This window comes from Neodiprion lecontei, chromosome 3 (assembly GCF_021901455.1).
Source record: "Neodiprion lecontei isolate iyNeoLeco1 chromosome 3, iyNeoLeco1.1, whole genome shotgun sequence".
In the NCBI taxonomy this organism is placed as follows: Eukaryota; Metazoa; Arthropoda; class Insecta; order Hymenoptera; family Diprionidae; genus Neodiprion; species Neodiprion lecontei.
In genome coordinates this window covers 42,528,947-42,673,125 of record NC_060262.1, presented here as the reverse complement: position 1 = coordinate 42,673,125, position 144,179 = coordinate 42,528,947, and the positions used below count along the sequence as shown (strand labels likewise).

Below are 144,179 nucleotides of genomic sequence, written 5' to 3'. Positions count from 1 at the left end.
CGCCCGTGGTTAGACAATAGCCCGATATTTTTTTTTCGACGATAAAATCAAGATACCTACTGCTCACATTCGCAATGAGAGTTAATGTACAGATCATGTTCTATAAATGGCACGTTAAGTTAATATCTTCCAGTCTTGGTCACTTCTTTATTACTCAACAAGCCCATATTTAACTTCCGTAACACCCAAAAGTGTTACAATACCATAATTTTTCCCCCTTTTCTTTCTGATCCGTGCAAGCATGGATTCTTAAGCTCAAGGATTATGACGGTCTGTGGAACAAGAAACTCTACAAATTAGGATGGTCAGAATCAGTCACAACTAGCCTTGATATAAATACTGTTAAAAATTATCACCGGACATGGGAATCGTACATAGGACACTGCGACGCCGCCTACGAACACTGAATAAGGGTGCAGTGGGGAGAGAGAATTGCAGATCAATAATACATCAGTGAACAAATCTATGTATACACATCTAACTGTAGTGCTATGTATAGCACTATTTACATTTACGTATGTTTAACAGGAGATAATAAGAAATTAAACACTCATTCACCAATAAGAAATGCTGATTTTCATAGAGCCTCTCGATATACGGCATTTTTATGCCAAATAAGTCTTAAATATTTGACAGATATGCATTTGAAATTCACATTCAATGCAAGTAGGAAATCTTACGTCTACTATTTGGATGGTGAGCTTGGAGTTTGAGAATATCAAGTTGATCCAATGTTAACTGTCGACACTAACTTTTCGTCCTGCACGCGCGTCGGTATTGCACTTTCTACCGGATTGTGGTAAAAAAAAAGTATAAATGATCCCCGTCACGATGTTCTTCTAATCGCCTCGCAGCAGATGTAACGACTACCGTGTGCAAAGGTGTACTGAAGTTAGCGAAATTTACACGAAGAAAAACGGATGTAAAAGAAGAGAGTCGAAGGGGTTGATGTTTCCACCAACAAAGTAACGCGATGACCTCATCAACACCTTTTATGGGACGTCCAAGTTTATATATATATTTTACTTGGCCTATATATGAACATAGTAATAACACTAAGTAGACAGTATTTTCGTAGCTCGGGAAGGATGAAAAATATTTTAATTTTTTACAGTAATTAGAATGGTTTTCGAAAACGCGAAAATTAATTTATGCTGAGGCTATGACGACGTAATTTTCCGAAGGCAAATGATCGCGCATAGTAGAGCTCAAGGCGTTGTCAACAGCAAATCGTAAGATACGACCAGAAGGTGAAACAATTTTGTTTAAAATTCTTAAATGAACATCTTACGATTTTCTAGATGTCTTTCGCATTTCCGAGGGTCTAACTATTTAAGAACTGATTGTGAGACGAATAGATTTCAGACTCCAAGATTTGCGAACAGTTAGGATTTTTTCGGCCAAACATCCAGCGATTTTGAAAATCGCTAAAATAAATTCATTCTCAAGCTCTATATATCAACGTAACTTTGAGATACAAAGCAATTGTATGCAGCCCCAAGTTACTGCGATGTGCGCTTCAAAACTTACAGCTGGTGATCCTACAAAGTTCTAACTGTCTTTTCCGCGTTCTGGAAGGTCCAATTAGTGGAAAAAGGACCTACAAATCAATCATGCGACGAAAAAATTTCGGCCCCTAAAATCGCAAACAATAAGAAAAGCCAACTTAAGAACCAACAAACTTTTTGGATCTTTTCTGCGAAATTTTGGTTCATGCTAGAGCTCTTTTGCCAGAGAAAACGGTTACACATAGTCTCGACACGTTGCGATTAGCGGTTCGAAAATGTACGAACGAAAAACGGGAAAATTTCGTTGTATTTTTTTCAGGTGTTGATCTAACAATGTTCTGATTGTTGTCCACGAATTTCCGAGCGTTTATTTATTTTAAAGAAACTGTAAGCAAATCGATTGCTTCGTCCGATGTTTGTGAAAAATCAAACGATCCGGGAAACCGCCAGCTCCGAAGTCGCTGTGATTAGTGATTCTAACTTCACATCGTACAACCATAGGAATTTTGGCATATTTTTCACGCATCTTATAATTCAATCTATTTCAGACTCGATACAAAAGTTGGTTACTACTTGTAATATGCGCATTACTTCGTATGCATGTATCCTGTTATCAAACTTGCAGTGTAGAGGCAATTTTTGTGCGTAGTGAAAGCGCTCATTGAGCAGCAATCGCCAATTTCATGAACAAAATTATACTTTTCGAAAGCACGTGATCGCTAACATCCCGACTATTGGTTTTTTTGAACGCCTAATCACTACCAATTTCTTGGGCCATAGAGACAGCGCCTACGTGCAGACAACGGAACGTACGTTCCGTGAAAGCACCTGATTGAAACCAAAACTTCTACAATCAGCTGTTTGAAAGGTTATCTCGCACCTAATAGCTTGAGAGAAAATCATGGCATCCCTGGTGACAATTATTTCTAAGCCAAGCTGCAAAAAAGTACAGTTCGTTGAAAATTATAGGAAATATTCGAAAATCGTAAGAAATTGTCCAAAAGCGTGGAACATTGTGGAAAATCGTCAAAAATCGTAGTGATTTGCATATAAAATTGCAAGTTTCGACGAAAAATTATAAAAATCTACAATTTTCTATAAAAGATGATTACAATTTCCAACACGGACAAAATAGATTTTTAATAGAGAGATAGAACTCGTGGAAATTCCTAAAAAAAACTGCTGGTTTCTATGAAAAAATTATAAAAATTCTGAATCATCTGTGAAACATAACAACAATTTCGAACCCAGGCAACATCAATTTACTTCTCATAGCAATGTTAGGATTTTGTTGAAAAGTACAATTTTTTATGAGTTTCGCGAATTTTTGTAACGTCACTAGATATCGCATCTCTCTCAACAGGAAAACAATGGCAGACAAGTTAAGTACCTAGCAGAATTGGGGTCCACCTTCCCGTCTTGAATAAGATCGAGACGGAATTAGAAAATCTGTTGCGTATTTTGGAACTCATCTTATCTCAATAGATAAGTAGTCCTATGATAAAAGTAACAATTGTTATCTTTCTAAACCAAGAATTTCTCAATATTCTACAGTAAATTATATCGATATCAATTTTTGATATAAGAAAATCGTTCGCATAAATGCGAGTCATTCTGCAATTATCTATGAGATACATTGATAATCTACGAAAAAGTACGATAACCTATGAAAAATTCTATGCCAGAACTACAAAAGTGTCCGAATTTCTTTATTTAATCGTTGAATCAAATGCGTAGTTAGGTGTTGAAATTATTTCCACCAGGGAACTGGTAGAAAATCGCTAATTCGAAAAAAATGTAGCAAGTTCTACTAATTTTCTTAATAGCTCTCCTTACGATCTTTCAGCAATCGTCGTCAAGTTTTGGAGGTTCTCACTTGTCCGTTCTGGCCGTCCGACGAAATACGTCCGCTCTAAATTTCTCGGCGAAATATGTCCATTCTAGATGTCCAACCGAAATACGTCTGTTTCTATAGAAACCGTCGATTTATGGTCACGGTATTCATCGCCATCAGGCGACAGATTATCAAGATTGGGTTTCAAAGACGTTCGTAAATGCTATGATAAATTCGAACTCTGAAATTAGTTTAAATTTCATAACCGAAACTTATGCATGCGAACAATGATTCAGAGATGGCTAGTTTTTCGGCAAAGTCGATTACGTTGGTAATGCAGATTCAGACCGTAGCGGCCGGCCGACAGTGACACTTGCAGTCCATGAATCTGTGTTACCAACTTAATCGATTCGGTCCAAAAACTAGCCGTCTGAATTAATGTCGACATATGTACACTTGGGGACAATGAATCTGAGACGGCTAATTTTTTACACTAGACAGTTTATGTTGGTAACACAGAGAAACCTAGAGGGCGATACTCGGCCGAGCGTGAAACAAACTCAATCGCAATAAACGTATCGTAACCCATGACCGTCGAATCTAACCTTAAAACACGTGTCAATCCAACAAGTAATTATCCCCGCGGTATTCTAATGTTAGATTCGACGGTCATGGGTTATGTTATGTTTATTGAGATTGAGTTTGCTTCGCGCTCGACCGACTATGGCGCTGTAAGTTTCTCTGTGTTGCCAACATAACCTTCTAGTGTAAAAAATGAGCCGTCTCAGATTCATTGACCCCAAGTGTACATGTATACAAAAAAACACGAAATTATGTAACAGTTTATTAACAGGGCCAAGTCAATCTTGTATACAATTTGGCACAGAGCAACTACACGGCATCTTTGACGGCTGTGATTTGCAGGACGATAATTTATAATGATCAAACCAATCACTGACGCTACTTGCTAGGGCTACTTGGAGCGTGCTCTGAGGTTAGAATAGTTTGCTTACGTTTGACTACTACTAGATTGCAGTGCTCTAATTTTGGCAGCCAATTTCTGAAACTTTTGAGATTCAATGCGCGACTTACCCCCACCACGTGAGTTTCCGGACCTGTGTATACGACCGTGCACTCGAATTAGCGGATCCTACCATAGATCCCTACATTGCCTAAGCTGCTGCCAACATAAAAATGAATGTGAAACTTCGTTTGCCTATCCTGGGGACGACAGATACCGTGATCGTGGCTATACGTTAAGGTACGTAAAAAAAAAACTCGATTCTTTTTCGAGCGGTCACTTAATGAACCCTCATACTTAATCACATAATATTGAACCTCCTGAAAGGAAAACGCCTATTTTTAGAGGTTGGGCATCGACATTTCGTTTCAGACTAATTTGTATTCGCCATTTCATTAGTGGTATGTAGTACTCCTAGCTTCACCGCGATCGAGCAAACCCACCCTTCTTATATTAAATAAACGAATGAACGGAAAGAGCTCAAATTTCGACAGCGCATCATTCTTTTGTAGCGGCATTCAGGAAAGTTACTTATATCCCGAAAATCATTTTAAAAAGAATGTGTCGTTTTTTGACACGCGTTACTATTCCTACATTTCCCGAATTTCAGGAGACAAAAATTGCATAATTGAGATTCTTTTCACAAATCTGGACAGAATAAGGAGTAATTTGAGTCATAGTGAGACTATTTTCATGCAATATCAAGGTCGCTTGACGACAATTATAAATTACACTAATTTCGTAGATAAAAGATGCTCTCGCGTTCAGCTAAGTGTACACGGCCGAACGTGCTTGGTTGGCGTGGTCACTACGGTACGAAGTGGCGCTTACAGTCAGTAGTGCGGCCTCAGGCAGCTCGTCCAGGAGCGTAGTTATTTATTCGGCTCAAGGTCAGTGTCGTTACGATTATCACGAAACATAATTATGGGCATTTTTGAGCCGTGGTAGAGCCGAATAAATAACTACGCTCCTGAGAGAGCATTCTCAGGCCCACGCTCAGGCTCCACTGACCGCAAGCGCCATTTCATGTTGCGGAGACTACGCCACCAAGGAACGCTCAGGCATGCACCCAGCTGATCGTGAGAGCATCTTTCATTTACGAAATTATTGTAATTCCTAGTTCTCGTCTGGCCATCTTAATATTGCATGATAATAGTCTCACTATGACTCATTCTATTTCTCAATCTTTCCAGAATTGCGCCAAGTATCTCAACTATGCACTTTTTGGACCCTGAAATTCGAAAAATGTGGGAATTTCAACTTGTCAAAAATCATGACATTTTTTTAAACACTTTTAGGGATATGAGTAACAATTTCCTGAATTCCGCTATGCCAGAACGATGCACCGTCGAAATTTGAAACCTTTCCATTAACTTTTTTATTTAATACAGGAAGAAAAAGGGTGAGTTTGCTCGGTTGGTAAGGATAGGAGTACTACAAACCCTTAACGTATAAGAAATTCAATTCTGACGCTTGGATGGAGATTCCCTAGTGAAAATAATTCCTACGCCAAACTACAAAAAATTGCAGTTCGTTGAAAACTGCAGGAAATATTTGAAAATCGTAGGTAATTGTCCAAAAGCCTGGAACATTATGGAAAACCGTCGAAAATCGTATTTTACAAGTCGTATTTTACATAGAAAAACGCAAATTTCTACGAAAAATTATGAAGATCTACAGTTTTCTATAAAATAATGACAATTTCCGATACGAACAAAATAGATTTTTTTCGCAGAAACTCGTGGGATTTCGTAAAAAAAAAAAAAAAACTACATTTCTACAAAAAATTACAAAAATTCACAATTTTCTACGAAAGTTAGTTACAATTTCAGACCCAGACAATATACATTTTTTTTCTCGTAGTATTCTTAGAATTCTGTTGAAAAGTGCACCTTTTTATGAACTCTAAGAATTTTTTAATCACCGCTAGATGTCGCATCTCTCTCACAAGGAAAACTTACAGCAAACAACAAGTACCTAGCAGAATTTGAATCTGCAATCTACATTCGAAGACTGTTCTTGTCATCTGTTGCGTATGATGTAAACGGATTTAGAGAATCTGTCGTTCATTTTGAACCTCAACTTGTGTCAATAGGTGAATCTTATGACCAAATTACCAAAGACAAATTATAACCGTTTCAAAGTTTGACACAAGAGCATCGTTGGTGTAGATGCGGGCCATTCTAGAATTATATGTCGAATATAACGACAATGTACGAAAAAGTACTGTTTCACGTAAAAGTATGATAACTTACGAAAAATTCTATGACAAACCTAAACAAATGTCCAAGTTTGACTACTTAATCGTATAATCAAATTCGTAGCTAGACGTCGAAATTATTTCCACCAGGTTTATCATTTCTCCATTGCAATGTACGGCATTTTACATGCAAGCGTCCTACTAACTCATTCGGTTTCCTTCATATTGAGGCGTCGTAGAACATTCAAAGTCCTACGATCTTCGAAATATTCAACATTCTGTAAATCGTAGTTTTTTACTTGAAATGATAGTCTCTATCCGACCGTCAGAATTGGATTTCTGGCGTGTTATTCAAACGGCGAATACAAAATAACTACGCGCAACCTGCCAAAAAATCACACAGCGTTTTCCTTTCAGGAGGTTCAATATGATATTATCAACTATGGTTTCGTGAAGTGGCCGATGGAGAAAAAAGAAAGAAATTTTTTATTCAGGCATCCTACTGTACATTATACACACGAGTCCAGGTTTTCCCATGTGCAAAACGAAGATACCCCTGTGTTCCGGGTGATACGGAGCTACGGAGGGTGTGAGCCTCTAGGTGTACCCACAGATGCTACTTGACGTATTCTGTCGATACGATGCTAACATCCCTACATACAGCAGAAACCCAATACGTGGTGCTGTATCCGTTATTCGTTATCGGAAAAGTCATGCAGTTAGAACTAGAATCAGAGGCAGGCACTCTAACCGTATGTGAGATCAAAGATCAGGAACAGAAAATGAAACGAGACACTCGAATCCGCGAATGTTTCCCGGTACTTAGTTTTCGGAAATATTCGATGCTCAGATAACTGGTCCTTTTAAATCCGAACCATTGATTCTCTAGAAAGATCGATCTTAGACTTCTCGTTAATTCTCCAAGGCTCTTATAATTCCTCAAAAATTCCTTGTAAATTCTTGAGGTGCACTGTTGTTAAGAATTTACTTAAGTTAAGAATATTCAAACGATACTTGAAAACGCCCTTGAAGAGTAACAGCAGCATGAGAAAACATGAATACTCGTTATACATTATTTCTCATCCTACGATGTATATCTCATATTTTATCAATACAACTTTCGTTCATCCTTGAATCAAATAAAGATATATAAAAAAATAAATAGTACGCAATTCCGCAAACGTATGCAGCAGGCTTTCAAAATGTTATTGCATTATTTCCTTTTGACAATATACTTTTTAATGTATCAGCTGTAAGTATTTCTACCGATAATTCTATATCGGGTGTTTTCTACCTTTTGACCACATGATACATGTGTAAGTGACAAGTATTTATTCACGATTTCGTTAATGCCTACTGCCGGGAAGTCCAATGACGTTTATTCAGAAATAAGATATAATGTGCACAACAAATAGTTGATTGGAACCAGTGGGCAGAAGCATGGAGTTTTCGATGGAGATAGTGGTGCAAAAATCATCCAGTCTGGAACCAGAAACTAATGGCAAATTCAACTTACAGAAAAAGTGTGCACTGACAATCAGGGGAATTTTCCTAGTTAATTGTATAGTCTTTTCATTCCCTGAAAACTGGGAAATCTGCACTCAGTGCACACCTTTTCTGTAAGTCGAATTCGAAATAAGCTCAACGTTATAAGAGATTCGGATTTGATGTAACACGGTTGTAAAGCATTCGAATTTTCAAATCTTGTAACCTGGGGCTCAGAAAAGGAAATTCCTTACTGTATTCATAACACTAGGTATACACCACATCTATGTGGGTGGACGGGTTGACATATTGCACGAGTACTTGCCTGCGAAAAACTTCATCATATACATATATTGAAAAGGACAACTCGACTTTAGGTCCGTGTAAGACCAATGAAAGCCACGGTTTGAAGGCGAATCGAAATCCGTCAAGTTGTAGGGTTTTAAGTCCTGTTCCAAGTCATAAAAAAAATCTTTGTAAAGTTTCAAGCCGTTACATCAACTGGAGCACGTGCTTCAACGAGCTTCAATTTTCCCATTCGGTAAAAAAAAACTACCCTCAATGTTGATTTTCGGGTGGATGTAAGAATTTCTGTTTGAAGTTAATTTTTTTCCAAAATTCCAAGTGTTAATTGAAAAATATAAATTATTTACAACCAGACATTATTTTCATTTCAGCATTGTATTAGCAATTTAGGAAAAACCGATTATGAGTGGTAAGAAAAAAAAAATTTAAGGACTGACTTGTTGATACTTTTACATAAGCAATTCGAATTTGACGAACAAATGTTCGTTGTCACTTGAATTTTTTTGCATTCACTCGTCGTGGCACATGTCCCCAATGTTTTTTTTTTTTAATGTTTGTAACAGGTCAGGAGCAGTCGCAATGAAAATTTTTCAGACCCACAGATAAAGGCCACCCTATTTTAATATGTTAAACAACGATTATAAAAACAAATTTCGATCACTATATTATAGTGCAGTAGTTTCATTTAGCAGGAAGATCATCGATAATACGACGCTCATTCTGTCGACCTAGAAATATGAAGAATTGTAAAAAAATCTCACGATTAGAATTAGAAAGTCGAAGCTCACCTCGATTAACGATTGTATTACAAGGTACTCCAGGTCGAGGGCACGCACTTCTTACACTATAGGTCTTTGAGGTCTTTTGATTAGATTAAACGAAAAATAAAGAAAACAATAATCCACTTATGTCGTTTTTTTATTTTTTAATTTTTTAATGTGATTTTCATTGTATTGTAAAGCGTATAACTCTCATAGTTAAATATTGAAACTGAAGTATTACTGACATATCAAGTTTACAATTGTTATTATACGAAACAGATGACGAAAAAAATTAAATATTAAACATAAATCCTTAGCATTCGTGCTAGAATACTTGAAAAATAGAAACAAAGTGTTAGTATGGGTTGTATTACTTATAGATAAAACGATGCCTATTTCATCAGAAAAAACTTCCACGAAAGTATTTCCACTTTGTAAACAGTACAAGATTTCGCTTTATATTATATGTAAATATAAGACTAAACAAATGTCTTTTAGCTTTGCAGATATTCGAAACAGCTTAGTATTCAACCACACATTGTTAATAATGTAAGTCATACGCATAAAAAATATGTAGAATACTTAATTTTTTCTCTGGGAATAAATAAAAGTCACTTGTTCGCCATAAAGGTAACTTGTTCACCTAGTACACTACCAGTAATAATTTGTAACTGCTTCGACGCACCTTACATCGCCAGCTACCAGTCTGGAACTGAATACCCTTCCGCCTCGAATCAGTAGATGCAAAGTTGAAGGGGGCTGAAGGCTCCACCCATCGACAAATCCTTGACTGTCTCAAGCTTCAAATAGGATCTATACCGGAGTAACTGAATTGGTTTTTTCTTCGAAACAGCAAGCATCACTGGATATACTGATCGTGAGTCAAACAGTTATTATAAAGCACAACTACAAAAGAATTTCATTTGAATTATCACACTGGTGTAAGAATGTGTAACAAATAACAGTAATAATAAACTAATAACAAATTTTCTTCACCGCAAACAAAATGGCAATAATTTTGCAAATTTCAGAACCTTTTCTGTACCATTAACTCTTTTTCAGAGGGTTGTGGATGCCCCCCTTTTGATATATACTATTTAATCAACACAAATTTGCAACATTTTTTTCTCTTTGTTAAGCCTACAAAATGATAAAAGTTAACGCCCCACACCATGTTGCCATAGTTTTTGTGCACAGCTAATATAACAAAATGACGAATTACTTGTTTATCTAATTCAAAGATAATTAAGAAGTGTCGATTTACTTTTTCGAATCATAAAATGACCTTGGAATTGGAAGAAAGAATTAAAGAAAAAATAATGAACAAACAAAACAGACAATAAATTAGTGTAGAATTTTATAAATTAAAGATGTTTTAGGAATCCTCATTAAACATTAGCAAGCGGTATTGATTCACAGGTACAGTAAAAAATAAAAATACAGTTTGATTTTTAATCACTATTAGTTTTTAGCAATGGTATAAAAATTTCACTTTATCTATATAATCTGAATTCCATCTGCTCTAAGTACAACTCACTGGGACTCACTGGCACAAATACTATTAAAGTTAGTCATAACATAGCCCGAAGCTGACAGAGCGGAGTCTCCGTTGTGACTGAATCACCCTTTCAGCAAGGGTCTACGAATGGAGAATGGCTCCCGTAGCCGATCAGGCGGTCTCACCCAATCGTGTACTCCCACCGACCAATCCCTAGCAAGGTTCTCCGTTCGGAGTGCTAAAAAGAGACGACAGGCTCGTACTCCATCCCTGTTGGTTGGAAGAGCAGCGTCTCCCCATACAATTTACATCAGATCCGACACCTAAAGGGGTGGATTTTTATCGCTAGGCTGGAGCATAGGGAAAAAGTATTGGCTACGAGGGCTAAGTCTTCAGGAAACTACTTCGATTGTTAAATAACCAGAGAGTAAAGGATCGGTAATGATTTTTTTTCACGTTTCTTCTCATTACACCTGCAACGGCAAGGATTTTCATGATCAATTATACCACACTCGTGTGACGCAAATGTAGATAGGATATTGAGATAAAGTATAGCATATTTTTTAGATGTTTCAGGACAATACTTATCCTGACATGAAGAACCCTTTTTTATTAACAGCTATTCATTTCAATAGGAAAGGGGTGCCCAGCCTGCTCCCCCTTATAAGGGGTACATGCTTAAAAGGCAAAAGGGTAAAGAGAGGGTTGAGGGCTAGGGTTAACCCTATAGAAGCATAAAAAAGCAGACAAAGTAAAGGCGAAATGTAACATACATCAGTGTACCCTGAAAATTTGGACTCAAGTGATTTGACAGCAGTGAACAAGGTCATAGAAATTGGCTAATCAGGTCCTTTATATGCTCAGTGGATGAAAACAAATTTCAATTCTAATCAATTTGTTAATGATTCTTGATAAATAACGATAACAAACAGAGTTCGTGCAGCATAAAAAAGAGTTTCTCTCACTTTGCGTTAAAATAAACAAAGAAATCAGATTCACCGAGAGTAAATTAATTTTCGTTTACTGGGTGGCTGGCCCATAGTTGGCCATACTTACAATTCATCATCGCAATTGAGAATGAAAATCACCGTACACTAACCTCTCCGAGCCGCATTTCTTAGGCAAATAACATTGCAACTTCATTCCTACTTTTTTGGCCTTTTAAATCGAATGAATGTTTTTTTTCTCCGACGAATCTTTGGTACCGCAGCATTCCCGCCGAACAGCGTTACTTGCGCAATGAAACATGGACCTCTGATTCTGCGCGCTACTTCTGCGCAGCAGCAACGCCACATGAGCAGCGCTATTTGACTGTGAGATACACTATTTTCATGCCAGTGTATTGGCGAATCCGTTTAGAAACACTGTAATCTTGTTGAATAGGGGGGCAAATCCCGTGCCACTGTACATAATAGTTTATAATCTAGAATATGTATGCAAACAGCATCTGTTAGTCTAGAGGATCTTATATTCATACTATAGAGAGTATCTCTATTACTCTCTCACATATTTTGCGGGCAAAAGTTGTGCTTCCGTATTCTAACCTAACCTAACTTCAACCTAAATCTACCTTTCGTGATCTACCTGTATCTTGATCATAAGCTTCTGACTTATAACAAATTCCGAAAACTTTCTTAATTGTATTTGCGCACTGCAACCCCATATCTCTCGACATGACCTTGTATCACTTTGGCAATTGTTTGGCCCTAGTTTACGTCCCATATTATCTGACCTACAAGTACTCCGGCCTGTAAGTATTCACAGAATATTGTTCAATTTCAACCCTGAGACGAATAGCAGTAACAACGAAAAATTCTACAGACTTGAAACTAGGACGTGTGTAAAAACAGGTCTCCAAAATTAACATTGCAACAATTCTATATGCTAAGCTATCATTTCACTTGCAACTTTGATACGTAATAATCAAAAACTCATCCCGATTAGTATCAAGACTTGTCATTTTCCTGCAGGTCAGAATATGGAGCATTTTGGAAATGCATTCAAGCAGGTGGCATTTACATCTTCACACAGCTAGTCAAAATGTTAGCCCTAGCCACATTCTTTCCCACTGCAGATTCGGTTGGGCAAGAAGGTTTTGACATTGTCGGAGTAGGTATAGCAATACTACCAGATTGGAAAACCAAGACACCCAAAATTCATAAAGAAATTTCTATAAAGTTCAGTCACATGCCTATGATATCCTACAATCACTATCCACGTTGGTATTCAAATGAAATTCAGGAAAAATTCCAAGTCACGATTACCAAACATATTAAAATGAAATTCTGAAACTTGTTTGCACAAGTTGGAACTTGACTTTCTGCTATGCAATGTACGATCCGATTTCCAATATTCCACAGGAGTTTTTGAAGTCTACAATAGACCTGGCGGATCTAGTCGGAATACTCCTAGTACTTAACGGAATACCCGGCAAAGGTCATGCTAAGGTTTTAACTGCTGGTATAGGATGGGCCGGTGCCGAGGTATTGCTGACTAGATTTTTACTGCTATGGGTTGGAGCTCGAGGAGCAGAGTTTGACTGGAAATACATTCAGAAGAGTCTCGAATCAAATATAAGCTTGGTAATAATATTGTTTCCGAAAGCATTCGGTATTTAGGACAAGTACCCAAGTCTAAAGATATTTACTCTCGATTGAATATTTAACCTAAACGCACCGTAGCGAGTATTTGAGATTTTTCTGTGTTTAAGAATTCCTTCTACTCCGGTTATCTATTCATACTCATTTATTTTTTTACAACAGGTTCAACACATTACAACTGCAACCTTAGTCTGGTTGTGGTCACGGCACGATTTGAGGCGAGGTCTTGTGCCAGTCGTAGTGAGCATGCTTTTATTGACAGTTTATAGATCGCTAATATTAGATTTTTTGAGCTCACTTCTGCTGGCTGGACCCTGGTCATCTCTTTTCATCAAAGCTGTTACAACTTTGTTCATGGGGGCGACTACTCTGCACATGTATGCAGGACTTGCTCAATCAATTGGAATATTCTAAAAATTCGTTGAACGGGTACAACACAAGACTAGCCGGTGTGTGAGCAAAAACACGATCAACGTGGAAAGAGTTCACAAAAAAATCTCAGATAGAATGTGACACTAAAATTTGAAGCACCATTATTGTGTAAGCTTACAGATTCCAATGTTTTGATATAAAATCGCACTAGTTGAATACAACAACTATATGAAAAAAAAATTTAGTACATTGATACATAGTATAATATTAACAAGTCCTAGTTTGTTACTTATGGTAGAATATTGTTTATTATACATGTGTCACTATTAATAATAATGTATACCGATTTATTATATTATGTCATCCTTTTTCGGCTTGGCGATCCAAGTTTGTGACTGAGGAAAGTGAGATTTAATTAGTCTTCATATAAAAGTTTCCAAGTCAAGAATGGGGAGACTTAAATTCGTTGAAAGTTTCAGATACATATTCATCTTAAATTTTTTTTAGCTCATGGGTAAGTACGCTCCCGTAAGATGGTAGAAAAAGTCGCAAATGTATAAACTTGGTTACTAATACAATTACAACGTATTCGGTTATTGAAAACAACCCTTTATTCAACTTTTCTGTATATCAAAACCCTAAAAACATATGTTTATCACAATTTTTAGGGAGAAAAAATACATATAGTGGTAAATCAACCTTATATAACAATGAGAGTATGTACTAACCCCCCCCCCCCTCACAAAGTTCTTTTCCGAATGTAGAGAAACAAATAAATATACATTTGAAAACTACTATTACATAGATATGCGTTTAGTGTGTACTCAAAATCTACTCTACTGCATTACGTACCGCATTATGTACATTCCTACAACATGCACTTTCAAATGAAAACTCTTGACAAATGACAGTAAAAACCAGCTTTCGAAAAATGTATTTTCCTTAAATTCATACACGACAGTTTTCAATGCATTGTGATTGTACCTATATACGACTCCAGATTGTTTCAAATAATTTTGGCAAGAACAGAAATATTTAGTAATTGTTGACTTTTATCATTGTTAACAAATGCCTGAATTTATGTAAGTGTTGAAGAAATAGATTCATGGTAAGACTAACTTTCTATTAAACTTATTATTTGAATACACTTATGAATAAAGAACAACTTAAAATACCAACCAACCGTAAACTGTGATCCAGTCCATATTTGTTACACATCGTGGTACCCATTGTATACAACAACGGTTCAGTCTTTGGATGCACAAAAAATAAAATCCATTGATGATTTCTTACCAATGCAATGTAAATACACATCGCAATGCAGCTAGAATATAAGATTGAAGAAAACTATAAAAGTATTAAATTTCGTCCGTTCGGAGAATAGAGTACCCAGATAACCATATTACAGAAATAACCATTTGTTAAAGCTGCTAATGAATTGAAAATATTTACATAAATTTTATTGTCGTAAGTGTCTTCATTCGAATATTTGTTTTCCATCAATCTATGACAGCCATTGATTGTAGGAAGAACTGGAAATTATGCCAACAATCAAACGATGAATTTTTAAATCAAGACAGCGTGCTAGCAGTGAATGGTGCATTGAATGATTTGAGCCGCAGCATGTCCATAATATTCCAATGATAATATGCTAGTATGTTTTTTATATTAATGATGGGGTAATATTTATAAATAATTATAATTGTAGTATTAACGGAATAAATTTTTGATCTTTCCTTTCACTTTGCACCCATGTTGATATTTTTTATTCGTCCATCTTGCATTATTGTTGCCCGGATGATTTCAATACACCAAACTACCTGACGTACGAACCCAAATGTTTGAAAATTCACTAAATTGTGGCTCGGTAGGAGACTTGAATTCATAGAATCTAAAAGACCTATGTATCTGTTTTCCAGTGATCCCACCTTGAACGTTGAACCTTACGATCAGATTCAAGTCTTGCTTCAAGAGCTAAGCTACACAACAGTTGAAAGGAAATGCTCTGTAAGTCTTACATTTCATCCTCTAAATAGCTTGACATAGTTGTGAAAATCGCGAACAAGCATCTAATAAATTCAATGTTTAATGTACGCATGATGTACTTCGAGTCAATTTCGGTTTCAAGGAGGAAATGCGTTGTTTCGCTTGCGTCATATTTTCAAATGTAGGTTGGAAATTTATAAAATCCTTTCATAAACTCATCGTAATCTAATTCATCTCAAATACCTGACTATAATATTTATCTACAAATATAGTTATAATAAATTGCATTTTCTGTAAATCCCTCCCAGTAGTAAGCGAAAATTAATTGCTACAAAAATTACAGCTAAATGGCGAGATTATTCGAGTTAACAATGTGACCGTTTGAAATGAATTTTAGTCGTTTGTCGCAAATCTCAAGATGGTAGCTTCATGCTGGCATAATTACACTTTTTTCCAGTGAACGAAATTACTGGCATATAGAAAATTGCGAGTCGTTTGGACGCGAGGTTTGCATACTGGAGATACCTATGAATATCTGGGTATCTGAGTTTGGGAATAATGAATCCACATCTACTGTACTAAATCATTTCTACACCGTAGGTACTTATTCCGTCAGAAAATTGTATTACAGTTATAACATTATGCTGCACAAACTCACCATGGCATTGAATTTAAGACGGAGAACACTGCGGCCTCTCATCACTCTCATCTTCTGATGCGCTGTTACTGTGACTTGACGTATTGTCACTGGATGTACCAGCATCTTCACCGTCTTGCGCATCACCAGACCCTCGACCTGACCCCCGAGCACGGACCTATTCAATACAGAAAGAAGTCATACGTACTTAATTCTGCGGGGCCCAAACTGCTGGTACAGGCTACCACTGTTTTCCTATTACAAAAGTCCCTGATTTTTTCAGTTTTCCCCGGTTTTCAGACTTCGCGGACACACTGTCATATCCTCAATAATCAATACTGTTGTAATGTATGATTGACGTATTATTTTAGTGTATTCCACTACTCCTCACATTACGGGTAGTTTATTTTCAAGGAGCAGAAATAATTGTTGATTCCGAATCAGTTCAAGATTCAAAACAACTTCCTACTCACTCTTGGTTCTTCACTTTCTCTAACGTGTCTCCATAAAAACCAGAGCAACTGTCCATCAAATGCATCTGGATCCCTGGACATGTCTCGCTCTCTGCTCCTCATGTTATACTTGATGCACTGGAAATTTTTATTATAAATACATTTTTATTATAAATACATGTCAACAAAAAGTTTGTTATACAAGAATAAGTAATACAAAAGCTAATGCTTGTTTCTATGTAAAATCATTCAACACTTCACCGTTTCCAAATCCTTCATAACTGGTGGTTTCTCGCATGATGGGACCCACACTTTAACATCATAGTCTAATCCACTAGTAGCTAGAATTGGAATGTGCGGATGTGGTTCCAGCCGATTCACCTGCAATGAATTCATGTTTTGGTAAGTTTGGGAGGAAAATCAAACTCATAAAAATCCAAGTCCGGTTGAACTTCCACAACTTGCATTCTGACTTTTTATGTAACCCTTCTTCTCATTACACACATCACTTTACGCATGTGTAGTTCATTACTACCCGACTGTAGTTTAGTAGTAGAGATATATACCTAATACGGAATGCCGAAAAGTTATGGAAAGTATGGAAACTACTGGGCGTATTATTTCCTACTACTTGTTTACACATCTTCATATACTGAAACGGTTGTTAGATTAGATACTACATACCACGCCATTCTCATCTCCAGTCATCCACTGCACAATTGCCTCAGTATTCTTCTCCCAAATAAAAATGTTACCACAGTCAGAACCTGAGATAACAAATTCACTTTTCGGCCCAAAGAAATTCACTCCTTTTACTGAAAATTATAATTGCCATTTAGAAATATGACATCTTGTAAGAAACATGTTGTTCTGAAATAGGAGTTACAAAAAAGCAACATTTCTTCAGCTAGATATTCTTAGTTACAATACCTACCCGTTGCATTATTTCGATGGCCCTGATATCTGTGAGCAAAATCTCCAATTGAAAATGGGAAAAGAGTATCAAACAAGTATATATCTTCATCATTATAGGATGCTACGATTTCTGATCCGTTATAGTTGTATTTCACTGAAGTGACATGGGCATGACTTTTGTTATTTTTCTGCAATAACATGATTATTTATAATTATTTTATTTAATTAATAATACCAGGTTATTAGCTTGTTGAATCTTGTACAGAACAAATGATACATCCAAAATACACACCAAATGTTTCGGGCAAAGCTTGTACACGGGTGTAGAAACTTTCCGTTTATCATATAAACGCACATATTGATCTCGTCCACCTAGGCAAAATTCGTTACTATTGAATGGATTCGAATTGATGCTGTATAACGCGACTTGCGATTGGCCTTCCTTCACTGTCAAGAGTCTAGAACGATATTATTTGCTATTCCTTTTTGCTTTTCCTGTTGCTTTCGTGTATAAATTTTGTTAAGATTTCTTCTCAAAGATACAGAATGAACTCTGCGTTAGTTCAATACATTTGAATGTCAAATTAATTTTCAATAGTCATTAAGAAATGTACACTGGACTTACGTTGTAGGTTTGTTCTGACGTATATCAATTGCGAATACTTTGGCATCTTCACCAACAGAAAGTATTACGTGTGGTATTTCGGGATGAATTGAGAGTTTTGTAGCTGGGCCTTGGTGAGCTGCAAGTCGCCGCGAATAGTCTACCGATGATTTATGGAGATCCGTTAATCTGACATGTCCATCACGTGCACACGTTACCATCAAATGTTCAGATGGCAAAGGCAACCACGATGCCTGCAGATGTAACATGATGTTGTACTATAATCATGTTAAATTTCAATGGAATACATTTGAGATGAGAGATTGGCAATAATTACCTGAAATACATTACTTGTATGACCAGTTTTAAACGATTCATGTTTCTTTCCTAATGGCCAATCCCATATAACTACCATCAAATCGTCAGAACCACTAGCCAAATAATTCCCTCTTTGGTTAAAACTTAACGTATTGACACAGCCCTGATGAGAATAATTTCAAAATTATACTGTGATCATAGTTTTTGTTTAAAAAAGAAAATTATGCGGTTACGAGCTACATAAGAAAAAACTTATTGCTGATAATTTAGTATTCGTGCAGACGAAACAGTAAACATAATAAAGCAAACCTTGTGTTCCTTTAGTTTATACATAAGTTCTAGTCGTTCTACAGTATGAAGCGAGCCATAGAATCTGCTCTGGAACAGTCTGTTGCAACCAAGTTGCCGGTTGATCAGTTCGGGAACAATAAACCACTGGGGTTTTGGTTTTTCTTTAGACAGAACTGGGTGGACTGGCTCATTAGAGCTCATCGACTCACTGGCTGACGTCCATTCATTGGAGTTGTCATCGCCTACATAAAAGATATAGGTTGCAGCAAGTTTGTTTTTCATAATTTAAAGCCTTAGAGTTGATGATTATTATCAAGGTAATAACAATGCCAGCTTATTATTTTTTAGTATTGGCACCACCAACCGGTATGGTCATCCTCCTGCCCTTCACTATTTTCTTCCGATTCATCATTGGTGTCTTCGGCAATATCCAGATGTGAACTCAAATTTGACTCTTCATTCACAGTTGACGGTAGATCATATTCACTTTGGGCAACATCCCCATCAATGGCTAGAAAGAATAAGTTAATCAAGAAATTTTCAGCGCTGTTTTGTAAGGTCGAGGAATTATTTTCTATTACCAATTAGGTCAGAAAAAACTACAAATGCAATTCTTACAAAATTGTGCAATGTTTCTTAGTAATGTGACCATAGCTGAATGAGGTTTTTGCACCAAGTTTATCTTCACATGCTGCGTTAAATGTGACTTAATCTTCAAAACGGGTTTTATGGGAGACTCACCTTCCGTCTCTTCACCAGTTGATTCACCAGTGAGTAAATCATCCGAACTATCGTGAGCCTCATCCTGTACATTCTGTTTGACACGATAGTTTCGTTTCCTGACTTTTGACTTCAGCTTGTGAAATTGTGTCGGAACCTCATTCCTAGAATTAGCTTCTCGGGACCCATTTACATTTTCATCTGTTTTTTGACGTTTACTAGAGTCTGTATCCAAACTGTACTTCGATTCATTATTTGAAAGTCTATCACCATCCTCTTGGCCTGTACCAATTGAATTCATTTTGTAATCAAACCATTCAATTTTCGTCATATCAGTTTTTAATGTATATCGAAGACCGCAAGGCCGATATTTACCTTCTGAAATTCCTCTTTTTGACTGAGTAAACTCGCCAATAGAAGTTGTTGTTCCTTGATCCTTTGAATCCAGCCCACTTTTCATCAAATTCGACTCCTCAGATAGTTCTACCTGTTGCTGACTGTCATTTGTAACCATTTCTGAAGGCTGCGGCCACATTTCGCCCTCCTTACTATCATCTGTCTTCAGAGAATAATGTGACTTCTCTGTAATGTGAACCCTGTCGTCCTTATTTTCAGTACATATTGCCTGTGCTGCTGTAACATTATCAATGTTTAGCTCACTAGTTTCTGTTCATCATTAGATTCAGAATCTAACTCTGTTAAAAACTGATTAATTTTTAAATATGAGTGGCCAAAAGAGTTTTTAGTTTCATTGATCAAAACTAATGTCATATGATAAAATCTATAACAACAATCATTCTTATAAGTATTCTTATAAGTATTTCGTACTATTGTGACAAAACATTTTTATCCTTAGCCAGCATTTTGAAATCTATAATTCAGAAATAGTCGAGAGTGCTATGAAGTTATGTTACCGTTATTTTCGTTTTTATTGGCAACAGTCTCTGCTATCACTTTATTGATTCCATTCAACTCAGTTTCATGACTTTTTGATTTTCCTGTTCCGCACATAAGTTCGTCATCGTCTTCACACTCCATTATTTCCACTGGCTGTTTAAAATATAAGTTTGGGGCTTCGATTTGGATATTAGATCACAGAAATAGTAGCAACATATGGATAATGTTGACTGAATCTAGAATGACACATCAAATTGTTCTTATATTTTTTAGTTATGATTTTGAACAATGTTCACTATATGGCATAAGAGACTTGCAGTCTTGTTTGCAAAAAATAATAAACTGCGGAAAACCTGTAGTGGCACACTGAAGTACCTTTCACGGTACATTACACATACAACTCACATCATCTAACGTAATTTCGCTTTCAATAATTATATCAATAATTGATTTGCAGCAATATCTACGATATATTACCGTATTATGGTGTGATATGGATATTTCACTAAAATTTGGTGTTTGACGTGATAACGGACGATTGATCTTAATCGAAAAATACATCATTTACAATTGCGTATGGATCGCAAAATAGCAGGCTGCATTCAAGACAGTTCTAATTCTTACAAAGGATAATAAGATGTAAGCCACCTATTGAATTATACTTGCCTAGTTACAAGAAAAATTCAGAACGTAATCACGAAGTATAAGAATTGCATCTTCTTACTGTGTAAGTCTATTTATTTATCTATTCACACACGCAAGTTGCCGCTAGCCAGAATTATTGAATACAAGATAGAAGATACACATAAATAAAACACCGTTTACACAGATCGTTTTGGTTTTCATTTACGTAAACGTCTTCGCTAACAGCTTACCTATAAATAATATTCGTTCAGACATTCGGAGCCACTGCATGGCACCGTTGTCGTACGGTTAAATCTAGATTTACGGATAGAATTAACCAATCGCAACAGCGATAAACAAGAATGCACGAATACAATTGTAACGTCCGACCGGAACGTCCGTATGTTTTATCGACTATTATTACTGCATGTTACTTTTGTAACGTCCGACCGGAACGTCCGTATGTTTTATCGATTATTATTACTGCATGTTACTTTTATCAACTAACCAAACTCGAAGTACGAGAATCTTGTAACCATAAGAAATTAAAACAACTGTCTAACTATTTGGAATATCCCTAGATGGAAATAACTATGAAATTCACTAGCCAAGGCTTAAAAACCATGTTACGAGATCTTCGTACCACAGAGAACTATCATACTATTATGCGTTATTATATATCACTATCACATTAACACTATAATTAACTAACACAATTATACCCAATTATTATATAGCACTCAGCAATGCCATTTGTGCATTCGGAGCTGAGAGCTATACTATAAGCAACATACGCTTTACTATATAGCCTGGAGTATAGAAGACTGTGAAACCATAGATAAATGCATAACCAATATAACGTAAAGATAGCACTGCTGCAACCCATAAAACCAGAGGCTGCAAAACCATCAAACCGTGAATGCTAATTACCCAGCATGAACTATACCTTCTTCCGCAACGCCGTATTGTAGGCAACACGCGCAACGTTTTGAAGGCAATGCAGATCTCCAATGTGGAGCCATACAGGGCCTTACCTAGAGAATACATTAGGAAACTTACCGACGAAACGAAAACGTTCTAGAAGCTTCCAAGCCGATTTATATCAATATAAGAATTAACAACTACAGAAGGGAATCATATACAAAAGCACACATGTAAACCTGCTCTAAAGCTATGAATCATCAAATTACTAAGTATTCTAAATCTGTTAAGATAGTTATAACACAAACAACTAAAGATATTCGCAGCAGCGTGATTCTAATAATGTTAAACAAATAACAAACTATGTTCATAAACAATTGCTATTGCACTCCAGGTTAACAACGACAGTAGTCGACTTTAATACATATGCAATTCTATATAGATACAACTATAAAACTAACAACGACAGTAGTCGACTATAATACATATACAATTCTATATAGATATAACTATAAAACTAACAAACGACAGGTAACCAAAATGAAATATGGGCTTTGTAACGAGCAAGATAGCAAAAACAGTAAGAGATAGACAGGTAGTTAAGTGGCTGAGGGGCGCCAGAAAGGGGGCTGGCGCCACAAAGGGGGCTGGCGCCACAAAGGGGGCTGGCGACACAACGAAAAGCTCACGCAGTTCGGAGAATTACGGAACCAAGTCCACGCACCTACACCACCGCACCAAGCAGCGATATACCATACGTAAAAACCTACAATATAGTAATAGCTAAAGAAATAAGATCACAGGCGTGCATGCGGCGAAGATGTCGTGCCCTAATTAGAATTCCTAGAAAAGAGGGGAGGTGCGCAAAGGCGACCAAAAAACTAGAGAGGGGGATCGTTCTGCGCAACGATCGACCCCTATAAAAACGGCGACCGATCACTCGATCGCTCTCTTGTGTTTCTACCTCCAGATTCGTCATCTAGTTCCGGTACAGTCTCGCGGTAAAATCCTTTAGCCTTTTGCATTAAAACTTTCATACAACGTTACTCTGCCCAAAAGTTCAGCGAGCTTCAACTCCATTTTTACTAAGTCTAAGATCTTACACTGTGTAACTCTGCGTTTGTGACTTTTAAATATCAAACTTATAAAATAAACCAAGTTAGTCAAAATATCCAAATATTAAAGTCAGTTATTCCACTAAAACCTCTCACCAATCTACAAGTCATCGCATCCAGAATACTCTCAAAAAGGTAAGCCAAATTAAATCTTTTATCCAACAATTTCTCCCTCTTCGGTTCGTTCGACTAGAGCGACAGAATGCCCGTTGTCCGGTGTATTTCAATACTTAATCGGTAATTGGTGACCCAAACTACTGATGTGAGTCTGGCTGTAGCTGCGTGTGAATGTTTCCGGTGTCTAACATCTGGAGATTTCCACTAGGTACCGTTCCGACGTCACACTTTTATCAACTAACCAAACTCGAAGTACGAGAATCTTGTAACCATAAGAAATTAAAACAACTGTCTAACTATTTGGAATATCCCTAGATGGAAATAACTATGAAATTCACTAGCCAAGGCTTAAAAACCATGTTACGAGATCTTCGTACCACAGAGAACTATGATACTATTATGCGTTATTATATATCACTATCACATTAACACTATAATTAACTAACACAATTATACCCAATTATTATATAGCACTCAGCAATGCCATTTGTGCATTCGGAGCTGAGAGCTATACTTAAGCAACATACGCTTTACTATATAGCCTGGAGTATAGAAGACTGTAAAACCATAGATAAATGCATAACCAATATAATGTAAAGATAGCACTGCTGCAACCCATAAAACCAGAGGCTGCAAAACCATCAAACCGTGAATGCTAATTACCCAGCATGAACTATACCTTCTTCCGCAACGCCGTATTGTAGGCAACACGCGCAACGTTTTGAAGGCAATGCAGATCTCCAATGTGGAGCCATACAGGGCCTTACCTAGAGAATACATTAGGAAACTTACCGACGAAACGAAAACGTTCTAGAAGCTTCCAAGCCGATTTATATCAATATAAGAATTAACAACTACAGAAGGGAATCATATACAAAAGCACACATGTAAACCTGCTCTAAAGCTATGAATCATCAAATTACTAAGTATTCTAAATCTGTTAAGATAGTTATAACACAAACAACTAAAGATATTCGCAGCAGCGTGATTCTAATAATGTTAAACAAATAACAAACTATGTTCATAAACAATTGCTATTGCACTCCAGGTTAACAACGACAGTAGTCGACTTTAATACATATGCAATTCTATATAGATACAACTATAAAACTAACAACGACAGTAGTCGACTTTAATACATATGCAATTCTATATAGATACAACTATAAAACTAACAACGACAGTAGTCGACTATAATACATATACAATTCTATATAGATATAACTATAAAACTAACAAACGACAGGTAACCAAAATGAAATATGGGCTTTGTAACGAGCAAGATAGCAAAAACAGTAAGAGATAGACAGGTAGTTAAGTGGCTGAGGGGCGCCAGAAAGGGGGCTGGCGCCACAAAGGGGGCTGGCGCCACAAAGGGGGACTGGCGACACAACGAAAAGCTCACGCAGTTCGGAGAACTACGGAACCAAGTCCACGCACCTACACCACCGCACCAAGCAGCGATATACCATACGTAAAAACCTACAATATAGTAATAGCTAAAGAAATAAGATCACAGGCGTGCATGCGGCGAAGATGTCGTGCCCTAATTAGAATTCCTAGAAAAGAGGGGAGGTGCGCAAAGGCGACCAAAAAACTAGAGAGGGGGATCGTTCTGCGCAACGATCGACCCCTATAAAAACGGCGACCGATCACTCGATCGCTCTCTTGTGTTTCTACCTCCAGATTCGTCATCTAGTTCCGGTACAGTCTCGCGGTAAAATCCTTTAGCCTTTTGCATTAAAACTTTCATACAACGTTACTCTGCCCAAAAGTTCAGCGAGCTTCAACTCCATTTTTACTAAGTCTAAGATCTTACACTGTGTAACTCTGCGTTTGTGACTTTTAAATATCAAACTTATAAAATAAACCAAGTTAGTCAAAATATCCAAATATTAAAGTCAGTTATTCCACTAAAACCTCTCACCAATCTACAAGTCATCGCATCCAGAATACTCTCAAAAAGGTAAGCCAAATTAAATCTTTTATCCAACAATTTCTCCCTCTTCGGTTCGTTCGACTAGAGCGACAGAATGCCCGTTGTCCGGTGTATTTCAATACTTAATCGGTAATTGGTGACCCAAACTACTGATGTGAGTCTGGCTGTAGCTGCGTGTGAATGTTTCCGGTGTCTAACATCTGGAGATTTCCACTAGGTACCGTTCCGACGTCACATATAAAAAATTTTCTGGTGCATCGGCCGGGAAACCAAACGTTATAATCGCGAAAAACTTTTTGTGACGCGAGTAGCGACCGACGGACGGCGGAGTTTTTGCGCGCTACCAACACGAACTGAAAATCACCCTAATCTCGCTCGATTTAATAAAATGACTAAACGAACTCGAATTTTAATACCCGTTAACTCGCCAAAATCCTAAAAATCAATGAGTCAATCAAGAATTTTTCCATCCGCTCTGGAAATTTCCCATTCAAATATTTCTTCAATATCGCAACTACTGGGATCTTGTATCGCCGAGATCCCTCGTTTTCATCGAAATACTCTGTCGAACCAGGATTTCAACCTTTAATCGAAACCTCTGACAAATACCCTTTGTTCTCATAACGAATGCTCCCAAAATCGAACGAAATAAACGGAGGAAAACGCGGAACCATAGCGAAGCTTTGGGAACAATATACTCAGCCGATTATATTAAGCGATCCGCACGAAATCCCGGACTCTGTAAAGGAGCCTTATCTCAATAAACCGCAGAATTCTAACCACACCATCAGAACTTCTGAAGATATTTGCTATTGCAAGGGAAATACAGAAGAACGAATAAAAGAAAGAAATAAGCTGTTCGAGCCCCCAACGCGACCCAGAACGATTAGCGAAGAAGACGCAAGGATTAGGAAAAAGGCGAAAATTATTTCTAAATACCTCCCGTTCAAACTTCCAACGATTCCTACCTCCTTTTCTCCGACACGGGATCTAAAATTCAAAATAAACCTTATTAACAAAAGATTGTGCAATCCCGACATTAAATGGGAAAGGAAGACCCTCCTGCCGATAAAAAACGCACAGCCGTAGTACATAGTCCGCCTTCAGACCGACGACTCAGATCACAAGTTAGTACGCAGGGCACCCAATTATTCGAAGGAGAATTAGAAAAATTAGAGGAGACGAACGCGTCGGGAACCTCAGGTCTAAATCCTGAACAGTCGCAAATCTCCAGCCAAAACTCTAATTCAACGAATAAAAATTCTCCGGAGAACTCGAGAAAAACAGAAAAACCCACTCAAATACTTATTCAAACGCCTGATTCGGAAAACCAATCCCAAACACATATTAAGATTCCTCAGGAATTTAAAATGGTGAGCGAACCCGTTGCAAGTACAGGCGCAACCGCCTTACCCGCACCGACTTATCATTATATCTCAATTAAGGATGCCTTAGAGGCAGTCCCGGTGTTTGACGGCAATCCGTCCCAGGTTAGAAGTTTTGTGCAGGGATGCAAGGATGCACGCGAAATGGTCCCGCCTCAAGTCGAATTAAGCCTCGCGCGAATAATACGTAATAAAATCAAGGGAGTAGCTCGACGTGTGATCGAGAACGAACGGTTCGATACCGTAGACGAATTAACCGCGCGAATAAATGAGCTTTATGGACCAGCGAAATCCGTTAATCTGTGTCAGGGTGAACTAGGGAAAATTTTCCAAAGACAGAATGAAGACGTCGTGACGTACGCCTCAAGGGTACGCGAAGCGATGGAAAATATAAGACAGGCATTCTTGCAAGAACAACGTAAAGATGATTTCGAAATTTTTACGCGAAATACCGAAGCGGACGGCAAAGCCGCTTTTCTGCGCGGATTAAGACCTGAAATCGACGGAAAAATCCCCACAATACCCGGTACTCTGAAAGAACTGGTCGACGCGGCGATGAAAATAGAAAAACAGGAGAAAATTAAAATCCAACTCAGACGAGGAGATCAACCTAACACAATTCAGGACGCTACGATAAATTACGCGATGTTTCAACCATATAATTGCGTTGTGTGTGGAGCAAACGACCACGATAAATACGATTGCCAATATAATTCAGATAAAAGCTATTACGACCACCGTAAACCTCGGAATCAGACTTATGTTATCCAAGGTAATCGAGCAGACTATCGGAATAATTATAACACAAGAGACACTTATTCGGATCCCCGACGTAACTCGAACACCTACCAACTTCAAAATAATACTAACTCGAGAAATCAATTTCCGAAGCATCAAATAAATTACCAACCGCAGCCCGGTTACGATCCAAGAGAAAATCGTCCCAATCGGCAACAGGGACTTCCGAATTTTAGTAACCAGGACAATTACAGTAATCGAAGGTCGAATTCCCCTAATCAACAAGGTTATCCTAGAAATAATCAATATCGCGAAAATCGCTATCAAGGGAACAATCAATACCGCGGAAACATTTATCCCAGCAATAACTCGTACCGTGAAAGAACTTATTCAAGGGACCCTAGCCCGCAGAGGTCACAACCAAATTTCAGACAGGGAAACCAGCGTCCAAATCAGTACGACGATAACCAAATAATTAGACAAACGCGTTATACTCCGCAAACGAATTATCAGCCCTACAATTCGAACCGACCTGACGAATACCAGACAGAACAACCACGCGAACACTGTCGATATTGCAGAAACTACGGTCACTTAATCAGCGAATGCCCAACTAAACAGCGAAATGATAGATCAAATCAAATACCGCGAGAAAATCGAGTCTCATTTTCGGGAAACGGGGAGAGCCTGCCGAACGACGGTGCGACCTCGGAGGCTCTCAAAATACCCAACCGCACCTTATCTATTATACAGGGCGTACCGATAGAAAACTAGTGACGTTGGCTAAAAGCGATATGGAACAAATAATTATAGATCCGCCTCAAAATTCCGATGACAAATCAATCAATACGATCATAAATCCAGAGAGTATAATCCCCACGATCAAATTAGAACCGAGCGAATTACAAAATCCGAGTACTTTCATGTTGGATACAGGCTCCGACTTGAACATTATAAAAAATAACTGTGTAAGGTCAGAAATTGAAATAAACGAACAAAAGAAATTTAATCTTAGCGGAATAGTCCCCGCGTGCGTAGAAACTATGGGAGAAGTTCCCATAAACGTAATAGGAACCGAAGCTCAATTCCATATAGTTCCGGAAAATTTACCAGTCCCACAGGACGGAATAATAGGATCCCAGTTCTTCAACGAAAATCGAGCTCAGATAAATTTTGATAAAGGCACATTAGAATTCGGTAACGTACAAATCCCATTTCTAAACCGGCAGGAAAAAACGACTCCGTATAGAGCGCAGACTGGCAACTGCGACAAACTCGCGGAGACCGAACTAGGCACCGAGGTTTTACCGCTCCTGGATGTAGAATCTAACGGGTGTCTCGGTTATACAAAATCCGAATTAACGACGGAAATTTCCGAACCTCTTAAAGGAAAGGAAAAGGTCGAAAATCCGGAAGATGTTATCGTAATTCCATCCAGGACACGGCTTGGCATCCGTATCAATCTCGAAAAAACTGAGTTGACCGAAGGGTACGTACCTCTGATAGACGCAGGTGACAACGTCTACATAGGGAACGCGTTAGTGACAAACCGAGATGATAAAGCGTACCTTTATGCAATTAATACGTCAGACTCGGAAGTAAGACTGAGGATTCCACCGCAAATCCTGGAAGAAATAAGTGAAACAGAGAACTCCTTAGAATCAGATACCCAAAACTTTAAAATCAAAAGTGAGAATGCAAAAGAAACCGTTAATTATAAGAATATACCCACAAAATATCAAATATATCCCGACGAATGCATGAAATACGACAATGAATCCGATGAATCTACGAAATATTCCAATAAATCCATGAAAAATGATGACGAATCTGCGATAAACCAAGGTGAATCCAATGAATCTGTGAAAAACGATAATGAATCTACGAAATATTCCAATGAATCGATGAAAAATAATGACGAAAATGCGATAAATCCAAATGAATCCAATGAATCTGCGAAAAACGATAATGAATCCACGAAATATTCCTATAAATCTATGAAAATTAATGATGAATATACAATAAATCCAAGTGAATCCAATGAGTCTATGAAAGATAATGATAAATCCATGAAAAATAATAATGAAACTGCGATAATACCAAGTGAATCCAATGAATCCGCGAAGGACGAAAATAAAACTACGAACAATAAGTGTAAAAGTAACTCCGACGAGTCCGAGAAAAATAAGAATAAATATTCCGACGAATCCATAAGAAATGATAATTCTATAGTAAACCAGAGTGAATCCAATAAACCCACAACGAGTGAATTAAATAAAATCAAACTAATGGGACCGTATATTACTGACAACGCAAACAAGGCTGTAATAAATGAACACACCTCGGTATTTAAAGAAGAAATAGATCGATGCAATAAAAACCAAGAGACAAATAAATATAAAAGAAGACAAGAAATAAAGAAGTCTACGCGAATCCGAATTTAAATCCTATACGAAAACAGCCGAAGACGAGTATAAAAGGAAGATAACATGCGCAATCCCACGGAATATCTCTACGCAAAACACAAACCGATCTAATAAAATAAATATCCCGAAAATAAAACGATTATTTATGGTTCAAAATTCCCACAACCTAGTCAAAGCCAGGGTCGAGCCTTTAGAATCCTTATTGAGATTAGAACACTTAAATGCCGAGGAGAAAGAGAATGTCTATAACCTAATCCGAGCGAATGCAGATATATTTCGCCTACCAGGAGATAGTCTAGGATGCACTAAGCATGCATACCCTGTACTCAGCAGCAACGCACAAGTTGCGGCAGAACTTCGTAATGCGCAGGCACACAACACACGTACAAACATACGCACACATTCAACTCTCAGCCCAGAGGTAGTGAACTATGCAGTGAGACTACGAAGCACCGCACAAAGAGGAGACCCCGAGTATAGGATACGCTTTGTAATATATCCCATCTCATTCTTTTGCACGTTCAATCTTACAGATACATATATATTTGTCTCTTTCTACTTAACGCCTCAAGCTTCCGAAGGTTACGCTTGAAATTTCCGTACCAGGCCTTATAACTCAAATAGTTTCTTAAGGAATAAACTCCAAAAATTTTAAAACTCACGCTTCCCCTACTCCAAGAAGACATACCCAACCACACAAATCCCGTTAAAAACCAACCGCTCGCAATTAATAATCCTCATCAACACTATGATTTCAACTACTATATCAACATTTCGATTTTGCAGATGAAGCTCTTGGCAAACCAGGAAAATTTTGTCATAATATTCGCCGATAGATTTCAGCCAGATATGCGAACCTTAGAAATAAGGCGAGCTGGTAATATTATTGCCGTAATATGCAATAGAATCATGCCAAATTGGGTAAAGAGCTAACTCGCCAGTTGTTATGGAACGATGACCTGCCACCAAGAACCTATAACTATAGCATATATACCGACCACATCGTTAGCGATATATACACCACCGTCAATCTTTTCGATTACGGGAATTATCCGAATAGCATAGTAATGATCAAAGACGTAGATGGCGATATATTTTTAATAGTTTTTATGATCAAAATTACAAGGTCAAGCAACACTTTATGATCGACGATTCGGCAATCGAAATTCCTAACAACAGGCGACGATGAATTAACAAACTAAAACCATAACAAGACCCACTGTCGGGTACATCAACTAATTCCATTATCATAACTAATCATGCCGCGCATAGATACCTTTAGTTAAGTACATCGGATATATATATATATATATATAAATATATCATACATCTAACAATAAGATAGGAATAAAGAAACACCCAACCCTTATGCGGAGTGACAGCCAATGTACGACGAGAAAGTACATCGAACAAGTCCCTTAAAAGAAATGATGCCATACGAGAACGACGCTTTAACCTGTGTGCAAGGGAACTACCACAACGACAATCGAACTGATGCGAAACCATGGTGATTGAAGTACATCATAGACCTTCAAGGATTTCACGGGGAAAATCATATCTTCATGATAAAGGAAATCGCAGTGATGAGTTGCTGCGAAAGCATACAATACTCCGACGAATACGGAACATGGAGCGACGTAATAGTCCAAGGATATGTAAAGATCAGTCTAGCCGAATATACTGCAAAAATAAATCTAAATTCAAATAAAATCATATTTCGATCCGGAACAACGTGTGAATTCAGCAACGGTAATTGCGTAGATAATGAAGGAGGAAACACGTTCTGGGAAACCTTGCCAAAGGATTCCTGTCAACTGGACCGATACGACGTCTTATACGACGGCAGAGCCACAAAAATCAAAAACAGCGACGAAACCTATGACGAAGTGTATACAGTTACCACCCAAGACATAACCTTCGCCTTTTCGAAAAGGGGACGTCAACAAGTATGCGGATACGAATTGATTCGGACCGAACACCCGAAGCTACTTATCATCGAAGAACCAACTAAAAACGCGTTCACTCACAAAAAACCCATAGCAACCAGCAACTTGGACATTTTTACCTATGTAAATTCAAAATTCGTATACGTGGAAAGACATATGAGAATGCAGATGTCAGCATTATACCGAGACGTACTCTTGCAGAAATGCAAATTGGAACAACAAGTTTTACGGAACTTATTGACATCCGCAGCCGTAACGCCCGACGACTTCGCGCACCAATTAATGAAAGGACCAGGCTACATGGCAACAATAGCAGGAGAAGTAATCCACATAATCAAATGCATACCAGTTGACGTAAAAATTAGAAAGACGAAGAACTGTTACCAAGAATTACCGGTATTCAGAGGAAACGCCAGCATGTTTGTATCACCGGAGAGCCGCATGTTGTTAAAAACCGGAGTCCAGATAGAATGTAACCCTTTCATCCCAGTAATGTTCAATCTCGATAAGAAATGGTATAAACTACTACCAGAATTGACCGAATCAGTGAAACCAGGCACAATAGAACCTTTAACCACACCAACATGGAAATACATTAACCCCAATAACCTAGCAACCAGTGGAATCTACTCCTCTGAAGATCTGGAACGACTGAGAGATCATATCATGTTCCCAGCAGAGAGATCTGGAATACTAAACGACATGGCAAGGGGAATGTCAGGACAAACCATAGCAAATCAACAATTATCTATCATGCAATTCCTAACCGAAGAGGCAATGCAAAAAATAGCCAAGAACACATGGACAAAGATGTGGGGTTGGTTCGTAAGCTTTGGCACCCTCACCGCAGGAGGAATCGGAATTTGGGTAACCATCCAAATAACCAAATTCATCCTCGACACAATAATCCACGGATATGCTCTAAGAAAGGCCTACGGGTGCAGCTTTCACATGCTCGGAGCCATATGGAATTCCCTGACTAACCTACCCTTACATCTAGCCAGGCAAAAACAAGAGGATGATACGGAATCCAAAGGACCATCTAACAATCAAAATAAACCGCCGCCACAACCAAAACCTTTAGACATATCCTGGAACCAAGAACAACCAAAACCAAAACACTGCTCCGGAATCCCCGAGATACACATGGACATGTCAATCAAACACGAATACGCAATACCCGGATCCTTCAAGCAAGAAGCACCAGCGCCAAAACCTACGGTCAGGCGATATTACGAATCAATGGGAAACAACACGAGAAACATTAACCAGACTGAACCAACAACAAAAGAGGACGGAGAATACAAAGCACCCCAAGGAATGCCGATACCCATATACCCCAATTTAAACATGAAGCCAGCAACCCAATCACCAATTGCAAAAAACGTCTCAACATCGACCATGGACCCCAAGGACAACCAAAGTACCGTATGGATTGAAAAACCTACAGCACCCAACGACCGTCAGGAAGAATGATCGAGCAGAGGCTCGCCATTCTTGCATAAGGGGGGAGGTGTAACGTCCGACCGGAACGTCCGTATGTTTTATCGATTATTATTACTGCATGTTACTTTTATCAACTAACCAAACTCGAAGTACGAGAATCTTGTAACCATAAGAAATTAAAACAACTGTCTAACTATTTGGAATATCCCTAGATGGAAATAACTATGAAATTCACTAGCTAAGGCTTAAAAACCATGTTACGAGATCTTCGTACCACAGAGAACTATGATACTATTATGCGTTATTATATATCACTATCACATTAACACTATAATTAACTAACACAATTATACCCAATTATTATATAGCACTCAGCAATGCCATTTGTGCATTCGGAGCTGAGAGCTATACTATAAGCAACATACGCTTTACTATATAGCCTGGAGTATAGAAGACTGTGAAACCATAGATAAATGCATAACCAATATAACGTAAAGATAGCACTGCTGCAACCCATAAAACCAGAGGCTGCAAAACCATCAAACCGTGAATGCTAATTACCCAGCATGAACTATACCTTCTTCCGCAACGCCGTATTGTAGGCAACACGCGCAACGTTTTGAAGGCAATGCAGATCTCCAATGTGGAGCCATACAGGGCCTTACCTAGAGAATACATTAGGAAACTTACCGACGAAACGAAAACGTTCTAGAAGCTTCCAAGCCGATTTATATCAATATAAGAATTAACAACTACAGAAGGGAATCATATACAAAAGCACACATGTAAACCTGCTCTAAAGCTATGAATCATCAAATTACTAAGTATTCTAAATCTGTTAAGATAGTTATAACACAAACAACTAAAGATATTCGCAGCAGCGTGATTCTAATAATGTTAAACAAATAACAAACTATGTTCATAAACAATTGCTATTGCACTCCAGGTTAACAACGACAGTAGTCGACTTTAATACATATGCAATTCTATATAGATACAACTATAAAACTAACAACGACAGTAGTCGACTATAATACATATACAATTCTATATAGATATAACTATAAAACTAACAAACGACAGGTAACCAAAATGAAATATGGGCTTTGTAACGAGCAAGATAGCAAAAACAGTAAGAGATAGACAGGTAGTTAAGTGGCTGAGGGGTGCCAGAAAGGGGGCTGGCGCCACAAAGGGGGCTGGCGCCACAAAGGGGGACTGGCGACACAACGAAAAGCTCACGCAGTTCGGAGAACTACGGAACCAAGTCCACGCACCTACACCACCGCACCAAGCAGCGATATACCATACGTAAAAACCTACAATATAGTAATAGCTAAAGAAATAAGATCACAGGCGTGCATGCGGCGAAGATGTCGTGCCCTAATTAGAATTCCTAGAAAAGAGGGGAGGTGCGCAAAGGCGACCAAAAAACTAGAGAGGGGGATCGTTCTGCGCAACGATCGACCCCTATAAAAACGGCGACCGATCACTCGATCGCTCTCTTGTGTTTCTACCTCCAGATTCGTCATCTAGTTCCGGTACAGTCTCGCGGTAAAATCCTTTAGCCTTTTGCATTAAAACTTTCATACAACGTTACTCTGCCCAAAAGTTCAGCGAGCTTCAACTCCATTTTTACTAAGTCTAAGATCTTACACTGTGTAACTCTGCGTTTGTGACTTTTAAATATCAAACTTATAAAATAAACCAAGTTAGTCAAAATATCCAAATATTAAAGTCAGTTATTCCACTAAAACCTCTCACCAATCTACAAGTCATCGCATCCAGAATACTCTCAAAAAGGTAAGCCAAATTAAATCTTTTATCCAACAATTTCTCCCTCTTCGGTTCGTTCGACTAGAGCGACAGAATGCCCGTTGTCCGGTGTATTTCAATACTTAATCGGTAATTGGTGACCCAAACTACTGATGTGAGTCTGGCTGTAGCTGCGTGTGAATGTTTCCGGTGTCTAACATCTGGAGATTTCCACTAGGTACCGTTCCGACGTCACACTTTTATCAACTAACCAAACTCGAAGTACGAGAATCTTGTAACCATAAGAAATTAAAACAACTGTCTAACTATTTGGAATATCCCTAGATGGAAATAACTATGAAATTCACTAGCCAAGGCTTAAAAACCATGTTACGAGATCTTCGTACCACAGAGAACTATGATACTATTATGCGTTATTATATATCACTATCACATTAACACTATAATTAACTAACACAATTATACCCAATTATTATATAGCACTCAGCAATGCCATTTGTGCATTCGGAGCTGAGAGCTATACTATAAGCAACATACGCTTTACTATATAGCCTGGAGTATAGAAGACTGTAAAACCATAGATAAATGCATAACCAATATAATGTAAAATAGCACTGCTGCAACCCATAAAACCAGAGGCTGCAAAACCATCAAACCGTGAATGCTAATTACCCAGCATGAACTATACCTTCTTCCGCAACGCCGTATTGTAGGCAACACGCGCAACGTTTTGAAGGCAATGCAGATCTCCAATGTGGAGCCATACAGGGCCTTACCTAGAGAATACATTAGGAAACTTACCGACGAAACGAAAACGTTCTAGAAGCTTCCAAGCCGATTTATATCAATATAAGAATTAACAACTACAGAAGGGAATCATATACAAAAGCACACATGTAAACCTGCTCTAAAGCTATGAATCATCAAATTACTAAGTATTCTAAATCTGTTAAGATAGTTATAACACAAACAACTAAAGATATTCGCAGCAGCGTGATTCTAATAATGTTAAACAAATAACAAACTATGTTCATAAACAATTGCTATTGCACTCCAGGTTAACAACGACAGTAGTCGACTTTAATACATATGCAATTCTATATAGATACAACTATAAAACTAACAACGACAGTAGTCGACTTTAATACATATGCAATTCTATATAGATACAACTATAAAACTAACAACGACAGTAGTCGACTATAATACATATACAATTCTATATAGATATAACTATAAAACTAACAAACGACAGGTAACCAAAATGAAATATGGGCTTTGTAACGAGCAAGATAGCAAAAACAGTAAGAGATAGACAGGTAGTTAAGTGGCTGAGGGGCGCCAGAAAGGGGGCTGGCGCCACAAAGGGGGCTGGCGCCACAAAGGGGGACTGGCGACACAACGAAAAGCTCACGCAGTTCGGAGAACTACGGAACCAAGTCCACGCACCTACACCACCGCACCAAGCAGCGATATACCATACGTAAAAACCTACAATATAGTAATAGCTAAAGAAATAAGATCACAGGCGTGCATGCGGCGAAGATGTCGTGCCCTAATTAGAATTCCTAGAAAAGAGGGGAGGTGCGCAAAGGCGACCAAAAAACTAGAGAGGGGGATCGTTCTGCGCAACGATCGACCCCTATAAAAACGGCGACCGATCACTCGATCGCTCTCTTGTGTTTCTACCTCCAGATTCGTCATCTAGTTCCGGTACAGTCTCGCGGTAAAATCCTTTAGCCTTTTGCATTAAAACTTTCATACAACGTTACTCTGCCCAAAAGTTCAGCGAGCTTCAACTCCATTTTTACTAAGTCTAAGATCTTACACTGTGTAACTCTGCGTTTGTGACTTTTAAATATCAAACTTATAAAATAAACCAAGTTAGTCAAAATATCCAAATATTAAAGTCAGTTATTCCACTAAAACCTCTCACCAATCTACAAGTCATCGCATCCAGAATACTCTCAAAAAGGTAAGCCAAATTAAATCTTTTATCCAACAATTTCTCCCTCTTCGGTTCGTTCGACTAGAGCGACAGAATGCCCGTTGTCCGGTGTATTTCAATACTTAATCGGTAATTGGTGACCCAAACTACTGATGTGAGTCTGGCTGTAGCTGCGTGTGAATGTTTCCGGTGTCTAACATCTGGAGATTTCCACTAGGTACCGTTCCGACGTCACATATAAAAAATTTTCTGGTGCATCGGCCGGGAAACCAAACGTTATAATCGCGAAAAACTTTTTGTGACGCGAGTAGCGACCGACGGACGGCGGAGTTTTTGCGCGCTACCAACACGAACTGAAAATCACCCTAATCTCGCTCGATTTAATAAAATGACTAAACGAACTCGAATTTTAATACCCGTTAACTCGCCAAAATCCTAAAAATCAATGAGTCAATCAAGAATTTTTCCATCCGCTCTGGAAATTTCCCATTCAAATATTTCTTCAATATCGCAACTACTGGGATCTTGTATCGCCGAGATCCCTCGTTTTCATCGAAATACTCTGTCGAACCAGGATTTCAACCTTTAATCGAAACCTCTGACAAATACCCTTTGTTCTCATAACGAATGCTCCCAAAATCGAACGAAATAAACGGAGGAAAACGCGGAACCATAGCGAAGCTTTGGGAACAATATACTCAGCCGATTATATTAAGCGATCCGCACGAAATCCCGGACTCTGTAAAGGAGCCTTATCTCAATAAACCGCAGAATTCTAACCACACCATCAGAACTTCTGAAGATATTTGCTATTGCAAGGGAAATACAGAAGAACGAATAAAAGAAAGAAATAAGCTGTTCGAGCCCCCAACGCGACCCAGAACGATTAGCGAAGAAGACGCAAGGATTAGGAAAAAGGCGAAAATTATTTCTAAATACCTCCCGTTCAAACTTCCAACGATTCCTACCTCCTTTTCTCCGACACGGGATCTAAAATTCAAAATAAACCTTATTAACAAAAGATTGTGCAATCCCAACATTAAATGGGAAAGGAAGACCCTCCTGCCGATAAAAAACGCACAGCCGTAGTACATAGTCCGCCTTCAGACCGACGACTCAGATCACAAGTTAGTACGCAGGGCACCCAATTATTCGAAGGAGAATTAGAAAAATTAGAGGAGACGAACGCGTCGGGAACCTCAGGTCTAAATCCTGAACAGTCGCAAATCTCCAGCCAAAACTCTAATTCAACGAATAAAAATTCTCCGGAGAACTCGAGAAAAACAGAAAAACCCACTCAAATACTTATTCAAACGCCTGATTCGGAAAACCAATCCCAAACACATATTAAGATTCCTCAGGAATTTAAAATGGTGAGCGAACCCGTTGCAAGTACAGGCGCAACCGCCTTACCCGCACCGACTTATCATTATATCTCAATTAAGGATGCCTTAGAGGCAGTCCCGGTGTTTGACGGCAATCCGTCCCAGGTTAGAAGTTTTGTGCAGGGATGCAAGGATGCACGCGAAATGGTCCCGCCTCAAGTCGAATTAAGCCTCGCGCGAATAATACGTAATAAAATCAAGGGAGTAGCTCGACGTGTGATCGAGAACGAACGGTTCGATACCGTAGACGAATTAACCGCGCGAATAAATGAGCTTTATGGACCAGCGAAATCCGTTAATCTGTGTCAGGGTGAACTAGGGAAAATTTTCCAAAGACAGAATGAAGACGTCGTGACGTACGCCTCAAGGGTACGCGAAGCGATGGAAAATATAAGACAGGCATTCTTGCAAGAACAACGTAAAGATGATTTCGAAATTTTTACGCGAAATACCGAAGCGGACGGCAAAGCCGCTTTTCTGCGCGGATTAAGACCTGAAATCGACGGAAAAATCCCCACAATACCCGGTACTCTGAAAGAACTGGTCGACGCGGCGATGAAAATAGAAAAACAGGAGAAAATTAAAATCCAACTCAGACGAGGAGATCAACCTAACACAATTCAGGACGCTACGATAAATTACGCGATGTTTCAACCATATAATTGCGTTGTGTGTGGAGCAAACGACCACGATAAATACGATTGCCAATATAATTCAGATAAAAGCTATTACGACCACCGTAAACCTCGGAATCAGACTTATGTTATCCAAGGTAATCGAGCAGACTATCGGAATAATTATAACACAAGAGACACTTATTCGGATCCCCGACGTAACTCGAACACCTACCAACTTCAAAATAATACTAACTCGAGAAATCAATTTCCGAAGCATCAAATAAATTACCAACCGCAGCCCGGTTACGATCCAAGAGAAAATCGTCCCAATCGGCAACAGGGACTTCCGAATTTTAGTAACCAGGACAATTACAGTAATCGAAGGTCGAATTCCCCTAATCAACAAGGTTATCCTAGAAATAATCAATATCGCGAAAATCGCTATCAAGGGAACAATCAATACCGCGGAAACATTTATCCCAGCAATAACTCGTACCGTGAAAGAACTTATTCAAGGGACCCTAGCCCGCAGAGGTCATAACCAAATTTCAGACAGGGAAACCAGCGTCCAAATCAGTACGACGATAACCAAATAATTAGACAAACGCGTTATACTCCGCAAACGAATTATCAGCCCTACAATTCGAACCGACCTGACGAATACCAGACAGAACAACCACGCGAACACTGTCGATATTGCAGAAACTACGGTCACTTAATCAGCGAATGCCCAACTTAACAGCGAAATGATAGATCAAATCAAATACCGCGAGAAAATCGAGTCTCATTTTCGGGAAACGGGGAGAGCCTGCCGAACGACGGTGCGACCTCGGAGGCTCTCAAAATACCCAACCGCACCTTATCTATTATACAGGGCGTACCGATAGAAAACTAGTGACGTTGGCTAAAAGCGATATGGAACAAATAATTATAGATCCGCCTCAAAATTCCGATGACAAATCAATCAATACGATCATAAATCCAGAGAGTATAATCCCCACGATCAAATTAGAACCGAGCGAATTACAAAATCCGAGTACTTTCATGTTGGATACAGGCTCCGACTTGAACATTATAAAAAATAACTGTGTAAGGTCAGAAATTGAAATAAACGAACAAAAGAAATTTAATCTTAGCGGAATAGTCCCCGCGTGCGTAGAAACTATGGGAGAAGTTCCCATAAACGTAATAGGAACCGAAGCTCAATTCCATATAGTTCCGGAAAATTTACCAGTCCCACAGGACGGAATAATAGGATCCCAGTTCTTCAACGAAAATCGAGCTCAGATAAATTTTGATAAAGGCACATTAGAATTCGGTAACGTACAAATCCCATTTCTAAACCGGCAGGAAAAAACGACTCCGTATAGAGCGCAGACTGGCAACTGCGACAAACTCGCGGAGACCGAACTAGGCACCGAGGTTTTACCGCTCCTGGATGTAGAATCTAACGGGTGTCTCGGTTATACAAAATCCGAATTAACGACGGAAATTTCCGAACCTCTTAAAGGAAAGGAAAAGGTCGAAAATCCGGAAGATGTTATCGTAATTCCATCCAGGACACGGCTTGGCATCCGTATCAATCTCGAAAAAACTGAGTTGACCGAAGGGTACGTACCTCTGATAGACGCAGGTGACAACGTCTACATAGGGAACGCGTTAGTGACAAACCGAGATGATAAAGCGTACCTTTATGCAATTAATACGTCAGACTCGGAAGTAAGACTGAGGATTCCACCGCAAATCCTGGAAGAAATAAGTGAAACAGAGAACTCCTTAGAATCAGATACCCAAAACTTTAAAATCAAAAGTGAGAATGCAAAAGAAACCGTTAATTATAAGAATATACCCACAAAATATCAAATATATCCCGACGAATGCATGAAATACGACAATGAATCCGATGAATCTACGAAATATTCCAATAAATCCATGAAAAATGATGACGAATCTGCGATAAACCAAGGTGAATCCAATGAATCTGTGAAAAACGATAATGAATCTACGAAATATTCCAATGAATCGATGAAAAATAATGACGAAAATGCGATAAATCCAAATGAATCCAATGAATCTGCGAAAAACGATAATGAATCCACGAAATATTCCTATAAATCTATGAAAATTAATGATGAATATACAATAAATCCAAGTGAATCCAATGAGTCTATGAAAGATAATGATAAATCCATGAAAAATAATAATGAAACTGCGATAATACCAAGTGAATCCAATGAATCCGCGAAGGACGAAAATAAAACTACGAACAATAAGTGTAAAAGTAACTCCGACGAGTCCGAGAAAAATAAGAATAAATATTCCGACGAATCCATAAGAAATGATAATTCTATAGTAAACCAGAGTGAATCCAATAAACCCACAACGAGTGAATTAAATAAAATCAAACTAATGGGACCGTATATTACTGACAACGCAAACAAGGCTGTAATAAATGAACACACCTCGGTATTTAAAGAAGAAATAGATCGATGCAATAAAAACCAAGAGACAAATAAATATAAAAGAAGACAAGAAATAAAGAAGTCTACGCGAATCCGAATTTAAATCCTATACGAAAACAGCCGAAGACGAGTATAAAAGGAAGATAACATGCGCAATCCCACGGAATATCTCTACGCAAAACACAAACCGATCTAATAAAATAAATATCCCGAAAATAAAACGATTATTTATGGTTCAAAATTCCCACAACCTAGTCAAAGCCAGGGTCGAGCCTTTAGAATCCTTATTGAGATTAGAACACTTAAATGCCGAGGAGAAAGAGAATGTCTATAACCTAATCCGAGCGAATGCAGATATATTTCGCCTACCAGGAGATAGTCTAGGATGCACTAAGCATGCATACCCTGTACTCAGCAGCAACGCACAAGTTGCGGCAGAACTTCGTAATGCGCAGGCACACAACACACGTACAAACATACGCACACATTCAACTCTCAGCCCAGAGGTAGTGAACTATGCAGTGAGACTACGAAGCACCGCACAAAGAGGAGACCCCGAGTATAGGATACGCTTTGTAATATATCCCATCTCATTCTTTTGCACGTTCAATCTTACAGATACATATATATTTGTCTCTTTCTACTTAACGCCTCAAGCTTCCGAAGGTTACGCTTGAAATTTCCGTACCAGGCCTTATAACTCAAATAGTTTCTTAAGGAATAAACTCCAAAAATTTTAAAACTCACGCTTCCCCTACTCCAAGAAGACATACCCAACCACACAAATCCCGTTAAAAACCAACCGCTCGCAATTAATAATCCTCATCAACACTATGATTTCAACTACTATATCAACATTTCGATTTTGCAGATGAAGCTCTTGGCAAACCAGGAAAATTTTGTCATAATATTCGCCGATAGATTTCAGCCAGATATGCGAACCTTAGAAATAAGGCGAGCTGGTAATATTATTGCCGTAATATGCAATAGAATCATGCCAAATTGGGTAAAGAGCTAACTCGCCAGTTGTTATGGAACGATGACCTGCCACCAAGAACCTATAACTATAGCATATATACCGACCACATCGTTAGCGATATATACACCACCGTCAATCTTTTCGATTACGGGAATTATCCGAATAGCATAGTAATGATCAAAGACGTAGATGGCGATATATTTTTAATAGTTTTTATGATCAAAATTACAAGGTCAAGCAACACTTTATGATCGACGATTCGGCAATCGAAATTCCTAACAACAGGCGACGATGAATTAACAAACTAAAACCATAACAAGACCCACTGTCGGGTACATCAACTAATTCCATTATCATAACTAATCATGCCGCGCATAGATACCTTTAGTTAAGTACATCGGATATATATATATATATATATAAATATATCATACATCTAACAATAAGATAGGAATAAAGAAACACCCAACCCTTATGCGGAGTGACAGCCAATGTACGACGAGAAAGTACATCGAACAAGTCCCTTAAAAGAAATGATGCCATACGAGAACGACGCTTTAACCTGTGTGCAAGGGAACTACCACAACGACAATCGAACTGATGCGAAACCATGGTGATTGAAGTACATCATAGACCTTCAAGGATTTCACGGGGAAAATCATATCTTCATGATAAAGGAAATCGCAGTGATGAGTTGCTGCGAAAGCATACAATACTCCGACGAATACGGAACATGGAGCGACGTAATAGTCCAAGGATATGTAAAGATCAGTCTAGCCGAATATACTGCAAAAATAAATCTAAATTCAAATAAAATCATATTTCGATCCGGAACAACGTGTGAATTCAGCAACGGTAATTGCGTAGATAATGAAGGAGGAAACACGTTCTGGGAAACCTTGCCAAAGGATTCCTGTCAACTGGACCGATACGACGTCTTATACGACGGCAGAGCCACAAAAATCAAAAACAGCGACGAAACCTATGACGAAGTGTATACAGTTACCACCCAAGACATAACCTTCGCCTTTTCGAAAAGGGGACGTCAACAAGTATGCGGATACGAATTGATTCGGACCGAACACCCGAAGCTACTTATCATCGAAGAACCAACTAAAAACGCGTTCACTCACAAAAAACCCATAGCAACCAGCAACTTGGACATTTTTACCTATGTAAATTCAAAATTCGTATACGTGGAAAGACATATGAGAATGCAGATGTCAGCATTATACCGAGACGTACTCTTGCAGAAATGCAAATTGGAACAACAAGTTTTACGGAACTTATTGACATCCGCAGCCGTAACGCCCGACGACTTCGCGCACCAATTAATGAAAGGACCAGGCTACATGGCAACAATAGCAGGAGAAGTAATCCACATAATCAAATGCATACCAGTTGACGTAAAAATTAGAAAGACGAAGAACTGTTACCAAGAATTACCGGTATTCAGAGGAAACGCCAGCATGTTTGTATCACCGGAGAGCCGCATGTTGTTAAAAACCGGAGTCCAGATAGAATGTAACCCTTTCATCCCAGTAATGTTCAATCTCGATAAGAAATGGTATAAACTACTACCAGAATTGACCGAATCAGTGAAACCAGGCACAATAGAACCTTTAACCACACCAACATGGAAATACATTAACCCCAATAACCTAGCAACCAGTGGAATCTACTCCTCTGAAGATCTGGAACGACTGAGAGATCATATCATGTTCCCAGCAGAGAGATCTGGAATACTAAACGACATGGCAAGGGGAATGTCAGGACAAACCATAGCAAATCAACAATTATCTATCATGCAATTCCTAACCGAAGAGGCAATGCAAAAAATAGCCAAGAACACATGGACAAAGATGTGGGGTTGGTTCGTAAGCTTTGGCACCCTCACCGCAGGAGGAATCGGAATTTGGGTAACCATCCAAATAACCAAATTCATCCTCGACACAATAATCCACGGATATGCTCTAAGAAAGGCCTACGGGTGCAGCTTTCACATGCTCGGAGCCATATGGAATTCCCTGACTAACCTACTCTTACATCTAGCCAGGCAAAAACAAGAGGATGATACGGAATCCAAAGGACCATCTAACAATCAAAATAAACCGCCGCCACAACCAAAACCTTTAGACATATCCTGGAACCAAGAACAACCAAAACCAAAACACTGCTCCGGAATCCCCGAGATACACATGGACATGTCAATCAAACACGAATACGCAATACCCGGATCCTTCAAGCAAGAAGCACCAGCGCCAAAACCTACGGTCAGGCGGTATTACGAATCAATGGGAAACAACACGAGAAACATTAACCAGACTGAACCAACAACAAAAGAGGACGGAGAATACAAAGCACCCCAAGGAATGCCGATACCCATATACCCCAATTTAAACATGAAGCCAGCAACCCAATCACCAATTGCAAAAAACGTCTCAACATCGACCATGGACCCCAAGGACAACCAAAGTACCGTATGGATTGAAAAACCTACAGCACCCAACGACCGTCAGGAAGAATGATCGAGCAGAGGCTCGCCATTCTTGCATAAGGGGGGAGGTGTAACGTCCGACCGGAACGTCCGTATGTTTTATCGATTATTATTACTGCATGTTACTTTTATCAACTAACCAAACTCGAAGTACGAGAATCTTGTAACCATAAGAAATTAAAACAACTGTCTAACTATTTGGAATATCCCTAGATGGAAATAACTATGAAATTCACTAGCCAAGGCTTAAAAACCATGTTACGAGATCTTCGTACCACAGAGAACTATGATACTATTATGCGTTATTATATATCACTATCACATTAACACTATAATTAACTAACACAATTATACCCAATTATTATATAGCACTCAGCAATGCCATTTGTGCATTCGGAGCTGAGAGCTATACTATAAGCAACATACGCTTTACTATATAGCCTGGAGTATAGAAGACTGTAAAACCATAGATAAATGCATAACCAATATAATGTAAAATAGCACTGCTGCAACCCATAAAACCAGAGGCTGCAAAACCATCAAACCGTGAATGCTAATTACCCAGCATGAACTATACCTTCTTCCGCAACGCCGTATTGTAGGCAACACGCGCAACGTTTTGAAGGCAATGCAGATCTCCAATGTGGAGCCATACAGGGCCTTACCTAGAGAATACATTAGGAAACTTACCGACGAAACGAAAACGTTCTAGAAGCTTCCAAGCCGATTTATATCAATATAAGAATTAACAACTACAGAAGGGAATCATATACAAAAGCACACATGTAAACCTGCTCTAAAGCTATGAATCATCAAATTACTAAGTATTCTAAATCTGTTAAGATAGTTATAACACAAACAACTAAAGATATTCGCAGCAGCGTGATTCTAATAATGTTAAACAAATAACAAACTATGTTCATAAACAATTGCTATTGCACTCCAGGTTAACAACGACAGTAGTCGACTTTAATACATATGCAATTCTATATAGATACAACTATAAAACTAACAACGACAGTAGTCGACTATAATACATATACAATTCTATATAGATATAACTATAAAACTAACAAACGACAGGTAACCAAAATGAAATATGGGCTTTGTAACGAGCAAGATAGCAAAAACAGTAAGAGATAGACAGGTAGTTAAGTGGCTGAGGGGCGCCAGAAAGGGGGCTGGCGCCACAAAGGGGGCTGGCGCCACAAAGGGGGCTGGCGACACAACGAAAAGCTCACGCAGTTCGGAGAATTACGGAACCAAGTCCACGCACCTACACCACCGCACCAAGCAGCGATATACCATACGTAAAAACCTACAATATAGTAATAGCTAAAGAAATAAGATCACAGGCGTGCATGCGGCGAAGATGTCGTGCCCTAATTAGAATTCCTAGAAAAGAGGGGAGGTGCGCAAAGGCGACCAAAAAACTAGAGAGGGGGATCGTTCTGCGCAACGATCGACCCCTATAAAAACGGCGACCGATCACTCGATCGCTCTCTTGTGTTTCTACCTCCAGATTCGTCATCTAGTTCCGGTACAGTCTCGCGGTAAAATCCTTTAGCCTTTTGCATTAAAACTTTCATACAACGTTACTCTGCCCAAAAGTTCAGCGAGCTTCAACTCCATTTTTACTAAGTCTAAGATCTTACACTGTGTAACTCTGCGTTTGTGACTTTTAAATATCAAACTTATAAAATAAACCAAGTTAGTCAAAATATCCAAATATTAAAGTCAGTTATTCCACTAAAACCTCTCACCAATCTACAAGTCATCGCATCCAGAATACTCTCAAAAAGGTAAGCCAAATTAAATCTTTTATCCAACAATTTCTCCCTCTTCGGTTCGTTCGACTAGAGCGACAGAATGCCCGTTGTCCGGTGTATTTCAATACTTAATCGGTAATTGGTGACCCAAACTACTGATGTGAGTCTGGCTGTAGCTGCGTGTGAATGTTTCCGGTGTCTAACATCTGGAGATTTCCACTAGGTACCGTTCCGACGTCACACTTTTATCAACTAACCAAACTCGAAGTACGAGAATCTTGTAACCATAACAAATTAAAACAACTGTCTAACTATTTGGAATATCCCTAGATGGAAATAACTATGAAATTCACTAGCCAAGGCTTAAAAACCATGTTACGAGATCTTCGTACCACAGAGAACTATGATACTATTATGCGTTATTATATATCACTATCACATTAACACTATAATTAACTAACACAATTATACCCAATTATTATATAGCACTCAGCAATGCCATTTGTGCATTCGGAGCTGAGAGCTATACTTAAGCAACATGCGCTTTACTATATAGCCTGGAGTATAGAAGACTGTAAAACCATAGATAAATGCATAACCAATATAATGTAAAATAGCACTGCTGCAACCCATAAAACCAGAGGCTGCAAAACCATCAAACCGTGAATGCTAATTACCCAGCATGAACTATACCTTCTTCCGCAACGCCGTATTGTAGGCAACACGCGCAACGTTTTGAAGGCAATGCAGATCTCCAATGTGGAGCCATACAGGGCCTTACCTAGAGAATACATTAGGAAACTTACCGACGAAACGAAAACGTTCTAGAAGCTTCCAAGCCGATTTATATCAATATAAGAATTAACAACTACAGAAGGGAATCATATACAAAAGCACACATGTAAACCTGCTCTAAAGCTATGAATCATCAAATTACTAAGTATTCTAAATCTGTTAAGATAGTTATAACACAAACAACTAAAGATATTCGCAGCAGCGTGATTCTAATAATGTTAAACAAATAACAAACTATGTTCATAAACAATTGCTATTGCACTCCAGGTTAACAACGACAGTAGTCGACTTTAATACATATGCAATTCTATATAGATACAACTATAAAACTAACAACGACAGTAGTCGACTTTAATACATATGCAATTCTATATAGATACAACTATAAAACTAACAACGACAGTAGTCGACTATAATACATATACAATTCTATATAGATATAACTATAAAACTAACAAACGACAGGTAACCAAAATGAAATATGGGCTTTGTAACGAGCAAGATAGCAAAAACAGTAAGAGATAGACAGGTAGTTAAGTGGCTGAGGGGCGCCAGAAAGGGGGCTGGCGCCACAAAGGGGGCTGGCGCCACAAAGGGGGACTGGCGACACAACGAAAAGCTCACGCAGTTCGGAGAACTACGGAACCAAGTCCACGCACCTACACCACCGCACCAAGCAGCGATATACCATACGTAAAAACCTACAATATAGTAATAGCTAAAGAAATAAGATCACAGGCGTGCATGCGGCGAAGATGTCGTGCCCTAATTAGAATTCCTAGAAAAGAGGGGAGGTGCGCAAAGGCGACCAAAAAACTAGAGAGGGGGATCGTTCTGCGCAACGATCGACCCCTATAAAAACGGCGACCGATCACTCGATCGCTCTCTTGTGTTTCTACCTCCAGATTCGTCATCTAGTTCCGGTACAGTCTCGCGGTAAAATCCTTTAGCCTTTTGCATTAAAACTTTCATACAACGTTACTCTGCCCAAAAGTTCAGCGAGCTTCAACTCCATTTTTACTAAGTCTAAGATCTTACACTGTGTAACTCTGCGTTTGTGACTTTTAAATATCAAACTTATAAAATAAACCAAGTTAGTCAAAATATCCAAATATTAAAGTCAGTTATTCCACTAAAACCTCTCACCAATCTACAAGTCATCGCATCCAGAATACTCTCAAAAAGGTAAGCCAAATTAAATCTTTTATCCAACAATTTCTCCCTCTTCGGTTCGTTCGACTAGAGCGACAGAATGCCCGTTGTCCGGTGTATTTCAATACTTAATCGGTAATTGGTGACCCAAACTACTGATGTGAGTCTGGCTGTAGCTGCGTGTGAATGTTTCCGGTGTCTAACATCTGGAGATTTCCACTAGGTACCGTTCCGACGTCACATATAAAAAATTTTCTGGTGCATCGGCCGGGAAACCAAACGTTATAATCGCGAAAAACTTTTTGTGACGCGAGTAGCGACCGACGGACGGCGGAGTTTTTGCGCGCTACCAACACGAACTGAAAATCACCCTAATCTCGCTCGATTTAATAAAATGACTAAACGAACTCGAATTTTAATACCCGTTAACTCGCCAAAATCCTAAAAATCAATGAGTCAATCAAGAATTTTTCCATCCGCTCTGGAAATTTCCCATTCAAATATTTCTTCAATATCGCAACTACTGGGATCTTGTATCGCCGAGATCCCTCGTTTTCATCGAAATACTCTGTCGAACCAGGATTTCAACCTTTAATCGAAACCTCTGACAAATACCCTTTGTTCTCATAACGAATGCTCCCAAAATCGAACGAAATAAACGGAGGAAAACGCGGAACCATAGCGAAGCTTTGGGAACAATATACTCAGCCGATTATATTAAGCGATCCGCACGAAATCCCGGACTCTGTAAAGGAGCCTTATCTCAATAAACCGCAGAATTCTAACCACACCATCAGAACTTCTGAAGATATTTGCTATTGCAAGGGAAATACAGAAGAACGAATAAAAGAAAGAAATAAGCTGTTCGAGCCCCCAACGCGACCCAGAACGATTAGCGAAGAAGACGCAAGGATTAGGAAAAAGGCGAAAATTATTTCTAAATACCTCCCGTTCAAACTTCCAACGATTCCTACCTCCTTTTCTCCGACACGGGATCTAAAATTCAAAATAAACCTTATTAACAAAAGATTGTGCAATCCCAACATTAAATGGGAAAGGAAGACCCTCCTGCCGATAAAAAACGCACAGCCGTAGTACATAGTCCGCCTTCAGACCGACGACTCAGATCACAAGTTAGTACGCAGGGCACCCAATTATTCGAAGGAGAATTAGAAAAATTAGAGGAGACGAACGCGTCGGGAACCTCAGGTCTAAATCCTGAACAGTCGCAAATCTCCAGCCAAAACTCTAATTCAACGAATAAAAATTCTCCGGAGAACTCGAGAAAAACAGAAAAACCCACTCAAATACTTATTCAAACGCCTGATTCGGAAAACCAATCCCAAACACATATTAAGATTCCTCAGGAATTTAAAATGGTGAGCGAACCCGTTGCAAGTACAGGCGCAACCGCCTTACCCGCACCGACTTATCATTATATCTCAATTAAGGATGCCTTAGAGGCAGTCCCGGTGTTTGACGGCAATCCGTCCCAGGTTAGAAGTTTTGTGCAGGGATGCAAGGATGCACGCGAAATGGTCCCGCCTCAAGTCGAATTAAGCCTCGCGCGAATAATACGTAATAAAATCAAGGGAGTAGCTCGACGTGTGATCGAGAACGAACGGTTCGATACCGTAGACGAATTAACCGCGCGAATAAATGAGCTTTATGGACCAGCGAAATCCGTTAATCTGTGTCAGGGTGAACTAGGGAAAATTTTCCAAAGACAGAATGAAGACGTCGTGACGTACGCCTCAAGGGTACGCGAAGCGATGGAAAATATAAGACAGGCATTCTTGCAAGAACAACGTAAAGATGATTTCGAAATTTTTACGCGAAATACCGAAGCGGACGGCAAAGCCGCTTTTCTGCGCGGATTAAGACCTGAAATCGACGGAAAAATCCCCACAATACCCGGTACTCTGAAAGAACTGGTCGACGCGGCGATGAAAATAGAAAAACAGGAGAAAATTAAAATCCAACTCAGACGAGGAGATCAACCTAACACAATTCAGGACGCTACGATAAATTACGCGATGTTTCAACCATATAATTGCGTTGTGTGTGGAGCAAACGACCACGATAAATACGATTGCCAATATAATTCAGATAAAAGCTATTACGACCACCGTAAACCTCGGAATCAGACTTATGTTATCCAAGGTAATCGAGCAGACTATCGGAATAATTATAACACAAGAGACACTTATTCGGATCCCCGACGTAACTCGAACACCTACCAACTTCAAAATAATACTAACTCGAGAAATCAATTTCCGAAGCATCAAATAAATTACCAACCGCAGCCCGGTTACGATCCAAGAGAAAATCGTCCCAATCGGCAACAGGGACTTCCGAATTTTAGTAACCAGGACAATTACAGTAATCGAAGGTCGAATTCCCCTAATCAACAAGGTTATCCTAGAAATAATCAATATCGCGAAAATCGCTATCAAGGGAACAATCAATACCGCGGAAACATTTATCCCAGCAATAACTCGTACCGTGAAAGAACTTATTCAAGGGACCCTAGCCCGCAGAGGTCATAACCAAATTTCAGACAGGGAAACCAGCGTCCAAATCAGTACGACGATAACCAAATAATTAGACAAACGCGTTATACTCCGCAAACGAATTATCAGCCCTACAATTCGAACCGACCTGACGAATACCAGACAGAACAACCACGCGAACACTGTCGATATTGCAGAAACTACGGTCACTTAATCAGCGAATGCCCAACTTAACAGCGAAATGATAGATCAAATCAAATACCGCGAGAAAATCGAGTCTCATTTTCGGGAAACGGGGAGAGCCTGCCGAACGACGGTGCGACCTCGGAGGCTCTCAAAATACCCAACCGCACCTTATCTATTATACAGGGCGTACCGATAGAAAACTAGTGACGTTGGCTAAAAGCGATATGGAACAAATAATTATAGATCCGCCTCAAAATTCCGATGACAAATCAATCAATACGATCATAAATCCAGAGAGTATAATCCCCACGATCAAATTAGAACCGAGCGAATTACAAAATCCGAGTACTTTCATGTTGGATACAGGCTCCGACTTGAACATTATAAAAAATAACTGTGTAAGGTCAGAAATTGAAATAAACGAACAAAAGAAATTTAATCTTAGCGGAATAGTCCCCGCGTGCGTAGAAACTATGGGAGAAGTTCCCATAAACGTAATAGGAACCGAAGCTCAATTCCATATAGTTCCGGAAAATTTACCAGTCCCACAGGACGGAATAATAGGATCCCAGTTCTTCAACGAAAATCGAGCTCAGATAAATTTTGATAAAGGCACATTAGAATTCGGTAACGTACAAATCCCATTTCTAAACCGGCAGGAAAAAACGACTCCGTATAGAGCGCAGACTGGCAACTGCGACAAACTCGCGGAGACCGAACTAGGCACCGAGGTTTTACCGCTCCTGGATGTAGAATCTAACGGGTGTCTCGGTTATACAAAATCCGAATTAACGACGGAAATTTCCGAACCTCTTAAAGGAAAGGAAAAGGTCGAAAATCCGGAAGATGTTATCGTAATTCCATCCAGGACACGGCTTGGCATCCGTATCAATCTCGAAAAAACTGAGTTGACCGAAGGGTACGTACCTCTGATAGACGCAGGTGACAACGTCTACATAGGGAACGCGTTAGTGACAAACCGAGATGATAAAGCGTACCTTTATGCAATTAATACGTCAGACTCGGAAGTAAGACTGAGGATTCCACCGCAAATCCTGGAAGAAATAAGTGAAACAGAGAACTCCTTAGAATCAGATACCCAAAACTTTAAAATCAAAAGTGAGAATGCAAAAGAAACCGTTAATTATAAGAATATACCCACAAAATATCAAATATATCCCGACGAATGCATGAAATACGACAATGAATCCGATGAATCTACGAAATATTCCAATAAATCCATGAAAAATGATGACGAATCTGCGATAAACCAAGGTGAATCCAATGAATCTGTGAAAAACGATAATGAATCTACGAAATATTCCAATGAATCGATGAAAAATAATGACGAAAATGCGATAAATCCAAATGAATCCAATGAATCTGCGAAAAACGATAATGAATCCACGAAATATTCCTATAAATCTATGAAAATTAATGATGAATATACAATAAATCCAAGTGAATCCAATGAGTCTATGAAAGATAATGATAAATCCATGAAAAATAATAATGAAACTGCGATAATACCAAGTGAATCCAATGAATCCGCGAAGGACGAAAATAAAACTACGAACAATAAGTGTAAAAGTAACTCCGACGAGTCCGAGAAAAATAAGAATAAATATTCCGACGAATCCATAAGAAATGATAATTCTATAGTAAACCAGAGTGAATCCAATAAACCCACAACGAGTGAATTAAATAAAATCAAACTAATGGGACCGTATATTACTGACAACGCAAACAAGGCTGTAATAAATGAACACACCTCGGTATTTAAAGAAGAAATAGATCGATGCAATAAAAACCAAGAGACAAATAAATATAAAAGAAGACAAGAAATAAAGAAGTCTACGCGAATCCGAATTTAAATCCTATACGAAAACAGCCGAAGACGAGTATAAAAGGAAGATAACATGCGCAATCCCACGGAATATCTCTACGCAAAACACAAACCGATCTAATAAAATAAATATCCCGAAAATAAAACGATTATTTATGGTTCAAAATTCCCACAACCTAGTCAAAGCCAGGGTCGAGCCTTTAGAATCCTTATTGAGATTAGAACACTTAAATGCCGAGGAGAAAGAGAATGTCTATAACCTAATCCGAGCGAATGCAGATATATTTCGCCTACCAGGAGATAGTCTAGGATGCACTAAGCATGCATACCCTGTACTCAGCAGCAACGCACAAGTTGCGGCAGAACTTCGTAATGCGCAGGCACACAACACACGTACAAACATACGCACACATTCAACTCTCAGCCCAGAGGTAGTGAACTATGCAGTGAGACTACGAAGCACCGCACAAAGAGGAGACCCCGAGTATAGGATACGCTTTGTAATATATCCCATCTCATTCTTTTGCACGTTCAATCTTACAGATACATATATATTTGTCTCTTTCTACTTAACGCCTCAAGCTTCCGAAGGTTACGCTTGAAATTTCCGTACCAGGCCTTATAACTCAAATAGTTTCTTAAGGAATAAACTCCAAAAATTTTAAAACTCACGCTTCCCCTACTCCAAGAAGACATACCCAACCACACAAATCCCGTTAAAAACCAACCGCTCGCAATTAATAATCCTCATCAACACTATGATTTCAACTACTATATCAACATTTCGATTTTGCAGATGAAGCTCTTGGCAAACCAGGAAAATTTTGTCATAATATTCGCCGATAGATTTCAGCCAGATATGCGAACCTTAGAAATAAGGCGAGCTGGTAATATTATTGCCGTAATATGCAATAGAATCATGCCAAATTGGGTAAAGAGCTAACTCGCCAGTTGTTATGGAACGATGACCTGCCACCAAGAACCTATAACTATAGCATATATACCGACCACATCGTTAGCGATATATACACCACCGTCAATCTTTTCGATTACGGGAATTATCCGAATAGCATAGTAATGATCAAAGACGTAGATGGCGATATATTTTTAATAGTTTTTATGATCAAAATTACAAGGTCAAGCAACACTTTATGATCGACGATTCGGCAATCGAAATTCCTAACAACAGGCGACGATGAATTAACAAACTAAAACCATAACAAGACCCACTGTCGGGTACATCAACTAATTCCATTATCATAACTAATCATGCCGCGCATAGATACCTTTAGTTAAGTACATCGGATATATATATATATATATATAAATATATCATACATCTAACAATAAGATAGGAATAAAGAAACACCCAACCCTTATGCGGAGTGACAGCCAATGTACGACGAGAAAGTACATCGAACAAGTCCCTTAAAAGAAATGATGCCATACGAGAACGACGCTTTAACCTGTGTGCAAGGGAACTACCACAACGACAATCGAACTGATGCGAAACCATGGTGATTGAAGTACATCATAGACCTTCAAGGATTTCACGGGGAAAATCATATCTTCATGATAAAGGAAATCGCAGTGATGAGTTGCTGCGAAAGCATACAATACTCCGACGAATACGGAACATGGAGCGACGTAATAGTCCAAGGATATGTAAAGATCAGTCTAGCCGAATATACTGCAAAAATAAATCTAAATTCAAATAAAATCATATTTCGATCCGGAACAACGTGTGAATTCAGCAACGGTAATTGCGTAGATAATGAAGGAGGAAACACGTTCTGGGAAACCTTGCCAAAGGATTCCTGTCAACTGGACCGATACGACGTCTTATACGACGGCAGAGCCACAAAAATCAAAAACAGCGACGAAACCTATGACGAAGTGTATACAGTTACCACCCAAGACATAACCTTCGCCTTTTCGAAAAGGGGACGTCAACAAGTATGCGGATACGAATTGATTCGGACCGAACACCCGAAGCTACTTATCATCGAAGAACCAACTAAAAACGCGTTCACTCACAAAAAACCCATAGCAACCAGCAACTTGGACATTTTTACCTATGTAAATTCAAAATTCGTATACGTGGAAAGACATATGAGAATGCAGATGTCAGCATTATACCGAGACGTACTCTTGCAGAAATGCAAATTGGAACAACAAGTTTTACGGAACTTATTGACATCCGCAGCCGTAACGCCCGACGACTTCGCGCACCAATTAATGAAAGGACCAGGCTACATGGCAACAATAGCAGGAGAAGTAATCCACATAATCAAATGCATACCAGTTGACGTAAAAATTAGAAAGACGAAGAACTGTTACCAAGAATTACCGGTATTCAGAGGAAACGCCAGCATGTTTGTATCACCGGAGAGCCGCATGTTGTTAAAAACCGGAGTCCAGATAGAATGTAACCCTTTCATCCCAGTAATGTTCAATCTCGATAAGAAATGGTATAAACTACTACCAGAATTGACCGAATCAGTGAAACCAGGCACAATAGAACCTTTAACCACACCAACATGGAAATACATTAACCCCAATAACCTAGCAACCAGTGGAATCTACTCCTCTGAAGATCCGGAACGACTGAGAGATCATATCATGTTCCCAGCAGAGAGATCTGGAATACTAAACGACATGGCAAGGGGAATGTCAGGACAAACCATAGCAAATCAACAATTATCTATCATGCAATTCCTAACCGAAGAGGCAATGCAAAAAATAGCCAAGAACACATGGACAAAGATGTGGGGTTGGTTCGTAAGCTTTGGCACCCTCACCGCAGGAGGAATCGGAATTTGGGTAACCATCCAAATAACCAAATTCATCCTCGACACAATAATCCACGGATATGCTCTAAGAAAGGCCTACGGGTGCAGCTTTCACATGCTCGGAGCCATATGGAATTCCCTGACTAACCTACTCTTACATCTAGCCAGGCAAAAACAAGAGGATGATACGGAATCCAAAGGACCATCTAACAATCAAAATAAACCGCCGCGACAACCAAAACCTTTAGACATATCCTGGAACCAAGAACAACCAAAACCAAAACACTGCTCCGGAATCCCCGAGATACACATGGACATGTCAATCAAACACGAATACGCAATACCCGGATCCTTCAAGCAAGAAGCACCAGCGCCAAAACCTACGGTCAGGCGATATTACGAATCAATGGGAAACAACACGAGAAACATTAACCAGACTGAACCAACAACAAAAGAGGACGGAGAATACAAAGCACCCCAAGGAATGCCGATACCCATATACCCCAATTTAAACATGAAGCCAGCAACCCAATCACCAATTGCAAAAAACGTCTCAACATCGACCATGGACCCCAAGGACAACCAAAGTACCGTATGGATTGAAAAACCTACAGCACCCAACGACCGTCAGGAAGAATGATCGAGCAGAGGCTCGCCATTCTTGCATAAGGGGGGAGGTGTAACGTCCGACCGGAACGTCCGTATGTTTTATCGATTATTATTACTGCATGTTACTTTTATCAACTAACCAAACTCGAAGTACGAGAATCTTGTAACCATAAGAAATTAAAACAACTGTCTAACTATTTGGAATATCCCTAGATGGAAATAACTATGAAATTCACTAGCCAAGGCTTAAAAACCATGTTACGAGATCTTCGTACCACAGAGAACTATGATACTATTATGCGTTATTATATATCACTATCACATTAACACTATAATTAACTAACACAATTATACCCAATTATTATATAGCACTCAGCAATGCCATTTGTGCATTCGGAGCTGAGAGCTATACTATAAGCAACATACGCTTTACTATATAGCCTGGAGTATAGAAGACTGTGAAACCATAGATAAATGCATAACCAATATAACGTAAAGATAGCACTGCTGCAACCCATAAAACCAGAGGCTGCAAAACCATCAAACCGTGAATGCTAATTACCCAGCATGAACTATACCTTCTTCCGCAACGCCGTATTGTAGGCAACACGCGCAACGTTTTGAAGGCAATGCAGATCTCCAATGTGGAGCCATACAGGGCCTTACCTAGAGAATACATTAGGAAACTTACCGACGAAACGAAAACGTTCTAGAAGCTTCCAAGCCGATTTATATCAATATAAGAATTAACAACTACAGAAGGGAATCATATACAAAAGCACACATGTAAACCTGCTCTAAAGCTATGAATCATCAAATTACTAAGTATTCTAAATCTGTTAAGATAGTTATAACACAAACAACTAAAGATATTCGCAGCAGCGTGATTCTAATAATGTTAAACAAATAACAAACTATGTTCATAAACAATTGCTATTGCACTCCAGGTTAACAACGACAGTAGTCGACTTTAATACATATGCAATTCTATATAGATACAACTATAAAACTAACAACGACAGTAGTCGACTATAATACATATACAATTCTATATAGATATAACTATAAAACTAACAAACGACAGGTAACCAAAATGAAATATGGGCTTTGTAACGAGCAAGATAGCAAAAACAGTAAGAGATAGACAGGTAGTTAAGTGGCTGAGGGGCGCCAGAAAGGGGGCTGGCGCCACAAAGGGGGCTGGCGCCACAAAGGGGGCTGGCGACACAACGAAAAGCTCACGCAGTTCGGAGAATTACGGAACCAAGTCCACGCACCTACACCACCGCACCAAGCAGCGATATACCATACGTAAAAACCTACAATATAGTAATAGCTAAAGAAATAAGATCACAGGCGTGCATGCGGCGAAGATGTCGTGCCCTAATTAGAATTCCTAGAAAAGAGGGGAGGTGCGCAAAGGCGACCAAAAAACTAGAGAGGGGGATCGTTCTGCGCAACGATCGACCCCTATAAAAACGGCGACCGATCACTCGATCGCTCTCTTGTGTTTCTACCTCCAGATTCGTCATCTAGTTCCGGTACAGTCTCGCGGTAAAATCCTTTAGCCTTTTGCATTAAAACTTTCATACAACGTTACTCTGCCCAAAAGTTCAGCGAGCTTCAACTCCATTTTTACTAAGTCTAAGATCTTACACTGTGTAACTCTGCGTTTGTGACTTTTAAATATCAAACTTATAAAATAAACCAAGTTAGTCAAAATATCCAAATATTAAAGTCAGTTATTCCACTAAAACCTCTCACCAATCTACAAGTCATCGCATCCAGAATACTCTCAAAAAGGTAAGCCAAATTAAATCTTTTATCCAACAATTTCTCCCTCTTCGGTTCGTTCGACTAGAGCGACAGAATGCCCGTTGTCCGGTGTATTTCAATACTTAATCGGTAATTGGTGACCCAAACTACTGATGTGAGTCTGGCTGTAGCTGCGTGTGAATGTTTCCGGTGTCTAACATCTGGAGATTTCCACTAGGTACCGTTCCGACGTCACACTTTTATCAACTAACCAAACTCGAAGTACGAGAATCTTGTAACCATAACAAATTAAAACAACTGTCTAACTATTTGGAATATCCCTAGATGGAAATAACTATGAAATTCACTAGCCAAGGCTTAAAAACCATGTTACGAGATCTTCGTACCACAGAGAACTATGATACTATTATGCGTTATTATATATCACTATCACATTAACACTATAATTAACTAACACAATTATACCCAATTATTATATAGCACTCAGCAATGCCATTTGTGCATTCGGAGCTGAGAGCTATACTTAAGCAACATACGCTTTACTATATAGCCTGGAGTATAGAAGACTGTAAAACCATAGATAAATGCATAACCAATATAATGTAAAGATAGCACTGCTGCAACCCATAAAACCAGAGGCTGCAAAACCATCAAACCGTGAATGCTAATTACCCAGCATGAACTATACCTTCTTCCGCAACGCCGTATTGTAGGCAACACGCGCAACGTTTTGAAGGCAATGCAGATCTCCAATGTGGAGCCATACAGGGCCTTACCTAGAGAATACATTAGGAAACTTACCGACGAAACGAAAACGTTCTAGAAGCTTCCAAGCCGATTTATATCAATATAAGAATTAACAACTACAGAAGGGAATCATATACAAAAGCACACATGTAAACCTGCTCTAAAGCTATGAATCATCAAATTACTAAGTATTCTAAATCTGTTAAGATAGTTATAACACAAACAACTAAAGATATTCGCAGCAGCGTGATTCTAATAATGTTAAACAAATAACAAACTATGTTCATAAACAATTGCTATTGCACTCCAGGTTAACAACGACAGTAGTCGACTTTAATACATATGCAATTCTATAAAGATACAACTATAAAACTAACAACGACAGTAGTCGACTATAATACATATACAATTCTATATAGATATAACTATAAAACTAACAAACGACAGGTAACCAAAATGAAATATGGGCTTTGTAACGAGCAAGATAGCAAAAACAGTAAGAGATAGACAGGTAGTTAAGTGGCTGAGGGGCGCCAGAAAGGGGGCTGGCGCCACAAAGGGGGCTGGCGCCACAAAGGGGGACTGGCGACACAACGAAAAGCTCACGCAGTTCGGAGAACTACGGAACCAAGTCCACGCACCTACACCACCGCACCAAGCAGCGATATACCATACGTAAAAACCTACAATATAGTAATAGCTAAAGAAATAAGATCACAGGCGTGCATGCGGCGAAGATGTCGTGCCCTAATTAGAATTCCTAGAAAAGAGGGGAGGTGCGCAAAGGCGACCAAAAAACTAGAGAGGGGGGTCGTTCTGCGCAACGATCGACCCCTATAAAAACGGCGACCGATCACTCGATCGCTCTCTTGTGTTTCTACCTCCAGATTCGTCATCTAGTTCCGGTACAGTCTCGCGGTAAAATCCTTTAGCCTTTTGCATTAAAACTTTCATACAACGTTACTCTGCCCAAAAGTTCAGCGAGCTTCAACTCCATTTTTACTAAGTCTAAGATCTTACACTGTGTAACTCTGCGTTTGTGACTTTTAAATATCAAACTTATAAAATAAACCAAGTTAGTCAAAATATCCAAATATTAAAGTCAGTTATTCCACTAAAACCTCTCACCAATCTACAAGTCATCGCATCCAGAATACTCTCAAAAAGGTAAGCCAGATTAAATCTTTTATCCAACAATTTCTCCCTCTTCGGTTCGTTCGACTAGAGCGACAGAATGCCCGTTGTCCGGTGTATTTCAATACTTAATCGGTAATTGGTGACCCAAACTACTGATGTGAGTCTGGCTGTAGCTGCGTGTGAATGTTTCCGGTGTCTAACATCTGGAGATTTCCACTAGGTACCGTTCCGACGTCACATATAAAAAATTTTCTGGTGCATCGGCCGGGAAACCAAACGTTATAATCGCGAAAAACTTTTTGTGACGCGAGTAGCGACCGACGGACGGCGGAGTTTTTGCGCGCTACCAACACGAACTGAAAATCACCCTAATCTCGCTCGATTTAATAAAATGACTAAACGAACTCGAATTTTAATACCCGTTAACTCGCCAAAATCCTAAAAATCAATGAGTCAATCAAGAATTTTTCCATCCGCTCTGGAAATTTCCCATTCAAATATTTCTTCAATATCGCAACTACTGGGATCTTGTATCGCCGAGATCCCTCGTTTTCATCGAAATACTCTGTCGAACCAGGATTTCAACCTTTAATCGAAACCTCTGACAAATACCCTTTGTTCTCATAACGAATGCTCCCAAAATCGAACGAAATAAACGGAGGAAAACGCGGAACCATAGCGAAGCTTTGGGAACAATATACTCAGCCGATTATATTAAGCGATCCGCACGAAATCCCGGACTCTGTAAAGGAGCCTTATCTCAATAAACCGCAGAATTCTAACCACACCATCAGAACTTCTGAAGATATTTGCTATTGCAAGGGAAATACAGAAGAACGAATAAAAGAAAGAAATAAGCTGTTCGAGCCCCCAACGCGACCCAGAACGATTAGCGAAGAAGACGCAAGGATTAGGAAAAAGGCGAAAATTATTTCTAAATACCTCCCGTTCAAACTTCCAACGATTCCTACCTCCTTTTCTCCGACACGGGATCTAAAATTCAAAATAAACCTTATTAACAAAAGATTGTGCAATCCCAACATTAAATGGGAAAGGAAGACCCTCCTGCCGATAAAAAACGCACAGCCGTAGTACATAGTCCGCCTTCAGACCGACGACTCAGATCACAAGTTAGTACGCAGGGCACCCAATTATTCGAAGGAGAATTAGAAAAATTAGAGGAGACGAACGCGTCGGGAACCTCAGGTCTAAATCCTGAACAGTCGCAAATCTCCAGCCAAAACTCTAATTCAACGAATAAAAATTCTCCGGAGAACTCGAGAAAAACAGAAAAACCCACTCAAATACTTATTCAAACGCCTGATTCGGAAAACCAATCCCAAACACATATTAAGATTCCTCAGGAATTTAAAATGGTGAGCGAACCCGTTGCAAGTACAGGCGCAACCGCCTTACCCGCACCGACTTATCATTATATCTCAATTAAGGATGCCTTAGAGGCAGTCCCGGTGTTTGACGGCAATCCGTCCCAGGTTAGAAGTTTTGTGCAGGGATGCAAGGATGCACGCGAAATGGTCCCGCCTCAAGTCGAATTAAGCCTCGCGCGAATAATACGTAATAAAATCAAGGGAGTAGCTCGACGTGTGATCGAGAACGAACGGTTCGATACCGTAGACGAATTAACCGCGCGAATAAATGAGCTTTATGGACCAGCGAAATCCGTTAATCTGTGTCAGGGTGAACTAGGGAAAATTTTCCAAAGACAGAATGAAGACGTCGTGACGTACGCCTCAAGGGTACGCGAAGCGATGGAAAATATAAGACAGGCATTCTTGCAAGAACAACGTAAAGATGATTTCGAAATTTTTACGCGAAATACCGAAGCGGACGGCAAAGCCGCTTTTCTGCGCGGATTAAGACCTGAAATCGACGGAAAAATCCCCACAATACCCGGTACTCTGAAAGAACTGGTCGACGCGGCGATGAAAATAGAAAAACAGGAGAAAATTAAAATCCAACTCAGACGAGGAGATCAACCTAACACAATTCAGGACGCTACGATAAATTACGCGATGTTTCAACCATATAATTGCGTTGTGTGTGGAGCAAACGACCACGATAAATACGATTGCCAATATAATTCAGATAAAAGCTATTACGACCACCGTAAACCTCGGAATCAGACTTATGTTATCCAAGGTAATCGAGCAGACTATCGGAATAATTATAACACAAGAGACACTTATTCGGATCCCCGACGTAACTCGAACACCTACCAACTTCAAAATAATACTAACTCGAGAAATCAATTTCCGAAGCATCAAATAAATTACCAACCGCAGCCCGGTTACGATCCAAGAGAAAATCGTCCCAATCGGCAACAGGGACTTCCGAATTTTAGTAACCAGGACAATTACAGTAATCGAAGGTCGAATTCCCCTAATCAACAAGGTTATCCTAGAAATAATCAATATCGCGAAAATCGCTATCAAGGGAACAATCAATACCGCGGAAACATTTATCCCAGCAATAACTCGTACCGTGAAAGAACTTATTCAAGGGACCCTAGCCCGCAGAGGTCATAACCAAATTTCAGACAGGGAAACCAGCGTCCAAATCAGTACGACGATAACCAAATAATTAGACAAACGCGTTATACTCCGCAAACGAATTATCAGCCCTACAATTCGAACCGACCTGACGAATACCAGACAGAACAACCACGCGAACACTGTCGATATTGCAGAAACTACGGTCACTTAATCAGCGAATGCCCAACTTAACAGCGAAATGATAGATCAAATCAAATACCGCGAGAAAATCGAGTCTCATTTTCGGGAAACGGGGAGAGCCTGCCGAACGACGGTGCGACCTCGGAGGCTCTCAAAATACCCAACCGCACCTTATCTATTATACAGGGCGTACCGATAGAAAACTAGTGACGTTGGCTAAAAGCGATATGGAACAAATAATTATAGATCCGCCTCAAAATTCCGATGACAAATCAATCAATACGATCATAAATCCAGAGAGTATAATCCCCACGATCAAATTAGAACCGAGCGAATTACAAAATCCGAGTACTTTCATGTTGGATACAGGCTCCGACTTGAACATTATAAAAAATAACTGTGTAAGGTCAGAAATTGAAATAAACGAACAAAAGAAATTTAATCTTAGCGGAATAGTCCCCGCGTGCGTAGAAACTATGGGAGAAGTTCCCATAAACGTAATAGGAACCGAAGCTCAATTCCATATAGTTCCGGAAAATTTACCAGTCCCACAGGACGGAATAATAGGATCCCAGTTCTTCAACGAAAATCGAGCTCAGATAAATTTTGATAAAGGCACATTAGAATTCGGTAACGTACAAATCCCATTTCTAAACCGGCAGGAAAAAACGACTCCGTATAGAGCGCAGACTGGCAACTGCGACAAACTCGCGGAGACCGAACTAGGCACCGAGGTTTTACCGCTCCTGGATGTAGAATCTAACGGGTGTCTCGGTTATACAAAATCCGAATTAACGACGGAAATTTCCGAACCTCTTAAAGGAAAGGAAAAGGTCGAAAATCCGGAAGATGTTATCGTAATTCCATCCAGGACACGGCTTGGCATCCGTATCAATCTCGAAAAAACTGAGTTGACCGAAGGGTACGTACCTCTGATAGACGCAGGTGACAACGTCTACATAGGGAACGCGTTAGTGACAAACCGAGATGATAAAGCGTACCTTTATGCAATTAATACGTCAGACTCGGAAGTAAGACTGAGGATTCCACCGCAAATCCTGGAAGAAATAAGTGAAACAGAGAACTCCTTAGAATCAGATACCCAAAACTTTAAAATCAAAAGTGAGAATGCAAAAGAAACCGTTAATTATAAGAATATACCCACAAAATATCAAATATATCCCGACGAATGCATGAAATACGACAATGAATCCGATGAATCTACGAAATATTCCAATAAATCCATGAAAAATGATGACGAATCTGCGATAAACCAAGGTGAATCCAATGAATCTGTGAAAAACGATAATGAATCTACGAAATATTCCAATGAATCGATGAAAAATAATGACGAAAATGCGATAAATCCAAATGAATCCAATGAATCTGCGAAAAACGATAATGAATCCACGAAATATTCCTATAAATCTATGAAAATTAATGATGAATATACAATAAATCCAAGTGAATCCAATGAGTCTATGAAAGATAATGATAAATCCATGAAAAATAATAATGAAACTGCGATAATACCAAGTGAATCCAATGAATCCGCGAAGGACGAAAATAAAACTACGAACAATAAGTGTAAAAGTAACTCCGACGAGTCCGAGAAAAATAAGAATAAATATTCCGACGAATCCATAAGAAATGATAATTCTATAGTAAACCAGAGTGAATCCAATAAACCCACAACGAGTGAATTAAATAAAATCAAACTAATGGGACCGTATATTACTGACAACGCAAACAAGGCTGTAATAAATGAACACACCTCGGTATTTAAAGAAGAAATAGATCGATGCAATAAAAACCAAGAGACAAATAAATATAAAAGAAGACAAGAAATAAAGAAGTCTACGCGAATCCGAATTTAAATCCTATACGAAAACAGCCGAAGACGAGTATAAAAGGAAGATAACATGCGCAATCCCACGGAATATCTCTACGCAAAACACAAACCGATCTAATAAAATAAATATCCCGAAAATAAAACGATTATTTATGGTTCAAAATTCCCACAACCTAGTCAAAGCCAGGGTCGAGCCTTTAGAATCCTTATTGAGATTAGAACACTTAAATGCCGAGGAGAAAGAGAATGTCTATAACCTAATCCGAGCGAATGCAGATATATTTCGCCTACCAGGAGATAGTCTAGGATGCACTAAGCATGCATACCCTGTACTCAGCAGCAACGCACAAGTTGCGGCAGAACTTCGTAATGCGCAGGCACACAACACACGTACAAACATACGCACACATTCAACTCTCAGCCCAGAGGTAGTGAACTATGCAGTGAGACTACGAAGCACCGCACAAAGAGGAGACCCCGAGTATAGGATACGCTTTGTAATATATCCCATCTCATTCTTTTGCACGTTCAATCTTACAGATACATATATATTTGTCTCTTTCTACTTAACGCCTCAAGCTTCCGAAGGTTACGCTTGAAATTTCCGTACCAGGCCTTATAACTCAAATAGTTTCTTAAGGAATAAACTCCAAAAATTTTAAAACTCACGCTTCCCCTACTCCAAGAAGACATACCCAACCACACAAATCCCGTTAAAAACCAACCGCTCGCAATTAATAATCCTCATCAACACTATGATTTCAACTACTATATCAACATTTCGATTTTGCAGATGAAGCTCTTGGCAAACCAGGAAAATTTTGTCATAATATTCGCCGATAGATTTCAGCCAGATATGCGAACCTTAGAAATAAGGCGAGCTGGTAATATTATTGCCGTAATATGCAATAGAATCATGCCAAATTGGGTAAAGAGCGTGACCCGCCAGTTGTTATGGAACGATGACCTGCCACCAAGAATCTATAACTATAGCATATATACCGACTACATCGTTAGCGATATATACACCACCGTCAATCTTTTCGATTACGGGAATTATCCGAATAGCATAGTAATGATCAAAGACGTAGATGGCGATATATTTTCAATAGTTTTTGATGATCAAAATTACAAGGTCAAGCAACACTTTATGATCGACGATTCGGCAATCGAAATTCCTAACAACGGCGACGATGAATTAATAAACTAAAACCATAACAAGACCCACTGTCGGGTACACTATTAACTAATTCCATTATCATAATTAACCATGCCGCGCATAGATACCTTTAGTTAGGCACATCTGATACTTATATATACATATACATATATATATATAAATTAGTATACCTCTAACAATAAGATAAGAATAAAGAAACACCCAACCCTTATGCGGGAGTGACAGCTAACGTACGACGAGAAAGTACATCGAACAAGTCCCTTAAAAGAAATGATGCCATACGAGAACGACGCTTTAACCTGTGTGCAAGGGAACTACCACAATGCGAAATGAACGATAATCGAACTGATGCGAAACTATGGTGATTGAAGCACATCATAGACCTTCAAGGATTTCACGGGGAAAATCATATCTTCATGATAAAGGAAATCGCAGTGATGAGTGGCTGCGAAGGCATACAATACTCCGACGAATACGGAACATGGAGCGACGTAATAGTCCAAGGATACGTAAAGATCAGCCTAGCCGAATATACTGCAAAAATAAATCTAAATTCAAATAAAATCATATTTCGATCCGGAACAACGTGTGAATTCAGCAACGGTAATTGCGTAGATAATGAAGGAGGAAACACGTTCTGGGAAACCTTGCCAAAGGATTCCTGTCAACTGGACCGATACGACGTCTTATACGACGGCAGAGCCACCAAAATCAAAAACAGCGACGAAACTTATGACAAAGTGTATACAGTTACCACCCAAGACATAACCTTCGCCTTTTCGAAAAGGGGACGTCAACAAGTATGCGGGTACGAATTGATTCGGACCGAACACCCGAAGCTACTTATCATCGAAGAACCAACTAAAAACGCGTTCACTCACAAAAAACCCATAGCAACCAGCAACTTGGACATTTTTACCGATGTAAATTCAAAATTCGTATACGTGGAAAGACATATGAGAATGCAGATGTCAGCATTATACCGAGACGTACTCTTGCAGAAATGCAAATTGGAACAACAAGTTTTACGGAACTTATTGACATCCGCAGCCGTAACGCCCGACGACTTCGCGCACCAATTAATGAAAGGACCAGGCTACATGGCAACAATAGCAGGAGAAGTAATCCACATAATCAAATGCATACCAGTTGACGTAAAAATTAGAAAGACGAAGAACTGTTACCAAGAATTACCGGTATTCAGAGGAAACGCCAGCATGTTTGTATCACCGAAGAGCCGCATGTTGTTAAAAACCGGAGTCCAGATAGAATGTAACCCTTTCATCACAGTAATGTTCAATCTCGATAAGAAATGGTATAAATTACTACCAGAATTGACCGAATCAGTAAAACCAGGCACAATAGAACCTTTAACCACACCAACATGGAAATACATTAACCCCAATAACCTAGCAACCAGTGGAATCTACTCCTCTGAAGATCCGGAACGACTGAGAGATCATATCATGTTCCCAGCAGAGAGATCTGGAATACTAAACGACATGGCAAGGGGAATGTCAGGACAAACCATAGCAAATCAACAATTATCTATCATGCAATTCCTAACCGAAGAGGCAATGCAAAAAATAGCCAAGAACACATGGACAAAGATGTGGGGTTGGTTCGTAAGCTTTGGCACCCTCACCGCAGGAGGAATCGGAATTTGGGTAACCATCCAAATAACCAAATTCATCCTCGACACAATAATCCACGGATATGCTCTAAGAAAGGCCTACGGGTGCAGCTTTCACATGCTCGGAGCCATATGGAATTCCCTGACTAACCTACTCTTACATCTAGCCAGGCAAAAACAAGAAGATGATACGGAATCCAAAGGACCATCTAACAATCAAAATAAACCGCCGCCACAACCAAAACCTTTAGACATATCCTGGAACCAAGAACAACCAAAACCAAAACACTGCTCCGGAATCCCCGAGATACACATGGACATGTCAATCAAACACGAATACGCAATACCCGGATCCTTCAAGCAAGAAGCACCAGCGCCAAAACCTACGGTCAGGCGGTATTACGAATCAATGGGAAACAACACGAGAAACATTAACCAGACTGAACCAACAACAAAAGAGGACGGAGAATACAAAGCACCCCAAGGAATGCCGATACCCATATACCCCAATTTAAACATGAAGCCAGCAACCCAATCACCAATTGCAAAAAACGTCTCAACATCGACCATGGACCCCAAGGACAACCAAAGTACCGTATGGATTGAAAAACCTACAGCACCCAACGACCGTCAGGAAGAATGATCGAGCAGAGGCTCGCCATTCTTGCATAAGGGGGGAGGTGTAACGTCCGACCGGAACGTCCGTATGTTTTATCGATTATTATTACTGCATGTTACTTTTATCAACTAACCAAACTCGAAGTACGAGAATCTTGTAACCATAAGAAATTAAAACAACTGTCTAACTATTTGGAATATCCCTAGATGGAAATAACTATGAAATTCACTAGCCAAGGCTTAAAAACCATGTTACGAGATCTTCGTACCACAGAGAACTATGATACTATTATGCGTTATTATATATCACTATCACATTAACACTATAATTAACTAACACAATTATACCCAATTATTATATAGCACTCAGCAATGCCATTTGTGCATTCGGAGCTGAGAGCTATACTATAAGCAACATACGCTTTACTATATAGCCTGGAGTATAGAAGACTGTAAAACCATAGATAAATGCATAACCAATATAATGTAAAGATAGCACTGCTGCAACCCATAAAACCAGAGGCTGCAAAACCATCAAACCGTGAATGCTAATTACCCAGCATGAACTATACCTTCTTCCGCAACGCCGTATTGTAGGCAACACGCGCAACGTTTTGAAGGCAATGCAGATCTCCAATGTGGAGCCATACAGGGCCTTACCTAGAGAATACATTAGGAAACTTACCGACGAAACGAAAACGTTCTAGAAGCTTCCAAGCCGATTTATATCAATATAAGAATTAACAACTACAGAAGGGAATCATATACAAAAGCACACATGTAAACCTGCTCTAAAGCTATGAATCATCAAATTACTAAGTATTCTAAATCTGTTAAGATAGTTATAACACAAACAACTAAAGATATTCGCAGCAGCGTGATTCTAATAATGTTAAACAAATAACAAACTATGTTCATAAACAATTGCTATTGCACTCCAGGTTAACAACGACAGTAGTCGACTTTAATACATATGCAATTCTATATAGATACAACTATAAAACTAACAACGACAGTAGTCGACTATAATACATATACAATTCTATATAGATATAACTATAAAACTAACAAACGACAGGTAACCAAAATGAAATATGGGCTTTGTAACGAGCAAGATAGCAAAAACAGTAAGAGATAGACAGGTAGTTAAGTGGCTGAGGGGCGCCAGAAAGGGGGCTGGCGCCACAAAGGGGGCTGGCGCCACAAAGGGGGCTGGCGACACAACGAAAAGCTCACGCAGTTCGGAGAATTACGGAACCAAGTCCACGCACCTACACCACCGCACCAAGCAGCGATATACCATACGTAAAAACCTACAATATAGTAATAGCTAAAGAAATAAGATCACAGGCGTGCATGCGGCGAAGATGTCGTGCCCTAATTAGAATTCCTAGAAAAGAGGGGAGGTGCGCAAAGGCGACCAAAAAACTAGAGAGGGGGATCGTTCTGCGCAACGATCGACCCCTATAAAAACGGCGACCGATCACTCGATCGCTCTCTTGTGTTTCTACCTCCAGATTCGTCATCTAGTTCCGGTACAGTCTCGCGGTAAAATCCTTTAGCCTTTTGCATTAAAACTTTCATACAACGTTACTCTGCCCAAAAGTTCAGCGAGCTTCAACTCCATTTTTACTAAGTCTAAGATCTTACACTGTGTAACTCTGCGTTTGTGACTTTTAAATATCAAACTTATAAAATAAACCAAGTTAGTCAAAATATCCAAATATTAAAGTCAGTTATTCCACTAAAACCTCTCACCAATCTACAAGTCATCGCATCCAGAATACTCTCAAAAAGGTAAGCCAAATTAAATCTTTTATCCAACAATTTCTCCCTCTTCGGTTCGTTCGACTAGAGCGACAGAATGCCCGTTGTCCGGTGTATTTCAATACTTAATCGGTAATTGGTGACCCAAACTACTGATGTGAGTCTGGCTGTAGCTGCGTGTGAATGTTTCCGGTGTCTAACATCTGGAGATTTCCACTAGGTACCGTTCCGACGTCACAACAATTGTCGTTGTGATATGTAAAGACCACCAGTCTGGTTAAATTTTTCGCCACTGGTGCGTCCGAAAACGAAACAGCTATCTGCAGTTATTTTTCTTGTGAAACTGCATATCGCGGTCGATAAAGGATGAAACTGATATGCCCATGGACGCGCCATATACTGTGTTAAACTGGTGTACGGAACCCACAAGCTTCGTATATCTTTTGTCATCGGAGCCGTAGTGCATTCCGTACAATTCCGCAGAGAAAGCCACAGTGTGATGAAATGGAAAATGAAATAGTGAGCTACCTATGTTTAAGGGAAAAAAATGCACGTCAGCTTGCAGGCATTTTCTACCAAGGGCGGGCAACCTCCGGTCAATACTTCAGCCAACGTCCAGGTAAAGGATACGGTAGCTAACGGCCGATTAAATTTTTCTTGCCAGATGAATGCGTGCGCATTGATCCACAGATGACATCATTTTGGAAGTTGGAAAAACGATAGTTACGCGCTTACCCGCCGAGTATATTACCCGACACTTTACCTGGAAGTCGGAATATCTCGCCCTAAAAAGAACCAGCCTAATGGGAGTTGGCGTATAAAAGCAGAATTGAATGGTAAGCTATCGACAATTCAAGTAGCCAGAAAGTATGCATAGCACAATACCGACATGATTAAGTGATGTACCGACGTTATTGTCTTATTCGCTTGCACATCGCTCTTTAGACGGAGATAGAAAAGCCACCGCTACAGGCGTGTTACTTCATCCACCTATGCAATACTCTCGAATTGCAAATATTACCAACTTCGCCTACTCCGGCCCCCGAATCTAACAGAACATTATCTAGGGCTAGCTCGCGCTTGGTTAAGGTATGGTTAATCAATGGATACATTTTCCATTGCCGGCATGATCACAATATAAGATGATATATTATTGCAGCATTTTATACATAATTCGGAATGCTATAGCTGAGATAGGTTTAATTATCGGTTAGTTTATCATTTGATTATTTCAATTCATTTTATACAGACTCATTTCAGGATCATTATCACAATGAAAAACTATTTACAATGATTTCATCATAAACGGGAAAAAATCTTAAATTTCGATTACAGTACGAGACCTTGATACGATGGACCTTCCGATTCGGGAGACTCCATCCGGTTCCGAAGGTGCTCTAGAGTATTTGCTAAATGTTTTTGAATCTGTTCCGTTTCTTCGCTAACCTCGAGGTTTGGCAATTCCTCCCTTATCTTGGCAATCACTTGGTTCAAAATTTGTACGCTCAACTGAAATAATGTTGGTTTTCAAAATGATTCATTTGGCAAGTACCTAACTATTGTAAGTAATATTCGCATCATCTTACCGCTGCATTTCCTTTTTCGTAAAAGTAAATATAATGATTAAGCAATTCAACAAAAAGTTGAACTTGGACAGACGTATCCATGCACTGGCTCGCTATTCTAATTCCCTTTTTCAAGCAATCCAGTACTTTGTTCCCGTCTTGCATCTGGAAGAATGCGAAAGATCTATGATATATTTGTATCTAATTAAAAAACAGCGTAAATGGGAGAAAATACCTCTTTACCACCAGTGGCAATTGACTTTCCAGACCAGAATATGTGGGAACAAGTAGAAACCCCTCTGCATTGATCTGGCTTCTTCAGTAACTTGCTAGCGTAAAGTGCACACTGGTTTCTAACTGGTTCAGCATTCTCTTCGGAAAAGCAACTCATTTGTTCGAAAGTTGCGATTATAAGTGTAATGGCAGCTAACTGGGCTTTCGAATCGCTAATCTCATCTTCGTAAATGGAGAAAGCTTGACTCATAAATTCATAGGCGACTGTTTCGAAGTTATCAAAGCGAATTTCACCAATAGCAATGGCTCCTTGGAGAAAAAGCCGAAGTGGAAGTTCGGCAAGCTCGGCTTTCATCAATGCGGTGATTGTCACGTGACAGAATTGAAAGATTTTCTGACACTTTTTCTGCCACATGTCATCCTGGAATGAATAATAAAAAAACTAGAACTATTTTCTTTCAGTTAGTCGGACTAAAATATCAAGCCTTCAAGAACAATTAGATGGAACAAACGAATAACGGCTCACTTGATCTTTCAGGCTCTTGTAGGTAAAGGCCAACTGATAAGCTTGAAACACGATGGGTGGGAGAGTGTACTTGATTCTCTTATTTCCACCAGTGCTGAAATGTTTTCTTGCTGCACTCAAAATCATGTATTGCTGGTCAGCAGTTTCCGATTTAAAGTGATGAATCAGTCTACCAAGAAGGCCCTGTTCTTCGGCAAAATCTTCGGGATCTTCTTCAATAGTTGGTTGGTCTGGTTGGTCTTGAACCAGAGGAGAAACCATTGACAGGACAGCGTCGACTTGTTCTTGCGCAGGTATCAGGGTTTCATTATCCAAGATATTCGTGATTATGTAAACAGCCAATGATTTCCTTCCTTCATAATCGAAGTATTCCAAAAGTGGTGCGAAATGTTCGAGTTTCAAAACGGTCAGTATGTTCTTATAGTTATCGACAGGTATTTTCACCAGCCTGGATAATTCCCTCGAAACTGCACTGTTGTATTCTAATCTGTGGGAAACAAAACGTGAATCATTAAATCCGTCAACTTTGTAATCAGACATTCGAATCCATGTACGCGCACTGTTACAGTAAACTCGAAATAACGCTCGGAAAAACAAACGTGATAAGACTTCTTACTGACCTTTCAATATTGAGCTTCTGGAATATTTGCACCGTGGTTGACAAAACCTTGTCGATGTAATCAACTCTGTCTGGATAACACTTGTGCGCTAAATTGATGAGCGCTACTTGGAGCGACACAATGTCTTCGGGTGGCATGTCTTGCCTGGTCTGTGAGAATATGATAAATGAAGAGATGTGCATTGAAGTACACATGACCCGTGTCTGGTACAAGTATATATGTGTATGAAATTGACAATACTATCTGCTGTTTACTTAATTGTGAGATAATGGGACCTATTATTTTTCTTTCTCATATTAAGACAGAGAGACAAACGAAAAAAACATCCAATAATTTGTAGAATTTTTTTTTTGAAGGGTAAGAATTCTTGACCTCGTGTATAATCTATTATTGAATCTTGGTGAGCGGTCAATTATATATAAACGTATTTTTTGTTAACGTTTCGGCCCGGATATGGGCCCTCCTCAATACGATTTATTCATTTAACTGTCAAGAACAAAATAAATTTTTTATAAGAAAAGTACAATCAGACATTAAATACTGTAGATGTAATACTCTTAAGGCTATTGTATATTATGGGTTGGTGAGTACAATTTTGATTAATTGAAAATAAAGATAGGTTTAGAGAGTAATTTACCTTTTTATAGTTAGGGGACTAAGATACAGTCGAATTCATAAAATACATTTTGTCGAGACAACGTTCTTCGAGTAACGGTAGTCATTGTCGGCTCCTCCGGTTTTTTAAAGTGTAGGAGTTACAAATTGGAGGTAATTAATTAGAAAGATTAAAAAACTATGTATCATCACTGTCTATAGGTCAATGTAATAAAAAGGTTTTAAAGAAGGTTTTTATAGCAGTTAAATTAGTTTACGCAATGTCCAAGAAAGTGGTACTGGGATCTTTATGACTTTGTTCTCCATGTCTAACAATAATTTTGTTGAACCGGTTGGTTCAACTGGTGAATAACGACTGATGGGAGAAACAAACATGACACAGAGTGAAGGTGAACCAGATATAAACATATATACAAAAAAACAGAAAAAAATTATGTAAATAAAACTGTGCCATGGGGACAATAATTTTATGTGTATAGTTAAGGTTAAACAATATGTGAAATGTGGGCGGAGATTAGCGGTTTGTAAATATTACTAAGATGTTCAACATCTTGTCTAAGGTTAACGGAATTAGTGTGTCCTACAATATTGCACATTTCTAGTAATAACCTTTTATAATAATTAGGTTCTTCACAAAGGATGTTTGTATTGTCGTAGCTAAAAGTATGTTGTTTATTGGTCACATGTTTTGTTAGAGCAGTGTGACATTCTTCATTCTCATGTACATTGCGTTGATGTTCTTTGATTCTGGTGTTTAGGTGGCGGCCAGTTTGTCCGATTAAACTTGATTGCAATCATTGCAAGGTATTTTGTACACAACATTGGATCGTTTGCCCATGGGGATCCTATCTTTTCCCGAAAAAGACTATTTGTAAGTCTTTTGAATTTTTTCCCACGAACTTGACATTGTGTTTGGTAAATAGCCGGTTCAGTGACTCAAAGAAACCAGATACATATGGGATGGGAATAAATGTAGTGGCAGGTCTATTGTTGTCGCCTGCGGGAGCAGAGTCAATATTATTGTCAAGTAAGTTGTTGATATGGGAGCGGCTCTTACTTATATGTTTGTGTAATAGGCCGTGAGGATAATCATTCCATCTTAATATATTATATATGAGTGACAGATTTTTTTCATGGAATTCTGTACTTGAAAGTTTGATGGCTCGGTCAACAAGATTAAAGATGGTGCCTATTTTGTAGGACATCGGGTGGTGGGAATTAAAATTCAAATATCTTTGAGACCAGGTTTTTTTGTGGAACCAATCTGTTTTGATTTTAGTGTTGTTGTGTATCAGCAATAAATCTAGGAAATTGATGGCGTTATTATCTTCTATTTCAATGGTGAATTGTAGTCGTGGATGATATTGGTTGAAAATATTCAGTGTGTAATCTATTTTTTTTTTAGGGACTGCAGTTAGAATATCATCGACATATCGGAAGTAGAAAGGTAAATCAAAATCTAGATTGCTGATGCATGACCTTTCTAGGTCTTCCATTACAAGATCTGACAGAATTGGAGAGAGAGGGGATCCCATGGCAACCCGGATTGTTGTGCATATGTGTCATTGTCAAATTTAAAGATTGCCGAATCGAAACAAATGTTTAACGCTTTAACTAGTTCACTAAGTGGAATTGGGATCTTTTTATCTAGAGAGGCCCAACGGTTTTTTACTGCGTGGATAGCAAGGTCTGTCGGAACATTGGTGAAAAGAAATATTACATCTAGCGATATTAGAATGTAGTTGTCTGGAATAATCAATTTTTTTATTGTTTCAACTAAAGTAAAGCTATCTTTGACTCTGAAGGTGGGGGGGGTGATATTTGTGGTGAGCCATGAATTGATTAACTTGGATAAGGCGTAAGTCGAGCTATTGACAAAAGAGACTATAATTCGTAATGGGACTTCTTCTTTATGGATTTTAGGTAGCCCATATGCGCGTGGGGGGACACTATTGTAGGTAGAGATGCTTCTGTGTATGTTTTTGTTTATTAATCTGGAATTGAACCAATTGAAAGTGAGTTTGTTCACCCTAGTTTGTAGGGAGTTGCAAAGGTCGTATCTAGCAATTCTGTAGGTGTTAGTGTCCGAAAGCTGTTGTCGCATTTTGTTATTGTAAGAGTTCTATGCATGGCTACTGACGTATTGCCTTTATCCGCTTTTAAAAACATGATGTTCGGGTTGTTTTTTTTAAATAACATGGTATCACGAATTTTTTTGTCTGTGACTAAATTATTGTTGTTATTTCTGGGGTACTTTGGGAAATTAAGAACTCTGTTAATGAAATCTAATCTTACTTGGTTTCTTGAGTCGGTTGGAAAACTCGTTATTTTTGCTTCAAAGTTGGAGATGAGATTGAAACCCATAATATACAATAGCCTTAAGAGTATTACATCTACAGTATTTAATGTCTGATTGTACTTTTCTTATAAAAAATTTATTTTGTTCTTGACAGTTAAATAAATAAATCGTTCTGAGGAGGGCCCATATCCGGGCCGAAACGTTAACAAAAAATACGTTTATATATAATTGACCGCTCACCAAGATTCAATAATAGAATTTTTTTTTTTTTGCTTTCCACCGTTTACCCACTCAATCAAACTATAATTGAACCAATACACATTTAGACTATGTGCGCAAGCCTCGGTTAACTGGCAATGATCGCTAGTGAGAACCTCACACATGCGGTGGTCTCACTATGATTTCTTTGAGCTTTCAGTGCTGTATCTCCACAATTTCTGAAGGTATGAGTAAACAGAGTTCAATGCACAAATTTTTCATCGTTCTCAGACTTAAACTAGATGAGTAAGTATTGTTTAGGATATAAAATCATGGTACTTTTCAGTAACGAGTACATGTAGTATCTGGTCATCACAGAACGACTTGAGAATTTTATAGGTTCAAAAAATCGGGGAATCATTTCAATCTTACCAATTCCATAAATTGCATTTACCAATTAGAATTATATCACAAATTAAAATATAACAGTTCTCTTCTTCATCAAGTATATATGTTACAAAGTTCCACTTTCTTTCACATCTCAAATAAAACCTACATTTATTTCATATATGCCATTGATGATGTTTATGTTGGCAAGTAGTAAAAAATTTCAAGACTTTTGGTTCAGTTTGACATTGTAAGAAGTTACGATTTATTTTGGTTATTACCTGAATGATCGTCGCCACTTGGTCACTAAATACATCGAACAATTTCACATCTGTTGGAATTCCTTGAAGTTGACTTGGGCTTCCTGGTCCACCGACTCCATCTGATCGCTGACTGAAAGCGGCCAGTCTGTCAATCAATGAAATAATGATGTTCTTTACATTTACACCATTTTGCAGCTCGGCACATGATTTCAGAAACGCATTCAGCGTTTGTAAGTGAAATTCATCAGGAAACACCTGGAATAAAAGGAGAATCAATTCCATTATTTTGTAGAAAAAGAGATTCTCGATGGGAAATATAAAAAAACTGGACTCATTTGCGCACACTTTTTTTTTTTAACTCACAATCAATTCAATTCTGATCATTTCCAAGTAATTCAAAGATTGGACGAATTAATTTTTATGTTTACAAGGATCACAGCATATTCAAACGGCCACTTTTGAGAATTCGGAATTAATTTTCTATCTCATTCACCTGGATTATGCATTCCATGAGGTATTCCTGCGCGATTGCATCCCTGCAGCTAACAACCTGTTCTAATATTCCTGGTAAAACCAACTGTAAGAAAATTAATGATGAGTTTAAGAAAAGAGTGTAAGAAAAATTCTGTTATGAAATACAACACAGATTGAGAATGGATAGATGCAAAATATATGAAAACCTTCTTGTATTTGTCAAGGGTAACCGTCTCTAACTGGCTGAGTCTGACTAAATTTGTTCCGACCAGGATCCGTAGCTCTTCGCGTTCCCTTTCTCTTCTTTCCCTGTCTCTGCTGTGACCCTGATGCTGCATTCTGACCCACAGCTTATTCATTTCAGCAAAGTTCATCAACACAAAGTCAATACTGTCTCGTACCTGATGCAACATGAATAATGATATGAACATGTGAGAAATTCATAGTACAAGGAGCGAAAAACGGGTTAGATATGACAAAGCAGCTGAAGCAGGTTTTAGCGATTATAGCTCAGTTTAAAAGCTTCAAAAGTATGAATAGAATGGTAGCTTTGAAGATAATGACTCTTAACAAACAACACACTACCTGCAACAGCAACATTCCTGGGAAACGCTCTCGCGTACTCACCGTGCCCTCTTGTTCAACTCCCTCAGCTACGTCAGGCAACACGTTTCGTGTGCATTGTAGTAAATAATTTCTTAAAAACAACCCTCTCAATGGATGCTGAACTCCACGGCACATTTCTACTAAATCACGCAGTAGATCTCTCTTCAAGCAGGGATTTGTCTTAATATAAACTAGACCGACCGTTATGAGTAGATACCTGTAAGAGCAAACTATCAGTTACCAAACTAAGCCAAATATTCTATTGCATGCTTAACTTTCAAATTTTCAATTTGACCTCAAAATTTCTCTCCACTCACAATCTAGGTACAATATTTCCAGCATATTGAACAAGCTCATAGAGATCTGCAACTTTTCTCCCTTTCTGAAACTCATCTAGTAAGTAAAGTTCCAGATGTCGAAGCTCGTCAGTTATCGCCATGTCTGTTGACGTGCGGCATCAGGAAAAACACAAGGAACTTTGGACAGTTAATATTTGTTCCAAATGAACAAAAGTAGATGTAACGCATAGTTGAAATTTATTTAGAATATTTCAAGGCATCTTTAGGAAATAGAAGTTAATGTGAAAATGTATGCGGCATGGTATAAAAAGGATACACAGTTCATAGTAACTCTTGGGACTCAGCAGCGAGGTGCGGAGCTCTCCCAGCATGGTCGAAGCATGTTTTAGTGCATCCATGAGCCTGGATTTATCTAGGCAGTGCTTCATCTGAAAGGCCTGAACCTTAACAACACCGACGGCATCCTCCAATAGTTTTTCTTGCTCCTCAACGCCAGTCATGGTTGGTGTCATTGGCTGCGAAAAAAACAGAGATACCTACCGATGCCAAGTAGCACCATGCAAGGTCAGCCAGTCAAATCAAACGTGCTGTTATTCTACATGGAATCTACTCTATTTATGTCTCTATTTAAGCATTACTCATGGACTCTACTGCAACCAAAACAAAAATTCTATATAATATGTTCACAGAATCATCTACCTGGATAATACACATGCTTATCAAGTTTACGATGAATACATCCCAGCACTCTAAAATGGATGAAAAGTTAGTGACAGTTGGAGATTCATAGAAAGGTGGTTGATGCCTGTTAATTTGTGTCTACAATATGATGACTTCATAATCAAAAATAGTAATATATCCAATTCCTTCTGGACATTGGATGAGATTTAAAAAAAAGTTATTAGAAATTCTTAGTTTTCCAGTACTCCAACTCCGACAGGGTTCTTCATAGTTTTTCTAAACTAATTCTAAGATCACATATTATCGGTTATATGAACAGAAAAAATTTGATGTTCCAAGACAAGATATTTTTAAATGATGAGGAAAACTTGCACCAAACTCTTACATGAGCATTTCACCACTCAACTACTTGGGCACTGTAGCATGAATGCATCGAAAGGAAATGCCAGATTGCAAGGGGTTCTTACTAATTTCTAAAAAAGTTATTAACAGCAAGTGACTATTAAATTTTCGATTGCAGACTTGAAATCAAAATCGAATCATAAGAAAATAATACTTGTCTTTGTATACTTCCAAATTTGGTAAAACATACAGCTATCTCGAAAACAAACTGTATAGTTTTGCATACAACATTTCGGCTGTCATAACAATACGCCGTTGTTTACAACCCACTGAGGTTTGAACATGAATTAGCAGCCTTGAAAACAATCGCCTAGCTTAATAACTCTTGTAGTTATTATCCTACTACAATAATGTTCTGTGAAATAGTACGAAGAAACAGACTACTACTGGTTGCAGACTCGCAAGCTCAGTTTGCTCGAATGACAATTCGTGAAGGCAATTGATCATTGTTGCGTGACAGGGAAAAGGTAAAAAAAAAAAGTATATTTACCGACTTAAACTTAGTGTAAGCTGAATCAGAGTGCAAAGAACCAAGTTTCTATGTCATAATAGGTGTCCATAGATTAGTAACGGATTGTAGGTTAGGGCGAGGTGAACATAAAATATAAAAATATTACGTTAGAATCAGATCTGAACTGCCATCCCCAGTCCATCATTTATTTATCAACAGCCAGATTTAGTTTTGAGCCAATCAATAAAAATTCGTAAAATGGAATTAAAAAATAATATGTTGTTCGTATAAGAAGATGGATGATTGGTACTGACGGATAATGAAGGTTATTGGAATTTAACCTATGACGATGATATAAGTCAATAGCGTAAAGCACCATTCGAAGAACATAAAAAATGAATCATCGATACATTATGGGTATCATATTACTTTGCCGCGTACTTCTACCAGAGTTGGGAAATACGGGCTGCATTCCAAGGAGCATTACACCAGTAAAACACTTGAGCTCACCATTTTCTATATCTTTTCTTTTTCGTTTGTGCCGTCGATATCTTTGTTTCTCAGTTAATTCAAGTCATTCAAGTATTGTTTTCTTCAATAAACATTGAGAAGCATCGATCGTGTTTTATTTTAAGACAACAAAATGGCACCCTCACATTATTTTACCCAGCCAAAAGTTTATCCCTATAGATTAGGTATACGGGAGTAAAACGGATTTACAATCTTCAAATGATTCAAATGTTGGATTCTGTTTTTTTTTTTTTTCAAACCCGATATTTACACGAAACTCCGTTATTTTAGAGCTGCGGGTCAATACGAAACGACGGCCGACGAGTGACAGATCGACACGTGAAACGCCGCCAAACGTCTGTCACTTCCTATATCAGCTATAGGATATGTAGGTTGCCTGGCGGTTGGTTGGTATGTGTGATATGTGCGATGTGATTATCAAATTAGGATGGTGAACTTGTTACGAGTACATACAATGCATCCATAGCTTACATTATGCATGTTTAGTACGCGTTCTACGATACTCGATGCTCGTTGCTAGTTGGCTCTTCTACCATACATATTTGTATGTATGTACGTACCTAGCTGATATGCAATACACTGACCAACACTGACCAAGGCTAGGTGAGAGTCGCCTCATCGTTGGGGGTTGCGTTTACTGGAACTGTCCCATAGATTAGAGTTTTATGAAAAGTCCCGTATTTTTGTATATTTATGGTAAATGCGCGCAAAAAAAAAAAAAACATTTATTGCTGTCGTTTTAACGGTGATTGAAGGTGTATTTCATTTATTCAATACATTCGTAAATGTTCAAAAAATTGTACATTTGCTAAATTTGGGGTACCGCAAGGCATCATCCTTGGCTCCCTGATGTTCAATATCCTTCACCTGCAAGCCCTGACACTTGTTAACTCCAACGGGAGAACCACCTCCTACGCGGCTACACGACCATTGTATACACTAGCTAATCATGGGAGGGCGTAAAGCAACACGTAGAAAATGGCAAACCCTTGTATAGTTATCAAGTAACTCCGTGACGGCGAACGCAGGGAAAACAAGCTTCACTCCCTTTGGCCCCTACAGGGACAGCCTTCCTGTGTTCCACAGGCTAACTATGGTGGGTCGTATCGAGATAGGAAGAAAAGACTGCGTTGAATTCAAAAATATTTTAACATTTTATAGATAAAATGTTTTCACATAAGTATAAATGCATGTATGTACCTTTGCTGCATTCTGTTTTACAATCTAAAAATTAACATCAGTCCTACACCCAGAGTAGAAAATTTCTGCAATTTAAAATAAGAGATATTTGCCTATGTATATTGATGTAAGTATCATATTTGTGAAATGTATAACATGTGTAAATAACGTAAGTGAACAACTACCCAAATAAATATAGAGATGTAATGTGATGCTTACTTTGGTTCATTATATTAAAATCCTCCTGCATTATCATACAATACCTACATGAATTACACCTTATATCACACAGATGCAGAGGCATTATTCAAATATTATGGCATATACATAATATTAAATATGCATTTGTAATTTGTACAATAGTTTTATAATTCTGCTATACAAGGGATACAGAAACAACACTGTGCAGTCCAAAGTATATAGTCGTATTCCTCGTGAAATAAACTGACGTAAAGGTCTGATTTACAAAAAGTGCTACAATAATGTTGCAGGCTTGAACTATGATTCTGAGATCTGATATTAAAACTGTAGCGCTTTTTGCAAAAAACATTTACAATTCAATTTCCTCTCTCCAGTGTTGGATATGATTTAAGCCTTTTCTACAAAATGCTGCTTACAAAAACCAGATCGTTTCTGTCACGATTCGGTCGTGATTTACTATGGAATCTGAACTCAACATTTTTTTAACAAGCCATCGTTTTAAAGAACAGGATGATACAAAAATTGAGGCTGAATTCATAACAAACTTTAGAAACAGTGGTCATACTAGACTCATCTGGAAAGTGGGACTCAATTTTAGCAAGACGGTGTAAGAATTTTGAAAATGATTAAGAATTTTTATTTCCTGTTCTTGTTAGTCACACTTTGCGCGTATTCCATTAACCGTATTTTACATTTGTTAGTTTGTGCACAATGGCACGATCAGCTTGTGCGTTACTTGTATCACTTGCTGAAGAAGTGAATCATGACACACATATGAAATGTAAATGGCACATGAGAAGGATTGGTGAACTTGGAGTGAAAGAATTGAGGACTCTGAGCTTGATTTTAAATAATGCTCTGCATACAAGATACCCTATTTTTAATAATGTATTAGCTAATTGTGTCAAGTATCAAATAATAAGAGGGTTGCGAGACAAATGACATAATGTAATCAGTTATATTGTTATGAAGGGTGATTCGTTATTTAAAAACGTCGGTACTGAGAAAAATCTGTACAAAATCAAATCTCTGACGTGGACCAGAACCGAAATTGTTTATGAAATTATGATATCGGTAGAAATTCTAATTAAAACTCTGCATAAGAAGTGGAGAAAAATTCTATTCGTGTAAAGTTTTTGCATACCATGTTAACACTCTTAAGAGTTTAGTCCAGGTTACTCAAGTATTTGTGTGAGCCGAAATTTAATTGAAATGGGACTCGGAAAGATATAATTTGATTGGAAAATCTTTTCAGTATCACTAACTGTATATGAGCATCTATTCTTCTATCAAAATTTTAAGTTTCTATAAAAAATTTAGTAACAATGGCACCTCGAGCTATCTCGAGGCACAGTTAATTTCTGTAATTGAATGCTGCCAAGATTGATTCAAAAATGTACCAAATGTATGTATGCATAAGCGACAGCTTTGTTAGAATAACACGTAGTACAAATTATAAAATACCTAAACTGTATTACATAATTTTAGAAAACTATACATGGTTCATTTTATAGGTAAACTAATTCTGTACATGGGTCTTGCTTTACAATAGGGTTACTGGTATAACAGTTATGTATTTCATTACGTACTTTTTTTTCCAGCCGAGAACTGAAGAGAAAATTCAACTCACGCGACTCGTTTGGGATTATTCCAGGAACAAAATGAGATACAATTCATTAGAATTATGTCACTCCAGTAGTTCGACAATACTTTGACTTTTCAAGATTTAGTTGTACTTGAGTTTTTTTCAATCGAAAATCGCTACTTTTCAAGTTTTTTGCGGTAATACTGATTACTGTTGTATTTTCAAAACCCATGTTTCACGTTTTTTACCAGTTTCAATGTTTGGTACATTTTTGAAGAGAAAAAACGGTATCACGAAAACGTGATATGAAAGATAATTTAGTATAAATGTTAAAAACCTTCTTTCCAAAATCCTCCTGATTGTGAATTACCACCGGATATTACCATTCCTCAAATCTTTATATGCAGAGGCTGTGATAGTCCCATGACTTTGATTGTAGGTATTTAGAGATCTGAAATTTCTAATTGTTGCTATTGGTTTCTGAGTAGCACTATGCCTCAAATTATTCTTGGCCGTTTGAGCACGCAACACTGCGCTTCTTACTCTATTATGATTATCTAACGACCCAGAGACTGAATTTGTATTATGGATGTAGTTGCTGATATTACTTATGCATTCTGCAGTTGGACGATTGGTATAAGTAGTGTTTTTAATTTGGCCAGTGGGAATTCGCTCCCTCTGCAAATGCACAGGCATAGTTTGATTAAAATAATTTTGAATTGTTTGATTCTGGGATGTAGAATGGTGCGAAGTTGCAAAGTGTTTTGTGAGATTATTTGGCATTTTTGTGAGGTATTTGGCATTCATTGGACTATCTTGATTCATGCGCTTCGGTAGATTCACTTTTGTTTGCAGATTATTATTGTTTGCTGGTGGTATTCTGTGTACTAGCTGTGGTCTTGTACTACGTCGTAGCTTTTGATGATTCGATTGCAGACCAAGCCGACCGCTCGGGCCATACTGAAAAATACCACACAATCTCTTTCAGAAACAATAAGTGATTCAGCGTTATCAATAAATGTAATGCATTATCAACATTTAAGAAGCATTCTTATTTTCGCTAAAAACTATAATATTTTTGATCAGATGTGCCTATTTTTACTCCAAATAAATGAATTATAATGTATTAAAATAAGAAAATTCAAAATGCATTGAATGAATTCATGGAGAGTTATTTACAGAGGTTCACAGTTGTGACTTGCAATGATTTCTTTTTCTATTAAATAAGATAGTAATTAAAACTATGAAAATATAAGAAAAATTTCATCAACTATTAGCATAGCTTCAGGATATGAAAATGCGATTGTTATTATGACATTTTTATTGTACCTAGTTATAACAATTATCACACCATCTATCCGAACAATATAATTCTCGTATAAAAATATCGTAACCATGTTTGACTTTAGGTTTCATTACTTGATGACTTGCTTATCTACTAATAAGCTATTTGTAATGCATAATGATATGATATTGTTGCAAAAATGTATTTGGTGCAAGCTTTATTGTACAGCGTGCATGCAGGCACGGTAATCTGTATAAAAAAAAATTACAATACCTAAATGAATCCCATACGACAAGTCACCTGTAATAATAGTATTATAACTTCACTATTCAAACAAGAGTTGAAAAAATGAAAAGAAGTGTCTATCTCCAATGTACAATGTTTTTTAAAGCTTAAGTTGCCTTTTTCAGTATCGTAATTAATTGAGTAAGCAGATAGAATACTGAAGGGTTAAATTAATAATTAATTGTTTTCATCACAATAGGTACATCTTTATAAGACGACATTTTCGTACTATACCTTAGATTCAGTACTCTATCTGCAAGTGGTGAAATTAGGATATAATCTACCTATAAGAATGAAGATAAAAAACAGTAAGAAATGGAAAGATTAAGATGGTGACTTACGAGAGTTACTTGGTCTGATTGTATTGAACGTTGAGATTTAGACAAATTATGTTGTTGACTCAGGTATAAGCAGCTCTTTGCTTGGCCTGGAGGAAGGTTTTTGAATGGACCATTCATTAGATTGTACGCATATTGTGCCGTTGTATTTCTTCCTGAAATTATGTGCAATACAGCTTGTGCTACGTGGGATTTTTGTCATTTACATTTGTATATAAACGATAAAACTTGAAGTTTTCTATTGCAACTGAACGATCTCCTATCAGTCTCAAGTATTACATACCATTTTGCTGCGAAGCTCTGTCACCCGCCATTACATCCACATTAACTAATTGTGGTTTTCCATTCCGACCATTTCCATTTATATACGTTGGACCATTTAGCTTTTTAGTTGCAGCAAGTTGGACTTGTGAATGGTAAAAGTATTTTTCAGTTACTCGCAGTAATTTAAATGATAAATCAAATGTCACCAGTTTCATTCATACCACGGTTTTCACTTTGTAGCTGTTTGTAGGCCTCGGCTCGAGTTTTGTCCTTGCGTAGATCCTCATACGATAAATGAAGACCTTTTTTCGCGGTTCCATCTCCTTGACCAACACCGCTGCTAGTCTCCTTCCGAATGTGTTCTGACAGCCTCCTGATCCTAGATTTCGACCTGAAAGAAAGTTGAATGGTACATATGTACATTTCAACTGATCAGGCATTGCCAGTTGCCGTTAAGACAGAATAACAAACGTCAGACTTACATGTTGTTGTGTTTTTTGTGCTTTTCGTCCATCATAGCATAAAGTTTGTTTCTATAATCATCTACCGACAACTGTACATCATCTCTGAGCAAAGGTACAACGTTCGATCCCCTTTCTGGCTCATTGCCTTTAGTATGGAAACTGCAAATATTTGAAATAAGATCTTGAAAACTAATCTTGACACTTTGTTCTTAACAAATTACGCACAAACTTACTCAGCAACATACGGATGTTCTAAAGCCTCAATTGCTGTTAATCTGCGATTGGGATTGAAGACAATCAATTTATTTATTAAATTTATTGCACTCTCAGAAACATTTGGCAGAAGTTCTCTAATGGAGCGACGTGGACCCGGGGGCGTCTTCTCTAATAAATTTGTACCATATCCTGCGCTAACGGAGTTTAAATCTGAATAAAAAACAAAAGAAATATTCATCAGGAGTTACTTTTTTTTTCTATAAATATAATTTCATCCACCGTTTAACCACGGAAACATTGAATAACGACGACATCCGAATGTCTATTACCTTCTTCTGTAGGATGTGGCAAAGTCCCCATTATCCTTTCTACCTGATTTATCGTAGAGGAACCAGGAAAAAGAGGTTTTTCTAGTAGCATTTCACCTAAAATGCATCCCAAAGACCACATGTCTATGCCTTTTGTGTACCTGAAGCGTACTAGCGATATAGAATCAGTTTAAACACATACACATCTGCCAAAGACAATCTCATAGCTATAACTGATTCAAATTCTTACCGCTTCGATGCAATAAGGATCTCTGGCGCTCTGTACCAGCGAGTGGCGACATAATCCGTGAGTGTCGGATCGCTTCCCGATTCCCTATCACCTTCGCATATCTGAGTAACAGATCGAGCCAGTCCAAAGTCAGCAATTTTGCAGTGACATTGCGCATTAAGGAGAATGTTAGATGGCTGGAAAATAAGAGTGATAGATTGTTGACAAGACAATTAAGGATTGCCTGGCGTACTATAAACTGCAGGCACAAATTACCTTCAGATCTCTGTGTATCACGTTTCCCGAGTGGATATATTTAATTGCCTTGAAAAGCTGGTACATTATGAACACCTTGTGAATGTCTTGCAAAATATTGCCCCGTTTTATCACATTGTGTAAATCAGTTTCTGTGAATAATAAAGCGATACACGTGATACAACAATTTCTTTGATTAACTTGATAATTGAATCGAATACGAGTTGACGATGATAAACAAATCTCACCCATGTATTCGAAGACAAGGTAAATGTCCTTGTTGTTGTTTGCCTTGTGCAGTCCTATGAGTTGGATAATATTTTCATGGTTAGCAAATGACAACAAGAACATAATTTCACGAAAGGTACGTTGAGCATCTGTTTGATTCCGGAATGCATCAAAAATCTTTTTCACTGCTACAGTCTCTTTGGACCGTTTATCTACTGCTTTCCAGACGATTCCGTAAGCCTGAAATTTCAAGCGTTACATTACCATGGAACGAACCAGACGAATCACAGAAAATTGAATCGCTATAATCGAATGGAATTTGTGGAAATGGGCAATTATAAAGATGATGAAACAATATAAAGTTTGGAACTCACCCCTTTGCCGAGCCTTCGAATAATGTCATACTGCTTAGTGACATGTGTGTCGATTTCAGATACCTTTTCCATACTGCTTTTACCAGACATGTTTGACAATAGTTGAGTCGTATGGGGGCAGATTGAATAAGAAAGATCACCAAATATCTTGACAAAAAATTTTCAAATATAAACGATAAAAGCTGAAGTTTCAATTACATTTTTATACATGAGCAAGGGGATTTGAGTGGAAGGTATTTTTCATTCAACCGTTGACACATCAATGTGGACTGTATTTATGAGATACATAACGGTTGCTATGACGACGATGCTCAGTGCCACTCAGTAATACCAACTGAGACCGTAACAGAAGAATTTTATATTATCTAAAATGATGATTAACATGTCCATTTGAAAAATAGTTAATTGTATGGAAAATTATTTTATTCATCTTTTAAGACAGAATCATTACAAATAAATTACAAGATATTTTGTATGATTTGTCATTTTTCACACAATCAATACACATTCGTATTGCTCATCTGTTTATCATTAACATAGTATTTAACATCACCTCTAATTATTTTTATATAATTAGATACCAGTGTATTTAAAATGAAAATAAAAACAGGTGTTTCGATAAAACCGAACGTGCATATAATTAGCCCAAGTAAATCCATAACCAGAAATGAGAACCATGAAAGGAAATACATATACCTATATATTCGAAAATTAAAAAACAATAGTAATAATAAACGCATCAAACGCATAGTAGATAAAACAACGAAAGGCTGGAATAAACTCGTAATAATGACTTTCTGTTCGGTATTGGTCCCAAAATAAGAAAAGAAATAATCCACACTTGTAAAACCAAACTTGCATTATTGAAGCACATGAGTGAATCGTAAGTATGGTTATATATTAAGAGGTAAATCAAGTATATGTTACACCTGATAGAAACACAATAGCGTGTAATTAAAGAACATGAATGCTCCAAGGTTCTGATACAACATACATACATACATATAATCTAAGCACGTAGGCCAGACATGCATGTCCTTTTCGTAAAAAATAAATGTCTTGTCCAATTTTTAGCCAACACCATTATAAACTCTCAAAGCCTTCAGTAGTAAACTGAACACAAACACCACTAAAAATTATCATCTGTCTGGAAGAAGGTCTCACATCATTTTACGTATTTTCGAAAGCCTTATATATATATATTTTCTTTTAATAGTACGGATTTGAAATATGACAGCAGAATATTGAGTTGTTTCAACGAAGAATATCTTATGTATTCAGGAGTTTTGTCACTCAAAAAAATATATCTCTCAAAAATTATGACTTGTTTTATATCTTTCGTTTCGTCTTCACATCATTAAAAATTATTAAGATATTTCAATTGTTTCTGCCGTTTTCTCATTCAACTTTAAAATAGCGATATTACAATAATTTCACACATTTTTCTCCCTCTAGTTCTTTCGCTTTTCATTAGTCCAGCTACGTCAGTTATCAGTATGAAGATGCTATACTCAGTAATATTTTTACTTTCTTGGCTGCTGAATTATGTTAGGACGAGCGTGAGCTGCACGAGCATCATGAGTTGGAGCTGGCTTCCCGTGGAAATTTTGCACTGCTTCAGGTGGAAAATCAGCATTTCCTCTTGCAGGAGCTCCACTAATCATCATTGTTTTTGGCGGACTGAAAAACGAAAAGGAAAGGTTGCTAACAGTGTAATAAAATCTTAGAATAAGAAATTTGAGATTTACAATAAATGGATACGGAGTAAAGGAAGAAGAAAATATCATATACCACTTCACTGACGGATCAAATTTTGAGTCAGGTGCTACGAACGGTAGGTCTAAAGTAGGAAACAAAAATGGACCAATCTTTCGGAAGGTTGTTTATACCTCATAATGTTCAAAACACAAGAAAAAATATTTAAAAAAATATGAAGTGTAAAACCCTAACGTGCGACCTTCTTGTAGCAATACTCCACGGTTCTGAGAAAAAAACTCACTATAACTAGTGCTAAAGATGCCTAATAAATCGGCCACTTATTTTCTTCATATACTTGAAACACTCCTATAAGTACACAGATAATTGACAATTTGTGCAGAGGACGCAAACATTTGCATCATCGCCAGTGAAAGGGTTTGAATGAATTTCCACAGATTTGGAGTAGTTCCGTATGATAATTACCTAGTAGAGAGTTTGGCCTCCTCAGATTCTTTGCTTGGCTTAGCTTCTCGGTCCTCCCTGGGAGTTTTATGTTGGGTTATTCTCATACCACCAGCTTTGACTGTAAATAAATGAAAGACGTCTATTAGAAGATATTTTCGATGGTATAGAAACGAATTGGAAAATAGAGCTACGTTAGTTCACACTGACATGCACGGAGTAACAAAAGGCACACGGGCATACATACATACAAGTATAGATTTCTGAAAGTACGCTACGAAAGTGTTAACGTCAACATAGAGCGCCCTGTCACATATGTATGACAAGGATGAATAAGCGATTCGATTATCCGTAAACAGGGCTTGGCGGATTTTCGTGAAGTTATTGTGTGAAAATGCGTTTGATAATTACCTGCCGGGGGATGTCCACCTTTCAGTTCGCAGCATTCTTCGGCGGCAGACATAATTGACGGCACGGTGCTACAAAGCAGTACAAAGTAGAGTAACGCAAGTATGTAGGCGATCGTTAATGTCGCATATGTTGATACAGATTTTTATGTAGTATTCAAACGCTGCAATATGTTCGCGACGGCGCTTAGTATGCAGTATACTTATGTATGTCCAGCCGTCGCAGTTGATTGCAGTCTATGCAGCACTACGCAGCAATTGAAATTGGTGTGCAGCAGAAGGCGCTGCTGGGTTTATGACAAAGAAGCGTGTTGCGTTGGCATCCAATCGCGTCAGCCGTCGGTTATCCCGTAAATGTGGTTGTGGGTGTCACGCATTTACGCCACGTGGACCTTTCGAAACACGTCTGTGTCCCTTCATGCATCAAGATTTCAACCCTGTGTAGTTATCAGATTGTAGGAGGAATGAGAGCTCCGCGGGAAATTTTTTACTTTATTACAAAATAGGAAAAAATAAAAATTTCACGTCATTGATATTTACGATGTCGTCCCACTGCGACAAAACCAATGAATTGTAATAATTATATTTCAGTGGACCCGAACGACCGCACGAGAGACGCGAAAGCGACTCTTGGCTAGACGGCGAAAAAGCTATGGAGATACATATTTCTGGAAAAAGCGCTGTTAGACGATCTCTGTTCTTATGCAAAGTCGCGTATTCGATGGAAAAGGACGAGTCGTGATCGGCCGGACGCAAGGGCACTCACAATATCAACGCGATTCGCGGTACTATGTGCGAATCAGCCAATCTGCGTGTTTTCATTTTTTTTTTTTTTCAGTGGAAAGAAAGACGAGTAAATTTTTTTTTTCCAAACTTAACAGTCAACACAGCAATAACACAGATACATTGTATCGTGTCGACAATATGTTAAATTTATAATCACATGTACTTTGACTGTTGTTGATCAATCAAATTGCGATAACGACTCAACTAATCTATTTCGTTTGTCCGTATCATTTGTTCATGAAATATGCACTTTGATTATCGGAATGAGGAGTACTGCAATATGAATCACAGTGCAAGCATAACATAAATGTTCATACAGCGTCATTCATTTGTTGCCGAACGAGAAAGCGACTCTCGTAGCTGTTTTATCAGCGACTCTCTCTGATCGGGGTCTCACGTTCAGCAACAAATCAATGAACCTGTATATTTACAATGGAATATACTTTATGTTAGAGATCTGAGATATAGGTATAATTTATGCAATACGAAAAAACTTTTAATTAATTACAAAATGACGATTGTTTGCAATACAATATATTCTTGAGGATACACTTGAATGAAAATTTTATTACTGTCGTACATTTCTCAGCTTCTCTTTGTCTTCCTGATACTTGTAATGAAGATCCTTGCAGTCCTCGTCGGAAATGTGAACCCATCCAGTAGATTTCATGTGATAAACTGAAATTAACATATATTTACAATCGATTGATAAATAAAATCATGGTTAATCCAAAAGTTGTATTGTAATTATTATCGGAATTCACAACAAATTGGGGAATTCGATTACAACTGCCACTCTTACCTCGTATTATACCCCCAGAGTACGCATCCCTGTGAGTGGCATGGTAAATGGACCTTCTCCCTAATTCATAGGCTTCTTCATCTGTCAAGTCCCAGTGGTAACCGGAATCCAAAACGCCAAAGGCGTATACAGAGCCAGAACCAACACTAAACACTTGACCGGCTGTTCGAGTTCCTTCTGAATCAACATAGTATAAGCCAGGCCCTCTTTTATCCCAGCCGGCGATCATCATTCCTGTTAGTGACAATAATATTGGCAATTTTATTAATAAAAACTTATTTTCTCTATCATAACACACTAGAACCTCGCTTAGCTGATTTTCGATTAACCGAGATTCCGATTATCTGAGACACCCATTTCACCCCAGCACACCACATTAACCGAGGTGTATCCTCGGATAATACGAAGAACCTCGGATGAAACGGAATAATGTCGTGTGCCTATGTATGAAATAATCATGCATCGCTCTGTTTTGAATATGCTGTAACATGGCATTTCTTGAGCTGGTCGGGTAATCGTCCGGGATCCCGATCCAGTCCAAGCCGTGAGACATTTATTTGGGACCCGTTGGAAATGCCCGTCACAATACATAAACTTAAAAACATAAAAGTTTGTTGCAATTTTATGCATTCCGAATTATAAATTCGACAGTTACTTTTCTGGATTCAAGCAGAGGGAATATAACGATGGCTTGAATTGTGAATGTTTTTCGTATTATCCGAGATTGAAATTACATTATTTATATTCGAATTGTACATTGTGCAATGTTCTAACTAATTCAAGTACCTAAATCTCATCTTAAACTATGATGTCCGTAGGACAATTCATCTTCATGAATTCATGAACCAACGCAACATACCCATAGAAAGGCCCATTCCTTTATAATTGTAAACCATGTTGGACATCAGTTTGCTTGCAGCAGCAACAGAGATTCGTTCTCTGTTTCTAAGCTCATACATCCGGCATTGCTTTGCCAAGACACGATCCCAGTAGACGCAGTCAGCAGCACCACCAGCTAGTGTTCCCAAAAGATAGTCATTGATCTCAACGATCTTCTTCATGCTCTGAGACCCTGCAATGAATATAAAATGATTGAAATTTCCTCCTGTGCTGTAATAAGGATGTCAAGGTATAAAATTACTTCAATTTAGGATCGCAATGACAAAATGGTGTATCGTCATAGTCTTTATTATCTCGTACTCATGCGCTAGTGGTTGCGCCCCTTATTTAAGTTTACATCAGAATGTAATTGTCCAATTCATAAAAATGTTGTTTGAGTATCTGGTACAAGACGTGGCTACAAAATAAAATTACGGCTGCTGAACTTACCAATAAATTGGCCACCAGTAGCACGCGAATCCACAGCAAGAACGACGCCACCTTTGTAACGAAATCCAAGGGTCGTTGTGCCATGATCGAAATTTATTTTCAATTTTCTTCCATTTTCATCGGTCGAGAATCGAGACAAATTTTCAGCCGGCTATTGGGTGATTAGTTTAATGTTTAAATGGGTTAAATAGAGGTTAGGGTTAGCCAATCATCGATGGATGGTACGAATTATGTGCCGAATAAGTAGTTATGAAGTGTGTAAGTTTTGGGAATTAAAGGAACGCAACAGCAGATGTCACAAATTTTTGGCAGCTCAATATGCTGTACTCAGTATTTGGAACTGAACAGCCGATTCATGAACAGGGTAACGGTGATGATGATGCAGTTTACAAGGAACTGTCAAACTCGACAAATATTAAAGATAATACGTACGTTTGCGAACGGAGGCATAGCCAAATTCAAGTTGTTGCTGAAATTCTTGCTGTAGGCTTCAATTTCCCCTTGAAAATTGTCATTATTTCTGGGTAAATTGAAATCCAAGTAAGAATTTACTCCGCAAACTTCAGCGAGCGCCATGTCTGATACTGTAACAATCACGAACTACTTTGTCAACTCTGCGAAGAACCACGAGTTGCCACCACTTGCCACCACAGACGCCACAGAGCTCTACAGAGCTCTAGTGCTCTCACTATGCCGCGTCATTGAGTAACAATCATTGTATAACTGCTATATCGTGCAATTTTTCGTGCCAGTTCGGTTGGTAAGGTAGGCAAAATGCTCATCCGTAATTGTAGCAATTTGGCAGTGTTTGATGGTAAGTGATCACGTCAATAGGTTCAGTCGGTCACGTTTGGGTATTTTATTCTTGTTTGAATACGATTATTCAATGCCTGCACTTTTCGACTCGTCTTGTGCGATTTCAATGTGAAATCCAGTTGGTATAGCAAAATGCAGCAACTTCTCAACGATCCTTCAGCTTCCCTTACCCAAAAACAAACCCAAAAACAAACCTAAGTTTCAGCCTAATGTATGTTAGGTATGTAACTTGGTGAGCCAGATTTTCACGGACAGCAAAATGCTGCTGCAGTATTTTGCTGCCGTGAAATGCCAAGAAAATAGGTAATTCGCAACCACTGCGCGCCAGGTAGCGCTAGAGTCCGTTTTGCAGGGACTCTTAGTAGCGCTTCTCTAATTTATTGTCATTCCTTTTGGTGGATAGCTCTGCACCAAAATACCACGGCAGCATTTCTAGTCCAGGCTTTGATTCTTATTCAATTTCAAAGAGATTGCAAAAAGTTACATGGAAATCCATGCAGCATCCGCGTAGTCTGAGGTGAATATCTAGCGCGCCTCGACTATTTGCCGCCCGTGAAAATTCAGCCTGAGTGGCGCCTTCAAGTTGAAGAGTCTGGGGGTGCAACAGTTTTCTGTAATTCTCTACCAGCGCCATGAGGTTTGAAAGAAATTTCCGAAAATCTTTGCAACTTTATCGAGCTGTTTAAAAGTTTAAATGTATACTTTAGGGAGATGAATGCAAAGGGCGAATATAGGGCACATGACCCGATAGTAATCGCTATTGAAGTAGGGAATCGCACAGTGTGTATATTATATGACACAGAATATCGCTTTTATTTTGACGTTAACAACCAGAGTTTGTTACAGACTTCTTTTATACGTATTCTATGCATAGTGTGTATAGACTTCAATTAAGAAATTATTTTGATTGTCAATTGTAGATATGCAGGTGCTGTTCAATATAAGATGATATACCTATACATTATTGTATGAGATTCTAAATAATTCTGTAACCGCCGTATTGAAGGATTGAGGAAAGTTTGATCGAACGACAGATGTGTGAATTTTCTGAATTAGGTGTAATATACAGTGTTACATCGCAGTCAATATTTATCCCTGTATAATGGATGTGAGACGTCTCATAATCAGATGGTGCCGAATTACAATCAGTCGACTCACAATCAGAACCACATCAGTTAGGTACATTTTTGAACATAGAACTCTAAAATACGCATGCTTGACAGGTAGTACGCAAGATTTTGAACGGAATATTGTTGGAATGTAAATTGAGATTGGAATTTTTATAATAACATACATGCATCTTGAAGGAAATCACCTTATTATATATAAAAAAAACCTCACATTGTCTGCCCAGAAAACTTTCTACGATTATGGCTTAATTAAGAATCTCGGGAAACCTGAAGTTTCAATTGCGAATGTTCAATAGTTTACGTATATACATGTAGGTGTAATATGATATATATATATATATATATATATATCAATTATATCATATTATATATATATATATATCAATTTCTTGTAGTGGGTACTCAACTTAATTAACAATAAGAGACCCGTCGCACTTTTTACCTCAGTTTGGGAGAAAATTTGTGCTTACAACAATTACCATGCTTGCAGGTGTAGTAAATAAGTAAAACTTGTAACGCGTGTATAAAAATAGATTAAACTTTTAGCGTAATAGATGTGATGAATGACGTTGGATACTTGATATAATGTAAATTTACTAGAGGCGAGATCATTACACGCGCAGTGTAATATAGATGGGCATCTGGATAACCATATTATCCTGCATTACACATTTAATATCGAACTGTATTATTTGAGGGAGAGGAGAATGAATATTTGAGATATATCTATATACAGGCAGTGAAGACGTAGAGCACCTTGCACAGACTATGATAATAATAATAATAATATTTGGATTTATACGTACACTTAGGTACCATTTAAATACCCTTCTTCAACATATACATACCTATATTGTACATGTATAACTATTTCTTACGTCTTACGTTCTGCATACATGTATGTATTCGACTATGCTAGGAATTATATAACTTTCGGTTCTTTGAAAAGTCGATATTTCGGCCATTCTACTTTGTATCCCAGATTCCATTTTTTTTTTTTTTCATAGTTATGTATCACATTACGTCGTCAAATTTCATAATACTTCCTTGTATTCATAATTAGAAAATTTTCGAGAGTTACGAATCTGCAAGTGGAGGAGGAGGGGGGGGGAGGGATATAGAATTATAATATTGCGCATGAGTAGAGAAAACCTGAATTTTATGTGAACATTCCGCAGGAATGTGTAATATAGCTGCAGATTCTGATATAGATGAACTTACGCTGAAGATTACAAATTACATATAGAACTGTCGATTAGCCATGCGGTCTAGCTCGAAATATGTTTCATTCGTTTCGTTCGAGCTGATTCAAATCGACTTCAAATCGTGTTTAATCTATAGTCTATAGCTAGATTGACTATGCAGACAATATTACACTTATGCGGTTCAGGACCTGAATGCAACATAAAACTACGTTGAAAGTATTTTCAGAGGCCTGCTTAACCTTTATTCAAGTACTTATTAACGTATTGCAAACGTTAATACTGTGTATAATAATTCGCATCAGTATAATTGCTGCTTGGATTATGATTTATAAATCATTCTATGCGTATATGTATATGGCACGTATTATAATTTAGGCCGTGTCTACTTGTAGGCATTGTTTTAACAACAATGATCAAGTTTTGTATTCGATTTATGTCCATTATACAAAATCAATATTAAACTAACATTACGCTTGGAAAATCGGGTTTAACGTATGAAAAATCTGATCGATAGACCTTGCTTCCTAAAAAAGAAGCAGAAGCTGTAAACACAATGTAATTAATATATACATGACGATGTATAATAATGCATGATAAATAATATAATGTCTTAATATGAATACAATTAAATGAAATGACAGGTAACAGTGTTAAACCGTTTAACAGAGTGATGAAAATAAACCTGCGTACGCCCGTGTTATTACCTACGCAGCGAAAGGTAGATAGAATGCCTTACGATTTGTCCCTGCCCACATGGAATCGTGAATGTTTTGTCGTCTCGTTTTCACAAAGTGAAATAATTAAATGACAAACCGCGTAACGGACGTTGCTCTTCGGCTTTGCGCTTTGGAAAATAACAAAGAGCTGACAGACGAGATCATTGTACGAGCATTGCAGATCGATTCAATTTTCGGAATTTTCTACGCAGTTTCAATCGTTACTACATACATTCTTACCTAATCAAGTCCCTACATTGGCTTAACGCTGCAGCCTGTAAGGGAGGTAAGCAGCTTTCTTTCCTTGCATAGATAAAAACCCCCAGTGAAATGTTGTTCTGTAGTTTCGCCAGTATTACCATTTAAAACATTGACGTATAGTATTATTGGTGGAATAGAAACTTATTGGCGAATTGTAATCAAGTTATGATAAACGAGGATTTTGCAGGTAATGGAAAAATTCAACGGTTTGAAGAGAAAAAAGCAATTTGACGTTTGGAAAGAAAATCGCACGAAACGTTGCGGAAATGTTTTGAAACGAGATTTTTTTCGTTCAGAAATACACACAGAATAAAATTCCGGATTTATAAGATATTTTCAAGCAGTAAATTTACCGAAGTTGTGTGATAAAAAGTTCTGAAAAGTAATTGGTTTCAAGAAAAACAATTTTCACCAGGGAATGAAGCGAACCACTTACTAAAACTTAATCTCACCCGTTACATTTACGATTGCATTTAATATTCAATCTTAAAGGCGTACCTTACACATTATTTGAGTAATAGGTTACAAGTGTATAAGGTGTGCGGTGCGTTATTAGACGTCTACTTTACACGAATTATTGTATCTATACACGCAGCGAGACTTATTTTTCAATAGCGTTGATGATTCAAGAAACTCATTATAAACTCGACGGAGTATTACACCAGCCATGTAGGTATGCATGGATATAGGTATTATATATGTATGAGGTATGTTTCGTCGGTACATGGCATAGGCATCAATGTATCAGAAACGAGTAACCGATGACACTGGTCGATAAACGAAACGTCGAACATTGAGACAGACTTACGATTAGGTGGCAAATTGCCGTTCGTTTCAATACGCATACAATCTACGATTTCGTCATGCGAATTCATCGTTGGTTCCTTAAATGAAATATCATTAATTATTGGTATATAAAATAGTTGTGATTAATAAACTGTAATGATTGTAATGAACTCTCGACGCAAGGTATGATACCCGGACTCATTTGTCTTAGGATGATGCACTACAAATACCTGCGTAATGTTGATGAATATTATGAATAAATATTTATACACTTAGAGGATTGACCGTTAGCGATTAAATATATCTTGTCATCCAACGTCCAACGCAAGAGGTTACGAGACTTAATTTTTATATTTCGAGAGAAGGCAGTATTGTGATGTTTAAATCGAGGACAGTTTGTTAGTTCCTAATTAAAAATAGACAGATTATTAAGCAAATAGAAAAACTAAATGACGATACGCAAAGCTGCGTTGCAAGACAGTACAAGAGCTTAGACAAAAGATTTGCATGTCGTAAATTTGATACCGGTATAATGACAATTATTCCCGTTACTGATCGTTATATCATACAAGCCATATCACGGACTAATTTTTGCTTACAATCAGTGAAATTACACGTAATCTCGAACAGGGCCTTTAGTCCCTGAACCTCGGTTCAGCCGCGTTGAATTGACGAGAATTTGAAGATTGTCTGCAGGTACAAGTGTAAGTGTCGAAAAGATGCCTGGCAAAAGTGGGGGTGGAACGGCGTCGAGTAACGAGCAAGAATTAATTAAATAGCAATCAGCGAATGTGCGATGGAGTGGATATCGCTTTAATGTACAAGGGTATAAGACGGATACAATATACTTACTTCAAATTAAAGAAGACTTGGTAGGAGTAGGGGGAGAGGGAAGGCGGCACGGAGGGCTTATACGTATATACAGCGTGCGTACACACACTTGCGTCACTCGCCGCTACAGTTGTGTGGAAGTTACGATTTATTACATTTTATTGCATCAAGCATTGTCGCGGGGAAAAGTTCCCCTCACTGCTCAGAGTACGTAATACCTACTTACCGTCTCGCGAGGGTGTATTTGTAGGCATGAGAGCTGCGTAGTACAGCTTCGGTGATATTGAAACCACCGCAAAAAGTTCGGATATAAAACATTGGGAAAATCGGGGCGAGAGAGTGAGAGGGAAGAGCCTGGGATGAGGATATGCGAAATGTATGGCTCATGTATGTACATGCCAAAATTTCACGTGTAATGAAAAAGAACTACAGTCTTTGGACCTGAATGTTTTCGATAGTCGACGTTTCTTCGGAAGGAAGCGTACAATGGCATCCGGGTAAAATATATGTTTGGGTAGTCGAAAAGTGCTTTTTAATTTGATTTACCAAAATATCAATATGAATCCTGTGTTTGTTTTTTTGGAGATATTCGCTGCGCACGATTCGACTGAAATTGTTTGGAAATACGGTTAAAAACGTGGTGATTTGGTAGGTGCGACCAAATTATAAATCGCAAAAAGCTTTGGAGAAGAATATTTAGCTGCCCGTTTTCCGATCCATCCAAAACTTTTGCACAAACTATTTACTTGTTTAGGAATTCTTAAATCTCCGTCGTACGCATGGTGGACACTTTCTGCAACGACAGCAATTCTTATAAGGTAAATAAAACCATGCAGCTTCGCCCAAGAATACTGATGCTCGAAATAACAGTTTTCTTTCAATCATCGCGATAATCGAAGTCGAAAATTAAGAAACAATGTTAAATCCTGCCTTTTAACGGCTGTTCAAACTTGAACGATTTCAACGAATCGGTAGGTGTACTTAATTGGGCTTACGTTGAGCTAGGCGATACTTCACAAGACGTGGAGGTTCTCGCAGCTCTTGCTCTTCGTGTCATTAATACACATCTTGCTTAATATTTCACGGGCAAGATTCAGGCTGAGGGCTGTTTTGCTCGCGTGCAGCTTAACCAGCATTTTTCCCTTGCTGCCCTGACGACGCAGTTTCTTGTCCCGGGACTCCCGCAGTCGGATCTGCTTAAGGACCCCGACGAGGAGCTCGTCGACGTTGTGCTGAATGCCACTCGACGTTTCTATGAATTTACACTCCCTCGAAGTAGCAAGCTGCTTACCCTCTGTGAAAAACGCATCGGAATTCGATCCGGATTATACAGGCAACCACTGCAGCGTATAAGAACGCGAGCAACGCACGGACAACGTTCGTCGTTATTAAAAACGCAAAAAAAAGAAACAAAAAAAAAAAATTGTCAATACTACAGAGTCGAGTTAAGGCGGTTGTTAAGTTGGCTACGAATAAATCAACTGCTTTCCAGTGTATCAAAGTTATACCGATTTATCACGCTATTGACAAAAATCTCAGATTACTCACCTATAAATCAGTCGGCAAGGACGGGTGGAGGCACGACTAGTACTGAATAAGCAACTCACCGTTGGCTGTGATTGTCCGGCTTCGGGCCAGGTCAGCCTTGTTTCCAACAACGATGACAGCGCGTTCCTGGGTGAAATGCTCTCGCCATAGATAGTTAAGGATCTCTTCGGCCACTTCGAAACTAGCACGTGATACTATCGAGTAAATAACTATGCAGGCGTGTGGCTCGTACGTCGATAAAGAGTTTTCCACCTGAAAATTGAAAATATTGATATTTCAATACTGTTCACGTGCGCCTTTAATATTCCATCGCTCTAAATTCAGCCCGTCTCTTCGCAAAATCCATCTTACATTACAATGCACGTGAAAACGAAACTCAATATTTGAAACTGATGTTTGAATTTCGTTACATACATTATTCTATCAACTTGCCTATTCTCGTATCTTTCGGGCTCTCGGACGAAAAATTGAATGGTCTGATCGGAGAACCAGACGCAGGCACGAGATATAAGTATTAGGGAAACTGAGATATTTTCAGTAAAGATTAGACGAGAAATTTCTTCAAACTTTGTCATGAAAACATTTTTTCACGACAGGGACACTGATTATCTCCACATTAAGTCGAATTGTGTAATTCTGAAATTTCTGGACTTTATAAATAATTTAATAAGTAAGTATAATTGCATCAAGTCACGAGCGTGAATAACGTATCAATGTAAGTTTTCCTATTTCTCTTCCATGGAATATCGAAGGTGTGAATTGAGTTGAACGAAATTCCGGCGAGTGTGGTAACATTACAAGTCAACGCTCTCATCGAGTGATCGATTAATGCTACGCGATGAATCGTGGTACAAAAGAATCGCTCTACTCTCTAACACCCACGATTCCTGGTGAATAGCTAGCCTACTACGTCCCCTTGTCCGTAAATTCCTGTAGAGGATTTAAGGAGAACAGGTGGCGAAAATAGGCCTAACATTGGATAAAATTCAAATGGCATTTGCGAAGAACAGAAACAACATACGTATATTTAGTTTTTTGCGACATTTTTATTGGAGTTTTGGCTATAAAATTCAGTGGTCAAAGTTTGAAGAATTTGAATATTTAAGGGAGATACGGGCGGATAAATAAGACCACGCGTCTCGTGCGCTGCTCCCTTATTGCCACGATTCCGAGTGAACGGTTACAGTTTACGGCAATTTTTAAGCGCCATTCTCTTCGTGGGATGTTTCTCAACAGAGTGTACCAAAGTTTTTTGAAAAAATAGAAATTAAAAAAAAGGCGATCAAAATTTGAGAAACATCGAAAAGTGAATGACATTTGCTGTAATAACAAAAATACTGAATTTTTTTTTTACGCAGACGTTGATTCAGTTTGTGGAGAAAGCTGTATTTCAAAAAAAAGAACACGGCAATATCTCACTGCGTTCTGGAGTTGTCGTGGAAAATTAATGAGAAACGTTGATTTGAGAAAAACGCGTGCGTTTTTTTACAAATACCATTGATATTCACTATAAAAAATGTGACAAATGACTTCAAAATAAGAAAAATTAGATAAGTTTTTTCAATTGTTCATAAACGTCAATTGAATGTTTACCCCATTTTCCACCGTCAAAGCCTTCCTAGTCCCCGGGAAATCAATTTTGCGAATTCTTCAGTTTTCCTTACGCCAACGTGTTGAGAAGACATTGTAATATCAGAGTAGAAAAAAAAAAGAAATGAAAAATTTCGAATTTTTTTGATGCCTACTCTCCTGAAACGGTGCAGGTGATGACGAGGTATTTTTTTTTCTTTGTCTTTTACCGTTTCTTCTTTTTCTCATACATTTCTTTCTATTTTTCCAGATTTCGACTCAATTACATATCCCAGGCTGGCGTTCAATTTAATATTCAAATATATGTAATATCTCACTATATTACACGCGGAGAAAGAAAAGCGACATCAAGTGTAATGTGCTGGCGTCTGGATTTTGTGTGTGAATTAGGTTTGAAGCTTAGGTGGGACGAAAAGGATTTTTTGTTCACTTTGAGGAACCTTTTTCCGCACATAAGCATCCCTGCATATTTCATAGCTGTAATGTACGTAAGATTGTCCTATTCCACATTCTCGCTGGTTTATTGCGGGCTCTGCGCACCTTTGCGTACGGATATATATTGTTGTACTCCGCGGACTGCCAGCCTAATTTACAAGACATACTTTCAACCTCAAAACTCTATTTGTATCCAAAAGCGTGGGCGTTGCGTGCTCAGACTGTAAGAAATTACTAGGACGCACGTTCGCTTTAATTTTCATTATACCTATGCGTACTTTGGTCAATACCCGAATCCCGTTCAACTCTCAAGAGAACAAGAAATGAGATATCCTGCAAATGTGGGCTTAATTGTGGCCCCACTAACGAAGGTAATTAATCCCTCATGAAAAGCAGATAATAATCAACGATTTACCGTATGTAAGAGAATTTTTCTGAAGTAAGGTAAAACTTTCGGTACAAAGTGTAATAAATTATGATTGTAACGGCCTTTGCTGCGGAGCTACAGAATTATAAATCTACGCACCTCTTTTACCAAGAAATGCGCATTATCCGGTAGTACAGAGCCAAATAACACAGGTCAGCCGATTTTTTTTTTTTTCTTGCATTTCTATTGTCATGGATAAATTTCGATTTTATACGTCAAATAATACCCAAAACCTTTATTTATTACTTGTAATTTATTATTTATTTATTTATTTTTTTTTATTGTAGTTTATTTTTGTCTTATTTACGTTGATAAATAAGTCTTGAAGTTTTTGATTGATAGCTAATATTGGTGCCTATGTGGAAAAGAAAGGAAAATGTTTTCACCAAGGTGTGATGGACTTTACCGTTATTACGTTATCAGGCAGAGAGATAAGGTTCAGGTTTGATACGAGAACGTTCATGCGAAAATGGAATTTTAAAAGTTCATTTTTAAACTTTGTTTGTCAATTCTTCTACATTCTTAGAATGTTATTAATTATTATTTTTTAATGAAAGTGATTTAAATGCAAAAGTGAAGTTTATTCAATTGTTATTTACAACAAATGGTTGAGAAAGTAGGTAATTTTACTTTAAATCCGAAATATCCTTCTGGTTTCTACGAAAAACAAACCTTATCTAATTGAACTATTTCTTCGTTGATAAATTACGTAGAAGAAAGCAAAATTTGACATCTAGAACCTAGACTCAAAATTCGCGTTGACCGATCTAATCCCTACCGTGGAACAACTAACATAAAGCGAGGCTAAGACTGCATTTCATCAATACTTGAATGTTATCTCACGTTGGTTCCGTTAACGAACACCTTATCCTCTGCTCCTAAATCAGAAACGCTATTTTGTGCATGGATCAGGTCTGGAATGAATTTTCGGTCGAATTGTAATCCGAAGGTTAATAAATCCGACGCTGTGCTAGGTAGGCACGTATTCTAACGTATTCCATAATAGGCCTTATATACATAGGCATGTGGGTGTGTATTGTAGGTGTACACCTCCATATCGGCGTAAGGCCTTGTACATCCATACATGTAATGACATAGCCCATTCGAATGGGATTCGCGACTATTCATGCCGTATCTAGATAACTCACGCTCATCTCCACGTTCGGATGATCGATGAATATCATTTCGGATTCCTCTTCGTCGAGTAGAATGGAGACCGTCTTCTCCCCAAATTCGTCATCTGAAAGCAATTCATGAATCGTATCACCACGATGGGCGTCACACCGTAAATTTACCCAGAACGGAAGATATATTGTCACCGTTGACGGGTTCTTCTCCTCCGCGATTATATATCGCGCTTTATTAACCTTCTGATTTATAGTTAGTATCCCTGAGCTATCCGTCTGTCGTCTGGGACTCGTTTTACGGAAACAAGAAATTCCAGAGAATCGTAGATGATATTTTTTTCTTCAAAAAAGTCTGAACTATTCTCGTGACAATTTTCGAATGGTAAGTTTTATTGGAATGATCGGATAAAGTAATTATAGTTATCGATTCTATAAAATGAACTTATACGTATAAGTACTAAATGAAACGAACGAATGAAACACCAACGACCACCGCAGATCAACTCTTCCCAGCATTGACCGAGATCCGGGAAAAAATTCCTTAATGGTGATATAGTTAGAATTTCGCAGCATGCGATAATGGGGGTTTGGTGTTAAACTTTGAAAAGGTCAGCGGGAGTTCAGCTTGGTGGTTCTTAAGAAATATGAGCGGGCGTATCGACACTTTTGTCTTTAATTCGTGCCCACCGATGCGTAATGCGTTGTAATCACTTTGCAAGATTTAGCCCTGCATCTTTAATGCTTCATTCGCAAATGTTTGTTTCACGGCCTGCGACTCGAGTCTCGCTCCTTCGACATAACAGAAGCGAGTAATGCACAAAGGCTGTAGCAAATTGGTCTTCTTCGTGTATAATCAGGAACACCGACAGCACTATACTGCGGCCTCTTAAATCCTGGCACCATTGCTACCTCAAAGCCCCCGCTGTTTAATTAATAGAGCAACTAGATAAATCGGAGCAATCAGAAACGTCGGGCTTATGTTAGGTCGAATACTTGCCTACAATAACTGATGTCTATCATATATATCAAGGTACTAAGTAGACAGGTACGTACAGGCTACAAGTGTATTCCAAGTAGGTATTTTAACACGCGGCCGGAATGCGCGAAGCAATGAAAATTGAATGTATAATGCTTGTACGAGTATACACGTGCTTGTATAGGTATACGTCGAGAGTTGGTCCCACGTCAGAGAACTTGCAGTAATTCACGAGTGTGATTCACCTCAGACTGTTAATGCAATTTATCAACCGCTTATAGTGGTATAATACCTACGTTGCCGAGATTATTAAGCGGTCGGGCACAATACGCGTGTCCAGAGAACGGTCAAAATAATACACAGGTTTGCAAAAAAAATATTTTTTTCAGTCGCATGGGATGTTTTTGGTAAATATTATGTTTTCGAGTGTACTGAATCATAAAATGACTTTCATTTTCCTCCATCACGTAGAGTATTCTTGAAAAAATACAAAGGGTTTGGATAAAAAAAGTATAACAGTAATGAAAAAACCACTATTTTATTACAACGAACTAAACAATATTTCTTATAAAATTAAACAAACAATCTCTTCATGAAATGTATTCAATATTTTGTGTTCATTCTTTTCGCCTATGAAACCTTTTCCTTCTACTCCGTGATACACCTCCGAACGAGCTTGCGCTATCCATTTTCTGATTCCCTGTTCGTATTTATACTCGAGTCTCGCTCTAATCGATATTAAATGGAAGTAAGAAATCAATTTTGTTTAGATTTTTTAGAATCAAGAATAGGATACCAGATTTCGAATTAAACGGGAGTTTCGCTCTAAATGAAACTACAAAAAACAAATTTAACATAAAACCTGACGCGATGGAACTTTTCGAGTATTTTTCCTCGTCTCAGTGAGTTAAAATCTATAAAAAAAACAGCATAAAAAACCTGTGCAGTATTTTGGTTGCAGACCAGTGTTATTACTCACGAGTCTTATCATTCCTACTTTTTTTTTACATTGTATTTAAATTTAGAATTTTGTAAACGGCATTCAGAGGTCCACACTGCTCACAACCGAATAATATATTCACGATCAGTTATCATGCAGAAAATGACGCTGTCGATTATTCGTGTAATTTTGAACTCTCACACGAGAAAATTATTTCTCCAGTATCTGACCGACATTTTATTTTATTTTTTTATTTTTTTATGTTACTTGAATTCAGAGTCAACGTACCCAGACTGGCATCATAGGTGTTCATGTACTCGCTGGTCATAAACTGAGAGACGAGGGCAGTTTTCCCGACCCCCGAATCACCCAGAAGTACGACGCGGTATTTGGGCACTTCCTCCACGTCGCTGTTATCCGTGCTCTCCGCTCCGCCTTGGGCGCTACAGCAGGATCCGTCGAAGGGCGATCTTTCCCCCGAAACGGACACGTTGCTGTTTCTGAAGGGATGGCAGAATCAGAGAAATTATTTTCCTTATCGTTCAATGCTTGCGCTAGCCTATGACCATGCAATTAAGTGGAGAGTAAATCAAAGATTACAAGACTTTTCTGACGCATGGTGTACAGTTCTTACCGCACTTCAAAATAAATTACCACCGGCGTATACTTATATAACGTATCATGTATGTTTTGCTGGTTATTGTTGGAATATCGCATAGTCGAAGGGGTATTCAGATCTGATAAACAGCAGCCAAGAGCAGCCGCGTCAGCAACGCAATTCACTTTTGCGCACTTGAACATGTACGAGAAGAGAAAGTATACTTTCCCGCAGTGATTCTGACAAGGATGGTAACCCAGGACGCGTATTTTTTTTTTTTACGTGCCATTAAACGCTTTAACAGGGTGGAACCACCCTCCAAAGTAAAGCCTGCTAAGGGGTGATTTTGCAGTTTCACCCAAGAGAACATAACGTTTTTCAACCAATCCAACTGTAAAAGTTTTCTCACAACGAGAAATGAAAAATGTAATTTTCTCAGTGGGAAAAAAAGAAACTTTCAAATCATCCTTTGAGATGCCTTACTTTGGAGGACGGTTTCACCCCCTTAAGGTGTTTGGCAGATAAAAAAATACGCGTCGCATAGTTCTTAGTCTACTGTAACATATTACAAAAGAAATGAAATCGGAGAGACCGACCTGGGTTACCGTCCTCGCAGCCGATCAGCGGTGGCGCTGCGGTCTGATTCTCCATTGCCAACGTAACCGACTCGTCGAATAAATTACTCGTCGAGGATCACTGCGGCCAAGTGTACACAGGTATGTCAGTGCGTACGAGGTATTCGTTTTCATCCGCCGCTTCGCCCTTCGATTCACCCGCTCGCAGGTTCAATTCCTCGATATATAAATATCGTTTTTCCTCCCTTCGCGTCGACCCGCCCGCCCTTCGTCGGCTTCCGCCCCCATCGGGGGTTAAATTTTACGCATGACTAAATGCGCCACTCGTTGCTTCTCGATTTCCAACCAATTAGGTTCCAATTTCACTTTCAGAATGAAAATATGCAGCGACTTATCCATGCCGCGTGAGCTCTGTACATACCTAAGTAACCTAACTCTGATACGCATAGATGTGCGCATTTTTCGATCGCAGCTTCTTTTGCAATATCGGTGCTCTATAATATTAGAAATTGTGTCTTGAGTCAAAAGTGTCTTCAATTTTCTCGTCCCCCTTGTTTCTAATCATAACGCAGCGTCGGATGTAAGATGTTTTCAAGGGGGAAAGATCCAAGGCTGCAACCCTCTAACACTAACTTAATTAATTTGTCAACTCAATTTTCTTTTTTAAGAACTGGAAATTGATTCAGGTATTTCAGAAAAGTAATGACAGTGTGGAGTTGAAGAACGAATCGAATTATTTATTGCGCAACTAAGTCACGTAATAATACGTTTGGGAAAACAAAAAGGTCGATGACTTGTAGTAGAACTAAGATAAAATATTAGAACTTGATTGATTGTTTTACGAACGGCAAACACTTAAAACCTCATGTGGTATTTATTTTTACTACATGGTATATGGAACGAGATATCGTTGATTGAATATTCTGCGATATTCCATGCACAGTAGATGCCGCGGTAAATACTCAGGTGGTAAGGGTTCAAATGGAAAAAAAAAACGTGAAAAATGGCAAGAATATCTGTTGAAAAATGATTTGTAATATTGTGAATGAATAGAATCAGAGTGCTCGCTGAAAATCAATTTCTGTAATTTTTTATTTGTAAATTATATCTTTAACGGATATAAGTGATTCATTCGGAAATGAACATTTACCGCATGACGATTCAGAAATGAACTGGTAGATATTAATTGTATGTTCAGAATTTTCCATCTTTTTCTTAAATATGTTGGTAAAAGCAGTATGAATCCTAACAAAAAATTTCTCTTCAATGAGATTTGTTTGAATAATAAATCAACCTAAACGAAAATTCTGGAGATATATGTTGTGGGTTGATATGTAAACAACACATTCATCCTAAGAGAACCCGTTTTTTCATCTCTATTCGTTCATGAATGATGGAAGCCGAACAATTTCATGAAAGAACCTCCAGGTATACATGTGAAGTAAGTATGTGCAAATTTTTTCCTATATTCTATTACCAGGTAAATCATTCTCTTGGGCAAATGTGTTCGCGATCCGCTAACTCGCTTTCTTATTTTTTGCCGCCCCATGAAATTGCCGCCTGGGGCAAGTGCCCCCCCCCCTTGATCCGGTGCTGTCATAACGCATTCATAAGATCTGAGTCACTGAACACTTTATGAATCAGTCTTTGTGTGCTATTATCTCCACTTTTCTTAATAACGTCATGAATCCTTTATCAAGCGGTGGACGAGCACCGTTTTACACAGTTTTTGGCTAGCTGACCGCCTTGAATACATAAAGAAGAATGACAAAAAACGACGCTTTTGTCCTAGACTTGGCAATTTATCGTTGCATTCATTGTCTTTTAGTTTCAACAGTCGCACGGATTTTTCCACTGTAATGGTACTATTGTCATACGCACCGGATTTGCAATACCCTCGGAATGAATATATATTTACTTTGACATTATTCTTTATGTGCTCGGAACTAAAATAAAAAATTCACGATGATTCAGTATACGTCCCAAATGTTATACAGGCGTTCGGAAATAATGTGAATAAGAAAAAGCTCGACGCGCAATCTCGAGCTATTTATATACAGCCACGCCGGATCCTGGATTCCTGGCTCTCCTGCAGTCCCTTGTCAATTCGATTCCATTCGAAGATCACCTTTTCACCACTCAATCATTATGGTATCCGGTTAGGAGCCGGGGCATCGACGGTAGACAATCGAACGTCAGATTTCACAATTCGTCGTACTTTTTTTTCCCCAATACCTCCTCAATTGTACGCGTCACAAGGATGCAGACTTTGCACAAAGGTTACATAAGTGAGGAGATATCGGTGAATGACGTAAAATCTCAAATCAAGGCAAACTATAAATAATACGATTTAATTTAAGGGTAGAATTTGCTTGGAGTTTGTTATCCAGTTGAACTAATAAGGTACAGCGAAAACCTTTCAATACATGTATGGGCTTGAATGGAGAGTTTACAAAGGGCCATATATTCGAAGCTCCTTAATAGCCTGTAGTAGAGGTAATGGTCTCTAACTTCCAAGTTCAAAGCGGACAAAATCAAGTCTATGTGCGCGAAACTATACGGTTTCTGTCGATAACGGTGAACTTTGATGTTCGAAGCAAACGGGGGAGCAAACTATCGAGATCACTTTACCCGTCTCGTCATGAGAATTGCATGGATGTGCGGTTACTTGTTCGTATATTGCTGAAATTGACGATAACTTGCCGATACTATAAGAGATAAGATTAGCTTATGGTATGGTATCTTTTGAAATCACTCACCACGAAATTGTTCTTGAATCTAGGAAAATTTCAGTGATCAAACACCGCGTAATTCAAACCTCAGCTATTTTAATTCCTCTCTTTCTCTTTTTTTATCTACCTAATTCTATGAATTTATAGATGTAATAATTGGATAATCGATCAACTTTGCTGTAAAGATGATCGAGTCATTTTATCGTCCGATCGTTGTTTCATTGTTCCGTGAAAATATTTTTCCTCTATCGCGCAGAAGGGATGGAAGGTGATGTGAACAATATGGGGAGAAAGTGTTTGAATATTTGACGCGGAGCTGCTGGCCCCCGGTAAAATAGATTCTAGCAGGTAAACTGCAGGATTCGCAGGTGCGATAGCTTAGGGGTTTAAAAGCTCAAAGATTTAAAGGTTTAAAGTTTTAAAGCTTCAAAGGGATCAGCGGCTTGACGTTAGGCGAGCTAGCGGAATTCCCCTTTCTCAAATCATCTGTGAGGATCACGATATTATATTTTTTTTTTGATGATGAACTTTTTCAAGTTTCACCAACTACAACAGCTACTTCTTACGGACCACAAATACGGCGTCCACATGCTGCACCGAAATAACGGATCGCTAGTTGAGCTTGATTCGGAAAGATGGGCGTACAATATATTCTTATAAGAAGCAGTTTCGATTCTCTCGTCTCTCGATAGAATGAACTCCTTCGAAGTGATACTTGGGAGAGTCGAAACGTACTACTTACAGTCGAGAATTCCGTCGATAGATAGAGACGCGTTATTCAAAGAATTTTTTTACCATAATTTTTTTCAACCGCATCAAGCCCACCTTAAGTCCTACCCCGGCTGGATACCGTAAACATTGTTGGTCGACGAGTGACGACTCGAGAGCGACTTGATACACACAACTGATGGATTAGAAGCGATATGAAAGTGCATGTAGGGGGCAAATTAGGGTGCAAGCCTGATTCAAGGCGCGATTAGGAACACGGAGAGAACACATTCAGGATTGTTTGACGAGACTCGGTATCTGGATACCATCCAAGTTTAAATATATCTCGAATAACACAAAGCGAATACCTCGGGGACCGTGAAAGCAAGAGTTTGTCTTAGGTATAGACCTGACAAGAGGTTCTTAAGCAAGCATCTGCGCAGTTTTCGCAAACATGCTTACGTACGTATCTACAGTTGTATCTATGAGATGACGGTGTGTCTGACAGGGTATGCATGTTAGAAGTGAGTATACCCTTACCGAAAATTACCCTCGTCTGAGGGATATCGTTTTACAATTAGAATCCATTCTCACATTGCAGCAGGTGGCCTGCTTTTTCCGAGGTACACTTGAGCGTAGGTCGTACAATAATCGTGAAATCTTTATCGAGGGAGCAATATTCGAGCTCTGTCGTTACTTCAATGTTGACGTGCAGAATTACCAGAGCTGTCGAATAATTTATTGAAAGCTTTGTGGAGGCCAAGTGGCACAGTAGAGCTGCTTCGAATTGAGAAAAATATGAGATGTTTTGCAAAGCCACCGAATAAATTCTAAATTTTCGCCACGTGTTTCTACGACACCTCCCAATATTGAGAATTTTGTGTATTTTTACTTCTTCTAACTTCACAACATACGGTGTATGCGTATCGATTACAGAGAATATTAGCGATACCAATATCTTACACACCAGGCAGAGGAAGCTTTGCAGCCGCAGATTTCTCTGCTAAATATAGATTTTTCACGTTACATACCAAAGGCACTCACCGGGTCGCTCCCGGATCACTTTAATTATAAACTTAGGAAAGGGAAGAGATCCTAACGCCACTATTTCAACAAATTGGTAAACTCATGGATCATTTACTAGATTCAAATGCAACGATACAAAGCATGTAGATTATTTATCAGCTTATGAATTGTTTGCCTACGTGACAAAGGAGAATGTAAAAAAAGTATGTATTTTGGCGCCGAAGTGTAAAGTGGTTGCAACTTGAAATATCATTTTTTTTTTTGGTCTTCAGATGACAGGAAATGACAATTATTTTTTGAAGAAATAATGGGATCACTTCTAGAATATTACAACGATAGGACATCATACCTGCACCAGCCGAAAACTTTCAAGTACTGAATATTATTCGTTGTTTCTATGAAGGCGTACATACAAGGCGCGAATACCGACGTTACATGATAAAAATAAAGTTATCGTACCATTAGGTAGTAATGGTTATTCGCTTTTTTTGGTGTTACCATTTTTTACTACTTATCCAGCAATTTAAAATTTTTTCAATAATCTTTAACACAACATTCGAAGCGGAATTGTAACGAAAAAAAGTTGTAGCTCTCTGAAAAAAAAAAATAATAGTGCTAATTAAACTGCAAATTTATATGCTTGGGTCATTAAGACGGAGAATCACATGTGGGTAATTTTTTTTCCAATTTCATTAATCCCATGTCCGACAAGTGCTGCTATTTCTGCGGAGTCCTAACGCGTAGTAATAAATTAATTAAAATTGAGGTATGCCTTGGATATCCTGACACCGTTGTAAATCTACCTCTGACTGATCGCAAGCATTAGGACAACTGATCTGCACCAAGCCCGTGACCCAAGGCTTAAGCCAGTCTGCTGGAACAGTAGAATTCTCTACTAATTAAATATAATACTGTATACATATCTATGCCTGACTGCCGAGGGAGATTTTGGACGGTTAATTGATTGTTTGACATGAATTCCAAAGAACTGTAATGATCTCGTGATACTGACAAGGTTGAAATTTGGTTGAGCATCCAGAGCCGGTTCACTTTTCGCCGTCGCAGGCTTACACATTACATACTTCATTTTTAATCTGATTGATCTTTTACCCCGGCAGTTGGATATAGTAGAAAAAGTCTCAATTACGCTTGAGCGCCAGGACAATGCTACCTGGGATTATATTACCTTGCATTTTCGCAAAACGATCGCCGGTAATTTACTATTCTCTCAATCCATTTAAAAGTATTCCAAAGTGCAAAAGGTGACTCACGTGGCAGCTTAATTCCGTAGCAAGGTTTTGGTTCACGGCCATCCGCATGGCATCGGCACTGAGCTGCAAGTTCTCTCCTACGTTTCTAATTACATGCTCAGAATTTCACAGTCAAGTTAACTAATTTACGAGTTCACCTGAACTAGAATTTACTAAGCTTGTCCTTGCGACGCTTTTAAGCACGGGAAGTGTAATTTTAGCAGACAATGAAGAGATTGAAATTGGAGCATACGAAGTGGGCAAATCATGCCGAGTCTCTCCTTTGAAGAAACAGTCATATGATAGCTTCTATGTGACTATAGTGAGTTAGTGATAACTAATAAACTGAATAGAATGATTTTAAAGGCGCCTGAAAATTCCTTCACATTGCTAATTATATGTTTATTTACTTTGAATGCTTCATTTTCCATATGATATAATTCATCCAGGTCAAGTTATGCCGGTCCTTGCTATGCTTAATTGAAATCTGAATAAACATTGGTGATATTTTGAACTGTCTTTTACTCCACGCTTCAAGATGACTAACAGAAAACACACATTCTTCTCCCATTAATTTTCAGCTATTTCTGCTCGCTTCGTCATGCGATTCTACTTACGAGTAACAAATATGCAATATAACTTATTGAGACTCCGCAATTGCACGTATAGATGCCATTCGCGGAGCATCATCAGCCAGAGAGAATGAAGCTTTCTTGGGAGACGTGAGCGTCATATTCCTCGAGTACTAGTATTTATGAGCGTAAGTTATAGGTATAGCAGGACGTTGGTGTTGTCGTCTGTTGCCAGTCGTTTGGCTCGTCATTCGCCGGAATCGCGTCTTTCTCACCTCATGATTTTCTGCACTGTCTGGACGGTTTATGGACACTCGCCAAGTCCGGCGATCGTAAAATATAAAAAGCTGAGGTGAACCGTTTAGAAAATGGTTCAACCAGTTAACACCATCAGCTACGCCATCTCATAACTTTTCCTAAGCTGTTTCATATACCTGACTCTAAAACCTTCACTCACTCTGCAGACTTGGGGTTGTAGGTGACTTGGCCATAGCGTAGAAAATTTTCGAGGAACAGGGTTTCATTGGACTTGGGGAAAACGTGAAATAATTTATTTTTCTAGATTTTATGTTCTAGGTTAACGAATTCTGACCTAATTGTAAGAGAGTTAAGCAATGTTGATTAAACATCGTATACAGGCGATTTCTGATAAACCTAATGCAATCACAGTTGACGTTGATACGTAATCACAAAGCCGAGGCTAACAATTTGTCCGGCTGAATTGAACGTAGATGTTAAAAGCTTTTGATCTGCTGGTCACCTGACGCAATATCCAATGCAATTGGACCAGTAATCGGACTGGTAACAGCGATACAAGGAAAACACTCTGACTCACCAATCAGTTACGATTGAGTACAGTCAGAGGCTTCCAGCAACGATAGCCGCGTCATTTCGAAATCTATTATAGGTAGGTAGGTAGATTCCATCTGCTCTTGGCGCACGGTCAAACTAAACGGAGTTCCCCCTCTCCTTCGTATCCCCCCCCCCCCACATGGAGCTCCGTTTTAGAATAACTCGGAGTCTGATTGTTCTCTGCATTCTCATTTACAGCATCCCTGTAAACCAGTCAGTCCGAGTTATACTTTCATCCGCACGTATTAGCTTGCCGAGAGAAGAACCGTGCGCGCTAAATCATTCGCGTCGAGTAATTAGAGCCAGTCAGCTTGATACGTAAAGAAAAATCATCATGGAAGTCGCCAAAGGTAAGTACCATGGTACAGAAAAATCATGACACTATATTTAAGTATCATTCGAGATTTACTGAAAACGATTTATAACTCTCGTGATGTCGTTTTGGAGAGTAACACTTCGTTTCAAAATGTTTTAGTGCTAATCAGTGATCTATAAACTCTTTATAGAGTCTTTACTATCTACTTGTGCTGTGATTTATTCAGCTTCTTCACTTTTTGAACATTTTTAATTCCGATGGCGTGCCTAGGAGCCGTTTAATGAGATCACGCGAAGTTTTCGGTTGTCTGTGGAGATGGACAAAAGCTTGTGGATTCTTAGCGGTTTTTTTTTTGCGATGAGCACGTCGCTAGGTATCATTTATTAAAGCCTCGCGGGGTTTCTTCGCTTGTATTGTATTTTTAACAAGTTTCTATCATCTAGCTGCTCACAGCTAAACACTATAAATTTATTACTGTATAAAAGTGATTCTTACGGAGTATGTCCTGCTATGTGTATCCGGTTTTTGTTCACCTACCGGATATCAGGAACCCGTTATCGAAATCCCGACTACCGCGGAAGCGATTTTGTGCCAACAGTAGCAGTGAATTGATAAAAGCATCGCATAAGGGTCGAGAAAGATGTTATCACCGTCATTTGCTGGTCATAATTGTTGCTGTCAGTGTTGCTATAGCGCGCCTCAAAGTGTCATGTTATATTATGACATGAGGGATTGGTGATCGATAGAGGACTCGCGTGTAGACGCCTGTAAATACATACATAATTGTCGGTTAAAGTCAATCCAAGGCTCACTTTGCTTCTCCTAAGTAAATGAAGACTTAGGGGCTACCTGCAATACTAGTTGATGAAGTATATTTACACCCCTTGCGGATCCCCGTAATTCGTATACACTCCTTTTCTCTCCCTGTCTCTCTACGTGCGAATCTGGGTTAACCATGGCGCTATAATTTGACCAGTGCTAGTATAATCTTAATCCCATTGTTTCGGTTCACGGTCCTCTTTCTTTATTTTACATATGTCCGCGATCGAATAAATATCCTTCTATCTACTTGTCTATCTGTCTATAACTATTATTGTACTCTATTCTATTCTATTCTATATACCAGTCGACGACAACGCATCCAGCCTTGTCCAGCAATCATCGAAAGTGTCAACCGCAACGGTACAGTCCCAGTCGGTGAAGACCTCGAAGTCAGTGCAGAGCATTCAATCATCATCGGTGGTCCAGTCCTCGTCAACGGTGAAATCGGTGACCTCGTCGAACGTGAGGTCTCAGAGATCCGTGGAAGTCGAGGAGTCAATCGAGATTGAAGAGTCCTAAGTCGTGATCGCCGCGTCGAGGATGTAGCCGCGCCGTCGCCATCTACTCACTATTACACTGCGATGCTGGTCAACGCTTGAGTCCCGAAATAACAGCCCGCAAAGCTACGTGCCAGGCTCTGACCTTCCAAAAGTATTGGGATTCCGAGTCATTTCACTTTTGGCTGAGCTGACAATATGTGCTCGGCTATAGAAGCCTGGCTGATCATTGTAAGCCGAGCCGAAGCCAGCTTCCTTCCTTCCTTCCTTTCTTCCTTCCTCCCTCCAATTTTTTTTTTTTTTTTTTTTACACTTCCGTTTCCAATCCTCCTCCCTGTGACAGTACTCTTCTCTTGATGCGCAACGAAAGAAAAAAAACTTTCTATTACCGGGAAAATCTGTGGTCTCTGACTACTATGTCAAGGTATTATTCACCCTGAGGTTCAATTGTATTACATAATTTGTTATTGTGATTGATTTAATAAATCTCCTTCAAGTATCCTGCGCGGGTTCCCTGCAGAATTAACGTACTATCAAAAATTCACTCTACGCTCTGACACATTTGCTGAATACAATAGAACAGGACGACATGTGATTACAGCTGAGTCTATAGTCTTTGACGACAGACTTCTGAGGGTATAGGATTTCGAGACTGACACAATAACTCACAGGTAACTAGGGCGAGAAACGTGCACTACGTTTGTGACTGTTTATTTCGGGACAATACATAACGGTCACTGTAGGAAGACTGGGACAGCTGAACTGTCGGAGACTTCAGTTGATTACTGTGGGACTCTGGGCTACCCAAAACATACCGAATATATTCTTACTGCTACGACAAAATGCAGATAATTTCGTACGTGAAAACTACACATGTAATCTTTAAGTCAGTGTCTTGGCAAGTGATGAACACCAATTTTCAAACTGTCAAGGAACAATATGATTAAAACTGTTAATGCTATGCTGACGTGATGCGAGAGAATATGTCACGTTACTATGAATAATCGATACGACATATCGTTACGGCTTAAATTTGTTTTTCATTCTGCATCTGTTGGTTTTCGTACGAGGGGACTCATCCGACTTACGATTAGTCAAGCCTTCGTGACTTGAAAAAGTTCGAATACAATCGATGAATACAAGCGTTCATAATTCTAAACAGTTCTCTTCGATATTTACGACTAATTCTTCTTAGCGTGAAAAAAAGAAACTGAGGAAAATAGTTTCTGACGAAGATAACTCCATTCTCTCCCTAACGTTGGCGATCTTGTTGAAATCTAACACGCGAAAAGCCTGTCGTGTATTAGAAGTGCGGGGTGGGGAGAGTTGTTGGCAACAGGATTCTATTGGAAAAGCACTTGATAAGGTCGAGGCTCAGGGCTTTAGGCGAAGGTCTGAGATAGTGACTTCTTCAATTGGATGGAAATCGATTAGACAATCAAGCAAAGAATTACCGAACCGAGCAATTCCCTATACACTCACTCTGTTTGATACATTTTTCTTGAGAAAAATAGTTTCTTGACAAAGTTTGCGTGTTACAAATTGCCCAAAAATGTCTACTACAGAGTACTCAACGTTAATAGAATTATGATTCTGCAAGAAGAAAAACGTGGCCATAAAATATCTTGGAACTAATTTCGGTAACGGATTGTGAGATTACAATATACGGTGAGCAATGATACACATGACAGACTATCCAAGCTATGAAGGCACGTTTCGTTGCGATACTGCAGCTGTTCGTTAAATAATGTCAAGAGCTTGGGGGTTCTTAAAACTGAGCGAATTTTTCACCCATTCTGCGATTGGTTTTCGATAAAACGTATACCACAGCAAAATTTCGTTAGTCCATTTTCACGGGTGCACGAGACGCTTGATGAAACGTTATACAATAAAGCATCCGGATTTGCCCATAAGCCCTGAGTGAAACCTGTTGTTTGTTAAAATTTAGTACGTTGCTAGTGGATATTGATGAAAAATTTAGCATTCCAACCAGCGGAGATCGAGAAGGCACGTATGACCGGAGCACAATGCTGCATTTCATCTGGTAATTAACTAATTTACATACAGAATACCAGCCAGCGAAGAGGGCCGAAGCTTTGCGATGCCCGGTGGACCACCCACTCACCACCTGTTTGAACTTTATGTCTTTTTCAGAGACACTCGCGACGCCGAGTAAGTAGGTAGGAGCTTTTTGCGTAGAATCCCAGGTTTCGGCGCTCGGGCCAGACAGGCTTGAAGGGTGATACGGAGAGAGAGGAGGGGGGCGACAGGACCTCGATTTTCTCGAGGGATTCGTCCTCTAGATGCGTGCCGAAAGTAGAGCCGATATATGAATGGATGTGCCTTCGAGGTAGTTTTCTACATTACTCAATAACGGAACATTCTGCTGCAAAACGAGTTTAATATATTCATCGAACTTCGGACGATGTAACCACCGAGTAACTGGCACAGTATATAGATAGTTGGAGACGAAAATCTGTAGTTTTACTGCTTAGTTGTCAGTTTACACCAGATGTTCAGAGTCTGTCAAATTTCATGATACCGTGCAATGATTGTATTTAAATTGCTGTCAGATTTGTTTTAACTTTTCTGAATTAAACATCAGAAAAAGGTTTATTTCCAGAATATTTCAAGAAACCAACGGTGTAAATCAGCTATTCACTTGATCCCGGCTCCTAATTAGATGTATTCAATGTCGATGAATCAAATTACAACGTTACAATTTCCAGTAATTTCTATAGTGGATGAGGGCTAATTATCGCAGTAATTTAAAAAAGTTTCACACTCTTATTTGTTTGTTATTTTTTCCTATCCGCTCGTGGCATGGCTGCTTTGCCAAACCCACGCTTTCTTGTGAGTGAATATCGACTGGCGTATTATTATATTCCGACAACGAGTATCAGTCGACAAACGTCTGCGCCTCGAGGCTGAGACAAATATAGACGGTTGCTAACAGGCTTACAAAGTATAACACAATTAGGAGATGGTTTGTTTGAACGCAAGAGTAAGCAAACTTGGATGAATCTTAGTGGCTGAGTCTTTCGAATCTCCAGGGAGCAGTGAGCTGGGCATGTTTCATGAACGTATTATTTCTCCTACTTTCGATTATTTCATTCTTTCATTATTCTCGCAGCTTTTACAAATTCACCTGTTCTGCTTTTAACAACGAAATGCACATCTTCACCTACGTACGGATATCGAAAATTCTCCCTTTCCCGGGGAAATCGCTTTCTCCCAAATTATTTCTACGTCAGCATTAGAGCGCGCTGTAGAAGTCTTCCAAAAGTGACTTATGGGTGTCGTTAGGTGAACGGAGGGAGAAAATCGGTTTTGGTTTTAAAAGCTAAACATCTTTTTAATGCAAATGCAATTTGCAATCTAAAGACTCCGGTGTGGACTGGTAACACCTGTTTAACCTGCGTAGCAGACGACGCGGCTGTCCTTGAATCGATCAGAATCCACCACTTACAGGTGTACATGCATGTAACGAAACGAGGAGAATTGCTTATTGGATTGAGTTATCAATGAGGTGAAAATACAGTTGAAAGTCATGGTCCAACAGGAAATAGCATATCATTGTAATTAATTTATTTTAACGAACTGCAGGATTTGAGCGAGGAATGAAGTGCAGGTCGGTTTGGATGAAAATCAAAATTCAAACCAAATTTGGTTGACAACACGAAATTGATTTGTGAAATATTTTATCCAGGATTTAAAACGTGATCCCTCGATTGATACGAATATGACGTAACGCTTCAATTCAAACGAGCGAGAGAAAAATTAATCAAAAATCAAATCAAAAAGTTCGTAGCTTAAGAATGGGGGTACTTGCTTAACGAGCCTTCAACCAAAGATTATACAATCCACATCCCAGCTTATAAACTCCTCAAATCCCAGCGCTTAAGAACTCAGTAATTGCGGGCTTATAGAAATTACAATTCACCGTCATTGTGAATGACACCCTCGTTAAGCGACCCAAATGTCTAGCATGCTTAATAAAAATTGTACAAAAACAGCTTGAATCCATCATATACTCATTGTCAGATAGAAAAACTGTATCAGTTGAAATTTTATTATTGGCGTTCTGAAGGGTTAACTAAGGCATTTGACACTCACGCGTATTGGTGTTGATCTCCATGAGACAATAAACCTCAAAAAATTGGAGTAAGTTTGAAATTTTAATTTTTTATCCACGACGTACACTTCGCAATCTTTCGAAATTATATCGTCACATTGGAATGAATAGATCTGGAGCTTCAAATAAAAATTTCACATTGATATATATACAACACGTGACTTACGTTACCAAGTTATTTCCTTGAATAGTGTATTTTAGTATTACGTTGATCGCAATTTTGAATTACCGGATGATGATGTAGATCCGGACGTAGATGCTGAGGAGCTTTACACCAGGATCTATACTAGTTGGAATGTTTCACCCTAATGTTATTGTTAACGCGCCTCTAAACGACCGGCCGATCCGCGGGGGCCAAATAGACAGAATAGCCGACTGCTTGCACGCAACTAAACAGCCCCAACCACCCCACGCCAACCCGGCCGGATGGGCTAGAGACGACCAGCATTGTTAGGTAACTGTCAGATACACGTTTCTTCACTCACAGCTAGGTCAAAATTGAACCGAATATTTTGACTCACGGACCTCCTTCATTCCCAGGAAAACCAACCCTTAACTCACTTTATTTTGTATCGCGTACATGTGAGAAGGTAGTGCAGGTGTCGTAATAGCCTGCTTTGCATTAAAATTGAGGAAAGCGTTGACAATCCATGTTTTTTGAGCCCCATATTAAGTTCTACAATTGTACTCTCAAGTACGAGCATGTTGAAGGGCAAAAAGGTTATTTTTGTACAAGTCGACTTTCTTTCATTTTTTGACGTTCTGCATGTGTTGCGATTTACAAAAAAACACGTGTTTACCAACCCACAAATTGCGCTGCCGTTGTCTCTTTCGAATAGACGAGTCCAGGAGCAATTGTACACGGGTATACGTATAATATAAACATGTTAACCGTCCGCCGACCACGTGGTTTTTTACTGACGTTGCCAGCCAGCGTGGACTACGAGTATTTCGTCCTGGGCTCCTTTTCCCCCATTTAAGGCTTTTCAAAAACTTCCAAAAAATTCAGGCGATCAGTTTCAGGTGCCTACTTAATATTCCAACAGTTTGTATTCCGAAATTTCCGGTTAGATGATTTGTAAAAGCGGTTAAACAATGAAAAATTCCCGAGACACGGGATAAGTGAGAAAACGAGGGTGGACGATATCGGACATGTTGGCCGGCGGGGGGTTCACGACATTAGACACAACCCTCCTACGAATGTACCCGACCACGAAGAAACTTTTTACGCTACGGCACTTGTTTACAAAAGTCTGCCATATATTAAGTGCTCGGGTCAAACTCGACCCAAAATCTTCGTAGTTTGCAAAACCCGCAGGTTTCAACATCCATTTGGAGGTCGCTGAGCCAACTCTTCCAACACAAATCGCGAAGCTTTACTTTCTGAATATACAATACGTACACATGAATATCTGGATTACTCTCTTCCAACGGATATGCGCAAGATATAGGTATACATGGTTTCACTGTTACGGATGGCAAAAGAAATTTGGAAGATGTTTTTTAATGAGAGTATTAACTGAGAAAACTCATTTCTCAACTAATACTAAAACTAATCAAGACGAATACAGTTCGAATCTACGAATGATCGAAATTATTGAATAAGGATTTTGACTTTTTGAAATGGAAATAATTGGCCTACCACGCATGTTCCTCAGAGTGTTCAAGCTGCTTAAGAGCTGACTAATAAGAACGCACAGTAACTGTTACCATCCCAACAGACGCAAATAAATTCGATGTAACTTCGGCTGCTTATCTGCAGGTGCAGCACACATGCCTGTACTGGAAATAGCGCGGTAGCAACACAGAACATACATTCGACGTAATAAAATCACCAAGTGCCAACAAGACAAGAATGAAATTTGAAGAGCGGGGTCGAAATCTATTTCCCAATGCGGTCCGTGTAATTCGGCATGATTTTACTGGAAAACTTCTATACCTTCACCTCTTCCACACGTTGAACTCAAGTAAAAGAGTTACTAAAATAAATTTCCAGCGCGTATTTGCCCCAGGAACGAGAAACTGAATAGAGTGAGGTACACGAGCACTATGTTCTATTACCGGTGCCAACTATTTGCCGACATTTTTGCTATCTCTCAAGTGCACAGCGCTCCAATCAGCGCTATAAGAATTTTTGAATATGTTCAGTACGATTGTAAATTGCTGCAGGTATAACGAAGAAGCATATACGTAACTCTATTATACACGTTGCTCTTCCTGAATGACGATCGTTTTAAATTTTTAATGTTACGGTGTACAAAGTGTTCGATTGTACGGCTACCGGGGCCTGATGGTGGTTCACATTGCATGCAAGCATCAATTGGCTTGTGTGTTCCAAGGGTATGAAAGAAAAGCATTTTTTGGGCAGAAACGGATATTAGATAAGACGTATAGTGATAGTGACTAACCGGCCGCTGTTTACCGAGGTGTTGCTCCGGCTACGCCTCGAGATAATGGAGTCCCCGCGATTTACCACGCCCTTGTGGGTGATGCTGAAGGCTCGCAGTCTGTAGAGATCGTCGCATGCACGAGGGTTGTACGCCTTCTCAGGGAGGCTGTGAACTCTCGGCCGAACGTGGTCAGGTACTGGAAAATACACGGAGAATACAAGTTACTCCAATCAGATATCGGCACAGATCGACCGTTGACCGTCATGGCAATTAATGGGGGAATAGCTTGGACGTTCTAAGGTTGTACCTATTTTTAGAAGTTTTTTTTAAGTAAATGAAAACAGTTGGAGCAGTTTGAATTTAAGGACTTTATTATTTATAATTTCAAGAAAATCTTAGAATTTTGTCATTGAAATCCACAGCAAAATTGTGACATGGCGATTGTTGCGAACGATCATTTTTTCAATCCGGTGGCGCAGATTCCACAGTTAATTTTTTTACGAACAACTAGAAATTTTCACGCAATCTTTAAAACTTGATTATCGATTCGAGCTCGTGGCTAGACTTTTGAATTTCATTCCAAAAATTTTTTTAACAATTGTTTGGTCGAAAAATAAAATTCATTGTTAATAATCGTATGTATTTGAAAAAAATTTTCTTTCAACATTTGGGTCAGGAGCTTAAAACCGAAAAGGTGTTTTTAACTCGACAAAACTTTCCTATTTGTTGCAAGATGGACAGTGATGTCGAGAGGTGCACCACAGTAAAAGCATTCGAGTTCGAAGGCGTTTGCTACTTACATACCTATATGCATCATGTAGCCGTTTTGTTATTAGTTTTAATGAAAAAATTCCAATATATTCTTGAAACCATAAATAATAAAGCCCTCAAACTCATATTGCCCAAAGTGTTTTAGTTTTCTTAAAAAAAAAACTCTTAAAACTAGGTATGATTAGACCATCTAAGCTGTACCCCCCTTAATGGACACTTAATGGTACCAGTTGAGTCTCATATTTCCTGAAAATTCAAGAAAGCGATACACTTACCTCGTAGTCTATAATAGACATTACGTTTAACCGATGAAAATTACTGATTACCACCGAATTGGGTTAGTCCTCTGAAAGAATAACAATATAACGGAACCTGAATGGTTGTGCGTTTTTCATCACTGTCTATTTCCAGTTACGATGCAATATGGCTGTCAATAGACTTATGAACTGTTAGAAAATAGTCTCCTGGTTGATCACGAGCTAAGTTTTCAAACGGATGTCTTTACCCGCCCTTTGTGCCATAACCAAGTTTGCATAATTATCGTGTGGCAATTGAAGAGGTACCGAAATAAAACTTTTATTTTCTTCACGTGGTTAATTATCTTCCCCTTAGTGGGAGGGACAGGGACAAAGGGTATTTTCGTTAGGTTTATATCGAGCCTGTTTTTTTTTTTTTTTTTTTTCAACATTCTTTATTTTGATGTACTTCGTCATGTCTTATATTAATTTCTCGTCTTACTCAGCTGTGACGCAGCCGGTATATTGCCTATTAAAAATATAAGTGAGATTGCAGGAGACGAATCTTCCGAAGGATCAATCCAATTTTCTTCACTCAGAAAATTCTTCTTATATAAGTATAATGCCGACGGAAGCCTGTGATACATTTTCGTTCACCTCTCTTTCGTCGGCGCGGCAGGGGTTGAGGAGGGGGGAGGGACGGCAGATGCCGTCCGCCCGCCGCGCCGAGACTACTTTGAAAAAGCTCAGATCCTTCAACTTTCCCCCGTTCTCAGTTCTTCGCAGTTATATTCAATACTCTTCTCTTTTCCTCCTCCACAGGCAAAATGAAAATGTATATAGGTATATTATATATATATATATATATATATATATATATATATATATATATAGACGTAGAAATAATTTTTTCCTAACGAGAAATTTCTCGCCGCAGCTCGGCCGCCTCATCGCCGCCCGTGGCCGCAAAAATTGGACCGCGACGTGATTACGCGAACTCTCGAGTACATTAATAAAATAACGGGGAACAGATCGTGGGTTATGAGTATATATATGCGCACGTACGTACAACTGTACACATATATTCGTACATACTGTAATGTGCTTTGTCCTCGACACAGCTGAATCCGTTGCTACGTTTTTCTTTGTTGTTTTTATTTTTTCGTTTTCCTATTTGCGCTACTCGTTTGCAAACTTTATCCAAATTTGTTTATCCGTGAAAGTATTTTTCAGGTATACTCACTGTCATCGTTTTCACTCTTGACAAGAGATGTGGTCACCGTTCGAAATTATTTCGAGGGTTCAAGCGAAAGGAATAAGCTGCGCTGTAGCGATTTTGAGAATGTTACAATCTCCTGAAGTGAACCTTTTCGGATTTCACAATCAGATATGGTTAGTTTCGGGCTAACGGTAGCAATTCTTTTCTACCGTAATGATGTTAAATGAGTTAATTTAATTGTGGTTTTCGATCATTGCGTCAAGGATTGGGAGGATGTTCGAGATCAAAAACACGTAGAAGAAAAAAAGACAGCGTTGTATGGGTACAGCAAGCACTTTCAGCCAATCTTTCCATCTTGCCTTACTAATACCGAATGCTTACTTTTTGTGTACTAATACCATACTTTCAACCAGAACGCTGGAGCGGAAAGAATTGGAATGGAAATTGAAACGGAATATCAACGATGGTATCGATATTCCTTTTGAACTTCCGAAAGAGTTATTCGGTTTTGTCCTGTTCGTCTCCCCTGAAACAAGCACGCAATTAATGCCGCTTGCTGTTTTTCAGCATTCTTTTTGCTCTCCTTGTACGTGAAACGATTATACGAAACGATTATAATCAAAAAATGTTATTCGGTCGAATATTTGAATGCTTTTATGTTCATTAAATGTATATCGATGTACGTGAAAATCAGATGCGATTGGATAAAGGTTAGGCGAATCTTTTTTAACTTCTGAATTCGCTAACAGCAGGTTCGCGGAGTAAAAGACCCGCAACGAATTTATAAAGTAGATTTAAGATTATGCAAATAACTTTCTACGAGAATCCGCACACAGCTGTTGGAGTTTAGTTTATATATAATATAATAATCCCCCCCCTCTGTCCCCAGTGAACAAAACAGTCAAGCGTAATAAAAAGATACGGAATTAATCCCCTTTTTATCAAATCCCTACAGAATTTCTCGAAAATTGTATCCAGGCAAATAAATACGAGGTAGAAATGTGAAAACGAGAATATCGACACAACTCAGGGTAAGAAACTCAAGAATACCATATAGTTCGAAAATCCGTTATTCCTGTCAAAGGTCATCCTTATTCCAAATATGTAAGGTCAGCGGCAGAGTAGGAAAGATCCAAATCTAAAGAATTTGAGTTTTCATTTTTCTCTTCGTGTCGCAACATGGGTATAAATAATTATGTAAAGGAAATACCGGCAAGATAGAAAGAGTATAAAGCTCGCAACGTTGAAGGCGATATAATCGTACGGTGTTCACAGCCGCATGGCAGATTTTCTGTTGATTCAGATTACATAAATAGCGTTTCGAACGAACCCATTTTCCGCGAGGCTCTGGAAAATAATTAAGCTGTCATGCCGCCCGGGCTTACAGGTCTTGATGTGCATGAAGGGTAGGATTTTCTCTGATCGAGCCTTTTACCTGTGTATAATGTGTAAGGTTCGGCCCAATATTATACTGTATAGATATACTTTTAGCAGGCCTCTTATATTTTTATATTTTCGCTGAATTTTTGTGCCGGAGCAGGTTCAAAGAGCCGGTATATTGTTGATTTGATAAGAGTCTACAGCGCGTCATTGCGGCGAGAGGAAATCTCCCTTACGGGTGAAGCGAAAAACGAAGGGAAAGGCAAATAATGGAAGGAAAAATAAGGTGGAAAACGGATCGACGTATGCTCGGAATTTTTATCCAAGAATAATACGCGTTCTGGATCACTATGCCTATCATAGCACGCACTCTGTGCAATCATATTATATATTTTAGCGACCTGTTAAATTTTCGGTGAAAGCTTGTGACAATCTATGTAGTAGGGGTTGAAAAGCTCCGGATGGGTGTTATAATTTATGTTTCAAATCAGAAGCTACTAGGCAGGTATATAATACTCACATATCGAGTCGCCTATAGTGAGTCTTGACTCTAGGAAACTTTATGTTATACCCTCAACCGAGAATTGATCTGTTTGAATTTGACCCGAAATTACGGAGTAAAATAATACCTTGTTATTTCTTGGTATTCCGTCGACTACTTAGAATATTTTCCGAAACTTTGGATTTCCTGTCAACGTCAAGCTCTCTAGAGGATTGGGGTGTGAATACATGTTATATCTCGTAAGGATCTTCTCCAGCCCGATGAAGCATTGTCAAAGTTGAACGTTGTATAGCAAAAAAAAAAAAATTCTGAAAAATGTTACTTCCAGTGGTTGATTGATTCACCGAGTACAAACGCACCCTCAATTTATCGTTTTTATGTCAATCATGCGCGGCGCAGGTGTCATTAGGTATCGAAATTCAAAAAATACGACACAAACTGTTTGTCAAGCTGCTCACCGGGTAATTCGAGGAAATTTGATGTCCTCCGCTGTCGCCCTCGAGGGTGAGCGGTGAAATTGAGGGGGCCCACGTCCTCGTTGCTCACGTTCGACAAATTCGACGCCTGACTGTCCCTTGAACCGCGTCGTGAGGCCAGATAAGCTGCATGAAAAAATTGAAATTTCTGTTAAACGACTATTCGGATTCCACTTCGTGCTGCTGCTGATATGAATCAAACGAAACTATCTTCTGAAGGATTGAAATTCATTGATTGTTACTTTATTTTTGAAACTCGAATCTCGGTCACTCTTATTTGTACTCTGAATTGCCAAGTACATATATTTCCCGCTCCGTTTGATCAGGCAGACAGATGTGAAACTACTTTCTTTCTAGCAATGTTCAAAAAAGGGAACGCGTCATGGAACATTACAAAAAATGTACCGTTACGTGTGTTTAATACGTAGGCGCTTTGAATTTCGTGAAAAGATAATATCACTTTAGGACAAATTCACGTCATTCAGATTAATGCACGGTACCTATACATAGGTATACATGGCTCTCCTTGATCCTATTTCATACGGGCACCTATACCGTGTTACTTGACTGACGTGTCAGTGAATGTGTTAAGTTGTGAAGAAGGTGTGGGTAAAGTGCGCGTAATGTGCAAAGGGTATACATATTTAAGCGTAATTTAGGAAAGTAGGACCTTGAACCTCATTAAACTCGCACAACGATCAGGGCGACCGCAGGCTGACAGGTCTTACGGACATTCTGAGTTTTTTACACAGTTTGAGGAAACTGACCTTTCGGCATTCACAGACAAGATACAAAACTACTGTCAGGCGAGTTTCTACACGTGACAATTCAGTTAATGCAGATCATTGTAGAGGAAGTGTTTTCATGTTGCAGCTCGGTAAATTTTGGGATTTGACAACTCTCTTAGATTCGTGCCAATTTCCCAAAAAATCTTCCAATCACTGATCAAACATTGTGATCACTTCTCGGAAGGTTTTTCGATACCTGACCAACTCCTGGTGATCTTTATCTCATATAATAGCGTCCAGTTCCAACAAAGTTCATACGACTCGGACAGGCAGCATGGATACAAGAAGTACAAGGATTTACTGAATCAAAGAGACTATTACCCAAGCCTGCCTTCATCGAGCCCCTTCGTCGAACGGCGGGACTTGAAAGCATGGTAACCTGGGTCTCAGCTTCGGTCAGGTCAGTCAGGTCACTCGTGGACCTCCGGGCCATGGTCTTCCCGGGTTTGGCGTCGACGAGAGTTTCCTTTCCAACGAGGCATCCCTGGCTGCGATTGAACTCTCCGGAGGGAAGGTTTCCACGGCGAGGACTGTCGTAGTCGAACCTGGTTGTTTGCCCATGACCCGGTGACCTGGGACTCTTCGCGCCAAATTCTACCTGCAGCTTCGGTTCCACTGGACTCTCACCTCGACTCAGTCCAGTCGGGGCAATGATCGTTGGGGACATCGGGCTCCTCGGACTTCTTGGACTCCTCGGACTCTTGGGGCCAAGATTGAAGCAGGAACTACGCCGGCGGTCGAAAAACTCGGACTGCTTTTTGGCATTCGTGGCGGTCTGACTTTTTGCGTGGCTGAAATTGAAATACTGATTGTGCCCGGGCTGTGGGGATCCCGATACCGTTGGAGTGACGGGGCTCTTTGGTGGGTAAGACATGGTCTTGTTTAAGTTCCTCCTGACGTTACAGAACTGGAAGACGTTCGAGGGGGAGGGAAACCCTGGAGAGCTAAACACACTTCCATCGCAGCTGGGACTCTTGGGGGTCCTGGGGGTCCTTGGAGTCCTGAGACCGGCGTTCGGGCTTTCCGGGCTGTTGGGACTTTTCGGGGCGGAGAAAGTGAAGTAGTTTCCGGTGTTATCGCCGTTGCGATTTTTTCCCGGGTTTGCCGGCGAGCCGGCAGCTCCGAACTCCTCGCAGTCGAACTTGGCGCTTCCGACCTGTGGGTAATATTCCGTGGATAGATCAAAAGTGCGGGGTATTCGGGTCGTCTTTGTCTTTGCCGAGTTCGAGTCCCCCGATTCTGAGTTGGTCGACTCCGAGTACCTTTGTGTCGGACTCTTTTGACCCGAGGCTTGCGGTGGCTGTGGTAAATGGCGGATGCTCTTTGGCGATTTGCCGTAAGAGTCAGGGCTATTGACCGCCATCCTGTTTCGGATCTTTCTCTAAAATACCAACCCCGCACCCTTTTACTACCTAGCGCCCTTAAGCTCAGGGGCTAAGCCTTTCTTTTCCTTTCCTCGTGGATCCCCGACCTTTTGGATCCCGCCTCGATGCCTCGTTATTCGCTTTTGTGCTTCAATTAAAACCGAATCGCGGCCCTTCATAGCCTACACGATACAGGCCAGGTTGCCGATGTGGATGCTTAGCACAGACCATGATTGCGATGGTAGTTAACTTCGTCTAAAGTGCTCGGCAAAGGTCTTTATTGATCGGCATTGTTTCATTATTACTTATCAAATTACATAGGATTAATATCATCATCAAACGCTATTTTCACAACAGTATGCGTATTCATACCCATGTGCGTACATCGTCGCCTACGTATACTCACTATAATGATATGCCACGATTAATCACGTCCGGGGGCATATTATATACAGCTCTTCAATCTATGCCCCAATACAGACCACAATGAATATAGTACCTTATCATCATAGATGGATGGAAACACACTCGCCCCCTTTTAACCCTTCACTCTCGCACACCCGCGGGGCTCGGACGTTGATTTATCGACTACAGTATTCATTATCGCAACACAGATTATACATAGTATACACCACATTGTTCCTTATCCCTCATTGTTAATGATATTATTACACTCTGAATACCGATATCAATTATACTAGCAATACTCGACGTTTTCACACTCGGTATATAACATCAAATTAACGCAAATGAGAAAATAACATGAAAAAATTTAACTGTCCGACGTTTTTGGAAAAGGGGCCGAACGACCCCCGCGCGTTCAAAAACCAGTGGTAACTGTAGGTTCTACAGAATCTATCTCGTATCGCGAGGTAAAATTAAGTTCTGTTTATTTACGACACATTCAAAGTTATGTATCGTTATGACTTATGACCATTGAGTCGCGATGCACAAAAATCTACCTATATATCTACGTAACACCCGCAGTATGATAGTTGAAATAGAAATTGAATCGACAAGTGTGTGGATTTAGACGCGCAGATTCGGCAATCTCGCAGCACTCTTCCATAACCTGTTGACGGTGTGCGGTGACCTCACCCCTCCCCGCCGGCACACGGCGATTCTTCAAATTGCCGCTTTTGTACGGTAACGTTTCCCACCGATGAGCCGGCAATACTGTTTAATATTTTGCTCCGTGCTCCCTTAGTCCTTGATCTTTTCGTTTTTGTTTGAGCAAAAGTGTGTGGAGATGGTTAAAACACGTGCGTTGCGAAAAGCGTCAAACCACTTTTATACGCAGCGATAAGGGAATCGGGTTACCCTGGTCACCCTAACGGCGGATCGTGCGCTACTGGATGCTTACGTTGATGGTGATGGTGGTCGTGTCACGGCTGCTGCTCCTCGGTCAGGCCCGGGACTACCACCCCCTATCCACCCCTACGCAGTCGCTCTGCCCGTTGAGGAAAGTTGCGCGGCATCCTCGGTGCAGAGGGTGTAAGGTAGGTACGCGGTATATACCTGCGTATAAATGTAATATAACTTGATACATAACGCCTTCGACCAGTTTACGCCGCGTTTTGCAAATGAACGAGTAAACAGAAATCTGTTTTTGAAGGGGAAGGAGACAAATAAAAATTACCACCGTTGAGCCTGCGGGTAATTAGGGTTCAGATTTTATCACAGGTTTGCGGCGAAGAACTGTGCTAAAGCGGGAAGGAGGGAGGGAGGGAGGTTTATTTTTCTTACCAAATCTCGTGGCGTCTTCTACTAGTGGGTATCATGTTGGAATTATATGAAATATCACTTTGCTGCTGAGTTTTGTGCTGAGTTCTGTTGATGCGACACGTGATCTTTCGTTTCGATGTCACCGAATAACGCGATGGTTAACAATTTGAAAGCAACCCCGTTTACGCTCAAGTAATTCACTTGCATGAACTTGTCAGTCTCATCTTAATCACCTAACCTGAGTATTTATCGGGAATATGTTATAATTTGGAAATTCAGTATTTATGTTCAATATTCAATTGAACAATCTGCACTACTCAAATATTTCTGATTCCCTTTGAGAGTTTTTTCTTTCTCTCGAAACTGTACTTGTTAATATGGACGGCTAGACGTACTGATGCTGGAAACGTTTACAATGAAGGATCATGATACAATTCCATGAATAAAATATATGAGGTTTCGAAGAAAATTGGTAGGGGAATAAATGAAAGAATTTACCGTAATAAATATCAAGAAAATGTACAATAGATTTTTAAAAATATTTCTAACTGTTCAAATTAAGAAAAAGCACTTAATCTAACAAAAACTTTTTTGGATTTGTTTGCCACTCATCGATTGCCATATCATGTGCCCAGTTCCGAACCATTTGTAAGCGCTATTATTTAGTACATCAAAAAACATTGGAGACGTCATTTTTTAAAAACTACCCTTATAGTTTACCCCCAAAATTCGATTTCTCAGCATGCCTCGGTAATGATATCATGATATCAAATTTTTTGACAAGTCCAGGAAATTATTTACCATCAACTGATGATAAATTGGGCAGTGTTTTTAGCCTCAACGGATGCCGGCCTTATTTACGGGGGGGAAGGGGGGGGGGGGGTGGTCTTTACTACTTAAGCGGCCGATCAGCAGGTAAAATACGTGACTGATGTATTTCGGTAGATTACAACATGTCACTGAATGAAGAAAATTAATGATTTAGACCTAGGGCACTTTCCTTGTGAGAGAATTTGGGTATCATATGAAATTCAAGAATAGACTAGGTAAGCCAGGCATCTACTATATCATCTGACGATATTTGGTTTTTCTTATCCTCGCGTCTTACTCAACCTTGTTCGAGCTTGTGGCTCACGAGTTGATCATCCGTTTGGCCCGTCTCCCACTTATCAGCCGTGTTCGGTAAGTAACAAGTTACCATGCGCTTGAACTACAGTCCTTGAATTTTCGAAAAAGACTATCAATTTTGACAATACGGATAGCAATCGCACAAATTTGGATGTCTCATATCGATTCAGATATTGACGACATCGCACCGACAGGTTGATACTAGGCTTTTTAAAATTTAGAGTGACAAAAGTAAGTAAAATTTGTTTCAATGCGATTTCATGTTTAGAGGACTTTTTATCTTAAGCTCACGATTAAGCAATGCAGATCGTTTCCTTTAGTTGCGTGAAAGCTTCGTTACTCAGAAGGCTAAACGATTTCATTTCTATATGTATACCGTATAATAGGCTTGTTAATGGAATCTATCATATTTCTCCACGTCTCGAATACCACTTTGAAAAAATGATTTGAAAATGATTACTTCACGCCCAAGTAGATAATTTAACCAACAACAAACTGTTTTATACTTGTCAAAAATATTAATGTGTCGTATAATTTTATGTTGTAATGTTCTTTCATGTTCAAATGTATGTTTCAAATTACGCGCCTCTAGGCGCTAAGTATACTGTCTCAAAACATGGCGGCCACTTGTTCAAGGTCTCACAAACTGGCAGCAGAATGATCAAAGAAACCTATGCGGTGGTCGCTTCTGGTCCTTCTGGTTTACGTAGTATCTATGTCATAGAGATATAAAAAATCTCTATGATCTACGTACCGTGAATAGTTTTCGAAAGAACCCCTACAAGCTACACGGTCACCGTCTGCGCCGTGGTATGCGTAACTTTCGGATGGCAGCATTTGCCAGATATGTAAGGCGAAGGTAAAATCTGCGCAAACCTGCCTTGGCGGAGGTAGTGACCGTGTGGCTTATTGTTAGAGAAAGAAGAACGCGAAGGGTACAGGATCTCTGGTACAGACCGTACTTATACATCGTGGAGTTGATGCATTTCGTAGCGAACTGACTTTCTCTAATGTGAAATAAAGCGCGCAGGTAGTTTGATGCATCTTCAAATTTTCAACACATATTTTAAACAATGTCCATGTGACTCAATTGAACATGCATATCTAGATGATTCTTTTATAAGCAGTAAAAAAATTATATCGAGTGAGTAGCGGGGTCAAACAGTGTACCATCACCCATGTAATTTTTTTAACGAATGAATTTTTAGTTCCTAAATACCTACGCTTTCCAGAAACTGGCCAAGCCACGTTCCCCACGTTTGTTCGTCCCTGGATTATTGTTAGCCCAAAACCCCGCCGAATTGGACGGCCCTGAGGAAAGAGGCGCGTCGCTTGATGACGATAGCCGAGTGCCGGCTGGTGTTTGTCAGCGCCTGTGGCATAGATCACTTCGTGCTTCTCGACGATCAAAGAATTTCAGAGTATGGAACGTATTTGAAGCAATTTTGCATAAGTATACGCACGAAACAATAACGGTTCGCAAGTCCCGATGGGAGGCACGCAATTAGCGATTGAATATGACCGTGAAAATGGTATATATCTACCGGGTGAACTTGTGTCAGGGAGAATTGTGGCAAATTTTTCGTCACCGAAAGAGATCAGAGGTGAGCATGGAATTATTCATTTATTTTTCTATTGCGTAGCGGTGGCAAAACAATGAGTACTGTTTAAATTGATAGTAGTGCATTAAACGTGGATGTTTCCATTCCTTTTTCTAGGTTTCTCTTTTTTAGCGGAATTTGACATTCAATTCTATTTTTATCCACTGTGAAAGTGTACTTTCATTATTTGATTCTACTAAATTGGAAAGCACCCGGCGTTTCGTGTATGCGAACAGGCCTTATCCAAGCTGATAAAGGTCATGATCTCACACACACGCATTGGGACGTGCAGACGCGTTTGTTTTCTAGCTGTGTGTATCAATGATGCAATCTCATCCATAATTCATTCTCAATATTTACTTAATATCACAGACGTGCAATTATGTGTGCAGTCCATATAACCAGTTATAAAGGCATACACGTTTACACATACATTAAAAATCTGTCCATCAATTGGAACAAAAAATTATGCATACAAAAACTCTTACGCAGCAATCTGTCGGGAATTTTTTACAGAAGAATCGTGCAGAGAGTTTGCGCAGATCAGTTTATCAAAGGTTATCGAGTTTGCCTGCAATGTTGGGCAGACCGCAAATCGCAAAGATTTCACTTAATTAATCTGGGTACACATTAATAACTCGCATGTTTTCGAACAAACTGGTTCTGTTCGTTTTACGAGTAGATTTCGGCACCAAGCGCACGGCTGCTTGACACTAGCACCAAACGTTTACACTCAAAGTAGGTACGCAAAACGTACAGTGCGGACGGAAGAGTTAAAAACTTCATTTCTCAACGTCTTACCGTTAATAAGTTCGCATTTTTTTTCTTCACTAATCTTTGTTCAATAATATCAAATTTCTAGCAGTATTAGTAAATCAGAATTTGTATCCACTCAAAAAATGTTTGATACTGTATCAAGCCGAACACGCAGTTCGATTATCTATTCACTCCTGTTAGGCTCATGTTTGATGAATAAGAATTCTCGACCTCGTATGTAATATATTATAGAGTCTTGGTGATCGGTCAATTAAGAAAACGTATTTTTAGTTAACGTTTCGACCCGGATATGGGTCCTTATTTCAATTAATCATAAGGTTCTTACTATCAACAATATATAATAGCTCTAAGAGTATTACATATACAATATTTAAGTCTGATTACTTCTAGTACTATTATTTATTTTACAAAAATCTTTTTGTTATTTTTGACAGTTTAAAAAAATAAATCGTTCTGAGGAGGGCCCATATCCGGGTCGAAACGTTAACTAAAAATACGTTTTCTTAATTGACCGATCACCAAGACTCTATAATATATAGGCTCATGTTTGATGTTTTCTGACGTTCAAAATGAACGATTCGTATTAATTAAATCATGCGAAATCATTAAATTTTTTGAACTACCATCACTTTTATTATCGTTATAAAAACGCAGGTAAAACAATTCGTCACAAGTCAAATTTCTCCTGCAATAGACGAGTTTCGTGGGTTTATGAGGCCTGTCCGAAATTTTTACGGAAACACTAAGGTCGTACGAATAACAACCTTTCCTTTATCCTAGTTTTTTTGCCCCTAGGACTCCGAGTGAAGGTCGTTGGGGAGGCGAAAGTGAGATGGACTGTAAAGCGAGGGAAGTCGCGGACAGTGTACCGCGGTGAGGAGAATTACTTCTCCTCGCTGTTCCACTTGATAGGAAGTGATTCCGGTATGTCTGTAGAGTCATTTCTTTAGGAATTCCTTACTGCAGGGTGCGTAATACTGCCCACCAAACCGCAGGTCCAACCATCGAGCTTCCAGCCGGTCACCTGGTTTATCCGTTTAGTATTCAACTACCGATGGGGCTACCTAACAGCTTTGAGCATAAGATTGGTCACATACGGTATACGATCAAGGCCACTTTTGACAGGCCATGGAAGTTCGATCATGAGGTCAAGGCTGCATTCACAATTGTTTCTGCCTATAACTTAAACGAGAGACCGCAAGCTGCTGTAAGTGAACATTGTGGTTCTGAATGTATTAGACTAAATCCACAGTTCCTCACGAATGCCTCTTTATCAATCGACACCTGTTAAAATTAAAAACGTTTCCAAAATCTGCGTGAATCGAAGATGGCTCGGTTTCATAAATGGAAAACTAGTTATACCGTTTGCATCTTCAACTGTATTCTATGTAAATGTGAACGACCCTCTTTACGTCGATATCGCAACCTTTTTGTCCCGAGATCTCAGAGTAAAACTCATCAAAACTTGAGCGATTTCGAAGTACATACTTATGATTAGAACCATCATGATAATAATTTAAATGTGTAGCTGTCGATCCACGGAAACATGCAGAAGAGCTTTTGCTGCTTTTGTATGGGCAAGGGAAATTTATCGGCAATAATATCTATTCCCTCGAGTGGATTTGTGCCTGGTCAAATCATACCTGTTACTGTAGAATGTGAAAATAATTCCACAGTCGAAGTGGAGCAGATACAGGTTTCTTTGAGACAGGTACGTCAAAGTGAGCAACATAAATGTCATTTAAATACTGCAGAACATGCTGGCATGTTGCGGTTTGGATCAAGCATTAGCAATTCCTTAACATTCCTGTTCACTTTATCATTAACCGGAACGATACGACTGTAGAAGTTGAGATTTGAAGCGAGCTCTCCGTATCATCGCTCCAAGAAAGTAGGATCGAGTGTGATAAAATCGCAGTTCAATGAACCGTTTGCTAACAAATCCGAGGAGCCTGTTATACTACCATTGAAAGTTCCGGCGCTTCCTCCGTCCAATCTTGAGTTCTGCGGGATAATCGACCTTGATTACGTCTTGAGAGTAACGATGTCATTCTCCGGGGTGTAAGTAATTAACTTTTGCTGTTGATTATTTTGCCAAGTGCTGAAAATTTAAATGCTAAAACAGGTGCCAAACACGCCCAATATTGTATCATGAATTTCGGAATCTGAAATTGAAACGATTAGGTTTTATTCGATCAAGAAAGTACCAGGCAGTGCTATTTAGTATTTGCCCAGATGTATGATGGTTTTACTTTAATACTGATTGACAGATTCACTTGACGTTGTTTTACAATCACTCACGTTTCAAATGGCTTTTACCAAGAGAACCAACTCTGTCTTGTTTGGCCCATGTTTCACGCCGCATCACTACAGACGTTGGCCGAAATTTTATACAACCTCCACGACACAATTCCCAAGTTCATGGTATCTAAGAAAATTCTTTGATTCGAACTATATTACGGTGTAATAATTAATAAACTGGACAAGAAATTCTTTTACAGGCACTGCGACATCGACGAAGACTTCCCCATCCTTATTGGAACAGTTCCACTGTACGGGTCCTTCGACATGTACAGCCCAAACGTCCGGGTGACCCCATCACCTAGTGCACCACCCCTACAAAACCCTGCAGATTTTACAAGTACGTCTTTCCCTGGTCACTCACAACCTAGTGACACACCGTCGCCTCCGTATCCAAGTCAGGGTGATCCACGCGATCTACGTGAGTCAGAATAACATTGAAAATAATGTTTATTCAACTTTTGATAATATGTAATTTGTACAAAATGAACGGCCGAATCTAATGTTCTTTCAACATGTCAATTTCAGCTCCACCTTCTTATGAACAGTGCATGTATGGTGTCCAATCTATCAAGGACGCGGAGGAGTCCGATTATGTTCAGGCCGTTCCATATGCTCCGCGATATCCTGTGTACAACTACGACGCCGCTAACACAGCTCCTAGTGCTCCCATGCGCGAAAAGCAGTGAATGCAGATGAATGCCCTTAAAGACAAAGTACCAATCACTGCACTAAGATACTCTTGGAAACTACTCAGAACCATTTGCATTTTGATTAAATTGTCATCAGTTTCCAACAAAATTTTCGTGCTTTCATTAGTTTTTTTCTTTAACGGTGACGTTATTCGCCGTTGACAATTTCTTAAGTGCCTTGTGACGCACTTCCAGAAAGTCTACATATTATGTATTTTTAAGACTCGTGTACGTAGCTTCAAAACTCTATGTGAGTTACTTGTTGCAATGTGTCGACGTATAACTAATTCACACTGGCTGTAACGAGTGCGAAGTTACTGAGCGCACATTTGTTTCGAACGTTACAATCAAGAGACTTGACTGAAAATATAGATATCAACTGCACTGGCCCGAGAGCGCAGTCGCTTCAGTTTGGCAGGTTGCGTCAAAACGACCAACACTCGGTGTCGTTGCAACGACATATTATTATTTACACGGTGAGAATTTTATAGTAACGGCAACTAAAGTTACAGTTACGGTTACCAAAGAAACATAGTAAATAAGTGACAATTATGCCATTTTGGTGCTCTAGAATATGTAAGCATAGTAACGGTTACTATGATCACTCAGTAGCCACTTCAGTGGCACATTGTAGCTAATAACATATTCACGTAGTAGCGGCTACCATATTGACATAATTTCCAAAACTTTGCACATATTCTTGACAACAATAATACCGTTTACCATGCTGTGAATGAATAATCGCTGAGATAACGACGAAAGCATTAGAAAAGTGAGCCAGTGGTCGTTTTTGTCGACCTACTTCTTCGTACCACGTACGAGCACGTACGAGTTCGGCAACTGTTAACAATCGTCTCGAAATTTTGTAAAGTATCGGTCGAATGAGATGATACTGAAGGATGCAGAAAAATTGAAGTGTTTCTTACTTAATTTTTTCTTTAAGAAGGTAGTAAAGTTTCGTGGCGGATGCACTGTAGTATGTAGTTTGACAAGATTCCAGACGACATCAAGCCCAGAGCCTTGCCCGGAGCACACGAAATCATGCAGTAAGTCGCGTGCCGTCGCGTCGCACACACGAGCCGGAGACTCGCCCTACGCGACTGCATCGCCGTGATCCGTTGCCGCTGTGCGTTGGTGCACGGATCACTCGTTTTCCGCTGTGTTCGCGACGGCCACGGCTTACTGCATTTCGAGTGCTCACTGCTCCGGGCTTCGTCTTCGGTCCGTCTCGTCACGGACGACGCTGGAATCCGCGTGCACGAATCTCAAGTTCCGCAATACATGAGGGGTGAAGTTTGAAATTCCGATTCAGTGGCTTTGTGTTTATTCACGAAAATGACTGGAACAAAAATTTTATATAATAAAATACAAAGAATGTGTTTATTGTTAATTGATGTTCATCGATCAATGAAAATGTAATTTAGGAAAAATAAAAAAACTGGCGAGCCTCGAACCCGGGCCGCCAGCGTGCCAAGTCCCACTTCAACACGCTCACTTCCTCAACCGGTAAAAAATTTTAGAGGTATAGCTAGTAGGAAAGGGAGTCACACGAAAATTTACTTTAGGCTTATTGAACAAAATGACGTTAACCTAGTACTCGGGCAGGGCCCCCCTTCAATATACCTGAGACCCATCGATCCTCCTTGTTAGTCAGGTTCGTAAGTATTGGACTTACAATTTGGAAATCGCCAGTGAATAAAATCAGTGATATTTCGCTAATGCAAAAGTGGATTTGCTGAGTGTAATTTTGGCAAAATTTCACAACTACACCGAAGAATTGAGTGGAGTTTCAGTGAATCACAAAGTCAAAGGAAAATCGTATTTCAACCATTGCAGCATCGAGCAACGCTTCCTGGACCAATCACAATGCCACTACAAACGCAGTGTCGTTAACGCCCCTATTGCAGCGATCGCTTCCCCAAAATTTGCCGTGCCCTGGTGTATTTCAATCCGTCGTCACACCGCTGCCAATATTTCACGTCTATGTTACGGCGAATCCGCCCTACAACCCCAATCTGTGGCATTCAAACACTATACGTTAGTATCAGGTTTTCTTAATCAGGAATAATTTTTCTCCCGGTGTCCGCATATCAACTTCCACTTTCGATTTCAGCTCCGCCTACATACGAAAGAAACCTATGCGGCTGAAATATCAGGTCCGAGGAAGAGTCCGTCCACAGTTACGATGCACAATTAACGGACATGTGAGCTAGACGTTGGAACTATTGCCCTAATGCGATTCTTCATCAGCGTATATGTAACAAAATACAATATATCAGATAATATTATACATATATACAGCTTGCGAAGTATGTGAATGTCATTATTTTTCTAGTATTTTAATTATCTCAGTTATGGTCATCGCCATTCGCAGCGGTGTAGTGCGCGTTGATCCGATGCTACACACGATCATTTTACACATAATTATCCATATATATAGAAAATTACGAGAATGAAATAATAACCATACCTCAAAGCTTCTTCGCAACACATGGAAAAGACCTTACCTTCCGGCGGGTATAGAACGAAGCGAGATGAGCACACTAGATAACGTGACGTATAAAACATAAGCTTTTCGATACCTTCTACATACAGCCACTCTATAATTGAGGTTCGATGATAGAAAAAAAATAAACAAAATGCCGGAAATGAGCCACCATGTATACAAATCAAACTTCAGCAATCTTCAGTCAAAGGTTGTCAGCTACTACGCAACGCTTGACCGGTTATCTTACGGAACAAAGCTTTTTTTTCGACTATCCTAACAAACAAAAATAGTTTTGTGAGCCCAAAGTGTGTATATCGTTTCTCTCAATCGAATAATCCACTCGGTTAATGACGGATGGATAATTTTCGCCTGCAGGTATTCATCGCCACGGTTACTTCACTGTACTCTAATAATATTAGAACTTGCCCTCTCGTCCAACCGCCGAACCTAGAAAAATAGCTTACAGTGGTAAGTCGATCTCTGTTCTGTACACGGAGAGAAAAATCTGAGAAAAATTACCCTGCTGTTACTAATGGTGATGTAAAAGACACCTAATGCAGTTTTTATTGATGCATGTTACAAAAATTGTGGGTTTTTATGAAAAAAATTACTACCTTGCTTAGAAACTATGTATTTCGACAGCACAAAATTTAAAATGTGACGACGCATTTTTCTGATGCAGCACGGTAAAAACTGCATTAGGTGTCTTTTACATCACGATTGTAGTAACAGCAGGGTAATTTTTCTCAGATTTTTCTCTCCGTGTACCATGTCTGGTATACGTGTTCGAACACCATTGATGTTTAATTGAATAATTTCAGCTGTCCAACGCCATCACTTTGTTCGGTGCCGAATTCGAATTTAGGGTAGAATTTGAAATGTGGCCAATCAGCTTCGAATTCTATCCGCAACGGGGATGTTTCTATTTTTGCCACCATGTGGGCCCCACCATAGGGTTCAAATGTTTACGCATATTTCGTATGCGTTGAGCGACTTTTTATGTCATTTTTATACGTATACAAATTGGTCATTCCACGGGTCAAATAGAGCGAGATGGACAATCGCATTTATCACAGAATCTGTATCTATATACACTTCAAAACGTTTGTCATGTAATCTAGTCGTAAAGTCGTTGGAAAAGCCTTTAAAATCTACATATAAATATGTAAAACTTGTCAAAAGTCGAGTTTCATCACGAGAGGCGAGAAATAAGTGATAACGTTTCCGCAAGGTAGGCCAAAGGCTTCTCTTCGCGGTAAATAAAAGATAGTGCGTCGGCTCGCACGCGTTTATTTTTATTTTTTCAATGGACTTGGTGCGATCGGCGCACACTTATCTTGGCGTCGCCCATACGGAACATTGTGCGCCTACGAGGTGGAATCTGACCGATCCAAGACCACCCGTGTTATCTGCTACGCAAATTAAATATTTGACAGTAAACGACACTGGCCGCCTTAAATTAATCAAAATCTACCTCCGTACGCATACCTAGGTACAGTAGAAATTTTAGCCGGTAATATATCTACATATGATACACCTCAGTCGGTAAGAGAATCCATCGCCGTGTGCCTACCTAGGTACAGTGAAATGTTGGCCGGTAATACACCTACATACGATCCACTTCATTCGGTACGATGAAGTTTTTATACCTGCGACTGTTGGTCGGCTCCAACGATATAGCAGTAAAACGACGTCAGTCACGAAGGCAAAATTTGCTTTATTATCAACGAGTATGTTGGCACAGAAGTGATGAGACCCGTCTGACGTGCACCGAGTTCCGTGCATTCGTGTATCCACGAATGGTACGTGCAACGATGAATGCTTGATATGAGATAAAATTTTTGAGCAGCCTAATTGTTCTAGAGAAATGTTCAGATAACAGAATAAATTATAGACACACGAGCTAGATAAGCTGAAGCAGCGTATATTTTATGCGACACGCTAATCTAGTCGTTCGTCATTTCATTGACACAAATCATATGAAACAAAAAGACGACATTCTGCAAGCATGCGCGTTTGTTGTTTGTTTACGTGTTTAATTGTTTTCCCTAAAAATGAAATGCGTATTAAGTCAATTTGTTTTTCGAATATTTATCCTTGCGATCCCCTATCAATGCTATCCTATAATGTATGTAATTATTGTCATACTGTATACGATAATTGTGTGCTTTACATATATTGGATTAACAGCCAGTGCAGATGTTTGTGCAGATATCTCGAACCCGATCAAAACCGCACGTTAGATTTGAATACTTAGTTTTATCAGTTGAGCCGCGCTTCAATTATAACATTTAATTTACTTATACTCGTTATCTCCGTACGTTACTTGTACGATGCCTATAATATAGCTGCGTGTGGCACGGACGACAGTGTTTTTGGCTTACTCTTTTTCTCAAACGAGCGTTTGCCTCGTCTCATTAATTTTTTCGGAATAAATCTTGATAATGATTGAACTTCACAAGTTTAATGAGTACCTATATTGTATGTACCTACTTCCTCTCTCGTCCCATACAGCAATATAATTTGCAAGAGCTCGTATGTTCGTCAGACGTAAATTCGCAGATCTTCCGCATGTGGTTCCTACGCGGACTATCCAAAATTGCTCACGAGCACTCAACCTTTTCATGCGTTCCAATAAATTTATTTCCTTTTTTTGATTATCTCAGAGCAATACACTCTACAGACAGGGCCAAATTACCCAGTACGCCAACCACGCCATGGCGTGGGGGCGCAAGGTGTCTGAGGGTTTTTTTTTTTTTTTTCTAAGTTTTTGTGAGTGAAAAATTTTCTCAGATTATAAATTTTTTGACGATATTCATCAACAACTCACGCATCGAGTTCAACACGAAAATTTGATTTGTGGTTTTCGAAAGTTAACTTGTTTTCTTTTAACTATTTTCTTTTTCTGTAACCAATAAAAAGCCTCGAATGTACAACAGTTGACTTTTTTGGCTTCGTGCTTAATTTTATATACCATTAATGCGCTATCGACAATATTGGGATGTAAATTTCAGGTTTTACAGTTCAAAATGTGCTTTTTCACGTGGCATCATTGATTAGTAATTATTTTAAAATCTTCAATTTTTCCTCGTAAGATGAATTTGGATAGTACGTCTTTTCCTACGATAGGCAAAATATGAATCGCTAAGTGGTTTTACATACGGTAAACAAAAAAATAAAAAATAAAAAAAAGCATAAAAAAATGCTTTTTGTTGTATAACTGTTTTACACTGTTTTTGCTGTTTAGGTGGTCTTACATATGGTATAAAAAATGGAAAAAGACCAAGGGGGAATCATGTAGCACTTTCATACCGCTTTTTAAGTCGAAAACGTGAACATTTCACTTGAGTCCGGAATGAATAAATTTTTCATAACTTTATGTTTAAACATATATTTTTATGACTATTTTTGAATACAAATAACCTAACGTATTCCATATTTACATTATATGATAGTCGCATAATTCTAAAAGTTGATAAGAAAACAAAATATTTGGTCTTGCGAAAATAAAAAACTTGACGGTTCCGGTATACTGTCCCGAATTGGGCTAACGAAGAATACCTACATACGTGTTCACTGTACGGCGATTACACCGAACTAACGAAAGTGTCTACGCAGCTGACTTCACTAACTGTCTCACAGATTTTTCAAGGAACAATAGAAGCCTCAAGGTCGCGGTTGTTTTGTGCAATTCTTACGTGAAGCAATGAAGGATTTTGGTCGATCCGTTTTGGGTCAGTGTACCTCAGGGGTTGAGCCACTGGCGCCGCGTTCGGTTTGGCGAACATTATATCAACAATAATTATACGCGGTGAATTCGATGCATGTACTAAGGGGCTGTGCATTATGTAACCTGCTCTTAATCCAGAAACGTGTTGACGTGGAGCAATGCTATATTCCAGGTAGAAAAATGTTATGTTATGTGATTGTAAAGCATCCTACAACTCAGCAATATGTAGTTCAATCATGAGGCCGATGATTCTTTTTTAGACAGGTGATCCTTGTTTCAATAAGTCGTACACATATTCAAGTTTCTCAGCCCTTTCAGTCGTTGTTCGAAACTTGCCAACCGGTATCTTTTTATTCTTCATATTTGCGTCAGACGACTTTTTTTTTTTCTTTTTTCTCCTCCTACAAATTCATTCTCGCGAATAATCGATAAGTCGTATTTATAAATCATTTCATGGAGGCCCGAGCACGTTCTTAGGTCCAGTAAGTGTACCGTGTAACTGCACTCTACCAACAAATAGGTATATAACGTCTCTGTGCGCAATAGCTGAACTCCGTTTGCCTACAATCAGCATTATCTTCATCGTGCTGTAGCGACTGAAATATCCGTCATTTGAAGACAATGCAAGTAGCTACAGGGTGCCGACGTGCCACCCCGTGGGTGTGGCTTCCTTGGAATGGGCTGGATCGTGTCCCTCGACTCGCCGATGCGACGGCTGATCGCGTGTTATCGGAGGGTGCAGAGTCCCGCCCACGTGAGGGTGGAGTCCGACGAAAGAGGAAGATCTCTAGCCGGCGCTGTCAAAGGGCTGCGCTGCACGAGCCGGATGACGAGGAGGAATCTATCTCCCTGCACGCTACTGATCTCTGCAAGTCGCAGGGATATATATATATAGGGATTTATATACACCTAGGTATATCTATGATATCTATGTAAAACGCGATCGAATCCGAGGGTCTTTCCTCACTCGTGCGCGGTATTGATACTGCAGTCCATAACCGAACTTATCACAGAATTGCGCAATGGAACGCAAGCGGGTACGTATACGAATTAACTGTATAATAAGGTTCGTACGACATATACGTCGTATTGGGGTGTAATAT

The 144,179-nt window shown here is 39.0% G+C and overlaps 8 protein-coding genes and 3 long non-coding RNA genes across 25 annotated transcripts; 4 read left to right on the top strand and 7 right to left on the bottom strand.

Moving 5' to 3' along the window:
* Positions 1-11,932: 11,932 nt before the first annotated feature.
* Positions 11,933-14,502, top strand: LOC107218000 (transmembrane protein 147). Its single transcript, XM_015655732.2, has 4 exons — positions 11,933-12,363; positions 12,584-12,722; positions 12,974-13,195; positions 13,376-14,502. The coding sequence occupies exons 1-4, from the start codon at positions 12,287-12,289 to the stop codon at positions 13,625-13,627; spliced, it is 690 nt and encodes a 229-aa protein (XP_015511218.1). The 5' UTR covers positions 11,933-12,286; the 3' UTR covers positions 13,628-14,502.
* On the bottom strand, positions 13,512-21,419 carry LOC107217999 (DDB1- and CUL4-associated factor 8). Of its 5 annotated transcripts, none has more exons than XM_015655731.2 (15): positions 21,281-21,419; positions 20,423-20,641; positions 19,884-20,141; positions 19,530-19,790; positions 19,153-19,299; positions 18,807-19,030; positions 18,517-18,660; positions 18,201-18,433; positions 17,868-18,033; positions 17,595-17,763; positions 17,345-17,475; positions 16,922-17,041; positions 16,682-16,798; positions 16,230-16,386; positions 13,512-14,909 (listed from the first exon to the last, which is right to left on the bottom strand). In XM_015655731.2, exons 2-14 carry the CDS (start codon positions 20,544-20,546, stop codon positions 16,243-16,245), a joined length of 2,238 nt encoding a protein of 745 aa, XP_015511217.2. In that variant the 5' UTR covers positions 20,547-20,641; positions 21,281-21,419; the 3' UTR covers positions 13,512-14,909; positions 16,230-16,242. The 5 variants fall into 5 exon arrangements, with proteins under 5 accessions (XP_015511217.2, XP_046591071.1, XP_046591069.1 ...); XM_046735115.1 differs by lacking the exon at positions 21,281-21,419 and adding an exon at positions 21,072-21,274 and having other exon boundaries at positions 13,512-14,932; XM_046735113.1 differs by lacking the exon at positions 21,281-21,419 and adding an exon at positions 21,072-21,274.
* Positions 21,420-68,933: 47,514 nt separating this feature from the next.
* Positions 68,934-80,518, bottom strand: LOC107227869 (vacuolar protein sorting-associated protein 35). Of its 8 annotated transcripts, none has more exons than XM_015669141.2 (12): positions 80,414-80,518; positions 78,194-78,392; positions 77,896-78,019; positions 77,558-77,795; positions 77,179-77,373; positions 76,992-77,075; positions 76,517-76,753; positions 72,737-72,885; positions 72,117-72,603; positions 71,592-72,011; positions 71,378-71,521; positions 68,934-71,300 (listed from the first exon to the last, which is right to left on the bottom strand). In XM_015669141.2, exons 1-12 carry the CDS (start codon positions 80,420-80,422, stop codon positions 71,121-71,123), a joined length of 2,466 nt encoding a protein of 821 aa, XP_015524627.1. In that variant the 5' UTR covers positions 80,423-80,518; the 3' UTR covers positions 68,934-71,120. The 8 variants fall into 8 exon arrangements, with proteins under 8 accessions (XP_015524627.1, XP_046591066.1, XP_046591067.1 ...); XM_046735110.1 differs by having other exon boundaries at positions 78,194-78,413; positions 80,414-80,437; XM_046735111.1 differs by lacking the exon at positions 80,414-80,518 and adding an exon at positions 79,922-80,349 and having other exon boundaries at positions 78,194-78,413.
* On the top strand, positions 78,338-80,060 carry LOC124293630. The gene is made up of 2 exons (XR_006903504.1): positions 78,338-78,441; positions 78,567-80,060. It is a non-coding gene; the product is annotated as an uncharacterized LOC124293630 (long non-coding RNA).
* A 199-nt stretch (positions 80,519-80,717) lies between the features above and the next one.
* Positions 80,718-87,282, bottom strand: LOC107227866 (extracellular signal-regulated kinase 2-like). 3 transcript variants are annotated; one of them, XM_046735118.1, is made up of 12 exons: positions 87,154-87,282; positions 86,800-87,019; positions 86,573-86,703; positions 86,318-86,493; positions 86,089-86,228; positions 85,777-85,969; positions 85,562-85,702; positions 85,301-85,470; positions 85,099-85,221; positions 84,819-84,970; positions 84,466-84,492; positions 83,690-83,867 (listed from the first exon to the last, which is right to left on the bottom strand). In XM_046735118.1, the coding sequence occupies exons 1-11, from the start codon at positions 87,241-87,243 to the stop codon at positions 84,466-84,468; spliced, it is 1,563 nt and encodes a 520-aa protein (XP_046591074.1). In that variant the 5' UTR covers positions 87,244-87,282; the 3' UTR covers positions 83,690-83,867. The 3 variants fall into 3 exon arrangements, with proteins under 3 accessions (XP_015524622.1, XP_046591073.1, XP_046591074.1); XM_015669136.2 differs by lacking the exon at positions 84,466-84,492 and having other exon boundaries at positions 80,718-83,867; XM_046735117.1 differs by lacking the exons at positions 84,466-84,492; positions 86,800-87,019; positions 87,154-87,282 and having other exon boundaries at positions 80,718-83,867; positions 86,089-86,238; positions 86,573-86,655.
* A 272-nt stretch (positions 87,283-87,554) lies between these two features.
* On the bottom strand, positions 87,555-89,954 carry LOC107227876 (death-associated protein 1). The gene is made up of 3 exons (XM_015669153.2): positions 89,725-89,954; positions 89,335-89,434; positions 87,555-88,833 (listed from the first exon to the last, which is right to left on the bottom strand). Exons 1-3 carry the CDS (start codon positions 89,774-89,776, stop codon positions 88,677-88,679), a joined length of 309 nt encoding a protein of 102 aa, XP_015524639.1. The 5' UTR covers positions 89,777-89,954; the 3' UTR covers positions 87,555-88,676.
* Positions 89,955-90,063: 109 nt separating this feature from the next.
* Positions 90,064-91,241, top strand: LOC124293629. The gene is made up of 2 exons (XR_006903503.1): positions 90,064-90,161; positions 90,312-91,241. It is a non-coding gene; the product is annotated as an uncharacterized LOC124293629 (long non-coding RNA).
* On the bottom strand, positions 90,981-93,272 carry LOC107227878 (proteasome subunit beta type-5). The gene is made up of 5 exons (XM_015669157.2): positions 93,070-93,272; positions 92,638-92,788; positions 92,168-92,380; positions 91,309-91,542; positions 90,981-91,184 (listed from the first exon to the last, which is right to left on the bottom strand). Exons 1-5 carry the CDS (start codon positions 93,211-93,213, stop codon positions 91,075-91,077), a joined length of 852 nt encoding a protein of 283 aa, XP_015524643.1. The 5' UTR covers positions 93,214-93,272; the 3' UTR covers positions 90,981-91,074.
* A 2,242-nt stretch (positions 93,273-95,514) lies between these two features.
* On the bottom strand, positions 95,515-129,309 carry LOC107227865. 2 transcript variants are annotated; one of them, XM_046735972.1, is made up of 8 exons: positions 127,592-129,309; positions 126,465-126,608; positions 121,917-122,094; positions 105,714-105,925; positions 103,531-103,622; positions 99,990-100,182; positions 99,378-99,676; positions 95,515-99,175 (listed from the first exon to the last, which is right to left on the bottom strand). In XM_046735972.1, exons 1-7 carry the CDS (start codon positions 128,631-128,633, stop codon positions 99,396-99,398), a joined length of 2,142 nt encoding a protein of 713 aa, XP_046591928.1. In that variant the 5' UTR covers positions 128,634-129,309; the 3' UTR covers positions 95,515-99,175; positions 99,378-99,395. The 2 variants fall into 2 exon arrangements, with proteins under 2 accessions (XP_046591928.1, XP_046591927.1); XM_046735971.1 differs by having other exon boundaries at positions 95,515-99,676.
* LOC124293744 lies at positions 113,961-115,181 on the bottom strand. The gene is made up of 2 exons (XR_006903623.1): positions 114,904-115,181; positions 113,961-114,819 (listed from the first exon to the last, which is right to left on the bottom strand). It is a non-coding gene; the product is annotated as an uncharacterized LOC124293744 (long non-coding RNA).
* A 3,650-nt stretch (positions 129,310-132,959) lies between the features above and the next one.
* LOC107227873 (arrestin domain-containing protein 17) lies at positions 132,960-138,341 on the top strand. The gene is made up of 7 exons (XM_015669150.2): positions 132,960-133,091; positions 134,661-134,789; positions 134,861-135,072; positions 135,394-135,576; positions 135,712-135,926; positions 136,367-136,587; positions 136,695-138,341. The coding sequence occupies exons 1-7, from the start codon at positions 132,977-132,979 to the stop codon at positions 136,853-136,855; spliced, it is 1,236 nt and encodes a 411-aa protein (XP_015524636.1). The 5' UTR covers positions 132,960-132,976; the 3' UTR covers positions 136,856-138,341.
* The last annotated feature ends 5,838 nt before the right edge of the window (positions 138,342-144,179 follow it).

Excerpts from the sequence above, each read along its gene's own strand:
- LOC107218000 (XM_015655732.2), top strand. The coding sequence starts at position 12,287 with ATGACCTTGTATCACTTTGGCAATTGTTTGGCCCTAGTTTACGTCCCA. Across the intron at positions 12,364-12,583 it reads ACCTACAAGTACTCCGGCCT|GTCAGAATATGGAGCATTTT; the intron begins GTAAGTATTCAC and ends ATTTTCCTGCAG. Across the intron at positions 12,723-12,973 it reads AAGGTTTTGACATTGTCGGA|GAGTTTTTGAAGTCTACAAT; the intron begins GTAGGTATAGCA and ends AATATTCCACAG.
- LOC107217999 (XM_015655731.2), bottom strand. The coding sequence starts at position 20,546 with ATGGAGTGTGAAGACGATGACGAACTTATGTGCGGAACAGGAAAATCA. Across the intron at positions 18,034-18,200 it reads CGTCAGAACAAACCTACAAC|ACTCTTGACAGTGAAGGAAG; the intron begins GTAAGTCCAGTG and ends ATATCGTTCTAG. Across the intron at positions 17,764-17,867 it reads AGCTTTGCCCGAAACATTTG|AAAAATAACAAAAGTCATGC; the intron begins GTGTGTATTTTG and ends ATGTTATTGCAG.
- LOC107227869 (XM_046735109.1), bottom strand. The coding sequence starts at position 79,616 with ATGATGGACTGGGGATGGCAGTTCAGATCTGATTCTAAC. Across the intron at positions 76,754-76,991 it reads TCATGGAATGCATAATCCAG|GTGTTTCCTGATGAATTTCA; the intron begins GTGAATGAGATA and ends CTTTTATTCCAG. Across the intron at positions 71,522-71,591 it reads TTGCCACTGGTGGTAAAGAG|ATGCAAGACGGGAACAAAGT; the intron begins GTATTTTCTCCC and ends GCATTCTTCCAG.
- LOC107227866 (XM_015669136.2), bottom strand. The coding sequence starts at position 87,243 with ATGTCTGGTAAAAGCAGTATGGAAAAGGTATCTGAAATCGACACACAT. Across the intron at positions 86,704-86,799 it reads CCTTGTCTTCGAATACATGG|AAACTGATTTACACAATGTG; the intron begins GTGAGATTTGTT and ends TATTATTCACAG. Across the intron at positions 85,222-85,300 it reads GCTACAAAGTGAAAACCGTG|TCCAACTTGCTGCAACTAAA; the intron begins GTATGAATGAAA and ends ACCATTCACAAG.
- LOC107227876 (XM_015669153.2), bottom strand. The coding sequence starts at position 89,776 with ATGTCTGCCGCCGAAGAATGCTGCGAACTGAAAGGTGGACATCCCCCG. Across the intron at positions 89,435-89,724 it reads AGGTGGACATCCCCCGGCAG|TCAAAGCTGGTGGTATGAGA; the intron begins GTAATTATCAAA and ends ATTTATTTACAG. Across the intron at positions 88,834-89,334 it reads GAGGCCAAACTCTCTACTAG|TCCGCCAAAAACAATGATGA; the intron begins GTAATTATCATA and ends TTCGTTTTTCAG.
- LOC107227878 (XM_015669157.2), bottom strand. The coding sequence starts at position 93,213 with ATGGCGCTCGCTGAAGTTTGCGGAGTAAATTCTTACTTGGATTTCAAT. Across the intron at positions 92,381-92,637 it reads TACTGGTGGCCAATTTATTG|GGTCTCAGAGCATGAAGAAG; the intron begins GTAAGTTCAGCA and ends TATTCATTGCAG. Across the intron at positions 91,185-91,308 it reads CTCTGGGGGTATAATACGAG|TTTATCACATGAAATCTACT; the intron begins GTAAGAGTGGCA and ends TGTTAATTTCAG.
- LOC107227865 (XM_046735971.1), bottom strand. The coding sequence starts at position 128,633 with ATGGCGGTCAATAGCCCTGACTCTTACGGCAAATCGCCAAAGAGCATC. Across the intron at positions 126,609-127,591 it reads CTCGATGAAGGCAGGCTTGG|CTTATCTGGCCTCACGACGC; the intron begins GTAATAGTCTCT and ends TTTTTCATGCAG. Across the intron at positions 100,183-103,530 it reads ATCCGAACGTGGAGATGAGC|GTGGAAAACTCTTTATCGAC; the intron begins GTGAGTTATCTA and ends TTCAATTTTCAG.
- LOC107227873 (XM_015669150.2), top strand. The coding sequence starts at position 132,977 with ATGGGAGGCACGCAATTAGCGATTGAATATGACCGTGAAAATGGTATA. Across the intron at positions 134,790-134,860 it reads CTTGATAGGAAGTGATTCCG|GTCCAACCATCGAGCTTCCA; the intron begins GTATGTCTGTAG and ends ACCAAACCGCAG. Across the intron at positions 136,588-136,694 it reads GGGTGATCCACGCGATCTAC|CTCCACCTTCTTATGAACAG; the intron begins GTGAGTCAGAAT and ends TGTCAATTTCAG.